This window comes from Mytilus galloprovincialis, chromosome 6 (assembly GCF_965363235.1).
Source record: "Mytilus galloprovincialis chromosome 6, xbMytGall1.hap1.1, whole genome shotgun sequence".
In the NCBI taxonomy this organism is placed as follows: Eukaryota; Metazoa; Mollusca; class Bivalvia; order Mytilida; family Mytilidae; genus Mytilus; species Mytilus galloprovincialis.
In genome coordinates, this window is record NC_134843.1 from 88,932,044 (window position 1) to 89,053,939 (window position 121,896).

General features: G+C 31.6%; 7 protein-coding genes across 8 annotated transcripts; 4 read left to right on the forward strand and 3 right to left on the reverse strand.

Moving 5' to 3' along the window:
* Positions 1 to 9,706: 9,706 nt before the first annotated feature.
* On the forward strand, positions 9,707 to 13,142 carry LOC143080634 (uncharacterized). The gene is made up of 3 exons (XM_076256566.1): positions 9,707 to 9,801; positions 10,439 to 10,587; positions 11,612 to 13,142. Exons 1-3 carry the CDS (start codon positions 9,759 to 9,761, stop codon positions 12,203 to 12,205), a joined length of 786 nt encoding a protein of 261 aa, XP_076112681.1. The 5' UTR covers positions 9,707 to 9,758; the 3' UTR covers positions 12,206 to 13,142.
* An 11,021-nt stretch (positions 13,143 to 24,163) lies between these two features.
* On the forward strand, positions 24,164 to 42,565 carry LOC143080636 (protein IMPACT-like). Its single transcript, XM_076256568.1, has 10 exons — positions 24,164 to 24,311; positions 26,666 to 26,785; positions 27,751 to 27,803; positions 28,162 to 28,224; positions 28,909 to 28,985; positions 31,473 to 31,598; positions 32,479 to 32,573; positions 38,173 to 38,346; positions 38,902 to 39,036; positions 42,323 to 42,565. The coding sequence occupies exons 1-10, from the start codon at positions 24,285 to 24,287 to the stop codon at positions 42,374 to 42,376; spliced, it is 924 nt and encodes a 307-aa protein (XP_076112683.1). The 5' UTR covers positions 24,164 to 24,284; the 3' UTR covers positions 42,377 to 42,565.
* LOC143080635 (uncharacterized) lies at positions 32,876 to 37,263 on the forward strand. The gene is made up of 3 exons (XM_076256567.1): positions 32,876 to 33,536; positions 34,129 to 34,878; positions 35,253 to 37,263. Exons 1-3 carry the CDS (start codon positions 32,945 to 32,947, stop codon positions 36,239 to 36,241), a joined length of 2,331 nt encoding a protein of 776 aa, XP_076112682.1. The 5' UTR covers positions 32,876 to 32,944; the 3' UTR covers positions 36,242 to 37,263.
* Positions 42,566 to 46,456: 3,891 nt separating the features above from the next.
* On the reverse strand, positions 46,457 to 61,374 carry LOC143078407 (E3 ubiquitin-protein ligase TRIM45-like). Its single transcript, XM_076253280.1, has 8 exons — positions 60,526 to 61,374; positions 59,905 to 59,988; positions 58,849 to 58,923; positions 55,774 to 55,812; positions 53,662 to 53,694; positions 51,698 to 51,730; positions 50,539 to 50,571; positions 46,457 to 47,251 (listed from the first exon to the last, which is right to left on the reverse strand). Exons 1-8 carry the CDS (start codon positions 61,371 to 61,373, stop codon positions 47,068 to 47,070), a joined length of 1,329 nt encoding a protein of 442 aa, XP_076109395.1. The 5' UTR covers position 61,374; the 3' UTR covers positions 46,457 to 47,067.
* A 14,813-nt stretch (positions 61,375 to 76,187) lies between these two features.
* Positions 76,188 to 80,053, reverse strand: LOC143078408 (carbohydrate sulfotransferase 13-like). Its single transcript, XM_076253281.1, has 2 exons — positions 79,912 to 80,053; positions 76,188 to 77,520 (listed from the first exon to the last, which is right to left on the reverse strand). Exons 1-2 carry the CDS (start codon positions 80,045 to 80,047, stop codon positions 76,460 to 76,462), a joined length of 1,197 nt encoding a protein of 398 aa, XP_076109396.1. The 5' UTR covers positions 80,048 to 80,053; the 3' UTR covers positions 76,188 to 76,459.
* A 3,592-nt stretch (positions 80,054 to 83,645) lies between these two features.
* Positions 83,646 to 109,809, reverse strand: LOC143080643 (putative arginine--tRNA ligase, mitochondrial). 2 transcript variants are annotated; one of them, XM_076256588.1, is made up of 19 exons: positions 109,741 to 109,809; positions 103,860 to 103,975; positions 102,906 to 103,005; positions 101,443 to 101,526; positions 98,777 to 98,865; positions 98,268 to 98,407; positions 97,647 to 97,723; positions 96,103 to 96,220; positions 95,522 to 95,598; positions 94,544 to 94,650; positions 93,766 to 93,861; positions 92,781 to 92,841; positions 88,246 to 88,322; positions 87,249 to 87,382; positions 86,834 to 87,011; positions 85,267 to 85,365; positions 84,509 to 84,583; positions 84,056 to 84,119; positions 83,646 to 83,762 (listed from the first exon to the last, which is right to left on the reverse strand). In XM_076256588.1, the coding sequence occupies exons 1-19, from the start codon at positions 109,756 to 109,758 to the stop codon at positions 83,676 to 83,678; spliced, it is 1,797 nt and encodes a 598-aa protein (XP_076112703.1). In that variant the 5' UTR covers positions 109,759 to 109,809; the 3' UTR covers positions 83,646 to 83,675. The 2 variants fall into 2 exon arrangements, with proteins under 2 accessions (XP_076112703.1, XP_076112701.1); XM_076256586.1 differs by lacking the exon at positions 109,741 to 109,809 and adding an exon at positions 109,529 to 109,591.
* On the forward strand, positions 109,624 to 121,684 carry LOC143080645 (uncharacterized). Its single transcript, XM_076256590.1, has 5 exons — positions 109,624 to 109,773; positions 115,247 to 115,510; positions 115,898 to 116,038; positions 118,884 to 119,107; positions 119,766 to 121,684. Exons 1-5 carry the CDS (start codon positions 109,698 to 109,700, stop codon positions 120,177 to 120,179), a joined length of 1,119 nt encoding a protein of 372 aa, XP_076112705.1. The 5' UTR covers positions 109,624 to 109,697; the 3' UTR covers positions 120,180 to 121,684.
* The last annotated feature ends 212 nt before the right edge of the window (positions 121,685 to 121,896 follow it).

Below are 121,896 nucleotides of genomic sequence, written 5' to 3' on the forward strand. Positions count from 1 at the left end.
GAAGAGCATTGAGGATCCAAAATTCCAAAAAGTTGTGCCAAATACATCTAAGGTAATCTATGCCTGGGACAAGAAAATCCTTAGTTTTTCGAAAAATTCAAAGTTTTGTAAACAAGAAATTTATAAAAATGATCACATTATTGATATTCATGTCAACACAAAAACCGAAAAGGGATTGTGATAGTTTTGAGTGCTGTCGTCATTTTAATGACGTCATAGTTTTTCAAATAATTAAAACGTGGGTTTAATGATGCTTTATTTTTTCATTTTGTGACGATGAAATATAAAAAGGTAAAAGATGTTTATAAAATCAATGATACGGAATTTTCCGATTAAACAAACAATAAAAAAATCAGTTGAAATGGCTTACCTAGTAAGATTGATACAATGCATAAAATCAACGAACAAATACACAAAAGTACATACATGAGAGCTAGTTGAAAACCAAAAACAACTAAAATCAAATACCTGCCTATTAATTATACCCTTAGTTTCGGCTATTATTTTATGATCGTTTTGGTCAAATAGGTCGGTATCATTAACTCAGTATTCAATACTTCGGTCCTTGTATAATGTATAACAAATCTTTCTTAATTATCAGACAAAGTTGATCTTCGATGAAATAACTTTTATATTAGACCCATTTTGGTCATAAAGCTCGATAAAACTTTCGGTTTTCTTTTTCTTCAACATAAAGGACACATTGTTATACTTCTTCCGTTCATGATGAGGATAGGTTTAAAATAGTGACCACGACAAAATGTACTTATATTTATAGCTTCACCGAGAAGGCATAAATCTCATATTGCACATTTTGATGCATCAAATTTGTACTGGTATCATTGTTCTGCTTTTATTTACATGAACATTTAGAAAGGTGGAACTAGTGGGAAATATTTCATCATACCAAAAACATGATAATACAAGTTTGTTTATGAGCCTAATTGTGCACTAGTTCTGTCTTGTCCTTGTGTTATATAGCACACCACGTTACATTCAAAATATTTACGACTATTTTTTCCAAGTTTTGATTAGATTTATCATTTCACTTATTTTCACTTTGATATTGTTCGACAAAGAGGGGAAATATATATATAAAAACTCCTGTCATTTTAATATTTGATGTATAAGATCAATAACACATTATAAATGTGTAAATAAGTTAAAAATAAAAAAAATGTTTTTTTTAAAAAGGGGGGTCCATGCCCCGGAATCCCGTGTTGCGTGTAGAAGATTTATGTATTTCATTATGTGTAAGTGTAAAAATTTGCAATGAAATAACGACATGCAAAGAAAAAAAGATAAAACAGTAGAAAATGATTGAGCGTATCCTTGTAATTATGTTTTTAGGTTTTTAATGTATCTATGGTCACCGACCATACATATGTCATGTGCCTTACATGTGAGAGGGTTAGCACTCCAGACATAAAGAGGAAAGTGTAGGGGGTTTATTAAGGGGAAGTCTACAACGGAAGTAAAGGAAGGTAATCAATCCTACATGGGTTAAAAGAATTATCAGGTGTTAAATTGTAGTTCAATATTTTTATCCGAAAGCATGATCCGTAGGAGCGCTGGTAATTACCCAATAAAATACAATTTGAAGTTTTTACCTTTACTCCTCATTTTATGTGAATCATCAATCTAGAATGAAAATAGATTTTAAAGACATTTTTCTTTAAAACCATTCATTTAACGTTTAAAATGAAACAGTAATTCTGATAATTAACGAGTTTTAAATTCCCCCCCCTTGTGTTCCAAAATGATATCGTTCGATAAGCGTATAACGTTAACAGTAAAAATGTGACTGCATTAAAGCAGCTTTCGACAATAAATGTCTCTTCAGTCATACTCGTGGTTAATATATTCGTAAATTTAAACAATATAAAAAATTGTAAATCGGCCCAGTTTTTGCATGAGGGAAATGTGTTCCTTTAATTTTCAAATTATTGTAACAGCGAATCTAAATCCGTATTTTCATGCCACAACCGCGATACTGCTTACTGAGCTGTTGATTCTCTCTAAGATTATAATAGTCAACAAGCAGAGCTATTACCAACCAAGTAGTCCACACTTCAGTGTTGACATGAGTTATCATTGATATGGTCATAATAATAAATTGATTGTTAACAAAATATTAAATTTTTGAAATACTAACGCTTTTCTGTCTCAGGAAAAAATTATCTCAGCTGTATTTGACAAAACTTTATATGAGCGTCACTGATGAGTCTTATGTAGACGAAACGCGCGTCTGGCGTACTAAATTATAATCCTGGTACCTGTGATAACTGTTATGAATTTTTGATCCTCAATTATCTTAGTGCTTATAAATTAACCTAACTCTTTTGGATTCGAACGTCACTGGTGCGTCCTTTGAAGACGAAACCCGCGTTTTTTCTTTTCTTTTGTAAAGTGAATAATTACTTCTATATGGTCCGGCAATATCAATTTTCATTGAATATAGTAACTAGTTTAGAAAATGTACATGTATGCATAAAATTACCATTTCCATGCATTACAATTACAAATTTGCATTACCCCATGCCTGTTATGTTTGCAGCTTTCAAACTGAATCATAGATCCCCTAAACATAAGATTGTACATATTTTGAGGTAGACCTGATAGACATTTCTATAAAATTGCTTTAACTTATAATAACTTGTCTACATCAGGAATAGATGGCATTACCTTTCGGATACTAAGGTCCCCATTGATCTTTAACTTTTTATGGCTTTTAATTCTTAAGTCACTGGCGAGTGTTTTGTAGACGAAAATCGCAGCTTGCGTACCACGTTTTAATCCTGGTGTATATGATGAGATTATTGTCCCAAAAGTAGTACACTATACCTAACTAATCTTACTGAGAAAGAACCAGTACTAAGGTTTTAATTAGCTAATTAGCGTTTTTAGCTTCTCGGAATTATCTGCGTTGTTTTCTGTGGCCATACAAGTATAGAATAATCGCCATGCGATGTAAATTTAACTATATTATGCATAGTGTTTTTGATTGTACTGTGTATATTTAATAACCGCCAGTAAAAGAATATGTCGACTCTATCTGAAGCGTTCCTGAAATGAAAAAGCTTGTTTTATTGTACTGTGCTTTAAAGAAAATTGCCATTTAATTTAAAAGTAAAATATCAAAAATACAGAACTAAAAGGTAATTTTAAAACGCAAAATCTCTTAACAAATAGCAAAATCCGAATAGAAAAAAAAACAAATGACATCTTCCTGGCTTGGTGCAGGCATTTTCCTATGGTGCAAATGGTGGATTAAAAAGTGAAATACTAAAAATACCGAGCTTCGAGAAAAATTCAAAACAGGAAGTCCTTAAGGATTGATTAAATATGGTTTTATAGCAAGCTAAACATCTCACGCGTTAAAAATAAATAAAAATGCATCTAGAAACTCTAAGGACAACACACACAAGCAACCTGAATGAAAGACAAGAAAACAAAACAATAACCATAGCACAATACCGCACTAGCGAGATGTATAAATACCGATCCACTCCAATACATTATTTTCAAAAAAAGACTGAAAAGTAACAATATACAAAGACCAATAAAAGGAACACTATAACAAGCAATTAAGATGATGAATAACGTAATCTAAAATCTATACTTTACCGACCATCATGTAAGTATATGTAAAGTTGATTCGGAATATTTCTAAAAAAAGATCTAGGTTTCTACCAATGGACTTCTTTTAGAAAAAAAATACAAAACGTTCCCTGATATAATCTGGTACATCCACTTTTCGCTCAGAAACTCAATTGTCAAGTGAAGCCGAAGAATCTTCTGACATTAGGTCTGTTATATTGAGAACAACAAAAAAAAAACAATTAAAAGGTCAGTGGCATTTATTGATGAGCAAACAAGAAGTTAATCAATCTCAAATAGACTTTTCTGTTCAAGATCTTGATGTATGAAATATTTCTATGACGTTCAGCAACTGGTGTAAAAGTGTAGGACGATATGATTTCTTATCAGAGAATTGAGTGTTTTGAGCTTGAGTTTAGTGACTGCAATCATACTTTGATACCTTATAATATGTTTATCATTTTATTTTTTGCTGTCTTCTTTTATTTATACCGTTATTTTAGAGTCAAAACGACTTTTGCTCTACTGACTTTTATTGAATCTTGTTTATGAATATTTGGTAAGTCACCTTATCGAGATTAAAAAACGGAGACGGTTGAAATCTAAATTAAAAAGAACGAAACCCCGCCTCATATTCATGTTTTGTTCCACATCAAGAATGCCGTTAGAAGTACTGGATATTCTGGGGGGGGGGGGGTAATTTGGAGAATTTGCAAGGTGTTGATTGTAGATCTTTTGGGTTAAACTTATTGTAAGTACTGTTGGAAATTGTGTTATGTCTTATCGTTTGTGGTTTGATGTTTTGATTTTGTATATAGTCATGTTTGGACTAAAATTGTGAAAATAATTGTGAATTTTTGAAACTCGTTCCATATAGATGTATGAATATCAAAATTACCTTTCGTAATATATACGTCACAAAGCCACGTAACTTTTTGTAACGTTGGTCCGTTCAATTTGTAGTGTCCTGAACTGTCGTTGGTCATAGGAAATGTCTTGTTATTCTACGGTTAACACGCTGTTATGTATAATATTAATTTGTTATGTATGTCTCTTTGTTGTGTGTTCTTGCGTTGGTTTGCACTCTATTTCTGTTGTTATTTTAGCGGTGTTTTGTACATTGTCGTATAAGCGGGAGATTTGACAAGCCAGGTAACCAGATTCAACACATCATTGTTTTCTTAAAATACTATGTAGTAAGTCAAGAGTATAGTATTTGTTATCAAATAGACCATTCAAATGAATGTTTTCGTATGTTTTTGTTGCAGTTCAGTGTTTCTGTGGTTCCTTTGTTTTCCTTTTACAGTTGATGTGTTTCCCTCGGTTTTAGTTTGTTACCCGGATTTGTTTTCTCTTATTCGTTTTATGACTTTTTAACAGCGGCATATTACTATTGCCTTTATTTATCAACGTCGGTTGCTCATTCATTCTGACGTCGGTGATATGTCCTGGACAAATCTATTAAGAACGAAATAATTGTCGCATTTGACGTCACAAAGTCGTGATGTGCAAATTCATTTAGGCCTAAGCAGACTGATACAGACAGTTGGATGACCGATAACTTATCATATGCGGTTTATATTCTTTATATTTCCTACTATGTAAAGTGTAAGTACTTACACACTGTTCGTTTATCACTAAATAGTCGTCCCCATTTTTTTTTAAATACCATTTCAATCGATCATGACATACGTGACAATGGCCCAATTACAAAGTCACATGACATAAAATGTGCATGTGGTCTAGTTGCTCATCTGTCTCTATGCAGACATGCAAAAATAATAGTTATACACGTTCAACTTAAATAAAAGTATTTCAAAATTTTAAAGTTTGGATTAGTTTTCGGTCAACCTTATTAAACTTTTACAATGAAACATGTACACCTTTATCCAAGACATTAAGCATCCTGTTTAAACATCCATCATCTTAACAAACAAAAAATGCTGTCACCTTTTGTCATTGGTGTTTTTTCAAACTAGAGTTGCATTTAGATGATTCAATCATTTGTCACCTTGTATATCTCCATTAAAATACATTACTAACTTGGTATTCTTTTTTTAAATTAAAAAAATATCAATCAAATGGAAATTATAATAGATTACCTTGTATTGTTGTTCTTGTGTCATTTTATTTTAAAATTTTGTGCGAAACTGGCAAAAACAATGCTGAATTTGTAACATGAATTAATCCCGTTCTTTGTTTATTATTATTATTATTATTTTTTTGTAATATAGGCCTCACGAAATCGAATGCTATTTCAAAAATCAAACATATTTCTATTTAAATGTAAATTTGAAAATAAGATACTATAATCGATGACCTTCTATGCACCCTGTAAGGACATCATTTTCAAAGCTATTACAAAGTAAATGCAATCATGGGTTTATAACACAAGAATTTTTAACAAGCTTTTTTTTAAGTTCTAATTTAACATGATTAACGTACTTTTGATTTAGAAATGTAAACAATATTAGCACCACAAGTGTCTACGTTATGTTTTAACTTAAAATAAGTAAAATAGTCTATAATTATATCCAGTTCTTATCATTCGTTGTCTATGTAAAAGAGGGACGAAAGATCCCAAAGGGACAGTCAAACTCATAAATCTAAAACAAACTGACAACGCCATGGCTAAAAATGAAAAAGACAAACAAAAAACAGCACACATGACACAACATAGAAAACTAAAGAATAAATAACACGAACCCCACCAAAAAAACTAGGGGTGATCTCAGGTGCTCCGGAAGGGTAAGCAGATCCTTCTCTACATGTGGCACCCGTCGTGTTGCTTATGTGATAACAAATCCGGTAAATAGTCTAATTCGGTAGGTCACATTCATGAAAGGGAAGGGGATTGTAGTTACGACGTAAGGAACATATCCGATATCATTTGTGAAACGGTTATTCAATAACGGTCAACCAACTCATGATGGCGTCCGTAAAGATTACGAAGGGATGATTTCAACTTCACCATTTGGAACTCTTGGTTTAATAGCTTCCTTGTGAGCAGCAACCCTCTATCAAGAAAATCATGATAGGAAATGAAAATATGTATTTAAGATATTTCAAGTCAAATATGTTTAATATCTATTAAATCGAAAATGAATAGTCAATAATCATCGTATTGCCTATTTTGTGATGAAATTTCGTTCAATCTATCTGTAAGGAAATAATCCGATAAAGTCGTGCCCGTTATTATTATTAATAAGTTTACATACGTAAGTTCTTAACTGTAACAATTAATAGTATTCAAAAATAACATTCTTAAGTCAAATTATCTTCTAGTTGATAATCATTATCAATCATATTCAAGACCCTTGATGGTTGGCAGATGGGAGCAGTAATTGACGAAAGTAATATTGTCAATTACAAAAACTAAAACAAATATTAATTGCAAAACTCTAGCCTCAGCTTGCGATTAAGCTTTTTCGCTTTCCCGATTTCATGGTTTTTTCTCTCTCGTAATTTCGAGTCTTACCGTTCTTGTTGTCACGTTTAAGTCTTTTAAAAGACAATGTCAGAATCACGAAAACGCTAAAAATATGAAATCTAACGCATCAAGCTTTCATACCAAAAGTAAGAGCTGAAGTAGTATTTCCTTCTACAAGAATAGAGCGGAACAATCATAAAGACTGATATCATATTTTTTGTTTAATATTTCAAAAGACTTTTCCATTATTCGATTATGTTTCTCAGATTGGACACTATACTTGGCGCGGATTTCCTACACTGGACATTATTGGTGGGTCATCAGTTTGAATGATAATGTATTTTACATAATAAGGATAAATATCATTTAGAAAAGATACAATTTTTATTTAGATTCAGAATTGAGATATAACCTTTAATATAGATTGTTTATCTCTTGGTAACACTAATGAATCTCTGCGTATTCCTTGTAGAACTGAAGACGAGTTAGAAAACGTATTTTATATTTTTTTTCTTTTTCAAATTGCCAAGTTTGGCATGTATCATCACAATTATAATTTAGAAACGATTTTTTGTTTTGGTGCTTAAGATAAGTGTTCTAGGACATAGACTTGATTTTATTATTGCTTTCCTGGTCTTGCTGTTGCATGTATTCTCTGTTAAACTGTTCCAGATTGTATGAAATTTACCAATGTCTATATTGGAGATAAACCGACATTTCAACGTTGATTTGTTATTTGCGTCTTTTTTTTCAAAATAATTGTCCAGTAGTTATTTAATGTTGGATATGTCCCTATGTCGTAGCTACAATCCCGTTCCCTTTTCACCAATTTGACCTACCGAATTAGACTATTTACCAGGTTTGTAAAAGCATGAACATCACGACGGGTGCCATATGTGGACCCGGATCTGCTTACATTTCCGGAGCTCCTGAGATCATCCTCAGTGCTTGGTGGGTTTCGTGTTGCTTAATCTTTATTTTTCTATGCTGTGTCTTGAGTTCTATCATTTGTCTGTGTGTCTTTTTCTTTTTTAGCCATGGCGTTGTCAGTTTATTTTCGATCTATGAGTTTGAAGGTCCCCTTGATATCTTTCAACCTTCTTTTATTGTCCCTCTCACGTGACACTTCCATGATAATTTTAGTAGATGATCTGTCAGATGTCAAGGGCCAGTGCTTCTATTTTGCGCATCTTTTCATACATGTAAAATGGCCTCCTTATTGTTGTAAATGTTCATTCTGCATCACAGCTTCTAATTTGTAATTAGGTGATGATGGAAGTGTTGAACAACCTTGACTGGATAGACATCCCTCACACGGTCGGGTCGGTGCCCGAGGGCGTTGGTGATCGTTTAAATAGTTTTGTGCCATGGGTCAGAAACAGGTGGAGGGCGCCATTTTGGTAGGTCGCAATCTTGGTTTTGTAAGTTGTTTTGGTTTTTCTTTTGTTGACTATTTTGATGTTAATTCTTCACAACGACTGCTTTCAGGGCCAGATTGGTCAGCTTGGCAGCCCGCTAACATTGATGATGGAGTACTGGTAGATGAGTGTAGGGCGTAGTATTAAAGATGACAGGAAGCATTATCAGGACCGAAGCCGTAAGGCAGTGAAATGAAGGTCCATCATCTAACACCTAGGGGCGAGTTTATTTATCTACTAGGTTAAGTACCGGAGTAACTCGAGTGAAAATTAAACGCATAGAGTACGCACTCGAGTGACGTCATCGACTAACTCTCTTCAACCCACCGCTGGACCACGATTCCTCGAGTTCCAAGATGGCGTCCGAAGAAGAAAACATGTAAGATGCAGTTGTTAAAATCTGCACAGTATGCTAATATCTTTGCAGATTATCGATTTTACTCGATAAAAAACAAATACGTATGAAGTGGAATATTTATTATTTTTAACTTCATCATGCAATAGACATGTACGTCCCTGATCACGTATTTCCACTATCATCTGATCGGATGTAAAAAGTATTTATTGAAATATTTGTTTATATTACTATATAACTGCACAAGATGATAAACACACATTTTTTATTTTGCCCCCCAGTGCATTAGAAATACTGTTTTGGATAAAATCTATTATTATATCAGTGTGATTTTTTTTAATCAAAAATGAGACCGTGTGTTCCTGTAACGGTTTTATGACCCCTGTCACCTATGAATTCACGCTGCTCGAACTTTACATACTGTAATACACACATTATGTAATGCTATGAAATCACTGTTTTACTCTTAGATATTGAATTCACCTCCTGATAAAGGGCGGGAACAGGAGATGAATTGGAGTAAGAGGGTCTGAAATCAGCAATAGAGGGCCCTTCCGTATAAAGGGAAGAAAAATAAAATTGGTGATGAGGCAAACAAAAAGTATGAAGGTTGGGAACTAGTAGTAAGTGTATTAAGACATGGGGTTCAAAAGGGATGACTGAATTAGGAACTGCTACCCCTTTTCTTCTATCCCTTCCCCGATAATAGCCCAAAGGCTCTGTCCTGACCTGCTGTGGGACATTTTTTTGTCGCTAGACCCCTTGCCCATGATTTACGTTTTGCTAAATTCCGGAATTCCCGAAACATTGTACAAGAAAAGAAAGTACTAATGTACAATCTGCTGTTCTTTCTTAAAACAATCCAGAAAAAAAGTTTTATCCTTTTTTTTATCTTGTAGGATTGTGGTACAATTGACTAATCCTGATTCCTGAAGGGGATATAGAAAGCTGCAGGATGTCAAAAGAATTGGTGCAGATGCTGAAACACCCTGAATGTGGTATGTATAATGCATGTTAAGCACTATATTAAGCACACTTGAATAAATATTTTTTCCCTTCAAATTTAACATTATTATGTATGCAGGAAAACTGACTTCATATTTTTTTTGTCAACTACTTGTTCACACAATTTATTCACTAAAATTTGGATTTTTTTTTTTAAATAAAAAAAAATTAACATAGACCAACCTTTTTCCAAATTAAATGGACACTCAAAATGTAATAAGAATTAAAAAAAAAATAGAGCTAACATGTCTTAGATCAAGACAAGAACCATTTGACTTCCAAGGGGTCAATTGAGACCGAATGCAATAAGGGTAAACACAGACAGAACATCTATTTTTTTAACCCCTCCCTTTTTTTCCTAAATCAAATGTTGTGTGGCCAAAAGGGTAAGACACCATAAAACTAATTACAGAAGACAATAACAATAAAACCCCTAAGACAAAAGTTGTCTGAAATTGTAATTATTAACTATGTTAAGATCTCCAGAAATTACATGGCCAGAAGGATTATAACATGCAGAAATGTGCAAAACCAAAGCAAAAGTGCTGCCCTCAGGCTCTTATAATAAAATTGTAAGGTTAACATGAAAGACATGTACATTTTTTATGTTTGTCTTTTGTCTATTTTTAGATGCTACTGTAAAGCAGCAGGTATTAGAGGCGGTTTTTGAAGGGAAAAACAACATACCAGATGAGAAAATACCAGAGGCGAAAATATCAGATGAGAATGAATGTAGTGCTGCAAGTGGTGCAAGTTGTAATAGGAGTAGTATTGGAAAGGTAAATAAATAATAAATACTCGCAAAAGAGTGTATTTTCTACAAATATGTTTAATTTTATTCATCAGCATTGGGAACTTAATGAAACAGTATGATAGTCAATTTTGATATTAGTAAAAAAATAAGATAAATAGTACTGACAATATTGTCTTTTCCATCCCCCTTAGGTTATTTCATCAGTCATATTGTACAAAACAATGTTGTACACAATAAATAAGAGGCAAACAACTTTTAATTTTGGTACAGATAATTTTTTTAAAGTTTCCAATTAACACTATTTTTGTATGCCCCGCAGCTAAAGGAAGGGTGCATCAAGTTTATTATGTCAGTATGTACGCCCGTCCGTCTGTTTGAATGTACCTCCCATAATTTGTTTCCTTTCTCCAACTTTAGTTTGCCTCTACCAAATGTTATGAAACTTTTACACAATGCTTATTACCACAAAACACAGTACAATTTGAAATTTGGGTGGCATCAGTTTTACTGTCCATGAGTTATGCCCCTTATATTATATGCAAGCAGGGGCATCATCTGTGTCCCATGGGCACATTCTTTATTCATTTGTACCTTTTTTTAAATTTTAGGAGAAAAAGTTACATGACCCAAATTTGTTGGCTAATTATGAAGACAAAGTAATCATGGACAAAAATTGTGATGTTTTTCTGCAAAAATTTTATCGAAATATTTCACCATCTTCAGAGACTGACATTTCAGTGTTATCATTAGATAGCAATGAAATAGAAACTTTTGTCCAAAAGGGGTACTCATACTCATGGGATAGCGAGGAATCCACTGAATGTTTTCCATCAGAGGACACATCTCCTATTTCTTCGTCAATGGGGGAATTAAATGTCAATGGCATTCAAATATCTAGCACAACATTTGTTTCTCAAATAGAATTCTTAGAAGTTGTATCAAAAAAACTTGCCTGTAAAAAAGTCAAAATTATGACAAAAAGAAGGAGACATAGAAGAAGAAACTTCTACCGCAGAAGATAGATTGACACAATAATTTTGATATTTCAGGTTCACAACTGGACACAGTCTGAAGAAGTTCTGTTGATCACTTTAAGAAGTGATATAGAGTCGAAATTTGTTGGTGCCAAGGCTCATGAAACACTATGGAATGAAATTCAAAAGAAAATGGAAAAACAAGGGGTAAAAATGTCTGTTGCTCAAATAATAAACAAATGGAAAAATATGAAAAAACGTTACAAGGAGGTTATTGACGCAAACAATAAAACTGGAAACAATGCTGTTAGTTGGAAGCACTATGACAAGTTTAATGAATTGTATGGGAACAAAGCTTCCACAAAACTGCAAGCATCTTATGATTCAGGTCTTCAAGGAGCATCAGCTCAATTACATGCTAAACCTAACGAGGGAGAAAACAATATTGCTAAACCATCCTGTTCTGGAAAAAATTCTATTGGAAAGTCTGCCAAAAAAAGAAAACGGGGTGATCTGTATGACATTATTGAAAAAATTAATGATAATGCACAGGATTCATTAATTGAAATAAAGAATCATAATGAGAAACAGCTTCAAAAACTTGATAGATTTCTGGATCTCTATGAAAAGTCAATTTCTGGTAAAGGTAAAAATGATGAGACTGATTAGGACAGAAATAAATTGAATTATTTTGACATTGAGTGTTCTCATTTTATTTTTCCTGTTGAAAGCAAAGGAGCTGTGATTTTAAATTGTTTCTTCTATCATAGCTAAGCTATATATGTTTTAGTGAGATTATTTTTGGTTAAAAATATAGATTTATGGATTAAATCGAAAATTATATATTTGCTTTTTGAAATGTTTTTCCTGTTTTTTTGTATTATTCTTGATAAAAAATCAGGGTATGTGTCGGATAGAATTTATTTAGTTTTATTTTATGTTTTGCTCTTTGTCTCGCCTGTAACGAAAAATCATGAAGGCGACATAACGACGATAGATTATCAAAAAATCTACTGTGATGTTCAAGTTTTATACTTTCAAAAAGTGTTTTCGTTAAACATTGTTGGATATTCACAAAACTCTTCCTATATTAAGAATGGTGTCCAAATTCAAATTTAAAAAAAATAAAATCACAATTTTCTGAAATTTAGCAGATAACTGGACGAAGTGCTTTTTTGCCAAAAAATTCTTTGTTAACCCTTACATTAAAGTTTTATAAACTGCCATAAAATTGTCAAAGTAATGCTGGCATCTTTTTAAAACTGGCACACAATATTATTACCAGAAAGATTGTCTCTGGATATTTCTTTTAATATGTTTATTTGGTACTTTTCAGATATCTGGACTTTTTTTTTTGCAATTATTTTAATGTTAACTATGCTTAAGTTTTGTAAACCTTGATAAATTTGTTTAACCAAATTCAGATCCTCACAGATATATATGGGCTGGGTTAATTTTTGATTTGCAGGTGAGATGAGGTTGTGCGGAAATTGTTGATAAAATCAGGATATTTAAGTTTTGTTATAATTTTTACTTTTGTTTTAGATATGTTTATGTACTGTTAAAATGTGTTTTTTTCCATTTTGTTGATTAAACATTTCCATGATTACTGTGTTATTCTTGAAAATTATAAGATATATATATATATAAATATATAATCCATGTAAGTTGCATAAATGATCAGTATGACATGTCTAAGAGACAACAACACAACCAAAATGTACAAGACCTAAGGCCACCAATGGTTACGCCTCTTTCAATTAATTTTTTATAGTGAGTCTTTTTATGTTGTAATGTTACACTACTGTCTCAGGTTATGATGAAAGATGGTGCCTGTTAAAACATTCAAAACCTGCTGCATATTATATGCACCTGCCCTAAGAAAGGAGCCTTATGTCAGTGGTTGTCGTTTGTTGGTGTGTTTCATACATGTTTTTAGCTCACCTGGCCTAAAATGCCATGTGAGCTTTTCTCATCACTTGGCGTCCGTCGTCCGTCAAAATTTCACTTAAAGGACTTCTTCTCTGAAACCACTGGGCCAATTTGAACCAAACTTGGCAGCAATGGTCCTTGGGTGGTCCTCTTTCAGATTTGTGTTCGATGACCCGGTTTGTCATTCGAGATGGCCGCAAAAGCCAAACTTAGTTTAACATAGGACCCTATGGGAAAATCACAAAAAAATCTTCTTATCAGAAATTGCTGAAACGATTTGAACCAAACTTGGCAGCTATGGTCCTTGGGTGGTTCTTAACCAAACCTATAGGAGTGTAAATGTTTCTTTTTTTAAGGATGTTATCCAATGATACCTCATGGGAATACAGGTGAGCGATACAGGCTCCAGGGAGCCTCTGGTTTGTTTCTGGTTTTCAATACTAGTATATAAATTAGACCGTAGGTTTTCCCGTTTGAATTGTTTAACACTTGTCATTTTTGGGCCCTTTTAGCTTGCTTGGTGTAAGCCAAGGCTCCATGTTGAAGGCCGTACTGTAATTGCTTTACTTAACTACATTGTGTCTTGGATGGATAGTGGTCTCATTGGCACTCGTACCACATGTTATTTATATTAGTATAAACTTGGAAAAATAAAAACATCTTCAGTTGACAACAAATACTTGCTTATAAGTTTTGTTTTGCAAAAAAGATACTTTAGAATCCTCTGGCCATCTGTCATTTTACTATGTTTTCTGCACCATAACTCAAGTTTTCTTTGATTGATTTTTATGAAACCTGCACAGATGGACGACCATGGAAGCTAAATTAAAAAGAACACAGAAATGTATTGACTTGTAGGTCAGAGGTCATTTGGTTTATTAAAAAGAAGATATGGTGGTAATACAGGTAATACAAATACCCTCTCCAAATTTCTATCCACAGAGGTCACCATTTCTAAAATGAGATAAAAATTGAAGATGTTTTTACAGAATAAACTTAAAAACAAAAAGAAGTTTGCCTGGATGGATTTTCATTATATTTGAACAGAAAAAAGCTTCAGTCACAAAAGGGATATCTATTATTATTATTTTTGTCAAACATCAAGGTCACATTTTATAGAGACAGTTCTTGAGCGCTTGTCTTCTTTTTGAAAATTAATTTTCAAAAATGATCGTACAGAATCAAAAACACTTTCTAATGCCATTCTGAATGAACTCTACATTTTAAACCCATATTGTCTCACAGAAAACTTATGCCAGTGTTCTCATAAGATTTTCCCTTACTCTAACTCCAGCATTATCATTTCTGAAAATATTTTGAAATCCATTGGGGTGACCATCTTGATTGTCATCAATAAATTGTTCAATGTCCTCGTGGTTAATTATTGTCAAATTATGAAGTATACATCCACATACAATAATGCCAACAATTGCTGAAGGTTCATGTGACGTAACTTCTCGGAGACGCCTGAAGCGACCCTTTAAAAGGCCAAATGCCCTTTCAACTACTTGTCTTGCAGATGAAATAACCTTGTTGAACTTCTTTTGCAAGTTTGAAAGGTGTCCATTATCTTTAAATGGAGGTATTATTAAATAGGGTTTAACTGGATATGCACTGTCAGCAATCAGGAATTTGTTGCAACCAAATATTCTCCCATTTTCTGCCCTGTCTGATAATGAGGAGTTTCTAAAAACTCTGGCATCATGTGTACAGCCTGGCCATCCTGCGTATACATCACGGAAAATAAGATTATGATCCACAACAGCCTGAAAATAGGAATGAGAATTGAATAAGACTAGGTAATACGTTCAGTTGATGTGTGCCACATTCGTTTATCACAAACCATAAAAACCTAAAAACGCCGTGTGAATTGCAAATTGTTATACTAGAAAAAATACTTTTCTCCAAACAAAGTTGAGTCCCAGTTCGGACAAATTCATGACAGCTTCTGAATTTTTCATCACATTGTAAACACTTACATGCAGTAAGATTTGAAAAAAAATATGGGGTTAAGTTAAATTATGTTTCAGTCACCTTAAATAATTTTCATTGGTATTCAAATTTGCACATCAACTAATCGAAATTCTAAGTATATATGAATGGTAAAATCTAACGTGATGCACATAATGATATTACCTGCAACTGCGTGGACGGAAAGCCTTTTCGATTGATGTAGTCTGAATCCCCCTTTGGACATGATGCTAGGCGAATATGACTGCCGTCCATTGCACCAATGATTCCCACCATTCCACTTTTCAGCTGAAATTCTCTACTTATGCTATCCTGTTCTTGGAGATTTGGCCACTTGATCAACTGAAGAGAGAGATAAATAGAATTTTATTTTATAATACATATGTAATACTAGTAGCATACATAACTATTTAATTTTTGAACTTATACAATCTTTAACCCTAATACCACATTTATCTGTTTGTGAAAGAGAGTGGTATGTTGCCACCGGTCCCAGAAAAGTCATTGATTGTAAACGGTAGATGTTCTAAGTGCTTGGAATTGGCTTCCTATTTCGATATATTTGGTTATGAGTCCTTCTTTTATAAAAGCTTTTTTTTTGGTTCTCTATTTTCCTAACTATTTGGTCCAGATGCTTCCGATTGATAGGTAACTCCTTGAAATACGTATGTGGTATTTTATATTTTCAAAAAAAAAATATCCCTTTTAATCTATAGTCTGTTTTCGGATGCGGGGATTAGCAGCTGAACAACCGTGTGTTGCATCCTCTAAAACTCGGGGAGATAGAATAGAATAAGCAAATGATAATGCTCAAAGTAAAATGGTGTTTTTTTTAACATTTTTCTTGAAGTTTGAAGCTTTCTACTGAGCCATCGATATAAATTGTATTTCAATATTCAGTTTAAATGAGGCAAAAAGTTCTGACGAGTTGCTAACAACTGAACCGATAGAAGATTTTCGAAATACTGCTATTGAAATATATGAGTCAATCAGTCTGAAGAACTTTCTTTCGGCTTCTCTCCACAGCTTTTTTGATAAAGAAATTAATATAAGCACTGTACATTTAATTTGGTTAGACAATAATATAGATCTACTTATTATGCATAGCTATAATTATTCTGTAGTTAGACTGATAACTTACGTAACAGAGATTATTTAATATAGCATTTACAACTGTCTTGATTACGTTAAAAACTGAAGCCTTGCATACACCAAAATAGTGTCCAATTTCACGAAGTGACTCCATATTTGCCATATAACATAAAAATATAAGAAGTTTTTTGTCTGGTGCAATGGGCTCTTTCCCTCTCTCAATATCTGGTACGAGATCGTTTTTTAAAACATCTAATATTTGTTCGAATGTTTCTGCGCTGATCCTAAAATGAGATTGAAAATCAACAGGAGCAAATGTTGGAATAACTGTTTCTGCATAGCATGTAATCCGTGGAACATGGGGTCTACGGAGCAATGATGCTATTGTTATAGCTAAATTATTCAGTTGCGTGTGTCTAGCCATTGCTAGATTTTCTAGGCCCGTCATATTTCGTATGAACATGAAACATTGCATGTTGTTGTCAACTTCGTCCTCCATGTTGAGAGTTACTCTAGTATCGAGTTTTCCGTTCACGTAAAACACTGCGCGCGCACAGGCGTTAACATAACCAGAGTAAGTATAGAGTAGATAAATAAACTCGCCCTAGGATTCAGCCCTCGGACGTCAGACGGCATCACACGTCCCAATCTACAATGAGTTTTAAAGTGCATGTTGACGCGGGAATTTATACGCACAAAACAAACGTTAAATGTACAGCGTTGGGTTGGTTTCTGTCATCTAAGGTAGTAAATCGTTGATCCATCTAGAAGTAAACCCTCCTCGAAGATAGCGGGTAAAGGAGAGCTGGCCCAGGACGTCCGTTCAGCAGTAATGACTGAGACGTGATTGAATGTATTTTAATGGAAAGGATTGTTGTAATAAGGTATTCCGAACCTCACGTTTTATTTGGTTTTATTTTCTAGTTCAGTTACGTTTCCGTGCAACTTTATATCAAAGTTGTTTGTACTAGTTTTTGATCTTGTAGATGTGATTTTAGATGTTGTAGACGTTGTAATGTTAGTTTTTTGTTATTATATTCATATATTAATACTACTTGTGTAAATAGTTCAAGTGGTTGTCATTAATGAAGTTCACTCTGAATATTGTTGGGTTCTCTAAGTAAGTTTTGTTAATCTGAGTATCAGTGATTTCAATAACTGAAATTTGGCCATTGTTTGTTTTTGCTGGAACACTGAATTCAATAATTTTTTCTAGTACTGTCATTGGTTTTTAATAGCTATTATTATTCTTTTTAGTTCAACATAAGTTCCTATATTAACGGTGTAATCTAACAAACATTTAAACCTGCGGGATGTAATGTTTTATCTTTTTTTTACTGATCATTTGGATTACTGCTCTTGCATCAAACATCATCGACTAATTTTATCATTATATTGAATTTGTAACAGCACATTGTATGATAATATGAAAATTACCCCAAGCGCTTAATTCACGTAGAACTTGATATGAACACTAAACTATGAAAGCCCATGGTAAAAAAAAAAAGCAAACGAGAAACGATCACTTTTAAAAATATGAAAAAATGGAGTTTATTTTTTATAAAGATCTGATTTTAAATACAATGAGGTAGAAATATTTTAAGAACTACGAACAGAATATATCAAATATATGTGCTTTTAGGTTTTCTTTTAAAAAACCATTCACAAAATGTATCTTTCGTAGTTTACTTCTTCTTTCCTTTTATGTTTTAGTTTTTACATTCAGTATTGTTAAACACTCATAAATCAACCTTCTCGTCGGTTTGTAGACGAATTCTTGTAGGTTGACCAGTGCATTCTGGTGCAAAGCCTTTGGCACATTCAAAAGAAGTTTACATTGGCATCGATAAGTTACAGGCATGCAGTCAAGAAGCGACGTAATGATTGTTGTGATGTAGTCGTACTTCTTTCACCTTGTAATGACTCTGAACGTTATCTGTCGAGGACGCGCTGTAATAATGGTGAATAGGGATATACTTTGCAGAGTCCGAACAAGGGGTCAATAGCCACTATAATTACGTTTATGCTAGATATCGTTGATAAATGGTCGAATTCGTCCAATGTTTCTGATCTCATTGCAAACAGGATTTAGAAATAGCACTTATGTGTTAATGTTTTGCCAAAATCCAAATAAAACATTGGTGTTCAACGTGTTTGCACCAAAATTGAAAAATGTCCGTTTATAAATGATATATACTGGTGTGTTATCTGCATAACAGTGAAAGCTCAAATAACGGTGTTTACATATTGCGCCAATTGGTCTTGAATAAATGCAATACAGTTTAAAGTTCAAGGACCGATCCTTGAGGAACAGCATACTGGAGATTAATTCAATCCAATAGAATCGAACTAAAGGCGTGATACGTTTTTAACCATTTCAGTTCTTTACCAGTTAACCTAAGTGCGCAGTAATGACATGATGAGCATCAAAGTAATGCTGTCTAAGTCGACTAAAACACACAGTAGGCTGATTGTAGATTGTTCGTGTCGTCGTGAATAGAGTTTGGAGATTACAAGGAGAGTATCAACGACATTTTCGACCTTACTATGGATACAAACGGAAGATAAGAGACGGATCGATAATATTTTAACACATCTTTGTCTAGACCAGTCTTTTGCAAGAGTGATCAGACAGCCGGCTCTTTGAAAAAGAGTGGTACACACGCTATTCAAGTGACAAGTTCGCTGTTTTTGTGATGACGGTAGCTTAAAGGTTCAAACAAGGTTTTGGTATCTTTGTCGGAAGTGGATCTACTTGCCCGTGATTTGGATGCAGCTTTAAGATTAATCTTACGAGTTTCTTCTACCGATGCAGCAGTAAAGACTGTGGGTAGACGACCTTCACATTTAAAAAAAAAAGTATTTGAATTCTGATGAGTCTTTTGTAGACGAACCGTACGTTAATTGTACACAATTATAAGCCTGGTATTTTTTATTTGTTTGCATTTGAAGGGTATGTTAACAACAATATCATGAAGAAAAAAAAAAAGAGAAGGAAACTTGTTTTATACACCTTCGATGCATTAAGTGATTTATTTATTTTGTACATGTATCGTTACTCGTTACGATCCAGCGCACTCGTAAGAAAGATTGTTGACCGGTCATTATTTATCTCCAATGGGGCGGCAAAATGTAAATTTGAAATGATAAAATATGATTGACCTCTGTTTTCATAAAAAAAATAGTTCCCCGTCTTTCTACTACATAAAAATAGTTGACCCCCTCTCTTTTTCTGATTATAGTTGAAAGGTTTCAAATGATTCAATTATGATATGTTGGTAATATTCCTAGTACGGTATTTTGATACACATACACAGGGAATCAATGAGGACAATATCCGATAGAAGGATACCCTGATGTAACTTCACAGTTTTTACAAAAAAAAAATCACAAATGCTTATTGTTTGAAGAAATAATGTCACGAATTTTGCCATCATATATATTTAAATACAAATGCAATGTATTATAATATCAACAATTAGTTTATATCAAAATATTATTATAAAAAAAAATCCATAATAATCTCAAATCAGCATTTTGATTGCTATTTCAAATCACAAATTTTGTACTTTTTATTGAAAATACTCTTTGATATGATAAAAGTGCTCTATACTGAAAAAAAATAATAAGCCAGTATATCATATATGTGAAAGTGCAAGTTTTATAAAGTTAAACAAAATATTCATTTATAGTTCCGAACACCAAAGTTTTTTTTCCCAAAACAATTAAATGAATACAACTTATCTTCAACTAAAAGTAATTTCAAAATGTCAAAATTTCCAATATATTTTATATTAAATCAAATTTCAAAAAGTGGAATGTTTAGCTCGGTTCTGTATTCTTTCAATGATATGCACCATCTCGTCAAACTCAAAACTAATTGGAGTTTAAGTGGATTACTAGTATTTAATTATGATTTTATCATTTACAGTTTTATTAGAGTAAAACATTTGAACCTTTTTTTGGTATCTGAGCATTTCTTTTAATTGTATTCATACAGAATGTCAGGATGTCTTTTTTCAAGGTAGAGATGTAGAAATGAAGCTTTTCCTAGCCTTTCAATTATTTCTTGTATTATGAATTTCACTCTGACAGAAGACGGAGGGTCTTCAACAATGAAAAAATCATTCGTATATTTATTTATATTGGAAATCTATATATATGAGGTATGAGTTCATCTTGAAAAATAAAAATGGTGTCACCTACAAAAAGCAAAGTCTACTTATGCTGAGGTGAAGCCAGGATGATGAAACAATAAATTTTAGTCTCTATTCATAGTTTCTTAGTTTTTTAACATCATGGCTAAGCAAAACATAGAAAAGTGACTAATTTTGCACATTTTTTGGTAATATTCACTTGACAATAAAATTAGGCAAGGAGTAAAGTGACTAGCTCTAGCTAGATCACTGATAGTGACAGTTTGATATTTTCGAAAGAGTAAAACTAGGAGACGAGTTAGCGCTGAAAGGCCCAAACAACTATACATGTATATATAGACTATATATATATGAAATAGTCATGGTTTATAGCGATAAATGAATCTATGACCAATAAAATCATGACCCACTTACTTGATCAAACTGAGAAAGAATGACTCCCTCTATCAGCTCCAATTTTTTTCATGACCCCCCCCCCCCAAAAAAAAAAACCCTGGAGATAAATAATGACTGGTCCCTAATATCTACGGAAAATAAAAAAACTAAAGTCCCTAATCAAATGGCAGAATCAAAAGCTCAAACACATCAAACGGATGGATAACTGACTTGGTACCGACATTTTCTTATGTAAAATATGGTGAATTGAACCTGGTTTTATAGCTAGCAAAACCTCTCCCTTGTTTTTCAGTCGTATCAAATTCCATTATATTTACAACGATGTGTGAACAAAACAAACAGGCATATGAGGTACAAATTTAAAAAAAATTGTGTTCTATTCCCGATTTAGACATTTTGACGAATGAAGATTGGATCCCGGATATTTAGCATGCATTGACAGAGATGGTATTTCTCTTCTACCAGCGGATAACATAAGTTATAAAGATAAGTGACTCTTGCAACACAAAAGAAAACCTGCATGTAACTATTGTTTTGTGTGTCTAAAAAGACACATAGATATAAGAAGATGTGGCCAATGAGACAACTCTCCATCCAAGTCACGATTTATGATAAAAAAAGCATTTATTTTGCCACTGGACGTTAATAATCTGATAATCATCCATCGCCATCTTATCATATGGATTTTAACTCTGGAAAAATATATATGATGTATTTGATTTTTAAAAAAATATATATAAATAATTGAGTTAATGCGTTCAATTAAGTTAATGCGTTCAATTAAGTTAATGCGTTCAATTAAAATAGAAAATTCTACTTTTTCAATACACTAAACCAATTTCTTCAAAGGGTAAATAATAGTAAGCATTGGCATTTTGATAAAAAATAAATCAGCATGAAAATCTAATTTAGACTGTGAACGTGAAATCTGAATTTTTCAACACCTATAAGTCCTGAAATTGTTTTTTTATTAATATATCTCAGGTTGAAGGCTATATTTTCATGTGCATAGCATGAAAATAAAAACTCTTGTAAAAAATATTGTTTCCATAAATATGATAAACAAAGACGGACCCCCCCCCCCCTTAAAATAATTGGTTGATCATATATGGGCGTTTTTCAATAAAAGCGTACATTTCAGACCTAAAAAAAATGGAAAATCAACTTGTCTAAAATTTAATTTCAAGAGTTATTTTGAATACCTCTATAATAGACCTGTTTGTAAACAAAAAGTGCAATCTTAAATATTCTTTAAAATGATATTATTTTCATAATTTGTGTACTGTTTCGTAGGGGACTTTTGTCCCCTACGAAACTTCTTCTAAACACACATATTTTTTGCAATTTTAAATGTCTCCTATAGACATTCCAGTTTGTTTACTTTAAATACTAGAAAAATATCATTTTTTTTCTGAATTAGAAAATCATTTTTATCGATAAAGATTAGACAGTACTTCACATATGAAGGTTCAACTCATGTTACGTAGTGGACCTTTTGATGCGTTTCGTAGTGGACAAAACCGTTTCGCAGTGGACAAAAAGTTTCGTAGTTGACATCAACCCTATTATATGTTAATAAAAACATAATAAAAATTACATGAAACTAACCCTTGTTATTTGTTTTGCACGAATATAATTGAAAAAAGATTAAAAAAAGACTCCATGGTAGTGGTAGTGTCCACTACGAAACGTTTTTCTCCCATACTTGTTTCGTAGGGGACCGTTTCGTAAGGGACGTATTCGCATGCTTTATTTTTTCCCCGCAATCCCTATATTGTAATAGTAACAAGACTGATTGTATTCATCAAAGCATTTATCAAGCTGTACACTGATATTTTTTTCATAATTTTAAAACCAGATACTGAAGGAGATTTGACCCGTTTCGTAGGGGACATTATCAAAAATACGGTATCACTCTGGTCCATTTGATGTGCTCAATTTTTCTTACCAACAATTTAATTGCCGTTATAAAAGCATCACTTCTTTTGTAAGACCCTATTGTTTATATCTCTTGCAAACAAAAATTACATTGATTTTATAAAACTGTTTATTGGCAAATTTTAATGACTTCGTTTCGTAGTGGACAATTTGTGAGGGACACACCTTCTGAAATTAAAAAACCTATATTGAAAGCTGTTTATTAGAATATGTTGGCTCTGAACATACTTTTGAATTATTAAAGAACTTATGTAAAGTAAAAAAAACATTAATTTCTTCATTTTTTTACGATATTTTAGAGTATGAATGTTGGACAGGCGGTCTAGGGACATGCCATTTTGGTTGTTTTGGACCATTCAGGAGTCAATATCTTATCAGTCCCTCTAAAAAATAAACTGTTTCTTTGCTTAAAAATGTTAAATCTAATTCAATGTACTGACTGCACAAAAAATTACTTGCAAAGATCAAACACATTTTTTTTAAAGTGGCTAGGACAAGAAAATACGTTTTTATTGAAAAACGCCCATATAGAGAATCACTTAGGCATGACTGGAGCGGGTCTCCCTTAAGGCAGTCAGTTAGCACCCCCCTCCCTCTTTATAAAAAGTCGTTCTTGATCCGCCACTTATATGACGAGGGTATGGATGTGAGTTTGTTATTTCTGTATTCTGTAAATTTTTCATTTTTTAGAGAACTTTTCATATTTCTTTATTTCTAAAAAAAATATTCTTATTTTGATATTAAAATTTTCTAGAGTCATGATTTTAAGTTAACACTAGATCCTAATGCTACAGGGCTAATAAATTTAAAAAGACTTACTGGATATAGGAAGGTTTGGTGTGAGTACTAATGAGACAACTCTCCATCCAAATAAAAATTTATAAAAATAAACCATTATAATAGGTCAATTTACGGCCTTCAACTTGGTTTATTTTAATAACAAAATTTTATATTTTGTCAGTTCAATCATAGATGTAATCTACACAGGCACTTGTCTCAGAATTTTTTCCCCTGATATAAATATACCATACCTTAAAAAAAAGGTTATTTTGCGGTATATATAAAGTGCCTGTGGTGATGATAATTTATAGAGATCTGAAAAATAGTGTTACGTAATCTAATCACCACGTGATTTTACACGTGATCAATATTGTTGTTTTTAAAAATGGCGATTTTGTGGAATGGTAGCCACGTTCAGCAGGTTGCATTAGATTCTGTTGGAAATGACCGATTTTCTTAGATAGTTTTGATGTTTTAAAGACATGACTGAAACAAATTTTGAGAGACAGGTAATAGATTAAAATAAAATATTATATATAGATCATCATAAAACAAGTTTATGCAATTGTTTTCTTCACTGTACTGTAGTTTCGATTTCTACTTTCGTTTTACTAGATGGGTTTTAGCAAGGATTTGTATAGTGAATTTTTGGGATCTCCTGTAGTTGGTGATCGCAATACTGGTATACTAGTATTGTGCACAATACTGGTATAAAAATTTTGTACCAGTATTGTATTCAAGTATTGTACCAGTATTGTGTTTTTTTACATATAGCATGTATAGGTAATTAATTGTTTATTAAAGGTGTCACATATATATGCATAATGAAATTAACATATGACATGACAATTTTATAAGGAATGATTGCATGTTTAACTGATGTTGGCATTGACTGCGATTGTCATCAAAGAAAGATTTAAATATTTTGATGTTCTTTTCTTAAAGGAACCTGTCTCATCATTTTAACAAACTCTTATTTTTCTTCTATGTTTTCTTTCAGGTATCTTTTTTCAATACTCATAGTATATTTTAGTGAATTTTATATTGACATTGCTGCTATAGCTTCTGTATCATCAGCATTTGCTGTGGTGTTGTGACCTCTATTTCTGTTTCAGATGGCATTTCTGCAACCCTCCCCTCTCCCCCTACCACACTTCCTTAGGCCTATATTGATATTTAGGTATTCAGTCTCTGTGGACTTTCTCTTACGCTAACTAGATTACAAGCTTTTTCAGATACATGTAGCACCTGTATGGCTCTCTTACTGTTGGAGTGCTTGTCTGGTATTAGTGTTTGTACCAGTAGATATATCTGCTACAAATTGTATTGCTCATGGTTTTGAATCAACTGCTTTAACTACCTATAACATTCATTTAGAAAAACTAGTTAATTTGATTATAATCAGCTGGTTTTCCTATTTTAAAAAAAATGTTTCAAGTTTAATAGATAATGATATCTATTAATTATTTTATGAATGATTAATAAGAAAATAAGATAAATGCATATGATCTTTGTATACATGTATTAAAATTTCTGTAAAAATATATGATGGTGTACATGTAAATGCTGAATTTACAGTGTTAGAGTGTAATTATTTGCTTGAATTTATTAAATGATAACTCTGATAATAAGCTTTTATTTTTTTATTTTTTTATCTAAATTGAATTAAATAAATTATAGAAATATCATAAAATTTTTAGCAAATATTTATATTATGATTAACAATTGTTTGAATAATATGAGTTAATAACAATAATCCTTTGTTTATTTGTACAAGTATATATTTTAATTATTTTTAATTGGTTGTTAATAGATTTCACAATTATCCTCTATAATCTTTTTGAGTTCATTTAACCTCCCTTTGATCTTCAATATCCAATTTTGCTTAAAAATTCATTTTTCATTTTAAATCTTTAAGTATAGTCAACAATACAACTACAATACTGGTATATATCAGTAATGTACCAGTATTGCTGGTTTTTTTTTTTTAAAAGTGACAATACTGGTACAAAATTTTTATACCAGTATTGCAATCACCAACTACAGGAGATCTAATTTTTGGTATAACAATGAGAGCTGGGCGACGCTAAATGGTATTTCTCTTCTACCAGCGGATAACATAAGTCATAAAGCTAAGCAATTTGTTCATATGTAAAAAAAAAAAAAGAAAAAAAAAGTGATCATTGAGTGACTCTTGCAACACAAAAGAAAACCTGCATGTAACAATTGTTTTGTGTGTCTAAAAAATGCAAAATCTTGAAACATGGTATACACGATCTTTATCCATGCTTGTGACTCTTTAGCAGTTCACATTAGAATTTGCTTCAAATGAAACTATTGACATCATACATCAATCAGTTTTGTTTTGTGGCATCAGATAAATGAAGTCAACATTTTAGTTGATGGTGCATGTAATGCATGACCCACAACAATAGGGATATTAAAGGTGTATCATCATGATCATATGTATTATAGGGTATTGTAAAACATGGATTTTTCTACCAAATTTTTCACTGCAGAAATAAACAGCTAGTAAGGAATCCAGTTTTTATTAGAGAAATAACCTACCTTTAAGGCAATTGCAGGAATGGGAACATACATGTATATAGTATTTAGGGCAGCCTACAATCATGACAGTGAACACCTCTGAAAATGCTAACTTTTTAAATTTTATTTTGGTATGCCTGGGAACAGTATATCTAACATATATGTTCCTGTATGGCCTTAACTGTGCATTTCTGCTTCAGCTTACCTCAGTCTAAAGCATGAACACAGATTTCCATCAAAGTAAAAATGCAATTGATATTTGAATTTAAAATTGTAATACTTCTCTTCAAGACCATATCTATGAATTATTTTATAGAAAGAAGAGATAGAAGCTTTGACGTCTATTTATGGAGATGATTGGCTTATGATTAGTGATCATGAATATAACATACACATAACTGTTGAAAATGACCAATCTCATGGGGTCAATTTAGAAGTAAGTACCATCTTGACCATTAATTGTTTGATGAATTTGCATTAAAATTGTGTTATGGTGAAGATTGCAGAAAAAAACTCCTCCGGGTGCATGAATTTCTCACTGTATTGAAGACCTGTTGGTGACCTTCTGCTGTTGTCTGTTCTATGGTTGGGTTGTTGTCTCTTTGACACACTCCCCATTTCCATTCACAATTTTATGCATAAGGAACAAAGGGAAATAACCAGAAAATGAACTGATAAATAAACTAATCCACACTGTACTTACTACTTAACATTGCTTAAATAAACTAATCCACACTGTACTTACTACTTAACATTGCTTAAATAAATTACAGTTGGAATAATATTATATTCTTTGGTCTGATACTATACATTTTATAGACTGTGATATATCTTTGGATCAAAGTAAAACTTCAAGCTATTTATGAGTAGATGATATCTACAAATATGTTTTGTTGGTGTTTGAGAATGTTTTACAACCAATTGCAGAGAACAGTCATTTTCCCTAAATTTATAATGCTTCTTTTTTTTATGAGATTAGTCTGATATATGAGAGTTGTGAAACCATCGATTTTATGATACAATGAATGATACTGCAATGTTTTAGAATTTAAAAAGTTCAAAGTCCTGATATTTACTGGACCAATATATAACGTATACATATACAGTTTTCTTTGTCAATTAATTTATTTTATTTAATCATAAACTATGTCATATCTTTACTTGTTGTTACACTTGTATTGAGAGAATTTTGTTTGAACGACTGATATTTGATAATTTCTGTTTAATTTATTCACAACTTTTTTAAACTTACAATGTAGGGACTATAGTGAGCTTGATAAATTGTATCAACACCTATGTGATTTTTAAAATTGTATGTTACCCTCAAGATGTCTTTTGGTTCTTGTGTCGATGGGTTGCTGCCTTATTTAAACTTACCTGACATCTTACAATATTTTTTAGATAATTTTAACGGATGGCTATCCAAAAGATGGTCCACCTAATTACCAGATAAGGTACAGTCTATATAAAATAATTTTGATAATTTAAGTGTGATGATGAAAATGAGTTTATTCAATTGGATAAATGCTATTTGCTGCTAAGTATATGTTAAAGACCATTCTTAGAATATCAATGGCCTGATTTGGACTAAAACAATAAATGAAAAAAATTGACAGACTGCAACAAACTACAACCTTTGGATAATAGACACGCACATAGAGAATGAGTTCAAATTTTTTATTATGATTATTGAAACATCTTTTTCATGTCAGTGAATTACATTTACAAGTATATAGCATCGAATAAATGATGAACCATTTGATTTTTAATAAAATTAGAAAGAAATATATATTATGATGTCTTATCTTTCAGTGCACCATGGTTGAAAGGAGAGTCAAGGCAAAAGATTGAAAATGCTCTCAATGATGTTTACTTGTGAGTGAAACAATATTTTTGGATATAAATATGTTAAAATTATGCACATTTAATGAAGAAGTTTGAGTAGAAGGGGAATACTCACTAACTTTCCATAAAAAAATATATAGATAAACAGAAAGGAAAACATATTTGTTTTATTTTACAAAACTTATTGCATCAAGCTATGATAGAACTTTTAACACTAATGTAGTGCTTAGAATATATATGGTATAGACAGAAACACACATGTTATGTTGATCTTCAGTTGACTTGTTTAGTTTCCCTGTGTTGCTAGGTAGCTTACTCATTTAACTTTAGGCAAAAAAATCACTTACAATATTTAATTTCATTAATGTTACAAACAGCATAAGAACTGAGGAGTTTAATTATATTTTAAATATAATTAATATGGTGTTAAAGTAACTTAGTGAAGGAATTATTGGTGCTCATATACTAGTAACTCAAGTTAATTCTTTCAAAAGGATTTTAAGCTTAATTTGGTTTATTGATGACACAATGCTGTTGATAGAAGAAGTCTATTTTTAAAGTTTGATGTTGAATATACAATGATTTAAATTATTACAATGATATAACCGTAATTTTGCATTAATAGAAAGTAAAATAACATAAGAGTTAGAGTATTGACTAAAAATTATAATACCTTTAAATTGGTGTCATATTTAATATTTCTTTGTTTTACAGAGAAAATCTTGGTGAAAGTCTAATATACCTATGGGTAGAAAAGATTAGAGAATTAGTTCAAGAAACACTTGAAACTGGTATTTATTTTGCTTGTTAAATGATTTCTTTAAAGGAGGGTATGTGCACAGACAAACAGGAAATAATATGACCATTTCACAATGTACAAAAAATTCAAAGTTAGCTCAAATGTGGCTTTTTTATGCCCAACCTACGATAGTAGAGGGGCATTATGTTTTCTGGTCTGTGCCTCCGTTCGTCCGTCCGTCCGTCTGTGCCTCCGTTCGTCCGTCCGGTTAAAATTTTTGGTCGAGGTAGTTTTTGATGAAGCTGAAGTCCAATCAACTTAAAACTTATTACACATGTTCCCCATGATATGATCTTTCTAATTTTAATGCCAAATTATAGTTTCGACCCCAATTTCATGGTCCACTGAACATAGAAAATGATAGTGCAAAGTTCAGGTTAAAGTTTTTGGTCAAGGTAGTTTTTGATGAAGTTAAAGTTACATCAACTTGAAACTTAGTACACATGTTCCCTATGATATGATCTTTCTAATTTTAATTCCAAATTAAAGTTTTGACCCCAATTTCACGGTCCACTGAACATAGAAAATGATAGTGGGAGTGGGGCATCCGTGTACTATGGACACATTCTTGTTACTAATTTGTGTGAAGCACAATGATTATTTAATTCAACCAGGAAGACACATGAAATATAAATTTCAAACATGATGCATGAAAACAACCCCTTGTCACCCACATCAATTGGAACAGAAGGAACAAGAAACATTGGATAATAAAACAAGCATGTTCTTCTAATGAAATACTTGTAAAGTCTTAGTTTTCCCAGGCAATGGTAAAATTACTATTTTTTGGGATACGATTGCTTTCAAGCAATTTGTAGACTTATACAATTGGCTCAGGGTGTGATGCCCTCACGTCAACCGTTTTATTCTAAACATTAAGGAACATCTCAGATTCTTATGATTGTCTTGGTTTAAAAAGTAAAACCAAACAAATGGATTGAACTTAAACAACTTTCCTATAATGTTCTTTTCATAATCTTCATGTTTGATATTTCCCTTGACTTATATGCATGTTTTTAACAACATGGAAAATCAGAATTAAGCAGTATTTATTTTTAGTGTTTTTATAAATTTAGAAACACGTCAGAGGGAATTCCCAGTTGTGATAAAAATGGGAGAGTTCTCTGAATTCTGATAAATCTATTTCTGTCATACAAGAATTGAAGTGGAGTTTTTCTTATATGTCACTGTTATGAAACTGATATTTGATAATGTACTTCCATAAAAAAATAGAGAACCATCTAGGTTGTTTAATTAATGTATGTTCTTGCTCAGGGTTTGTTTAGGTAATTATGCGCATGCGTATAGTTTTCTTGACTTCAAGGGGTATTAGATTGAATGGTTGCTCTGGATTCCCCACTCAATTGATTAATTTATAACTCATGTGATCCTTTCTATGTATGTCTGCTATTGATGGTTATTGTTGTTGCATAATTTTAAATCATATGCATCATTTAAATTAAAGTAAATGTAGTCACATCGTAAAAGTAACTACAACACCCCTTCAGGCGAAATGGAGTCTTCCATATTATCGTTTCGAGTTGTCTCCCTTCCGGAAATAACTTCCGTGAATTCTGAATCAAAACAATACGTTGAGAAAATGTATACTTGTTCTGTCAATAAACGTCGTATTGTATTAAAAACGATTGCAATTTAAAGCGAGGAATGTGTACGGAAAGAAGTCATTATCACTGACCCAAAGGAAATTAAATATTTAAAGAGTTAGGAATGGGGTTCCTCCTAGAATTAACGTAGGAAAATAGGTGATACATGTAAGATACGAAGTAAAATACTTCTCTCAATCTGAGTCTCAGTGACTGCTGAGGAAAGTAAACTTAGAATTGATAGTACAAAACTAAAACACAATAGGTCTAAGTATATTGTTCACATACTTTTATCAGGGATTGGCTATTTTGTAACTATTTAAATTACGTATATTTTACATTTTACATGTGCAGTTGAATTAGTTTTGAAAATAATATTATCCAGCTACATATATACATGTGTCAATGAAAACAATGACAATCGTATCCCTCAGAGCAATCTTTCTCAATTTAAATAACTATAGTGGCACAATTAGTCTCATAATTTCTCCTGTTTTCATCATCTCTTTATTAGAATTGAATTGACAAATTATTGTTTGTATAGAAAAGATTATACTAATTTTACATGACAATTTAAATTTCAAATGATATTATTAAGGAGGAGATAACTCATGGTAGTTAACTTTATTTACCATTGCTTAACCCTATTACAAGGTGTACATATTATATAGAATATCAATGTATTGAATTTTCTTCTGAAGCACCATGCAGTTTCAAAATTTGTATAGCAGAATTTTTTTTTATCAGGAATATGTATGAAAATATGAAACCATTGATTACATATCATACAGGTAAAAAGTTATCCTTTTCTTTTTCAACTTGTTTTTGTATTGCATTTTTTATATGTGTTACATTTATTCTATATTTTCCCCCAGGAAATAAATCACCAAGTGAAAATGTTTCCTCAGACGAAGAATTCTGTTTTGGAGATGAAGACATTCGTCTCGCTCAATTGGAACTTACATCTCCTGAATCGATAGAACAAGCAGACGATGGCTCAGGTAAATTATATTGTTATAGATTTCTTCTTTCAAGAGACAATGTAATTTTATTGACTATGCTGAATACAGGAATATTACATCATAATATCAGTCACTAATACAATGTTGCTCTATTTATGCCTTTTGGTTAATTTTGCTGCTGAGTTGCTGTCTCATTTCTGTCAATTATAAAGACATGACTTAAAAAAATCTACTAGTATATGATAGAATAGAGAATGAAATCAGCCTAATCACTGGGTCTTCAATGCAGCAAGAAAATCCTGCACCTGACGGTGGACTTTACCTGGCCACTTAACAATGTATGCTACGGTAGTTCAGGGAAATGGACAATAGTTATCTCTTAAGCATGCAAATGAACCAAAACTAGAAAAACACACAAGTCTAACAAAGGTTAGAAGTTCTTCACTTGAGGCAGTTGAAAAATACAGTGGGCTTAAAAACTTTTTGTGAGATCTCAACCCTCACCTATCTAGCCGATGTGGAAAAACAAATACACAGCAAAGCACACAGCAAGACTCAGTTTGAAGGAATTCTATTGTAATATGATAGAATTAATCAGTTAATTGGAAATATTATTTACTGACAGCACTTTAATTTAAAGTTTTCTTTTTGACACTCTGTCCATGGTTTCATTTCATATCAGGTAGCTTACAAGAATGTTGAGTTTTCGTCAGTTAGATATTAGAGCACCTGTTCATTATGATGTAAATTTTAAAAATATGCACCAAGTTAGAGTTTTACTTAGATTTTGCTATTACATGTATTACTTGTACAGAACATGGACACTTGATATTGTCAGCAGGACATTGTTTCTTATTATTATATAGTCTTTATTGATTTACAAAACAATTTAAATGCTATTTAAATTTTGATTTTATAGATTGGGAGTGTCCTGTTATTACATCAGGGGAGGTTCTTGTTGACAGAAACAGTAGATTTGTAGGTCACATTGCAACAGTATTGCATGTTAAACAGGTACATCGTAAATTATAAGTTATAGTTCTCTATTCAATATGATGTTCTTCTTTAGCTCTGGATACAAAGCCATGTTCTAATTCCAATAAAACATGGGCTTCACATGTCACACTTCTCCAGTATTTTAAAACAAGTGCAATTTCGTCTTTCTTTTATTTTGGTTTATACATGTTGTTTGGTTTCTGTCATGAAAACTTATTTCACATTTGCTTTAATATTTAGAAAACAAGTATCAGAATTATTAGGTGAAACACTTAGCATTCAATTTATATTGTAGCAGTTTTATTTTGCATGCCCAGAGGTGTTTACTTGTACGGATTGTCCGTATTTTACACGGATTTTTTAATAAAATTACTCAATACGGATTTGTCATGAAAAAGTACGGATTTTCTACCAACCCGGAAAAAAATCATAATTGCTTCCGTTTACGGCAATCGGTATCTAAAAGGCGCTTTTCTGACTGGGAATCTCCGCTCTTTCAAGCGCAAAATGATAGCGATCAAGTTTATTTCATGGTCGGCATGGATCAGCCTCAAAAACGCAAAAAAGGCAATGAAAGTTCTGAACAAGACCAAGCGCCTAAGAAAAGGAAATGCCTTCAAAAGTACAAAGACTCGTATACAACTCTCTGGCCTTGCCTCCGGCCATCCAAGAAAGGAGAGTGTATGGTCTATTGCACAGTATGCAATTCTGATTTTAGCTGCGGACATGCAGGAAAAAATGACTGTCTACGACATGTGAAAGGCAAACAACACAAGGATCTGTCTCAGCTGAAAGAGTCATACTCGACTATGACCAGCTTTATGAAATTTAATGATGTTGAACTGAACCGGCAACGTGCCACCACTAAAGCAGAGGTTATGATGTGCGAGTTGATAGCAGAACTAAACCTACCCCTGTCATCTGCCGATACATTCAACAAAGCATTTAAACTGATGTTTCCCGATTCCAAAATCGCAGGAGGTAAGTTTTTATTCTATTTTCTATGTGTAGGCAGGAGATGTGAATGATCCATATCTTATAAATGGATCTGTCCCACATGTCTCTTATTTTCTTTCTTACGAAACCCAACTTTATTGGCCTGGGCATTTAGGGAGGGGGTAATGAAATGTTAAAATCCTAGGAGGGGTGCTGCCGAAATTTTTTTTAGGGTTGGACTTGGGTTTTAGTGGGGGAGGGAGGTAGAAGGAGGTTCTGTACTGTAGTGTTTTGAAATGAAATATTCCAGACCTGCCTATTTGTCTGGCAGAATTTGATGAGATCCTCCACAAAATCAAGCAATTTACATGTCGAATAGGAAAATGTCATGCCAGTGGCTCATAGTTCAAAATCTCTGTCGCCATGGGGAATTTTGACCAGGGTGTGCAGATTCAATCACACAATCTTAACTCGAATAAATACTATATATTAAAAATATACAGTTTCAGTCAGCCTTGTAAAGTCACACTAATCATGTGAACTATAACACAACTTGAATCTTTTTTCCTAGGACATATATGGACATTGTTTGAATATTGTGTGAATTTTATTTAAGGATTTTTACTTTTACTTTCAGATATGAAGTGTGCAAGGAATAAAGCAACAGCAATTCTTCTTGATCTGTCAAAAATAAATCAAAAAACATTGAGTGACAGACTACAGTCAGCCCCCTTCAGCATAAGTACCGATGGGTCCAATGATATAACAAGTAAACAATACCCCTTGGTAGTTCGTACAAGAGATCCTGGGACAGGATTGGTGAACTCAGAACTTTTGTCTATACCTGTGTGCACTGAGTCAGCATCAGGTGAAAACATTTTCAACATAATGAATAAGGACCTTTCTGACAGAAACATTAGTTGGGATAACTGCTTAGCATTAGGTTCTGACAATGCCAGTGTCATGACAGGGTGTAACAAAGGCGTCTTCAAATTTGTTAAAGACAAGCAACCCAGTGTTTTCATGTCTGGGTGTGTGCTACATTTAATACACATAGCAGCCAAGAAGGCTGCAGATGCTTTACCAGCTATAGACGATGTATTGATTGATATATACTACTTTTTTAACAAAAGTGATACTCGGAAGATGAATTTCAAAGGCTCTCAGGACCTCTTCAATTTGGAACAAAAAAGAATGCTCAAACATGTATCAGTAAGATGGCTCAGTATTGGAAGGTGCCTTGATAGAATGCTTGTAAATTGGGATGCTCTGAAGGACTACTTCAAGAAGGAACATGATTCACTTGAAAAGAAGAAAGAAGCAAAGAAAACAAAGGACACAAAAGATCAGTCTAAAAATAAAAGTACAACCACAAGTAGTAAAAAAGGTAAAAAAAACTTCATTGCAGTAAAAGTTATTTTACTACAAATATTGTTTCATCGCCCATAGTAGAGTCAAGAGAAAATTTGTTATATTGAAATAGTAACTTTACACATATTTTTAATAAAGAGACTACAGGATCTTCCAAATTTACTAAAAAAAAATAAAACTCATCAATACAAGACACCTACTATAATAAAAGACAACTCTTGCATATGGGAGATAACTCTGTAAACCAAACAGAGGGGATACATTTTGTTTTGTGGAATCAATCTGGTATTATGATAGTTTTTTTTTTACATTAGTTATTATTTTTTTATTTGTACTTGATTTGTTGATATTGACTCCTTATAAAATAAATTTCATTTTAACCTTTTGCAGGTACAAACACAAAATCAGTCGGAAGTAAAGAACAAAACAAAGAAGGGATCCCTCAGAAAGCTGAGCCATCTTATGCAGAAGTTAAAGTGGAGACTATATTTACATTTATAAAGTCACCAACAAACAAACTATATGCTATATTTCTAAGCTATACAGTTAAGTTGTATGATGAAGTCTTAAAAAATCTTCAAGCTGAAGATCCTCAGATTCATAAGGTCAGAGGTGCCTTACATTCTGTAATGCGTAATCTCTTGTCACGTTTTGTTAAACCTGCAGCTATGGTTGGCAAGTCTGTAGACGAAGTTCAATATACACTTGGATACAACCAAAAGGTTGACAGTGAGTTGGTTATTGGTAATGCTGCAAAGGATTTCATAAGGGACAAGGAAAAGAACCATCTTCGGGACCACCGCATTGTAGAATTCTACAAAGCTGCACGACAGTACTTCATCAATGCTTGTAATTACATTATGACAAAACTTCCCTTGAATGATCCTGTGCTTATACATGCAGAAATAGCAGATACAGACAAGCAATCTACTGCTAAACAGTCATCCATTGAATTCTTTGCTAAAAGGTTCCCTGTGCTCATACCAGATGGGGCTACAATGGATACATTAACTGAACAATTTGTCTTGTATCAAACACAAGATCTAGCAACAGAACTGGAAGCATTTGACAGAGTGGATGAAAAATGGAATGCCATTGGACAAATAAAAGATACAGGTGGAAACCTGATGTTCAACCATTTAGCCCAATTTTGTCTTGGGATTTTGTGCATTCCACACAGCAGTGCACATTGTGAAAGGGTATTTTCTGTTGTGAGGAAAAACAGAACTGACCAAAGAGCATCTTTAGGGGACCAAACTTTGGAGGCATTGCTAGTTAACAAATCAAAACCAGGAAATCCATGTGATAATGCAAGGAAACATAATAATGCAACCCTGGATAGACTCAAAAGTGCCTACTACAATCACCTAAATTCTTAACTGCTATACATTCACCTATGCCTAGATTTTCCTTGTATGTGTACAGTTACACTTTAAATCACATGTACATGTAGATACATTTACTGCAAATGTCTGATAGGATATAAATCTGCTGTATGGGCAAAATGGGAATACAATATTGTTATACTTTCATACTCATATGAAAAATGTAAAATACACAATTCCATTTTGACATGTTTGCTGCATTGTCATTGTTTTTTTTTTTTTATGTTTTATTCATTTCAATTGAGTAACAGATTTCATCTAGTCACATTTATAATGGTTACAATTTTTTCTGTGATAAAATGCACATGTACTTAGTACTACTAGTCCCAATGTGTTTGATGGTTTTTTTTAATTTTATTTTTTTCATTGATGCTCTGTTCTGTGATAAAATGTATATGTACAAATGTAGTTGTCCCAGTTTTTGTTTTTTATTTTGTTTTTTTTATGATTTATTTTACATTTTATTTTACTGTGATAATTGAAAGTTAACTTCAGTACATACATTTACATGTTGAACTTGAATTACTTTTTTAATTTAATTTTATTGTGTTAGTAAATGTTAAATATGACCAATAGTATGAATATTTTTTAAATGTTTTATAAACTCATAACATGCTATTATCAATTGTATCATGTATCCACATTTATGTAAAACCAAACTCATTAAACTAAAGTATAGTTGATACATGTATGTGTCCTCCCAACACAAGTAAGATTTTATAAAAGGTTGGTAGGAAGTCAACTTATGCCCCATAAATGATAAAATCTATAGATTAAGAAGGTGTACAGTATCTTGTTTCTATTTAGTAATACTTCTTTTTTGCTTATCATTCATGGTAATGTATCAAAGTCAAATTTTTACATACATGTATGTTGAATAGAGAAATCAAAATCCATTGGTATATCACATATTTTATTTGGTTGTGTTTCATTGTTTATGATTTTACAAATGTATATGCTACTTGTGAAGATATCACATTACTTTTTGTTTTATTCAATTAAAGGATGTTTCTTAATTCAAATTGTCTTTTCTCTGTTAAAACTGAAATAAAACACTTAAAATGAGATTTTAAATGTACATATCTTGTTTCGCAGTACACAGTGAATACCAGATTTGCATGTATTGACTTATTCAAAACTTAAGCTCAACTTTTTTTCAAATCATGCAAATTTTAGGTTATAAACTGTTGCAAAAAATATCTGAATAAGACTGCAGATACTGTCAGAATGCAGGAAATTGCATCTAATTTTTCAAAAATTTCTTGGGGGGGCATGCCCCCAAACCCCCCTAGATGGTTCGTGCCGCTTCGCGGCACTCAACGAGAGTATTACTGACAACATTGCAAAACTACTGACAATTCTACTGAGAGACATCATGAGGGGTAAACAGGTCTGCATGCCTCACTTCTTTAAAAAGTCTAAATAGAAAAACATCTGAAATTTGCATTTTGATTTAAGTTGATATCAAATAGATTTTCAGGAAAAATATTTAAGTACCAAAATAAATAAAACACAACACAATAAAAATCATATGTTTGTTTGCTGTACTTGAAAATGCTGACAAATCTTATTCTAGGGTTGGTCCTGTTATTATTTTATTATCTTTCCTTTGAGTATTTGAATTTCTGAGTTCTAAGGAAGACTCAAAAGGTCAGCTCATTTTGGAGATTACTTAGGAATTAATAAAGTTTTAAATGCTACTTTTAACTGATCAATTTTGAAGAAAATAAATAGTTTATGCCAGTTGGAAATCCATCTACTTTCCCAACAAATATTGAATCGTGAATTAAGGTATTTAGATATGTATAATTCCTAAATATTAGATATGTTCTATTTTGTTTTATATGTATGTTTGCATCATATTTTTTTAACCAAGAAATGTTTTTTTCTGATAAGAATTTCTTCTATTGTTATTTTTCTTTCAGACAAAATTGATGCTGTCTTCTTTGAAAGAAAACAAGAAGATAGCGGCTGCTACACATAATATATATGCCTGTAGAATATTAAAGGATGAACATGGAGGTCACCCTACATTCTATCAGATGTGTGAAGATGATGGAGAAACTCACGCTGGCTCACGGCTACTTCATTTATTGCAGGTATTATATACAATTAATATTTTTTTAATTTACACTATATATGTAGATGATATGTTCAGAGTCCAGAACACTCAGTAATATGAAGTTTCATTTCAATCTTAGAAGAATTGAAAATATCATGTCAATGGCATGAGGCTATAAATAGTTTTATGAACATATTTTACTAAAAATGGCAGAAAAAGGAAGATACTTAGGAATTATACACCACTTAACATATATATATATTATAAAAATGGTCAAAGTTCAATTAAAAAAACTATGAGATGTGTGCTGAAAAATCAGTGTGAATAATACTGAATATATACAATTGTCTGCTTTAAATCATCTATGACTATAATAATCAATCAACTTGTATGAGTATTAATTTACAAGACAAACACAGAAAACGGATTTGTATCTCAGTTTTGAAAACCTAAAAGTATAAATATTTCCTTTGGTAAATGCATATTTTATCTAAAATATTGGATATTTCCAATTGCTTGTTGCACTTGTTTTGTATGATTTGATAAAACAAAGACTAATATGTGAATAAATAGCTGATATTTATTGTTGTAGATAGTAGATGCCAGAAATGTAATGGTGGTAGTCACAAGATGGTATGGTGGTGTACATTTAGGTCCTGATAGATTTAAACATATTAATAACTGTGCAAGAATACTACTAGATCAACATGGCTTTATCAGATCCAAAGTAAGATATATGGATATAAATGGTTATTTCAGGAGGCTGAAAAATGATATATTTCTATAAAAACTGGTGCTTGAACATGAAGTTTGGCTATCATTTTTTAAGAGAATCATAATCAAATTGAGCCATCATAAATATATAATATCTTTTTCACTACACTATTATACTGAGGTATACATGTGGAGAAATATGAGACTAAAAATTGACATCAAGGAACAATGGCAATGTTTTTCCTTAGAGCTACTTAACTGTTTTATTTTTTGATTGAATCTAGCTGGGTAAACCTGATCATTTTGACTAACTTTCCATATTTTATTAACTTTGAATTAAGTTCAATGGTCAATTTATAGTAGAATTATCAGGTTCAGTCTGTGGTCAAACTTTTTTATACTTCAATAACTTTATTTTTAGAGCAGCATTTTTAACATATTTATTTGCATTTATCTGCATTTTGTATGATTAGTTTTCTGAAAGTATTTTCCTAGCATGATTGGCATGTAATCAAATAAATGTAAGATAACAAGAATTTCTAGCCACTAAAATTAAAACAAGAGGCTCTCAAGAGCCTGAATCGTTCACCTGTATTTCAGAGGAGAAGATTTTTAAATGTTAGCAAACTTAATGAACAAATTGTGTAAAATTATCTTTAAAGGGCAATAACTCCTTAAGGGGTAAATTGACAATTATGGTCTTATTAACTTTTTTGTAGATCTTACTTTGCTGAACATTATTGCTGTTTACAGTTTATATCTATCTATAATAATATTCAAGATAATAACAAAAAACTGCAAAATTTTGTTAAAACTTCCAATTCGGTGGCAGCAACCCGACAATGGGTTGTTCAATTTGTCTGATAATTTCAGGGCTAATATAAGGTGCCCAATTTAACAATTATAACCCATGTCAGATTTGCTCTAAAAGCTTTAGTTTTTGAGATATAAGCCAAAAACTGCATTTGACCCTAATGTTCTTTTTTTAGCCATGGCGGCCATGTTTGTCAATTGATCAAAACTTCAGATACAATTTACAAACAAGATACCCTAGGAAACATTTAGTAAAAGTTTGAATGCAATTTACCCAGTAGTTTTAGAGGAGAAGATTTTTAAATGTTAGCAAACCTGATGAACAAATTGTGTAAAATGGTCTTTAAAGGGCAATAACTCCTTAAGGGGTAAATTGACAATTATGGTCTTATTAACTCTTTTTGTAGATCTTACTTTGCTGAACATTATTGCTGTTCACAGTTTATATCTATCTATAATAATATTCAAGATAATAACAAAAAACTGCAAAATTTTCTTAAAACTACCAAGTTAGTGGCAAGCAACCAAACAATGGGTTGTTTGATTTGTCTGAAAATTTCAGGGCTGATAGATCTTGAATAATTGAACAAATTTACCACATGTCAGATTTGCTCTAAAAGCTTTAATTTTTGAGATATTAACCAAAAACTGCATTTGACCCCTATGTTCTATTTTTATCCATGGTGGCCATGTTTGTCAATGGATCAGAACTTCAGATACAATTTATGAACTAGATACCATAAGGAATATTTATTTAACGTTTAAAGGTATTTGGCCCAGTTTTTTTCAGAGGAAAAGATTTTTTAAATAGTTTACGACGACAACAGACTACGGAGGAAGCCAAGTGATGGCATAAGCTCACATGGGGCCCTTTGGGCCTTCCTTAGCTAAAAACGGGACAAAATGATGTTCTATGGTATCTTGATTTATTTTCAGCACATATTTTTAGCTCACCTGGCCCAAAGCGCCTAGTGAGCTTTTCTCATTACTTTGCGTCTGTGGTCCGTCGACGTCCATCGCCGTTAACTTTTACAAAAATCTTCTCCTCTGAAACTACTAGGCCAAATTAAATCAAACTTGGCCACAATCATCATTGGGGTAACTTGTTTAAAAAAAAAGTCCGGTGACCCAACCAACCAACCAAGATGGCCGCATGGCTAAAAATAGAACTTAGGGGTAAAATGCAGTTTTTGGCTTATAACTCAAATACCAAAGCATTTAGAGCAAATCTGATATCCGGTAAAATTGTTTATCAGGTCAAGATCTATCTGCCCTGAAATTTTCAGATGAATCAGGCAACTGGTTGTTAGGTTGCTGCCCCTGAATTGGTAATTTAAAGGAAATTATGCTGTTTTTGGTTATTATCTTGATTATTATTATAGATATAAACTATAAACAGCATTAATGTTCAGCAAAGTCAGATTTACAAATAAGTCAACATGACCAAAATGGTCAGTTGACCCCTTTAGGAGTTGTTGCCCTTTATAGTCAATTTTTAACCATTTTTCGTAAATCTTAGTAATCTTTTACAAAAATCTTCTCCTCTGCAACTACTTGGCCAAATTAATCCAAACTTTGCCAAAATCATCTTTGGGGTATCTAGTTTAAAAAATGTGTCTGGTGACCCGGCCATCCAACCAAGATGTACAATAATGTACAGCAAAGTAAGTCCCCAAAAATAAGTCAACATGATCAAAATGGTCAATTGACCCCCTAAGGAGTTATTGTCCTTTATAGTCAATTTTTAAAAATGTTCATAAAATTTGTATATTTTTACTAACATTTTCCACTGAAACTACTGGGCCAAGTTCATTGTAGATAAGGATAATTGTAAGAAGCAAGAATGTTCACTAAAGTAAGATGTACAAAACATCACCATCACCAAAACACAATTTTGTCATGAATCCATCTGCTTCTTTTATTTAATATTCACATAGATCAAGATGAGCGACACAGGCTCTTCAGAGACTCTAGTTTTCTTTACTTAATCAAAGACCACATCACTTTATTTTATTTATTATACCCCACGCAACAAGTTGCGGAGGGTATAATGTTTTTGACCCTTCCGTCCGTCAGTCCATCCGTCAGTCCTGTTTCTTGTCATCGCAACTCCTCTCAAACCACACAACAGAATTACACGAAACCTTTTTAGATAATAAGGACATACTATGTAGTTCTGCATATCGACAGGAAATTACGATTCAATTTTTTTTCTAGGAGTTATGCCCCTTTGAACTTATTTGCTTCAATGTTCTACTGCAACAGTTTGTCATCACAACTCTGAAACCACACAACAGAATTTCATGAAACTTTGTATATAATAAGGAAGTACTATGTAGATGTACATATTGACAGGAAATTATGATTCAATTTTTTTTTCTTATACAATTTTTTTTTCTTACACTTATTTTATTTCTCCAATGATAATGTGGGGTGTGAGGTATGTGAGAGTGCTCACTAAGGTTCTTTAATTTATTTTTTGTTAGGATGAAAAGAAAGGACCAAAGAGTTCATCAGGTGGGAAGAAAAAGAAAAAGTAAAATGTTAGTATATAGTGGCTTGCTCTAGTCATAGGTAAAATGATGTGATTCAATAGCTGGTACAAAGTGCAGTGATCTATTCTGTCAATATGTTGTACTGTTAAGGAGAATATGGAGGATAATCTTTATAAATTTTCATGAACAGCGACAACCATGGATTTGTACTTTTTAGTAAAGTATTAGATTTATAGATGCTAGTTATGAGATTTTATTGCAGAAAAGAATGATACATCATTGAGAAATGAATTTTGATGATATTTTATAAGCATTTTGTTTTTTTATTGGCATAATTTATTTTAAAGGTTATTATGATAATTTTTTAATGTTGATCATGTTGATAGAGATGAATATAATATTGCATTTGCTTTATTTAAACTATTGTTAATTTCAAATTTATGCAATCATCAAAGAGATGATAATGACAATGACTGCATTATATTGGAAGACAATGAGAGGGTGTATTTTTTCTTGCTTCTCATCAGCAAATTTTTTCACAAAAAAATCTTACTAAATAATTGAAAGTAAAATTAATGAATTTTTTTCTTCTAATAGATTTTTTTTTAAAGTCATATGTTACATAAATTTCAATCTTATTGGCCAACTGATTTTCTGTATGCTGTTACCTTTACCACAACACTATTTTTTAGTGTAAAATGTGCACAGAGAACTTTGTTTTATACAAATGTATGCTTTGGTTCAATGATTTCATAAACACTTAAATTACTAGAGATTTGTTTCATATGACTTTTAAAATTTTTTTTTTTTTTTATGAAAACTGTCACAGCATCTATAATTCATTTGAAGTATCCATTGAATGCTGATTTTTTATTTAGTGTGAATGAATTTTTAAATTATATTTGAATCTAGTGTGAATGCTAGCATGCATATGTCAATATGGTAAAGGTGCTTTATTGATTGTTAATCAGAATAAAATTTGTGTATAGTATGATTAAATTATATTTGTTCTTATAATTTGTATTTAATTAGAACAGTCCTATATCAATTGATTAGCAGTTTACAAAGTTTGCAGTATGTGTGAATTTTGATTCATTATCAATTCTTCTTTTTACAGTGCTTTTATTAGTTGTTATTGGCATTAAACTAAATGTCTGTTACTGTGAGTGATCTCATACATGTACTTAGTGTGTTGTCAAGTTGTCAAGGTGTATAAAAACAAATGTAACACTAGTACTTTTGTCCATCTGATGAGTTAAGCCTTTTTCAACTGATTTTTATAGTTGGTTCTTTTGTTGTACTGTTATTCCACTGTCCCAGGTTAGGGGGAGGGTTGGGAATCCTGCTAACATGTTTAACCCCGCCACTTTATTTATGTATGTGCCTGACCCAAGTCAGGAGCCTGTAATTCAGTGGTTGTCGTTTGTTAATGTGTTACATATTTGTTTTTCGTTAATTTTTTTACATAAATAAGGCAGTTAGTTTTCTCGTTTGAATGGTTTTACATTGTCTTATCGGGGTCTATTATAGCTGACTATGCGGTATGGGCTTTGCTCATTGTTGAAGGCAGTACGGTGACCTATAGTTGTTAATGTCTGTATCATTTCGGTCTTTTGTGGATAGTTGTCTCATTGGCAATCATACCACATCTTCTTTTTTATATAACAGACATGAATCTACGGCTACCATGCACTGATCTACATTTCTTTTGATTTTGAAACCCTCTCTCTCTAGTCAGATTTCACTAAGTTTAAGTTAATATTACTTATCTGGATCAATGTCTTGATTAATGAATGTGAAGATATTTTGAAAGGTATAAGATTTTAAGAGATTAAAGAAACCTTATGCTTGTTTTTATATAATTTGAAGGAAATTTGTTTTTCATTGACCTTCTCTTAATGAGAACTCTGAGTAGTGAAGTGTTAACTTGTTTGTAGATGTTTACTTTTCAAACCCTCAAATTGGTGCTCTTATTTTGTTTTCTTTGATATTTTATTTCATTTGGAAGATAAATGGTAATGTTTGAATATATAGCAGCAAGCATTTAAGTGAAACAACAAAAAAGTGATAATAAAGAGCCGAGAGAACATTGTATGTAGCTTATTATTGCTTCAATAAACACCACTTTAAAAAATATAATTATAAAGCGAGATACATAGCAATTTAGGGAAATTTCCTTTCTGATAGGAGACTGGTGATAATATTGAGACTTCATATTTATTGACTAAATATTGGGAGACACCTATAAATATCTAAAGCTAAGACCTGTTTGCATTCAGTGCATCCACACATGCAACGACAATACTGTTCAGTTGTTCAACATAGCCGTTCAACATGCTGCAGTTGCATCATACTGTAATTGACCTTGCCTTTGTATAGCATATTTGAACTCAAAAGAAGAACGGTGGAAAAAAACAAAATAAGGTAAAACTTGCAAGTCATTTTTAAAATAGATGTTGGGTTTGAATGCTGATTTATTATATAATACTAGTTTACCACTGTTCAAAAGTCATAAATCGATTGATAGAAAACAAATCTTGGTTACAAACTAAAACCAAGTGAAACACATCTATAGGAAAACAAGGAAATAAAAGAACACAGAAGTACAACAGAAACAAAACAACACTGCAACATATATAAATATATGAACTATTAGATAACAACTGCCACATTCCTGACTATGTACTGGACATTTTAAGAGTAAATGGTGGGTTGAAGTTGGTTTTGTGGCTAGCCAAACCTCTGCGCTTTATGGCAATGTTAAATAGACAGCTAAAATGATAACATTACATGACGGGAATACAGTACAAATACACGCAAGAACACCAAGTCCATGAATAATTAATATAATCGTACGTACATTTTGACATGTTAACTACAGAATAACAACGAATAACTTCAATCAATTAGGACAGTACAACAGCTTAATAAAATTACGAAGTGTGTGTCTGTAACACGAATGGATCAACTTCACAAAAAGTAACGTCACAAGTTAATTAAAATAATGGATATAAATCTAGATTCATGGAGGTGACGACATACGATAACTGCTGATTTTCAAAAACCTATATTTTCACTCATTGCAGACGCCATTGATGGACTACCTTCACCAAACACATTGACGTATTAATTTTTGTCGAGCCTTCGACTTTTGTCGAAAAACAAACAGCGATCCTATATTCCGTCGTTGGTGTCGTCGTCGACGGCAAATATTCACTTTGTGGTTAAAGTTTTTGAAATTTTGATAACTTTCTTAAACTATCCTGGATTTCTACTAAACTTGGACAGTACCTTGTTTGTGATCATCAGATAGTAACAATTTTACAGCAAGCTCTTAGGTAATCACCGTTTGTTATATAAGATGGGAAATGATAACCGGAAATTGATTTTTTTTTTAAACTTATTGAATTTTTATAAATTATCAGACCGTTTCCCCATGAATCAATAATTCATGGCGTCCTTGCTAAAATTGATCAAACACTGTAAAGATATTGTTTTTTCCGTTTTTACAGGGAAGGCAATATTTTGACACTATATCGTCCACTGGGTAACAGTACAACAAAAGAAGGAACTATAAAATCACAAAAAAACATACTGTATCGGGTGTTTTCAACTGATTTCCATAGTTGTATTCATATAGCACTTATACACCACTGTTCCGGATAGAAGGTTTGACTCAGGCAAACATGTTATACCCTAACATATTCGGCAAAAAGTAAAATATCAAAAATATCTAACTACGAGGAAAATTCAAAATGGAAAGTTCGTAATCAAATAATATAGTGTCAATAGCTTTGGTTTTTGGTTGATTGTTCAATCATTAAGCAGGACTATAAGTTTCTCGTTTGTATTGTTATTTTTTTTTTGTCATTCGGTGAGTTTTATAGCTTCATATGCGTTTTACTCATTGCTGGACCTAACGATGACCTATAAATGTTAACTTGTACGTCCTTTGGTCTCTTGTATGCATTTATGCCACATGTTCATGTTCAAACAATGTATTGTGCATAAAACTTATAATAGAGGCATTATAAAACAGTTGTTAGCACATCAAACAAAACATTTTTAATTACTTTAATTTGTCTTTTAATAATTGCTTTATTTACCATCAAATTATTTGATTAATCACTGTACAATTTTATTTTATTTTTGCAACAGATAAACTCAACATTAAATTGTCTTAACAACTGTTTATTCAAGATTAAACTATCCGGTGTATGCCTACCAATGTTAAAATGAGCATATAGCATGGTACAATTATAGCATTAAGTGAAAAGATATGTACTATATAAAGGCAAACGTAGTATCTTATTCCAGAATTCAAAGCAATGTTACTGAGACATAACCATTAATTCTTAGCCCAATTGCGTTTTATGATAATTTTTTTACAATTTCAAGCATTCATAGCTAGCTTTTTGTCTGACGATGGAATTTAATTGTTCCTTATTCTGTCTTCTGAAAAAAATGGAACACACCTTTAACCACAAATTAGACAGCATTGTTTCCCGATTCGATAGTACACAAATAAATACGTCTGATCTGATCAACAGGCAGAATAAGCACTGTTTTCAATTTTCATATATTCAAAAGAAACTATCAACACGTTTTTTTTTTTTTTATCGTTTATACAGTTATCAAAAGTTCTTTAGCTGTTGAAACCAAAATATTTTATCTATTAATTAAGTTACAGCTATGCTGACCGGACCTGAGACTTCGTCGAATTTGAATAATCGTTCTCACTTTCCCCAAAAGCAGTCTCTGGCAATGTGACCCAACTGTCCACACTTAAAACACACTCTATTTGGACAATCTCGTGAATAGTGGCCAGTGTAGTGACAATTATAACATACAACTGCATGGGCCCCCATACAATCTCTGGCAAAATGACCATATTGTCCACAGCTATAACATGTGATGTCTCTACAATAAATTAATTGAAAAGAATGAGGCACAAAATGTTTTAAAAGTTTTACTCATATTAATTTGGTATAAATATAGCATGAATCATTTGTACCAAAATGTATTTAATTCATATATCGACTGGACCAGGCCGTTGGTTTTATCGTTTATGTCTATAACATATTGTCATTTCGAGTTCTCTTATAATTTACCATGTGGTTTGCTTTTTGCTCGTTGTTGAACCTATAGTTTCCTACATTGACCAATGAAAATGTAGCACAAGATGTAGAACTGATCTTTGTTAGATCTTTGGCCACTGAATCTATTTATTAATAAGTTTATAATTTAACAATAGGAGTTGCTAAAACGGCAATTTTTTTTTTTTAATGTTTCAAAAGTAATGATGTAGTTAACGATTATTCCTGTTACCAAACTGGTGCAACATTTAAGTCAATTATGGGAAAAAGTTAACAGTTCGTCTACTTCAAAAACCATAATTATAAAAATATAGATTCCTACACTGCAACAAGTGTATTACGATATTTCTCCACTCGAGACAGTTAAATTTTATTATTTAAAGCGCGAGGCTTGCCGAGTTCTTTAAATAACTAAAATTTAACTGTCGAGAGTGGAGAAATATCGTAATACACGAGTTATAGTGTAGGAATCTGTTTCTTTAATGATTTTTATCCTTCTTTTTCAAAGATTTTCAGAAATTTGTGTTCTTTATATGCGACGTCATCAGGCATGGTCACCTTTTTTCATGACGTCACAATAGGAAAATTCAGAAGAAAACAAAACATTTAGACGTCATAATCAAATTTCGACTAATCATTTGCCGAGAACAGATTTTTCACTAGTGAGGAGAAATATTTTTCTCACACCGGTCAGGAAATGTGAAAATAGCACAAAAATTAGAGAACATCATTTTCACAAGCAATTTGAAAGATATGTCCACACACATATTCTCCCAATTTTTTTTATATATAAAGAAAAATACACCAAATGTATATTACACTGATATTTTGAAGATACATTTGCTGCATATTAACAAAATGATATGAAGAACTATATGTATGATAGAGAACTTCATAAATAAATAAGGTTTTTATGCTCAAGTTGTAAATGGAATTTTTATTATTAATGGTATAGTAGCTCCGATAAAAAAAAATTACCTTTATTTTAAATAAACAATTTGAGGTAAGAAAGTTTTACAGTTTGACGGTAATTTTTTGGGGGATGGGGTCAAGCTTTATATATATGTTCCGGACCATATGAGTATTCGGACCATACGCGTATGGTCATGACCATATGCGTATACTCATATGGTCCGACCGTACGCGTATGGTCGGACCATATGAGTATAATACTCGTTTGGTTATTAACGAGTCGGACCATATGAGTATTTGTACTATATAGTTTGTTTTTTTTAAATGATATTATAACAGTTTCAATAATACAAAAACTTTATCTTAAAAACAATGATGGTTACATGACAATGTATTATTTTTATAATTCAAATACTACGTAAAAATTAGATATTGATGCCATAGCTAGTTTTCATCGTTAATTACATTCTTGCATGTAGGATTGGGGTGACATTTACTTCCACACGGTATCATAGCTTTTTTTTTGCATTTGCAAGTCTTTGTTGTGCACGATCCTTTTCATTTACACCTTTTGTTTGCGAGTGAAAAGCTATCATTTTTGTAGTTGCGTACAGTGATAACGAGGTCTTGGGCCATGCCGATATGTCTACAGTGTTTTTAAGAAGCTCTACATCTGAAATATTGTAACATAACTGCAATACACCATATTCACAAGACAACTTAAATTAACTATGTTACTTTCCAGTGACTTCTTGTGTAACAGTTCATTAAGAAATTTGTGGAATTTATTTTTTTAAGTCGATATATTGCCATTCACTCGTAATTACAAATCGGTAATGACCATCAGTACATGTAATGACCATCGGTATAAAATGTGTTTATTATAGTTTTGACAAGTTAGTAAAGTTAACTATTTAAAACTTATAATTTTTATTTAACTAATGTTTTTTTTATTATAATATGATAATAAAATATGATATCGTCTTTTTAATAAACGGTCATACCTTATGAAGAGTTTAGAAGTATTGAAAGTAAACTAACAGTTTTAATTACCCCGACCATATGAGTATATACCCATATGGTCATGACCTTAGCGTATGGTCCAAATACTCATATGGTCCGGAACATATATACGAAATATCGACATGGTTTCTTACTTAAGCAACACGTATAAACACGTATAAAATATGTGTATGTTGATTTTGGTTTATGAGGAATACGTTTGTATTACAAAATTTTGACCTTATTTTACATTAACTCTTTATAAAGGACCTACCATAGGCATTTATCTTTTGTATTTTATTTTTTCTAAGGAAAGCGATGCGATGTTTAGAACTAATTGCCTTGTCCGATATCATGCAGGATCTACATTAAATCAAAAAGGTGGTATACAGGAAATAGACATACTGGTTTTACAAGTTGGAAACATTAATTGGGATATATTTATACAGTCGATTCCGGAAGAAGCTTAGTCATAATTGTTCTACCAACAATTGGGATAATTAAATCACACAGGTAATCGGGTTTTTTTTTAACATGGAGGGAATAGAACACATTGAGCTAAAGAATGATAATATGTAAATGGAAAATCAATGTAGCGTTTGGGTTTGTTAGAGTGATTTCTTGGTGTTAGTGAGGGAAGACAAAACCCAACGCTTAATTTTGAAAGTTGATTTTTTTCAAGTTATATTGAGATCAACTTTCAAAATTTATATCACAACTTTTGTCGTATTAAGTATGGTTCAGATTTACCAGAAATTTCATTTAAATGTGTAGGATATATTACATAGTTGGTTTCAGATACTCAATAACTGGCTGCAACCTCCGGTTATATATGTTTTCAAATAAACTATTATCAATTGAATCATTGGTTAAGTTAGTTTAAAGAAAATATACAATATACACGTCCATACGTGACACTGCTATGTATTTGAAAGATAAGCTATTCAAGTGTTTTTGCTCGTATTGAATTAACACAGATGCCGAAAAATAGAGATTCATTCTAAATGTATATCATGAATACCTTGAAATATTTTGTAATGAACTGTATATTTTGTTTAATATTTGGAGTTTGTGACTTTTGTTTCTGCAAGCAGTCTCATGTTTCATTTACTAGAATTATATTGACTGCAAATCATCAGCACTTTTTCACAAATACACAATATTTTTATCTAGATTTTAAATGATAGTAATACGTACTCAGACCCTTCTTGTTCATTGTCACTATCATTTCTGTAAAAAGAAATAACAGTGTTTAAAGAAAAACAAATGTACTTTTGGTGTTTATACATAACATACACAGCAAACTAGCGATCAGACACAATACATGCAGATTTATACATGGCATTTGTTAATACAAGTATCAAGGTTTTCTAACTCTACGGTCGATGATAAAAAGGCATATAGAAGAAAGTGCGGTTATATAGATATTCTATAGCAGTCTAGCAAATTATGATGGATTCATACCATTTTTTGAAGAAATCACTTCACCTTTATCATTTGGAATGTTTGGTTCATTAGCTTTCATTTAAGTGGTTACACCTTACAGGAATTAAGTATAGGTAACACAAATATCATATTCTCGATTGTTCTTTAAAATTCCTGACCACGAAAAAAATCATATTACAGTATATCAAGGGAAAAACGGCAAACAAACTATCATTCTAGAAAAAAAAACTAGATAAAGCAACAATTTACGTATCTGAGTTACAGCTCATATAGTTAGCACGTCGTGCTGTTTTAGTTTAAAAAAAAATGACAATACAATTATAATTTTAGGTTTCTTTTTCAATTAAACATAATGGTTTTTTCATGTCATTGAACATTTATCGTTCATTCTAATGTGTCTTTTACAAAATTTTCACAGGAAATATCAAAACTTTTGTCGTATGGTGTATAACACGTATTAAGTATGGTTCAGATTTACCAGAAATTTCATTTAAATGTGTAGGATATATTACATAGTTGGTTTCAGATACTCAATAACTGGCTGCAACCTCCGGTTATATATGTTTTCAAATAAACTATTATCAATTGAATCATTGGTTAAGTTAGTTTAAAGAAAATATACAATATACACGTCCATACGTGACACTGCTCTGTTCTTGAAAGATAACCTATTCAAATGTTTTTGCTGGTATTGAATTAACACAGATGCCGAAAAATAAAGATTTCATGAATACCTTGAAATATTTTGTAATGAACTGTATATTTTGTTTAATATTTGGAGTTTGTGACTTTTGTTTCTGCAAGCAGTCTCATGTTTCATTTACTAGAATTATATTGACTGCAAATCATCAGCACTTTTTCACAAACACACAATATTTTTATCTAGATTTTAAATGATAGCAATACGTACTCAGACCCTTCTTGTTCATTGTCACTATCATTTCTGTAAAAAGAAATAACAGTGTTTAAAGAAAAACAAATGTACTTTTGGTGTTTATACATAACATACACAGCAAACTAGCGATCAGACACAATACATGCAGATTTATACATGGCATTTGTTAATACAAGTATCAAGGTTTTCTAACTCTACGGTCGATGATAAAAAGGCTATAAAGGTTATATAGATATTCTATAGCAGTCTAGCAAATTATGATGGATTCATACCATTTTTTGAAGAAATCACTTCACCTTTACCATTTGGAATGTTTGGTTCATTAGCTTTCATTTAAGCGGTTACACCTTATAGGAATTAATTATAGGTAACACAAATATCATATTTTCGATTGTTCTTTTAAATCCCTGACCACGAACAAAATCATATTACAGTATATCAAGGAAAAAACGGCAAACAAACTATAATTCTAGAAAAAAAAACTAGATAAAGCAACAATTTACGTATCTGAGTTACAGCTCATATAGTTAGCACGTCGTGCTGTTTTAGTTTACAAAAAATGACAATACAATTATAATCTTAGGTTTCTTTTTCAATTAAACATAATGGTTTTTTCATGTCCTTGAACATTTATCGTTCATCCTAATGTGTCTTTTACAAATTTATCTTAGTGTCGATTATATTCAAACTATTTTTTAAGGATGTATTCTTCTGACATGTCAGTTTCGTTTAGTCTCATTGAAATCTCGTTCTGGATTATTTCCAAAACATGTGATATAAGTGGAAAATAGCAATGAATTTAAAAATTATCATAATCAAACTGAACTCTGTGAAAGAATTGTGTATTTCCAATAAGTAATTTTTGAGTAATGAATTTTTCAATCAGTCTTTTTTAATGAAATTTTGAGAAAAATGGGCGAGGGGTACAAACAATGATTTTACCAGAAACATAAACATCCCATATAACTTTTTCTTTTCAAATTTCATAGATATGTATTTTTTTCAATCATTTATAACAAGGAGGCTGAAAAAATATGCATTTTGTTCTTTAAACAGAGAAAAATCACATATTTCCAAAATTGACAACATGGTAAATTTGACACGAAAAAGCATCAAAATATAATAAAACTGTCTTATACTAACACCTCCCTATAGTTTCTTTAGTTGAATTTATGCAGATTGGTCCCTTCAAATTTATTGAGAGTATGAAAAAAAGTTGAATTGTGGAACTGTAATAGCCCCAAAATGGGTAAAAATTGATGAAAATTGGAAAAATCATCAAAATTGGGTACTTTCAGAGGGCCGCAGCAAAAAAAGAAGCGCACAACCATATGATTTTTTCTTCACCAACTATTTTTTTTACAGTCATATAAATGACTCACGTAACAAAAACTTTCAACTCTGGCGTTTTCATTTGTATGCATAATATTTTGAAATGAATTGAGTGCGGCAAATTCATTAATAGACTTTCGTGGAATTTTAATTTATTTTTATTTTGTATGATACTTATATTTGTTTTTAGAACTACTGAGCATGGCAGTTTTCGAACTTGTGTAAATACGAATGGAATATATTTTGCATTGTAACGCATGCTACGTATGCTATTCGGCAATGACAAAAGAGTATTTAGCTGCACAGATTTGGTTTTAAACATTTTGAAATAGATGCAGTTATATTGTGTATATCTTTATAAAAAATGATAATGAATTGTGTTATATCAAATATTTAAACATTGACTGGATGCTTTTTATTCTGGTCTAGTAAACTTAAGGTCAGAAAGAAAATCTAAATCAATAACTGCTCAATCATAGCGCAACAACTAAATTTTGCTGCCGTTGTATTGTCTTTAACATGTTGAAAAGGTTCCGGCATGTCGTGTTTTTTTCTCATTTGGAGATTCTATTTTATCAAATACAATCGAAATTTTTACGCACACTTTTACTATATATAACTGGACTTCAAATTAAAGAAATACGTACTTAGATCCATCAGATTCCTTATCACTTTCTTTTCTGTAAAAAAGAGTTTCTGAAACTATTGTTGTAAAGCATTTCTTCTGTTTTCTTTTGCAGATATAATTCTTTAATATGAACGTACTATTCACACGCTCTCTTGCCTGCAGATTGTATATTGTGAAAACCGATCTTTATTAAGTATAGGTTGTCTTATACGAATTGGCCATTACCGGATTGTTTTTCTCTGATTTCGTGAATTCTATTTGTCAAACAAATATTTCATAAATATTCTGTATAAAATTGAGTGGATCACTAAAGTTTGATTTCTTAAGGTGGTATGGGTGCCTTTCGCCATCTTGGATTGTAAAAAGCAGAGAACCTAAGATCCTGATTTTCTATCAAGTTAGCAAATTATGATGCAGGATTACATATATCTAATGTGAATTTTCATTTAAAAGAACCAATTTATAAGAATATAACTTATAGATATTCAGCTTTTTACATGTGTATATTAATTACGTTTGTTTTTAAATGTTTTAAAATTGGCATTTTAAGGGGAGGTAACTCTAAAACAGTGCATTTTCTGAAGGAATCTACATGGAATTTTCCTAATTTGTATTTTAGCTGGAAAAAACTTACGGTGACCATATCTTTTCTTTTGATATTCTCAAAGCATTTTCTGAAAGCTATCGTTTCCTAATTTATTTTACAATTCTATCATTTTGTTTAGTTTCTAATCACAAAATGGTGTTTTTTCCTGTATAATCTATACAAAATGTGTCATTTTGTCACAATCTGTAGCTTGAGAAAATGCGCGGTGACCTATCATTTTTATTATATTTTTGAACATATATCAATAGATACTACGTTTTGGCAAAGTATGAACAAATTCTATGATTTTTATTTTAGGCTCCCATACCACCTTGAATGTCTTTTTTAATGTCTAGTGTACTTCATACATCTGCAAAACAATGGCGTTGGTCGTGCAGTCATGCCTGGTGAAACACAACCAAAGCAGGTAATTTATTGCACATTATTATCATTATTTGTAATAGGCAGATGACTTACGATGAGCTCTCGATGAGTGTAGGGGTACGTTTCTCTTGTTTTTATGTATGTTAAACATTTCTGAACTCAGATCAGCAAATGTTCTAGAAATTCGTATGCTTTTTCGAAACAGCTTATGATACTTTGTAATATTTGCATAAGAAAACAATTATCAAAGGGGACGGGAAAAGGAAAAAATAGCTTCGTCCGCTATGTCTTAGCCGCTTGTTGTTACGGTCTTATAGAGTGTTATAGGCATCGAATCAAATAGACAGTTCTCCCATTATGCTTCCTTTTTTAATATGATTAGGCTGCTACACACATTAATATCACGTAAATTTCACCTCAAACGGGCTTGGCAAAGTCAAAATGTCAATCCTGGAATCTATAATGAGTTTATTTATACGTGAATCTCAATAGATATGAGTTCATGTGAGTTTCACGTGAATCTCATTTTTCAACATGTTTTTTTTAAATTAAGTAATTCAAATAACGTTATATTTTGAAATTTATTAAAATTCATGTAAATGGATTTTTTTTGGTCACGTGGGATTCAGGTAAATCTGAAATTTTACGTGAGTTCAATGCATAAACTCTTTTTAGGTGAATTTTACACATAAACAACACGACGGGTGCCAGATGTGGAACAGGATCTGCTTACCCTTCCGCAGCACCTGAGATCACCCCCAGTTTTTTGGGTTCGTGTTGTTTATTCTTTAGTTTTCTATGTTATGTCATGTGTGCTGTTGTTTGTTTGTCTTTTTCATTTTTAGCCATGGCGTTGTCAGTTTGTTTTAGATTTATGAGTTTGACTGTCCCTTTGGTATCTTTCGTCCCTCTTTTACGTAAAATTGTTCATGTGAAATCACGTGAGCAAATTTTATCTCTACACTCGATGAGTTCCCTAAGATTATTGGTGAAATTTATATTAATTTGTTTCTTTATATTTTTCTTTGTTCGTATTATTATTTTAGGCCCTTTTTATCGGGTGAATCAAAGAAGTTCATTGGCGTATGTTTGTATACTTTTTGTTGTTAAATTGTATGCTCCTATGTTGTGTCATCAAAAACAAATCAAAACAATACTTACTCGGACGAGGAAGATTTTGTTTCCGTAACAGCTGCTTCCCTGTAAATAAGGATGTGAACATGTCAGTGGGTTACTTGTACATTTTTATACCCCTTCCAAGTTTATTTCTTGATGGTCTATGCCTCAAATAGCAAGTAGAGGGATGATATTACAATGCAAAAACAAAAAAAAGTATGGATTTGGTTCAGCAGAAAAAGGTTACAAAATAGCATTTCGGAAGCTGTCAACAGATTTAATGTCACCTTTTAACATAAATTTGTCCATGTTTGGAGTTCGTGCTGATGAAGTCTTCTTTAATTTTGATATATGATTTTACCAAAAAATGGTAAAAATATTAATGAGAAAGCGTAGGTGGGATTGTTTTCATTTTCATTTATTGTCTAAAAGAAATGCACTACGAAATGTTTTTGGGCCTAACACTCTTTCAAATAATGCTAGCATTCTCAGATATCTCTGCGTATGAATGCTGCAAAACAGAAAGATATTATCTGTAAGACCACAAGTTGTCAGGTAAGCATTTGAATTTGAAGTATGTAAGAGGCAGAAGATAATAAACGGACATTCAAAACTCATAAGATATAAAGAGACAAGAGCCTCGACGTATATTTTTTGTTTGTCTTTGAATGATTGATATATATTTAGTAATTAAAAATTGTATCAAGCTTAAGTAATATGATATCAAAAATTTAACCAAAACTATTGAATATGATTAATCTTTTTCAATGGTTAAGTTTTAGTTTATAAATCGTATACATACAATGTAAAAAGTGGTTCTTTTTCTTTTAAAAGAAAATTCGATATTTTTCCAAATCTTCAGAAATATATAATTTTTAACTTTTGTCTTCCCGTACTCTTATTTGTCCATATTTTTTTCGGAATGCTGTGAACTTTACCATGTTACTTTAGTAACCAAACAACGCAGGTGCAATCGGAAATCCGTGACGAAAGAACGGATAAACAAACACAGAAAAGAAATAGTATTTATCGATTATGAAAGAAAAGAATGGGAACGAAAGGAAACTGTAAACCAAACAACTATAGATCTCTCTGGTTAACTCGGCACAAAAATCAGAAAGTTAATTTACAGAATGTTAATTTTGTCGAAATTCGAGAATTTGTTTTAATAGATATGCATTTTTGCGTCTGTCTCAAGTCAGGAGCCTTTGGCCTTTGTTAATCTTGTATTATTTTTTAATTTTACTTTCTTGTGCATAATTTGGAGTTAAGAATGGCGTTCATTATCATTGAACTAGTATATATTTTTGTTTAGGGGTCAGGTGAAGGACGCCTCCGAGTGCGGGAATTTCTCGCTGCATTGAAAACCTATTGGTGACTATCTGCTGTTGTCTTTTCTATGGCCAGGTTGTTGTCTCTTTGACACCTTCCCCATTTCCATTCTCAATTTTATTTGGTCTAAAACTAATTGTTGGCATGATACGGGTAATGTTTTTTCATATATTTTATGAGGAGAGGGAAAGTGCTTTTTCATATGATAAAGACATTATCTTTCAGTCAGTTTAATTGAAGTCTGGATCTAGAATGTCATTAACTGTAAGTAGTCCTTTGTTCATTGTCATTTTGCTTATTTTCTTTTGTTACCTTTTCTGATATCGGACTCGGACTTCTTTTAAATTGAGTTTTACTGTGCGTATTGGAATGTGTTTCTTTATTCTACATTGACAAGAGGTATAGGGGAAGATGTTATAAAGCATGTTTTACCCCGCCGCATTTTTGCGCCTGTGCCAAGTCACAAGTCTCTGGCCTTTATTAGTCTTAGATTTTTTTTTTTTTTTTTTTATTTTAGTCATTTATATGTTTAGGTTTAAGTGTGAAGTCCATTTTCACTAAACTAGTACACATTTTTATTCAGGGACCAGTCAAAGCACGCCTCCGGGTGCAGGATTTTCTCGCTGTGCTGAAGACCGTCAGCTGTTTTCTGCTCTTTGGTCGGGTGTTAACGTTGTTGTAATTTTGACATTTAGCCCGTTTCCATTCTCAATTTTATTGGTGCAATAATTATCATAAACATTATATCGTCTCGTAGGAAATTATTTTTTTCTTGACCATTTTAAAAAATCTCTTTGGGTATAACTTTATTCTGAAAGACTAATTTTAGTGCATCTAGTTATCGAATAAAGGTTATATATAGGGACCTCTATTAAGTACGGCGATAATTTGACTTCATGACTCCAACTTTGACAAACATTATGAGTTTGTTGGTGTTAAGGTTTAGACAAAGATGTGAACAATTTCAAGTGACCTTAAGCCCTTCAACAATGAGAAAAATGCATACCGTAAAGTAAGTTATAAAAGGACTGCAAAAAAAGATAAGCGGCAAACATAACAATAATCAATTTTTCTTTCTTAATTATTAGTTGGTTAATACACGAAACGTCGTCGATGCGCTTTAAATCCAATTATTAGATGGTTAACGAACAAGATTTAAATGAGATTAATTCCACTCCCGCCATGCAAAAAGACTTAAACTACGTCACAGAAGTCAGGAAGATCGAAAAAATAAAATGAATTATTCCCAACTTCTTATTAGTTTTCATATCCTGATAACAATTGGTGAACATGTTTTTTATGGTATTGTGAACATAAGGCTTTTGTGTGTTTTTTGTAAATGATTGATTGTTTTGAGATATTAACACAGTGATGACTGCTGTACCCATATTTTGACTATTTTATTTATTATGTCTTTTTTGTTCACGCATAGTTGTAAATATTGCGGAATTTGATGCGACTGTCATACAAGTGAGAGGTTTAGCGCTATAAAACCAGGTTAAATCCACCATTTTCTACATTTTAAAATACCTGTACCAAGTCAGAAATATGACAGTTGTTGTCCATTCGTTTGATGTGTTTTGTCATTTGATTTTGCCGTTAGATTAGGGACTTCCCGATTAATTTTTCTCGGAGTTCAGTTTTTTTGTGATTTTACTTTTTATTTTTAATATGATGATAAGTAAAAAAATAGCGATGTTTTCCCTATAAGATTATGTGGTCATGTTTAAGCCAACTTAGTTAAATATTCAAAGGAAAACTGATATTGTTTTTATAAATAATACATACTTTTCTTTTAAATATACAATAGTCCATCTCATATTATGAATTTCCTCATCCTTTTGTGTCATCAGTTTGGCACACCTATTGAATAAATTATTGTCGGTTTGACTTCCCCAGAATTGCAGACAAAATTTATGAAAGTTAATAGTAAATTTCTTCTGACTATATGTATTTACCCAGCGTTAAATATTGTTATAACCAGAAACATGGCCATTCAAGACACATGACTCTTTATGACAATATAAGACAACGACCAAACTTCTATAAAATTAAGATGACAACAGGAAGGGGAGTCAAGGAGATACCACACTATGACAAAAAAAAAAGAAAGACATCAGTCAATAGAACACTACACATAGATATTAAAATTGAGCAAAAATCACGAACACCACGAGAACAGTAAATTAGAGGATACACAGTGCCTATTTAGGTCACCTGGATATCTACTTTTTGGTTTTGTCCAGAAGACAAGTATGGATAATAGTTGTTATTTCAGGACAATAACTCCTATAGAACTGTACTGACAATTTCGAATAAGTTTAATAATTTCTAGATCTTATTTCGCTTGTCAGTTTGATTTATTTGGACTTCCTGATTGTTAATGCTTATATTTTGGTTTTTCTTGTGAATATACTTTTTGTCAAAAACTCAAATTGTTAAAACCCATCATTAAAAGGCAGTTAATCCTATATGTAGTAGATATTGCCTATTTGTAAATCAAATAATGCTGATCCGTTTTGGATTTTATAGTTATCTTTATGTATTTGAGTTTTGACAAAAATGCGAAAACTACTATTGATTGAAAAGTTTGGCTGAGCTTTTGATGTTGTCATTTGTATAGGGACTTTAAAATTTCCCTCGCATTTCGATATTTTTTGTCTTTTTTTTTACTTCTGATAAACGTGTGCAGACAAAGATGAAAAGCTAATATACGTTTCACGAAAATGGGCCCCTTATTTCTCCATGCAACACCTCGTGAAGTTTTGATTTTACCTTTTTGTGAATGCGTATCATCATATTTTATCGTAGCCCTTTAGACATTTTTTCATTATATGTTCTTACCTTTGAAGCTCTTTTTGAAAGACTATGTTTTCTTTCAGTAACTGATCAATTCTCGTCTGATGAATCTTGCAGCTTCGACATAGGCTTGAAAATAATCCAAGCAATTGCTATTTGAAAGTTTTTTTAAGACATCTCAAGGTATGATTATATCTTAATATACTGATGTGTGTAGCATATGCATTTGTCAATATGTTCAATTGATATCTCACAATGAAATTACTAGTATTTGTTACAAAAAAATCGACATTTTTTTCTTTTATAACTGTGCATGTAAAATGGAAACATAGATATAAGAACACAAAGATATAAGAACAGAAACATCCTCATATATTACTAGTATTCGTTTGTATGAAGTATTTTTTTTTTTCAAAACAGCGACCTCATCAAAAACTGCAATTCTTTCAGGTTTCCCGACAAAATAACTTCTTAATTTTCATATAGCACAGTATGCAGTATGCAATTTGCTCATTGTTTAAGGCCGTACGTTGGCCTTTAATTGATAGTTTTTGTTTCGTTTTGTCACTTGTGAAGCGTTGTCTCATTTGCAATCATCTTTTTATATAAACCTCTCTCTGTTGTAATGAGAACTTGATTCTTAACAAAATGAATGTACAAATTTACCTTTCGTCGGATTTTGATTCCAAATTTTCTATGATTTCTTTATACAACACTTTATTTTCAAATGAATGTAATTGAACCGTTGATGGTTCGTCTGGCACATCAACTAAGTTTTGAATATCGATATTAATCACTCCATAACACGAGTGGAAAGTTATGTCATGTTTTTCGGGAAGAATATTTTCTAGCTCTGATATAATTTGCGTGTACTGTTTATATATAACCTCATTATTTTTCATAAATGATTCGTAATTCTGCTGCTCCAATACGTTATTATCTTCGACTTCCGTTATCTTTATATTCTTTCTTCTTTCGATAAAAGTATGAAGATCTTTACTGCTAGAATTTATGGTTTCAATGCAGGATTTGCTGTCATCATTGAGCTGGTCGATGTAGCTCCTAACTTTAACCTGAATACTCAGTATTGCTTCCATTTTTTCTTTTAAACAAGTAATTTGTTGTTTGGCATGCTCCCTTTCCTCTGACACTGCTTCGGCAATTCCAGAGAATGAATGATCCTTGTGTGTTGATATTACACATTTACTGCAAATAAAATCCCTGCACTTCACACAAAAAAACAAAAACTCTTTATCATGTGTAGGACATTGCGACTTTTTACTGAAAACTGCAAGGTCTATGGTGCTGGTATTTGTAATTGTATGTCCACTTGTGGCAGGAATCATATCATGTCGCTCACGACATATTGTGCATAATGCATGTTGACATTCATAACAGTAAAATATACCATTACTTTCAGAACACATACGACAGATTTGTGTAGAAATTTGTGCCATAACAATCGCACTGCCAAGGAAGTTAATGGATTTCACCTTGATAAGGTCATTGATCATTGGTATATCTGGTATGTTATGGCTTTTAATATATATCTATTACGTAATACTCACCTGTTCGTTAACTTTTTCAGATAAGATAATATTACTGAAACGTGTTTCAATGAAGTTTCCCGCTTAGTTCTGAAAAAAGAAGTAAACATTTGCATTATCGACACATTTCAAATAATATCGCTCAACAAAAGTTTAATTATTATTAATTATTATTAATTATTATTATTAAGTATTGGAAACAAGGTAAACTGACTTTTGATTTTTCAGCTATTCCATAAGAAAGTTTCTTTTCTATTGTTCTGGCGATCCCTTCACCAGTTTCCCTTTGTATAAGTGTAACTAAAACATTCAGGTGCAATTACATTCTATTTGTTTATATATAATATATTAATCTATATGTACTACTTCACTTGCATATACAAAACGTCTCTTAAGGTAGCACAATACAAAGATTTTTCATCCCCAATCAGACATCTTTAAACTGATGTAATTCCACTCATCCGTCTTTAAATTTGATAAATGAGGTACCAAAAGAAAGAAGGATTAATCTTTCAAATTGTGATAATTTCATTATGACATAATTATTACATAATTAATTGTTATGTAATTAGTTGCTATATTGTGATGTCCATACTTGAATGAATTTAGCTTCTTTGTTATTCATAGCATCCCAAAATATTTTATAGATTCTTGCACAACACAGTTTGACCTCCAAAACTATAAAGAAGGATGAAATGAATTATATCAGTTTTAAGTTGTCTGATTGGGAGTGAACAAATCTTTGTATTGTGCTACCTTAAAAAACATTAAAAAGAAATTTATATTCATTAAGTACCAGTGCTCTCTAATCTATGTATTATTTTTTATCAGTTTTTGTTAGGCATTTTTGTTTTGTATTCAATCAATTAAATGTATCCTGATGCGTCATTTGAAAAATAAGCATTGAACGGTAATAGATGAAATATTCTTTTTCATCCAAGTCTCATGACCAATTGAGGATAGAAATCTACGCATTCAATTTTTATAGAAGCATAAATGATAATAAGCAAACTTGTATATTATAATGTAAAATGTAAAATTCAAAACGGGTCCGTTATCAAATGGCAAAATCAAAAACTTAACAGTCATTCCCAAAAAATGGGTACAATTACAAAATTTCAGTGTCGCCGGCAAATAACCACAAAATGCAAGCTTAACATATGTCACAGATAATCTTTTTCGTGTTCTAAGTGATTAATATGTATACTAAAATAAAATTATATTCTTTTGTGATGTATATCGTAAATATATTTGTGTTATTTTCTATTCAATATACGGAAATCACACGAATTCCGAATGTCGCCAAGAAAAACTCCAAATATCGGTGTAAATTAAAATACTTTATTTCATCTAAATCATGATTAGATTTGCTTTTTTTATTTGACACTATATTGATTTTTATCCACAAAAATATTTTAGAATCAAAAGTTATAATATACACTTTGATTTACCCATTAAACCAATGTCGCCGATAAACGTATAACCTACCGTAACATTTCTTTAGGTACAGTCAAAACATATTTATATGCTTGGAAATCATGCCCAAAGTGATTTTAAGCAAAGTTGATACATCAAATTTTAAAATCCTGCCTTTAACTTTTATTGCAATGAAACGAAAAATCAAAAAAAATCTTCTCTTTCTCTTTTTTTCGATTGTCGCATATAAGAATCCAACCTACGTAACGCGTATTTTGGAACGCACTAACCAAGAACAAATCAAAATGATGATTATTTCATTGAAAGCACCCATAAAGCTTCTCAATAATCAGTTTTGAGAAAGCAACTCAACAATATTGTTACATATTTCCATGTATAATGTAAATAAAACTAACCTCCGTTTAAATAACCTCCGTGACGCAGAAATTTACAGTTTTAAGTTGTCAGTCTTTTTTATCAGTATCAGCGGCTGCCGACACTGCTGAAAGTCATTTTTGTAGCAGACATCCTTTATTATAAAGAAAACAGACAAACAAAATACAGATTTTGAGAGAAAAAATGTTGTTTTGAGAAAGGTAGGTTAACTTGTTTTTTTCCCTATTATGTGAGCAACATTATAAAGTTTAATAAACGTTATATCAGCCATTCTCTTAGATTTAAAATAGTCTACAACACAACTTGTGTAATTACGACGACAATTATAACTTTAACAGCGGTTTATGGTAAACATTTTCAAGATTATTTAGGACTCATCAATGTAACGGAGGTTATGCAAATAACAAAAATCTAAAGATGCATGTAAACACGATCATACCAATTGAAATTCTTGTACATTGTTATAGATACCAAATCAGTTCATCAATTATCACTAATAAAAATCAAAAGGTGATGTCAATCATGGACGACATCATTGATTTACGTTACGGAGGATAGAAATTTAAGGAAAAAAAGTTTTTTTTCTCTAACAGGACTTTACTCTTTTTAGATAACGATTTACTTAGCAAAATGTTTAATTCTGTTGTCTTGTTCGTCATTTAATTCCAATATTTACATTCATTTATATGTTTGCTGTTGGTAAGAACTGGAATTGTCCGTTATGGAGGTTTTAAATGTCGTTACGGAGGATAGAAATTTTCGAAATGAAACTATTTTGACTCCAAAACTTCATAGTTGAGTATAATACATACATTGTGGTGTGAAGGAAGATAACATTATATGTATAGAGCTAATAAAATTAAGTTGAACAGTATTCGGTTTAGGTAAAACATATTTTTGAGTGAAAGTTCATGAATTGTTACGGAGATTTAGACAAGAACAAGTCCATTTGACTAAAAGAAACATATAACTTGATAGAAAACAGTTTTTTAGTTTGTAATGTCAATAAACTGTTTAGAAAAGCTAGCATTAAAGAGTTAAGTGTTACTATGTATCAGCATTCAGATACTGGTTTGATATCAACCTCCGTAACAAAGATGGGGGTGTGGATTTATACAAGCATAAAAAATACATACAAGTGATTTAAAACATAAATAATAGGGTTTTTCCTGGAAAGCTGTATTATGAAACTAAAATATTATACAGCATAACATTTCATTAGTTTAAATTTATTACTAAATAAGTTGTGAAAACTACTTATTTGAATTATTTTTTTAAACACTATATTAATTCAGACCTTAAAATTGGTATTTGCTTTCAATATATACAGAATAATACGTATAAATCAGTTTGATATGGTGGTAAATATGACCCATTTCACATGAGCCTGGATTTAAATCTTGTGTTTTTCTCTAATGCAATTTTTAAGATGACTTTATACAACACTAACCTCCGATACGTTCATACTTACCTTGTCTTACAAAAAATGCTAAAACTAGAAAACAACTAAAATGGTGTAAGTAAAAATTAAAAAAATGACAGACTAGATATAGACACAGAAGAAAACAACACTCTCTCTCTGCTCAGTTGAAATTTATTTTTTAACAGTGTCTACATTCGAATTGTACCCATTTTTTGGGAATGACTGTTAAACACTTCAAACAAATAGATATAAACTATCCTATTCATGACTTTGGTACAGGTTGGTACCGGAAAATGCATGCAAATTATCTTCACCAATTTGCATACGAAAGAAAGAAACTTATTTAAAATATTAATACAAGGAAACACAACAAATTAAAAGATTAAGATTGTTTTACTTCGTTCGGTTTAATCAGCACATTAAGGTTCGACTGACCATGACCTACTTTGTAATAAGCTAATAAGTTACAACCTGTAATTTGTACAAACAACCCCATTTATATATTCGAAAAGTCTTTAAATTGGAAGACTATTTAGATCTAAAAAAGTAAGTAAATGTGTGACTTTCCTATCCTTCTCCATTATTTTATAATAACAATTCATTTTATGATATTTATATAGATACAATAAAAAGGAACTGTAACTGTGAAATCCTTTAATCTTATATTCTCATATTTTAACTGTTTGCATAAATGATATTCATTTTGTCATGTTAATGTATGCCTGTTCGGTATCATGTTAATGTATTCCTGTTCGGTATCATGTTAATGTATGTCTGATCGGTATCATGTTAATGTATGCCTGTTCGGTATCCTCCACCTCTTTTTTAATTGTATTAATCATTTTGAATTGACAGTTCATTGACACGCTTCATTTTCATTAAGGTGGTACCCAACACTTTGACTAAAATTTATTTGTCTCGTTTAATTTTCATAAAATTTTGACAAAGTATTTACTTTGACCCTTTAACAAAACTATAAAAATTTCAAAAATTTTGAACCAACCGTTTTGTCAGAAAAATTACACTGGTTATATAGCAGTTTGACAAACACTTATTTTGATCATTGAAAAGCTTAATATTCCCTTAACAACACGACGTAATTAAAACGTTTAGATGATTTTACAGAGTTATCTCCCTGTAGTGTTAGGTACCACCTTAAACCCCAGATATTTCGTGAATTCCAATATTTCTATTTGATCTTTACGCATAACAATCTATAAACTGTTATTACTAGCACACTTTTAACAATATTGCAAGTATCAAAACAGTGATTGTTATTTACTGTTAATTTTCAAACTGTTCACTAATAACCTAAATCAATATTTTGAATCGTCATTGATGTGCTTGAATCAGTTTATACTTTATAGAATATTCAAAATAGTGCTTGTTGAAAACATAATTTTGAGGATTAAACTCTTGTTGAATTAATTGGTAAATTTGCGAATAATTTCATTCAGGTAATTGTTTGTGCCGTTCTTTTCTATGACGTTTTGTAATTGAGTTGCAATAATATCCTCATTTCTTACTCTGTATGTTCAAAGGGATTGTACAGAGCATGTGCACATCAGATTTACATATAATTTTTCTTTGAGTATGCTGCTCAAGAAATGATTTGATGAAACTGTCATATAAATGAAGGCAACTGTAGTATACCGCTGTTCGAAAGTCATAAATCGATTGAGAAAAAAAAATAGGGGTTACAATCTTAAACCGAGGGAAAAACACCACCTATAAGAGGAAAATAACGAAACAACAGAAACACTAAAGTGCAAGACTTAGTAAATGATTATGCTAGATATAAAACCAGGTTCAATTCACCATTGTCTACATAAGGAATTGTCCTGGGATTATAGCATTTTTGTGACTACTTTTTTTCTGCGAACGGGATGAAATATGATGTACATATTGATATACTTGTTCTCAACCACACGTATAGAAGCATTTATCTGCATACAACATAATATACCCTCTTTGTTCATGTTGTATCATCTTCTTTTTTAATTTATAACAGAGATCGAATAACAATAAATATGGGTTTGTAAACAGTTCATGATTTAAGTTCATTTTATATGATCTCATTATGTACAATTTTTTGTACAAAATTCAAAAAACCTGCAGACAAATTTAACACGTCCATAACTGGACTTTCTGTACTGTACTGGTACTGTACTAAACATTATGTTACACTTTATAGGCTGACAGACCCCTGTATGCACAGAAAGAATGTTTCAGTTTTATTTTATACATTTGGCATTTGTTTCCAAGATATAAAAGTATAAAACTCCCCAAAATTGTATAAACTAATGCATTCTGAACAATTGATTACAAATGCGTCAGTTGAAATTGAGAATGAAAATGGGGAATGTGTCAAAGAGACAGCAACCCGACCATAGAGCAAACAACAGCCGAAGGCGACCAATGGGTAATCAATGCAGCGAGAAACTTCCGCACCAGAAGGAGTCCTTCAGCTAAAACATATACTTAAGGAATATGTCGCTCGTGGTAAAATGTTTAGCATAAAGGGCCAACCTGTGGTAAAATTAGTATAAATTCAAGCCCTCATGAATTATTTCGATTGTAATAGGACAAATATGGCAATTGTTTTTGATGGAAGGGCTCTAGGTGAAAGCATTATTTGCCGTTCCCATAAATAAACGCAACATTAAATTGACGTAAAAAAACGGACCAAACAGAATGAGTGACATGCTTAAACTATTAAGATTCGGTTTTTAGATAGATTTGGATAAATTTAAGGAGGCTCGCGGGTTTAAAAATTTCATGCTTCTTTCGGAGGCAGATTGTGGGCTTAAATGAACGGTGACCCCATTTTCTTATTTCATGTTTCTATTAAGTATATGATAAAGTTCTTTAAAAAAAAAAAAATGGCGAAATCCTATACTAGAAAAAAAATTGATTTATACCCGCAGCCCCCTTAGATGATAATTTACTTATATTCTACACGTGACCCTATTAAGTCTCATGGAGTTTCCTCGTGCAAAATGTTTTTAACTGTGTATTTCTTATCTACAATGAATGAGCAATTACCAAAAAAAGTATCATTTTGGTATATAAGTTCTCTTTCTTTTTTATGCATAGTTTGTGTTCTAGTGAATGCTGAATCGATTACTTCTTTCGCCCGCAATCCAGCCTGTTACTTTTATTATACAAAAATGTGACAACCACAATGTTCTTCATGGAGTTACAAATTATTTTTTTTTTTGACAAAACCTTTCTTTACAGACAGATTGAGGTGAATTTTAAGTTCAAAATTATAGTTGTCGGAAAAGGGGCTTTTCTTTGCAGAAAGGCTTATTTTATCACTGGACTGTTCGACTTGTCTTCCATAAAAGTCATATTTTTGTGACATTTTGAACGTCTTTCAAGTCGATTAACTAGATTTAAACATAAAAAACTACTGCCGTCTTACTAAGTCAATCTACATATAATACAATAATACATTATCAACGTTCATTTCAAAATCACCCCTGCGTATGCGTCATATTATATTATTTAACAACACGTTTATTGAGTAGTCAAGACTTCCGACCATATATCATTCACGTATGAAATATTTCATATATCAGCAGCAGTTTAAGTGAAAATCTTTCAATGATGCTTTTGCTATCGACAAAAGGAATTAAGAGCAACTAATGTCACTTAAGGCGTACGTTTTCTGCTACTGAAAATAACGATCCGAATGTTTAAGAATTATGTTCAGTCCGATGTTGATACGTCCTTTTACGCATGTTATATACAAAATAGGGATTTCAACGAATACTATCGCTCGGTAATATCAAATATCAAATGCTAAATTGATACTCTATTTATCGTTTTTTGTAATAATATTGTCCACTTCTCAGCTTCTACCAATAAATCTTCGTTTTGTTTCAGAGAATGCCCCTCTGATAATTCAATATCAATCACAAAATAAGCATATGTATGTACGAAATTTAAAAATAGCTTCCGAAATCTTTTGTTTTAAACATTTAAAAAACATTCTGCACCATAGTAGAGCAAAATATCGGTTCGAACAACAAATTAAGGTTGACGAGTAATGATGACCAGTTAGTAATTCTTCACCGAGTTGACATCCGCTATACGAAACACACCTTTAAAAATTACGTGTTGAACGTTTCTTTCATTATTAAAAATTCTATCTTTGTATGATCATTTTTCATAATAGTTATGGACAATTCACTTGGAAACTCAACATATACCCTCACGACACTTACCAAAGAGGAAATCCTGGATAATCATAGGTCTGTTCTGTGTTCCTTTGGAATTTCAGCCAAAGATGAAGAACTGGATCTGCCATCACTATATTGGATACCTAAACTACATAAGTGTCCTTACAAACAACGGTATATTGCTGGGTCTTCCAAGTGCTCCACGAAACCTCTTTCGAAATTATTAACATCTATTTTATCAGCAATCAAAGACGGGCTTCAAAGTTATTGTGAAACTGCCTATTCTAGAGGGGGCGTGAATCAGATGTGGATACTTAAAAATTCCAAAGTTCTTTTAGAGTACATACAATCTAACTCTCTTTCATCTTGTAACCGTATTAAAACATTTAACTTTCCTACTCTTTACACTAGTATTCCACATTCCAAACTAAAATACAAATTGAAAGAGTTGGTATTGCTTTGCTTCGTAAAAAAGAATGGCCAACGTAGATACAAGTATCTTGTCTTAGGGAGGGATAAATCCTACTTTGTAAAGGATCACTCTGATTTAAACAGAAAATTCTCTGAAACTGATATTATCAAGATGCTTGATTTCTTGATTGACAACATATTTGTTAAGTTCGGAGGACGTGTTTTTCAACAGACTGTTGGCATTCCAATGGGAACAAACTGTGCCCCTCTACTTGCCGACTTGTTTCTTTACTATTATGAGGCTGACTTCATGCAGGAACTTCTTAGGAAGAAAGATAAGAAGTTAGCAATATCCTTTAACTCTACTTTTCGCTACAAAGATGATGTTCTTTCACTAAATAATTCAACATTTGGTGACTATGTGGAACGCATCTATCCAATTTACCTAGAGATAAAGGATACTACAGATACAGTGAAGTCGGCCTCATATCTTGACTTACATCTAGAAATTGACAATGAGGGTCGGTTGAAAACAAAACTTTACGACAAAAGAGATGATTTCAGCTTTCCAATTGTGAACTTTCCATTTATCAGTAGCAACATTCCAGCAGCACCTGCATACGGGGTATATATCTCCCAATTGATACGATATTCCCGTGCTTGCATTTCCTATCATGATTTTCTTGATAGAGGGTTGCTGCTCACAAGGAATCTATTAAACCAAGAGTTCCAAATGGTGAAGTTGAAATCATCCCTTCGTAAATTTTACGGACGCCATCACGAGTTGGTTGACCGTTATGGAATAACCGTTTCACAAATGATATCGGATATGTTCCTTACGTCGTAACTACAATCCCCTTCCCTTTCATGAATGTGACCTACCGAATTAGACTATTTACCGGATTTGTTATCACATAAGCAACACGACGGGTGCCACATGTGGAGCAGGATCTGCTTACCCTTCCGGAGCACCTGAGATCACCCCTAGTTTTTTGGTGGGGTTCGTGTTGTTTATTCTTTAGTTTTCTATGTTGTGTCGTGTGTGCTGTTGTTTGTTTGTCCTTTTCATTTTTAGCTATGGCGTTGTCAGTTTGTTTTGGATTTATGAGTTTGACTGTCCCTTTGGTATCTTTCGTCCCTCTTTTATATGCAGTCTAATAAATTTAATATACTGTGAGTCAATCGACAGATAATGTTCGTATACTTTTGTAATGTCCTGCTTGATCTCCATCCTTAGTTCTAACATGAAGATAAAAAAGTATCCGCGAAAATAAGCTGGTTTACACTATTCATTTTAAAATGTGATTGCCAATCATTCAAGTTCGTTGGTTGAATTAAAGATAAGTGACAAGAACATAATCCTGAATTTTAACAGCTTGCATTTTTTATCAACAAAATGAATAAATAATTTTAATTCACAGGTCGACTTTTGTATTATGGGTTTGGTTAAAACACTTTCCCATTAAAACTTGTTTTCATAAACTGATATATGAAAATAGTCACCAATCATGTATTTTCTCTTATACATTGTTCATGATATCCTAGATAACTGTTCATGAACTTCACATATAACACTATTCAAGTTTAATGAGTGCAAGACAACATATTTTCTCTTCAAGGTTGGTTTCATTGCTTGTAAAAGGTTAAGAAATAAAGGCAACAGTAGTATACCGCTGTTCAAAACTCATAAATCCATGGACAAAAAACAAAATCGGGGTAACAAACTAAAACTGAGGGAAACGCATTAAATATAAGAGAACAACGACACAACATTAAAATGTAACACACACACACACACACACACAAACGGACTAAGCATTAGACAAAATCCTATGAGAATAACAAATATAACATCAAAATCAAATACATGAATTTGGGATAGATAAGTACCGTGACACGTCTTATAGAAATGTGAATTCACACTCAAAAATAAGAGAAAACAAACGACACAACGGAAACACAACGTTAAAATGTAACACACACAGAAACGAACTATAATATAACAATGGCCATATTCCTGACTTGGTACAGGACATTTTTAAAGGAAAAAATGGTGGGTTGAACCTGGTTTTGTGGCATGCCAAACCTCCCTCTTTTATGGCCATATGAAATACAACATTAAAATGACAACACAACATTACAGGACTACAATATAAATAAATAGAAGAACACAATTGACAAACAAACACACGAATAATAAGAACAACAGCAATATCTTAACTTTATTAGCTCGTTATATTTATAAATGATTGAAAATATCGTCTGGCCGTGTATCACAAAAGAACACAATCTGCTTTTACAAACCTTCCTACTTTGTCAAGCAACGATTTCTCGAGAGATTTGTACTGTGATACTAATCGCTATCCTTCTCTCTTTTTGATATTTTACTAGATAACATTTGAGTATACTGTTTTACATTTGAAGCTGTCATCAAAGAAATATTAAAGTTTGATATTTTGTCTTTACTTAGAAATTCTCGTAAATATAGGGTCTGTCGAACCCTTTCAAAAACATTAACTGCTCCAAGACATGTCTTGTTGAGATTCTTATAATAATACAGATCGTTTGCAATCTGAAGCAATTCTTCATTTAAATTGCGCTCAACGCTTAATTGCTTCATATCAGTATTCCCAAGTTAATTAAATACATGATGCACATCATCCCCAAAAGTTTCCATTTTTTCTATTATTTTATAATCAATTTCACATGGTCTACAATGTTGATGTATAGGACTAAAATGATTCCCAAGAAGACGAGGTTTGTAATCATATGTATCCACAACATATTATAAAAACATTGCAAATGAGACGTCATGTCCACTTTGCATACTTTCGAATGATGCATTCTTCCTGTACTTGCTTATAATTTTAGTTCCATATACATTCCAGTAATGTGGATTTGGATACAAGAATTTGTCAACATATCAAGAAAGGAGCCTAGAATCCGGGTCTCTAACAAATAAGACTGAAAGCGCTGATTTAGAGATTTTTTTCACATCTCCATCCCTGTACTCCGGTGATATTTTTGGCAAATCCATCTTATATACAAGAGACATGTCTGTCAGATTTGTGACGATCTTATTTTCTAAAGACAGAAAAATTCTTTTCCAGAACGTACATCCAACTTTCTGCACAAAAACAAAAAAGAAAGTTGTTTTCTCTGTTGAATAATAGATATTTCTTTTTTGTCTGTGTCAGCTTCGTTTTTGGTTATATAGTCTTGACTTGCAAGTATCGTGCAAAACATGTATTCGTTGGCTATACGTTTTTGAATCCAATCTTTTTGCTTTCTTTGTAACTGTGAAATAAAAAAACACCAATTATTTAATTACACCAACAGTTTGAAACATCATTTACATAAGGGAAGCACGAATCATCTTTTGTTCTAGAAGTTGTAGTTTTATACAATAGTAAACAGCAGAAATTCTATCACTTAATATGTTGTTTGTGACAATTATAAATTCTTAATAATTCAAAATAGATCTATAAAAGATATGTTTACACGTTTGATTTATTTTGCCCTTAAATAAGTTGATTTCACAATATTTTCTCAACCCAATTCTACACTTAAATGCTACAACCAGTCTGTGTCTAATGTCAACTCTCAAACTATGTTTATGATTTAAATGATGCATTTGTTTATTTGACTTTTAAAATTTTTAGTCTCTATTGCACCTTTTTGGTTTTTTTTTCTCATTTTTCCTATTTGTAACCTGGAAAATGAACAATAAAAAAAAGTTCATTCAAGACACAATGGTTCATTATCTGATGTGGACGAAAATGAAATAACACCATAACAATTTCGTGCATCCGAGCGCTTACCTGTATTTAAATTCAGCATGAAGACTCAGACCCATATGTTTAAAACCTAATACGAATACAACTGCATACCAAATGAGATGTATTTATAACTAGTGGTTCCTTTAAACTAACCTTATACCGAATAAACTCATTATAGATACCAGGATTGAAATTTTGTAATTGTGCCAAATGTACGTGTCATCTACAAAAAACTCTTCAGCGACGCTCGAATAATTTTTTTTAAAAAGGCCAAATAAAGTCGAAGAGCTCTTCATTGTTAATGAATTGTATGCCTAGGCTAAGGGCGATAACTTCAAAAATTATTTCTAATTACAGGATCAACTATTGTATTGGCAAATAAAATGATCATGGGATAAGTAAAATAACAAAAATACCGAACTTAGAGGAAAATTCAAAACGGAAAATCCCATTCCCCTGACAGGTATTTCGTTTATGAAGTTTATATAAAAATATATATCCTAGAACGGAAATATCATTTGCACTACTATCTTTTCCAAAGGTGAAAATGAAGTGCTATGCAGAATATTTTCAACATTAATATGCTCTGAAGTTATGAGAGTTTAATCGTATACTGAAATTATGTACTAGTCAAAATAATTATAAAACAGCGTTTCAATACCGTCATTGTCATGTTTGGACTGATATTTTGAATTAATTGAATGTAGTTTGAATCAAATATTCCTTACATAAGTGCGTTATTGTTTGTGATCTTCTGTACTGTCTGTTGTTGACGTTTTTGTTCAGAGATTTGCATGTTGTGTCCCTTATTATATATTTTGTTTGCGCGTTTCTCTCTGATGAGTGTTCTTGCATGTGTTTGTGCTGTATTTCTGTCACGTAGTGGTGATGTATTTCTCTCAATTTTAGTTTGTGACCCGGATTTTTTCTCTCTCACTCGATTCATGACTTTTGAACAGTGGTAAACTGTTATTGGCTTTATTTATAGCAAAACATATTCCTAAAGAAAGTAACTGAATTTGCGTGGAATGATTAACCACATGACACTACAGGACAAACAAAGCTTCGACATTAGCGACGTAATCAATGACAAAAGAATGTTTTAAACATTTTTTTAAGTTTTTGTATGTTATAAAAAGGAAGGCGCCAATAAAGAAACTAGTATCAGTAAAGGTTTAATGAAGACTAGTAATGTTTATTAATTTATCACAATAAATCCAGATAACACTTAAATTGTTGTCTGTGTAATAATAGTACACAGTTTTGAAAACTTTTCATTGATCATTGTTTCAAGTTTAAACACCATCAGTATCTTTTTGGTTACATGTTTATACTGTATGTATCTGTTATGTAGAGAAACATGAATTAGAATATGTCCCTGAAAAATATTCAACTCGTTCTTATTCTTTGTTTCTGTTTATTTCATAAGGACCTAGATTACATCCGGTTTCCCATATATTATCCTTTTAGGACACCGATTTAGAATAGAAAATTATCTCACATGTTTGTACATATGATTGGCTTGGACTTGGACTTATCTTATTGATATCGTAACAGTTATAGCTAGAAAGAATAATGAGTTGTTAGCAAATTTCATGAGTGTTTCATTTTTATTAAATATCTTACTCTGAATGTCCCAAAAAATGTTGCTGACATGGTCAAAAGAAAATTAGAAAGAATTAAAGAAATAACGTAACCCTCCTCCAAAGTTCAGTGCTACTTAATTTTTTATGTTGTATATTTATATATTGGTATAATGTGACTTTGCGTTTTGTGTTGTTTTTTTTTTGCAGTTTTATACTAAATTTGTGTCAAAGATGTTTGTCTATTATAATGATGTATGTATATAATTTTTGACGGTTGTGTTTGCTTAACATCCAGTGACAAATATGACAAAAAATTGAGAATGGAAATGGGGAATGTGTCAAAGAGACAACGACCCAACCATAGAAAAAACAACAGTAGAAGGTTACCAACAGGTCTTCAATGTAGCGAGAAATTCTCGCACACGGAGGCGTTCTTCAGCTGGCCCCTCAACAAATATATATTAGTTCAGTGATAATGAACGCCATACTAATTTCCAAATTGTACACAAGAAACTAAAATTAAAATAATACAAGACTAACAAAGGCCAGATGCTCCTGACTTGGGACAGGTGCAAAAATGCGGCGGGTTAAACATGTTTATGAGATCTCAACCCTCCCCCTATACCTCTAGCCAATGTAGAAAAGTAAACGCGTAACAATACGCACATTTAAAATTCAGTTCAAGAGAAGTCCGAGACTGATATCAGAAGATGTAACCAAAGAAAATAAAGAAAATTACAATAATACATAAATAACAACAGACTACTAGCAGTTAGCTGACATGCCAGCTCCAGACTTCAATTAAACTGATTGAAAGATTATGTCTTTATCATATGGATATCAGGCACAATCCTTCCCGTTAGGGGTTTAGTATCCTACCATCACAACATATATGAGAAGAACACCAAGTCATCATGCCAACAACTGGTTCTTGAATAAATGTGTTTAATTCCAATGCAAAGACCCAATAAGTGAATCAATATTAACGCCAAAATATGCAATCTTTAATGACCTGACAACAGTGTCGTAACTATATCCCTTCATAGTAAGTCTATTTAAAGGTTTTGTTAGTTTCTGAGGTGAATACTAACATTTTTGTGCTTTATCAGGATATTTCCATAAAAATTGGATGTGAAATACCTGAACGTATAGGAAGTCTGCATGTTGAGCTATATTTACGAATGATGTCCTTATACCGATGATAAAATTTAGTAAAAGTTTTGACTAGTTTTGATAACTTGCATGGTTTTATGATAATACACTATATATCTATCATGCGAACGAAAGAAACGAAACTAATAAATGAGTTAAATACAAGCCAACACAACAAATTCAAAGAATCAGATTGGTCTACATTGTTATAGGTTTGTTCAGCATACGTATGTTCGACTGCCCGTGACCTTCTTTGTAATTTGCCAAATAACTAGTGACGACCTGTAATTGCACAGACAATTCCTTTTATATATTCGAGAAGATTTGATTTGATTTCTACGGAGAGTTTTTATATGAATGTGTGTATCCTATCCTTCCAACAAACAATTCGTTTGGGATATTATATATTACTTGACACAATAAAAAAGGAATTTTAACTGTACAAATATTCTGTAATCGTGATTGAAACAACAATTCTCTTGTGACAAATATGATCTAATACCTTTTCAGAACTGTTAAAGCTGCACTGTTCCTCTTATATTCATGATTTCCTTGATAACTGATCATTTACTTCAAATGTTACATTATTCAAGTCTAATGACAACCGCTTTTTCTCTGCAAGGTTGTTTTAATTTATTGTTAAAGCTTCAGAACAGCTGCTAAATTTATAAATTAATTCACTTGTTATTTTGTATACTAATTATTAATGATTAAAAATATCGTCTGGGCGTGTATTATATCCGAACAGAACACAATCTGCTTTCACAAACCTTTCTATTTTGTCAAGCAGCGATTTCCCAAGATATTTGTACTGTGATACTAATCGCTGTCGCCTCTCTCCTTTTGATATTGTATTAGATAACATTTGGGTATACTGTTTTACATTTGAAGCTGTCAGCGAGGAAATATTAAAGTTGGATATTTTGTCTTTACTAAGAAATCCTCGTAAATATAGGGTCTGTCGGACCCTTTCAAAGACATTAACTGACCCAAGACATGTTTTGTTGAGATTCTTATAATAATGCAGATCGTTTGCAATTTGAAGCAATTCTTCATTAAAGTTGCGTCCAACGCTTAATTGCTTTATATGAATTTCCCCGAGTTCATTCAATACATGATTTACATCATCCCCAAACGTTTCCATTTTTCCTATTATTTTATAATCAATTTCACATGGTCTACAATGTTGATGTATAGGACTAAAATGATCATCAAGAAGGCGTGGTTTGTATTCATAAGTATCTACAACATATTCTACAAACTCGGCAAATGTGACGTCATATCCACATTCCATACTTTCTACTGTGGCGTTCTTCCTGTACTTTCTAATAATTTTTGCTCCATATACACTCCAGTAATGTGGATTTGGATATAAGAATTTGTCAATATATCCAGAAAAGAGCCTAGAATACGGGTCTCTAACAAATAAGACTGAAAGCGCTGATTTAGAGAAATTTTTCACATCACCATCCCTGTACTCCTGTGATATTTTTGGCAAATCCATCTTATGTACAAGAGACATGTCTGTCAGATTTGTGACGAACTTGTTTTCTAGATATAGAAAAATTCTTTTCCAAAAAGTACATCCAACTTTCTGCACAAAACAAAAAAGAAAGTTGTTTTGTTTGTTGTACAAAAGATATTTCCTTTTGGTCTGTTTCAACTTCGCTTTTTGGTGATATAGTCTTGACTTGCAAGCTTGGTGCAAAACATGTATTCGCTGGCTATAAGATTTTGAATCCAATCTTTTTGCTTTCTTTGTAACTATGAAATAAAAATACATTTAATTACACCAACAGTTCAACGTATCATTTTCACAAGGGATGCACGAATCATCTTTTATTTTAGATGTTGTAGTTTCATACAATAGCAAACACCAAAAATTCTATGACTTAATATGTTGTTTGTGACACTTGTATCTGCTTTATAATTCAAAATAGATCTACAACAAATATGTTTACACGTTTGTTTTGATTTGCCTAAAATAAGTGGATTTTACAATACTAACTTACTATCGATATTTTTCAACCCAATTCTACTTTAAAGCTTCCACCAGTCTATGACTAAAGTGAAGAATTGTCAACTCTCAATCCATGTTTATGATTGAAATGATGCATTTCCAAATTTGTTTTTATAAATTATATATAAGTGTTAAAACCACATTTGATAACTTCTAACGTCTTATTAAAATTTCAACCGTGCAGCTATGGATTGGGATTCACAAATGTTTAGTCTCTAAAGCACCTTTCTTGTGTTTTTCATTTTTGTAACCTGGAGGAAAAATAAAGGCAACAGTAGTATACCGCTGTTCAAAACTCGTAAATCGAAAATTACTTATCAGAAAACAAGACATAATTAGTGATTTTCTGATATGAACGAAAATGAAAATAACTTCATAACAATTTCGAAGATCCCCGCGACTATCTGAGTTTACATTCAGCATAAATACTTTAATCCACATGTTAAAAAATACTCATACAACTGAATACCAAATGAGATTTATCTATAACAAGTGGTTCCTTTTAACTGACCTCACACCACTGACATTATGTTTGCGACATGCCGGGCCATCAACTATTGAGGAATAAAGAGATCCAATAGTTATTTCTTTTGTTTTAGAAACATTTTTGCTTGGTACTTTAAAACTTATCTAATACGGGATAACAATAATTCTTCAGACAAATTTCCCAATTCTTAGCTACAATTTTAAATCTATTTCGTGAAGTTTCAAACGCAAACTGTCTCGACAAAAAAAAGTTGTGTTTTATTTATTTATGCTGTCTAAAAACATTAATCTATTGTTTCCGTTCTACAAAACTTGAATTCTTTTCTCACAAATATTTGTGTGTCCATGTATTCTCGCAGTTATTAATTCACCAATGCATATTTAATTTACACAAGAAGTAATAACTAGAGATTAAGAGATTTAAAACAATCCCCCTTAGTCGGATGATTTTAATTCGGTTGTCTTTATCAAAATGGGTTATATATGATGATAACAACAGATGCATGTTTGTAATGTAAATAGTTTTGTTGTTTAAAAAGAGTGTTTAAGTTATTTAGAAAAATAAAAGTTGGAAAGTGTAATAGATCCTTTAAGTTCATTTTTAAAAATTGTTTCGGGAAGACATCATGATTGGACTTTTTGAGTTGTGTTTTCACGAAGTGCTAAAAATAACACGTTTGCCAGTTACCCAAGTAATTCTGAGTTATGATCTTATAACAGGTTGTTTTTTTTTTGTATTAATTCCAAGTATAGATTGGTTCTATGCCGGGACAAATGAGCTCTTGTAAAGCATGAATAGTTCTTGATAGAGGGTTGCTGCTCACAAGGAAGCTATTAAACCAAGAGTTCCAAATGGTGAAGTTGAAATCATCCCTTCGTAAATTTTACGGACGCCATCACGAGTTGGTTGACCGTTATGGAATAACCGTTTCACAAATGATATCGGATATGTTCCTTACGTCGTAACTACAATCCCCTTCCCTTTCATGAATGTGACCTACCGAATTAGACTATTTACCGGATTTGTTATCACATAAGCAACACGACGGGTGCCGCATGTGGAGCAGGATCTGCGTACCCTTCCGGAGCACCTGAGATCACCCCTAGTTTTTTGGTGGTTTCGTGTTGTTTATTCTTTAGTTTTCTATGTTGTGTCGTGTGTGCCGTTGTTTGTTTGTCTTTTTCATTTTTAGCCATGGCGTTGTCAGTTTGGTTTTAGATTTATGAGTTTGACTGTCCCTTTGGTATCTTTCGTCCCTCTTTTTTGAAAGGTATAAAGTTTGAATTTTTCGAAAGAAAATAATTATTGACACTGATCGTTTATAAAAATGATTTTAATAAAGTCAAAGATTAAATACATTTCCCACATAACAATATGCTCTATTGCTAGCCCTTTTTGTTAATGAAATTGTATGTCCTTCTTAACTGCAAACAAATAATTTCTAATTACAGGAGCAATTATGGTATTGGCAAATAAACTAATTATATGTGAAAAGTAAAATAACAAAAATACCTAACTCTGCGATTCCATGAGTGAGAGTTACCTGACAGGTATTTTAATTCCAAATTAAGTGTTTCAACATATATGTATAACGTATCTTTTATTAACACATTACTTGGCTTTGATTTTTTTTTCAATTGAAACTTACCTGTCGTATTTTTATCAGAATCTCCTCTTTTGTGTGTTGACTTTTGTTGTTGATGATTATCAATACAAAATATTTGAATAATAATCATTATAGAAGCGATGGTAAGAACGACCACACTGGTCTTCTTACAATACATTATTAAATCTCTTATCAACAAATATGACTTCAATAATATTAACCTGTCATATATATAATAAAGTGAGATAATGTACGCTTATTAATGTTAAATTATCTAAAGTATTGTAGAGTTGGAGACTTATATTGCATTTTAAGATAAAGAACTTGCAAAGATCTTCAAACGATAATTCTAGAGGCTAAGTTCAGACTTAACATAAATGATCTTGATGGTTTGTATCTAAATATGGTGTCACTTACAAAAAATTATCAGCTGTAAGAATATTCAGTACTATTTATTAGCAAGATGTTCTGGGCTGGTAAGGACATTTCCAAGTATAAACCTAGGATTTGAATTTTCCATCTGATTTTGAGATCAGGTTACTAATCCAAGCGTTAATATAAAAGCAACTTACAAAGGAATAACAGTTTTACTGGTTGATCAATTGAAGAAATAGATTCAAAATGTAAATTGAATTTGTGTTCTGTCTATCGATATCTTTAAAGGAAAGTCTTTAATGCCGAGCTGGCAGGGACCTGCATACTAGCAACGATAAGAGAATACATGAGAATTCCTTGCTACTAGTCACACGATATATGTGGAAAGAATGGTATGGAATATGAATCTTTTCAACGACATTTAATCTTTATGACAAGTCTATGTGTGCCTCATCATAACAATACTAAACTTTTAAAATTAAACTTAAACCTTTCTGTCCATTTAATCCAATATGTTCTATATATGGAAATGCCTGTACAAATCGGGAACATGCGTTGTTTTCCATTCGTTTGGTATGTTTGAGCTTTGGATTTTGGCATTTTTATAAGGTCTTGCATTGGAGTTCGGTATTTTTGCTATTTTGTCATGATTTTATGAATATTTTGTACCACATTTTTATTTTGAAAGGATCAAACCAAACTTTTATGGTAAAAATGTCACCACAATGAAGGGATGGCTAAACATTTTAATTTTTTTTTTACTTAATAAAGTTATTATGCAAAGCATCACAAATATTTTTTTTAAGATTAAAACAGAACTTGATTGAAAGAAAAAAGCATGAAATACAGCTATCCACTGATTGGATAATTTTTAAAATTCCAATTCCTCCAGTCTAAGCTATAATCTTAAAAAGATCAGATTATGTAAATAGTTGCTTTGTTGCTCAAGAAATGATTAAGTCACCAATGGGTGTATACATCTTTCTCAAGAAAGAGTATGATGATATTGGTCTACTCCTGTATGTCAAATTTTGCCTATTTTCTCTGATTTGTTGCTGAACAGGTTTTCATGACAATCATATGACAATCAAAACTCACTGATGACTTTTATTGTTGAAATAAATATATAAGGCAGTAAAAATATTTCAAATCCTTCCTGAATAGTTTCTGCATAAAACACTTCTCTGTACTTATACATCCCATCAGTGTGTTAATGTATAAATTCTTGTATTCCAGTCTTTCATTTTTACTAATTTGCTTTGTTTATATGCCTTTTTGTGTTCCTTTGTTTTTATAGTGATTAAGATTATAACACAATGTTGACTGCTGTACCCCAATTTTGATATTTCCACCTGTTATGTTTGTTTGTTTCGTTCACACACCTTTGTCAATATAATGGAATATTATGCGACTGTGATACAAGCAAGAGGTTTAGCTGGCTATAAAACCAGTTTTAATCCATCATTTTCTACACAAGAAAATGCCCGTACCAAGTCAGGGAAAATGACAGTTGTTATCGATTCGTTTGATGTATTTAAGCTTTTGATTTTGACATTTGATTAGGGACTATCCATTTTGAATTTTCCATGGCGTTTGGTATTTTTGGTATTTTACTTTTTTCTCAACAATACTTTTCATTTTAGATTTTTTCACCATATGAGTAACCATTGAGCAGAGCATTACATGCATTTGAAATGTGAAAACCAGAATAATATTGGTTAACAGTATTGTGTAAAGTTTTTCAAAAGTTTCCAGTCTACCTATATACACAAATATGAAAGTTAACTGAACTACTGGGTGTTGGGTAGTTTACAGCTTACAGTGTTTTCTATATAATTTTCTATCTGTTTTCTGCTTATATTTATGTAATTTGGTGTTGATATCAAACCTTAAGCTATGTACTTCATATATATCTTGTCTTGAACATCTAATCCTGATTCATGGTTTTGCATTTGTTAACTAACCAAACATCAAAGGCAAAGATTGTTGAGAGCACATCAACACATCAAAAGAACAACACTAGAGATATTCCAATAAAGGGCTGCGCTTTAGCGCATGATACGCCCGTTGCTCTTTTAACTCGTCTTCTATGCTTTAAATGAATTTATATGATCAACTAGAAATATATATACAAATCAAAAGGGATGTTACATTAATATATTCACCAAAGTTTCATAAAATCCCCCTTTTTTAAGTATAAAAATTCATTACTTAAGAAAACGTAAAATCTAAAATTTATAAAAATGGAAAGGGAGCTTATGTCAATAGATATAAACAATTTATCAAAGTTGCATAAAATTTTGTGAAAGTGTTAGTTATTGTCCCAAAATTGGAAAATCCCCCCTTTTTTAAGCATAAAAATTCATAACATGGAAATGTACAATCTGAAATTTATAAAAATTGAAAGGGAGCTTACATCAATAGATATAAACAATTCACCAAAGTTTCATGGACATTGGTGAAAGCCTTTTTGAGTTATTGTCCGAAGTGTTGAAAATTCCCCCTTTTTTTTATGAATAAAGCCCCATAAATCCAAAACTTAAAATCTGAAATTTATAAAAATTGAAAGGGAGCTTACATCAATAGATATAAACAATTCACCAAAGTTTCATGGACATTGGTGAAAGCCTTTTTGAGTTATTGTCCGAAGTGTTGAAAATCCCCCTTTTTTTATGAATAAAGCCCCATAAATCCAAAACTTAAAATCTGAAATTTATAAAAATTGAAAGGGAGCTTACATCAATAGATATAAACAATTCACCAAAGATTCATGGACATTGGTGAAAGCCTTTTTGAGTTATTGTCCGAAGTGTTGAGAATCCCCCCTTTTTTATGAATAAAGCCCCATAAATCCAAAACTTAAAATCTGAAATTACAAAAAAACAATAGATATAAACAATTCACTTAAGTTTCATGGAAATTGGTGAAAGTGTTTTTGAGTTATTGTCCAAAGTGTGGACGACGGACGGACAGACGGACGGACGGACAGATGGACGGACAGACGGACGGACGGACAACGGTATACCATAATACGTCCCGTCTAAAAGACGACGGGCGTATAAAAAGACAAAATCAGAATTTACAATACTTTACAACAAGAATTCTGTTCATGAATTTATTTCAAATCATTCTTGATCCGACACCAAAAAGAATGAAATATTTATTAATGCAATGTTATATTACACTTTCTTATTAAATAATGAATGCACTTTTTTCTTATTGAATTTCCTTCAGGTGAAACTTTTAACATAATAAGAAACCAAGCATTTATGTTTGAAAACTCTATTGAGACAACATGCCCCATGAAAGTCCTTTGCTTTTGGTCTAATACATTCACCAACTTCTTAATTTTCAGTTTAGCACACCTATATGATGTGACACAATAACAATTAAGCCATAGATTGGGTATTCTATTTTTTATTAAAACCATATCACATTTTGTCTAAAGGTGTTATTCCTAGTAATGTCATACCATTAGCAAGAGTTGTTTTAGCACACTTGAAAACTTGTAGACGTGTCTGAAATATACACAAAAAACAAATAAATGTCAATGGATAAGAGTCAACAAAACAATTATGTTCTTTGAGAAAAAAATAATACCAGCTTGCAATCTCATACAAAAATATCTGAATTTGAAAAATACTATTCTTGGTGTTACTTAAATTTTCTATCAAATATAATCCTTCATGGTATCATCCACAGAATTTGGTGTTATTACTGTTGTGAATGTCTACTTCTGTTTATTGAAAGTTTGATTTGTATACTCTTGTTTACATTCATATTTATCAATATATTAAAAAATAATGCAAACCTGTGCTATTTCTTTAGGTTGGTCTTTTACTTTTAAATTACGATGAGCAACACTTATAAATTTGCTGAAAATGAAGAAAAACCTGGTTATACTTTCAAACAAAAGAAAAAGTTATCCAAATGTGAAATTAGCAAAGAGATAGCAAAAGTATTCCAGAAAGTCTTGATACTAGAAACTAGTACAAAATATTAGAATAGGCAAGTCATCACTTTAAATTACTTATCTTTTTTATGATGATTTTTGAGCAGTGCTTTTATTTTATTTTTTCAAATGTCAAAATAACAGTATATCAATTTCCCACTATTGTGTGTTTTTTTGGAATTTATTTAAACCACATAATCTTTAAGCCTAACAATTTTTTCTAGTTATTTTACATTTGCTTGTAACTTTAATAAATACTTCCATACATTTTCCTTCAATAGAAGAAGTCATCAAATCATTTTAAAACCTTACCTTAAAGAGAATAAATAGTGGACAAGATGGCATGCTTCTAGGCTGGTCAAACACTTATCCACTGTGTCCTCATAACTGTAAAAATAAATCAGAATAAGTGTGTATATTTAATAAACAAATGTAATAATTTGGATGTTATAGTTTTGATATTTACCTGGTTGTTTTTTAACTACAACAAATCCTAATCTAATCTTATTAAAAAAAAACTGTATTTGGTAAACTTTAAAATAATCTTTTTCTTACAAAATTCAGTTCCATTCCAGATAACTCTTCTAAAAATCCTGAATAATAAATTATGAGTTATTGAACAGAATTGAAATCATTCTTTTTCTAATACAAAACCTTTCAAAGCAACATTATCATAACCTATTGCAAGATGTATTTCCAATATAGAAAGTATGGTCAATATTGATATATTTGACAGATTACATAGATATTGCTATTTTGTGTACTTTTTTCTTTGATCTGTTTTGTTATAATTGTTCATACCATGCTACTCGCTTGAGATAGAAAATGTTCTACAGAATCTAAGGTGCATGTGCTGTTGTCAATGTTAACATCAAGGATGTCATAGGCACAATAGCAATAAACATATTATCAATGGTCTTTTAAACTGGAGGATGTTTCTTTGCCACATCTCATCTTAGGGCTATTGTTAACACCCTCCAGTTTGAAAAAAAACATCAATTTTTAATAATTTCCAGTAAAACTTTTAAAATGTAAGTCTTTATAAGGCCATTTGTATAACCATATCTTACCTAGCAATATGTAATATAAGTTGTATAGCTTCTGGTTCTGTTAAATATTTAGTGTCAAAATCTATACTATGAATATCACACCCACACTGTTCTATCAAGCTGTAAATAAAAAAAAAAAATATCTTTGAATTATTTAAAAAGAAATTAAGCCTCACTCAAAATAGTTTCATAAAATTCTTTTCTAAAAAATAAAGAGCGAGTGATTGTTTGCCATTTTTAGAAGTAAAGTACAGATAAATTTTCTATCATGCCATCTTTATTGCACACATTTTTTCCAAAAGACTGATGAAAAGACTAACAACTAGATATCATTGAGATGGGAGCCATCTCTGTGGGCCCCGCTGTGAATAATGTGCATTAAAAAATTGTATCTTTACCATAGGACATGGGTTTGTCAACTGAAATCAAAGTTTTTGACCTTGACCTTTGACCTAGGAAGTTGTAAATAAATTATGACACATCCTTTGGTGTTGGTTTATAAACATGTCAAGTATAAACTTTGAAATGATAACGGTTCTCAAGATATAGAGCGGACACGATCTTTACCATAGGACATGGGGTTGTCAACTGAAACCAAAGTTTTTGACCTTGACCTTTGACCTAGGAAGTTGCACATAAATTATGACACACCCTTTGGTGTTGGTTTATATACATGTCAAGTATAAACTTTGAAATGATAACGGTTCTCAAGATATAGAGCGGACACGATCTTTACCATAGGACATGGGGTTGTCAACTGAAACCAAAGTTTTTGACCTTGATCTTTGACCTAGGAAGTTGTACATAAATTATGACATACCTTCTGATATTGGTTTATATACATTTCAGGTATAAACTTCAAAATGATAACGGTTCTCAAGATATAGAGCGGACACAATCTTTACCATAGGACATGGGGTTGTCAACTGAAACCAAAGTTTTTGACCTTGAACTTTGCCCTAGGCAGTCGTTCATAAATTATGACACACCCTCTGGTGTTGGTTCATATACATGTCAAGTATAAACTTTGAAATCATAACGGTTCTCAAGATATAGAGCGGACACGATCTTCACCACAGGACACAGGGTTGTCAACTGAAGCCAAAGTTTTTTGACCTTGACCTTTGACCTAGGAAGTTGTACATACATCATGACACGCCCTCTGGTGGTGGTTAATAAACATGTAAAGTATAAAGTATGAAATCATAATGGTTCTTTAGATATGGAGCGGACACAAAGTGTTACGGATGGACGGACGGATGGACAGACGGACGGACGGACAGACTGATCACTATAGGGCGACCCGCCTTTGGCGTGGCCCTAATAATCTGTATGTGTGGTGCTTGAAAATAGTGAATCTAACATGTGAAATTTAAGAGACTGAGTAAATTTACTTAAAATATAGTCTTCATGATTATAAATTCCCAATATGCTTATAGTTTAAAGAATAAGGAAAAAACACAAATAAAACCAACACAGATCTCTGATTTAAAGAGATAAAATATTATTGAAAGAAGTTCAGTCAATATGAACAACAAAGCCTACTGTCTTTAAAATAACCTAAACACACACTATAATCATTACTAACCTACATAATCTAGCATGAGCATACTGTAACACAATTCCTGAATCTCCTTTAAAACTTAAAACTTTATCCCAACTGAATTTATATGTATTCAATCGTTTTTCTTTTAAATCCTGTATAATGATAGAGCTAACACCAAGTACATCTGCAACAGTCTCTGTACTTTCTACTACTTTTGAGGCTGCAAGTAAACAATTAGTTCTTTAAGTTATGCAATTGTTTAAATTGATTGATTGATGATGGCTTTACGCTGCTACATTTGATTAAATGTATTTTTGTCTTCAAAATAAATGAGAATAACGTAGCAATTGCTTCTTATCCCCAATTTTTTTTTTTTAAATTTTAATAGCAAACTTTAAATTTATTTTACATATTGAAAATAATTATGTGTGTATTCAAATGTAGGGTATACACTTACTTTGTTTATTATGAATTGTTTTTATTATCCTTTCCTTGGCCTCATTTAAAATATCATCAAGAAATACTGCTTTTCCTTTTCTTGTACTGAGATTAGATATTCTACCAAACCTTATGTGAATCTGGTCACCATATCTAAAACAAAACTTCAAGTATCATTTGCAAGAAAAGTAAAACTATATCTTTTTCAAAATGTACAGGCAACATCTCATCTTATTCATAAAATATCAAGAAACCAAACAACCAAAAGTTGAACATTGAGGGAAAGAGTAAAAAAAAATTTTAGGTATAGGAAACCCTATAAATCTCTCAGATCAATAGCTAAAATACAAGATCACACTTCTTGTCCTGGAGAACAGTCTAGCATACTTAGGTGCAATTCTGTCATGCTTTTTTTTTCAATAAGTTGGGAATTGAATAAGTTTGATATGGATTAAACCAAAAGATAACAGAGGTGATCTCTATATGTCAGGCAAAATAACTAGATAGAATATAAAAACGACATTATAAAACAGCTGAAAAATATTCATGTATATTTACTATGAGACCTCCATGACAAGTAGGTCTAGGTAATTGATAAAAATGTACCTTTAAAGATCACTTGTCTATCGTTAGTTCAATAATCAAGAGACAAAACAAAAAGTTGAAAGTTGGGTTTGAAAGCTTTTCAATTTTTTCCAGTATATGTTAACTACAAAAAAGAAGATGTGGTATGATTGCCAATGAGCCAACTCTCTACAAGATACCAAAATGACACAGAAATCAGCAACTATAGGTCACCGTATGGCCTTCAACAATGAGCAGAGCCCACCATACATAGTCAGCTATAAAAGGCCCTGAAATGACAATGTAAAACAATTTAAACGAGAAAACTAACAGTCTTATTTATGTGAAAAAATTTACAAAAATTGAAAACCACATCAAATAAATGATTAAAATTAAAGTTGCCTTTTCTTTTAGATTCTATGTTTCAAAACTACCAATACACATTTTCCTACCTTTGTATCCAAGGCACATTTAACTTCTTTAATATCCCTTTTAACATTTTGAAGTGTAAATCTTGTCCATCTTCTACCTAAAAATGATAAAGCATACTATTCAAATTCTATCATTTATATTCTAATGTACTGTTTGTATCAATAGTATAAATCTGACTATAACCTGAAGTGGTACTATCAAACAAAACAAAAACATAAAACTGACTAAAACCTCAAGAGGTACTATCAAACAAAACAATAACATAAAACTGACTCAAATCTCAAGTGGTACTATCAAACAAAACAATAACATAAAACTGACTAAAACCTCAAGTGGTACTATCAAACAAAACAATAACATAAAACTGGCTTAAACCTCAAGTGGTACTATCAAACAAAACAATAACATAAAACTGACTAAAACCTCAATTGGTACTATCAAACAAAACAATAACATAAAACTGACTAAAACCTGAAGTGGTACTATCAAACAAAACAATAACATAAAACTGACTAAAACCTCAAGAGGTACTATCAAACAAAACAAAAACATAAAACTGACTAAAACCTCAAGAGGTACTATCAAACAAAACAATAACATAAAACTGACTAAAACCTGAAGTGGTACTATCAAACAAAACAATAACATAAAACTGACTATAACCTGAAGTGGTACTATCAAACAAAACAATAACATAAAACTGACTAAAACCTGAAGTGGTACTATCAAACAAAACAAAAACATAAAACTGACTAAAACCTCAAGAGGTACTATCAAACAAAACAAAAACATAAAACTGATTAAAACCTCAAGTGGTACTATCAAACAAAACAATAACATAAAACTGACTAAAACCTCAAGTGGTACTATCAAACAAAACAATAACATAAAACTGACTAAAACCTCAAGAGGTACTATCAAACAAAACAATAACATAAAACTGACCAAAACCTGAAGTGGTACTATCAAACAAAACAATAACATAAAACTGACTAAAACCTGAAGTGGTACTATCAAACAAAACAATAACATAAAACTGACTAAAACCTGAAGTGGTACTATCAAACAAAACAATAACATAAAACTGACTAAAACCTCAAGAGGTACTATCAAACAAAACAATCACATAAAACTGACTAAAACCTGAAGTGGTACTATCAAACAAAACAATAACATAAAACTGACTAAAACCTCAAGTGGTACTATCAAACAAAACAATAACATAAAACTGACTAAAACCTCAAGAGGTACTATCAAACAAAACAATAACATAAAACTGACTAAAACCTCAAGAGGTACTATCAAACAAATCAAAAACATAAAACTGACTAAAACCTCAAGAGGTACTTTCAAACAAAACAAAAACATAAAACTGACTAAAACCTCAAGTGGTACTATCAAACAAAACAAAAACATAAAACTGACTAAAACCTGAAGTGGTACTATCAAACAAAACAATAACATAAAACTGACTAAAACCTCAAGAGGTACTATCAAACAAAACAATAACATAAAACTGACCAAAACCTCAAGAGGTACTATCAAACAAAACAAAAACATAAAACTGACTAAAACCTCAAGAGGTACTATCAAACAAAACAATAACATAAAACTGACTAAAACCTGAAGTGGTACTATCAAACAAAACAATAACATAAAACTGACTAAAACCTCAAGTGGTACTATCAAACAAAACAATAACATAAAACTGACTAAAACCTCAAGTGGTACTATCAAACAAAACAATAACATAAAACTGACTAAAACCTCAAGAGGTACTATCAAACAAAACAATAACATAAAACTGACTAAAACCTCAAGTGGTACTATCAAACAAAACAATAACATAAAACTGACCAAAACCTCAAGAGGTACTATCAAACAAAACAAAAACATAAAACTGACCAAAACCTCAAGAGGTACTATCAAACAAAACAATAACATAAAACTGACTAAAACCTGAAGTGGTACTATCAAACAAAACAATAACATAAAACTTACTAAAACCTCAAGTGGTACTATCAAACAAAACAATAACATAAAACTGACTAAAACCTCAAGTGGTACTATCAAACAAAACAATAACATAAAACTGACTAAAACCTGAAGTGGTACTATCAAACAAAACAATAACATAAAACTGACTAAAACCTCAAGAGGTACTATCAAACAAAACAAAAACATAAAACTGACTATAACCTGAAGAGGTACTATCAAACAAAACAAAAACATAAAACTGACTAAAACCTGAAGTGGTACTATCAAACAAAACAATAACATAAAACTGACTAAAACCTCAAGTGGTACTATCAAACAAAACAATAACATAAAACTGACTAAAACCTCAAGTGGTACTATCAAACAAAACAATAACATAAAACTGACTAAAACCTGAAGTGGTACTATCAAACAAAACAATAACATAAAACTGACTAAAACCTGAAGTGGTACTATCAAACAAAACAATAACATAAAACTGACTAAAACCTCAAGAGGTACTTTCAAACAAAACAATCACATAAAACTGACTAAAACCTCAAGTGGTACTATCAAACAAAACAAAAACATAAAACTGACTATAACCTGAAGTGGTACTATCAAACAAAACAAAAACATAAAACTGACTAAAACCTGAAGTGGTACTATCAAACAAAACAATAACATAAAACTGACTAAAACCTCAAGTGGTACTATCAAACAAAACAATAACATAAAACTGACTAAAACCTCAAGAGGTACTATCAAACAAAACAAAAACATAAAACTGACTAAAACCTCAAGAGGTACTATCAAACAAAACAAAAACATAAAACTGACTAAAACCTGAAGTGGTACTATCAAACAAAAGAATAACATAAAACTGACTAAAACCTGAAGTGGTACTATCAAACAAAACAATAACATAAAACTGACCAAAACCTCAAGAGGTACTATCAAACAAAACAAAAACATAAAACTGACTAAAACCTCAAGAGGTACTATCAAACAAAACAATAACATAAAACTGACTAAAACCTGAAGTGGTACTATCAAACAAAACAATAACATAAAACTGACTAAAACCTCAAGTGGTACTATCAAACAAAACAATAACATAAAACTGACTAAAACCTCAAGTGGTACTATCAAACAAAACAATAACATAAAACTGACTAAAACCTCAAGAGGTACTATCAAACAAAACAATAACATAAAACTGACTAAAACCTCAAGTGGTACTATCAAACAAAACAATAACATAAAACTGACCAAAACCTCAAGAGGTACTATCAAACAAAACAAAAACATAAAACTGACCAAAACCTCAAGAGGTACTATCAAACAAAACAATAACATAAAACTGACTAAAACCTGAAGTGGTACTATCAAACAAAACAATAACATAAAACTTACTAAAACCTCAAGTGGTACTATCAAACAAAACAATAACATAAAACTGACTAAAACCTCAAGTGGTACTATCAAACAAAACAATAACATAAAACTGACTATAACCTCAAGTGGTACTATCAAACAAAACAATAACATAAAACTGACTAAAACCTCAAGAGGTACTATCAAACAAAACAAAAACATAAAACTGACTATAACCTGAAGTGGTACTATCAAACAAAACAAAAACATAAAACTGACTAAAACCTGAAGTGGTACTATCAAACAAAACAATAACATAAAACTGACTAAAACCTCAAGTGGTACTATCAAACAAAACAATAACATAAAACTGACTAAAACCTCAAGAGGTACTATCAAACAAAACAAAAACATAAAACTGACTAAAACCTCGAGAGGTACTATCAAACAAAACAAAAACATAAAACTGACTAAAACCTGAAGTGGTACTATCAAACAAAAGAATAACATAAAACTGACTAAAACCTGAAGTGGTACTATCAAACAAAACAAAAACATAAAACTGACTAAAACCTCAAGAGGTACTATCAAACAAAACAATAACATAAAACTGACTAAAACCTGAAGTGGTACTATCAAACAAAACAATAACATAAAACTGACTAAAACCTCAAGTGGTACTATCAAACAAAACAATAACATAAAACTGACTAAAACCTCAAGTGGTACTATCAAACAAAACAATAACATAAAACTGACTAAAACCTCAAGTGGTACTATCAAACAAAACAATAACATAAAACTGACTAAAACCTCAAGTGGTACTATCAAACAAAACAATAACATAAGAGAGTTCAAGTTATATCAATGCACATTCACAGAAATGATGGGTCTTTAAGGTTTAACCTTGCTCATCTGTATGTCTGTCCATAGGCAAAGGTATTTCTAAACATTGGTTTCCTTTCTCTAACTTTAGTTTGCCTTAACCAATATTATGAAACTTGTACAAAATGCTCATTACCACAAAAAACAGAACAAGTTAGATTTTGGGTGACGTAACTTTTACTTCTCCTTTATAATGTTATGTGCAAGTGGGACATCATATTTGTCCCAAGGACACATGCTCCATTTATTTTTATTCAGTATTCATATATAGGTTAAGAGTAATAATATCAAAACTGTACAATGTCTATTTACTTACCACATAATGTGTTCTGTCAAAGTTGTATCTTTTATGTCTGTCTAGTACTGCTGCAATATCTCTGGGGGAAAAAAATCATATGATTTTTAAAAAGCTGTATTGTAAAAGATTTTTCCCAGCAGTGGGAGTATTTTTCCTGTGAAGTTCAAGGTTTTATCTTTCAGATTATGTAATAAAATTCTACTGTTCGCGATAAAAATATCACTGTTCGGGGGTGTTGAAATTAGTGGGGGTTATTAAAAGAATGATACTTTAAGTAGTGATTTTTTTTAAGGAACTTAAACAAGTGATTTTTATGTCATTATCCTAGATTCAGTACAAGGTCATCACCTGAAATGACCTGGTCATCCTAGACAACACAGATGTTGGTTCTGATAAGTTTAGAAACATAATTAGTCCCTGGATCATTAGTATTCTATATTTAAAGCTACAATAAAATTAAATCACTTCTTCTAGTGATTAATTTGTACTACTTAAATAGGTGATTATTAAAGAAAGACAACTCTAACTTCCAACCTTCATGGAAATAATGTTACTTGAATCAGTGATTTAGAAAATCACTTATTTAAGTAAGTCCCCTGACTGATGATAAAAAACAAATATTTTCTTATTGTTTTGTTCATTTTACTAGTTAAATTTAGAATATATGATATAGTGCAACTTTTTGCTATTTTGTTATCATTCAAAGTCAATAAAAGTTATTGACTAAGGATCATGTAAACATGACCTATATTAAAGACCTTACACCTCTCTGATACTATGGATCCATTTATTTTCATGGGTATCAATGTTCATGGATTGAGAAAACTTGTTTATTCAAGGATATTTAACTGTGGTTTTGGAAATGTCTGCATACATTCCTTTAGAAAATTTGTAATTTGTTGAACATTTATATTCGTGGTTCCCCTGTACCCACTAAATCCATGAAAATAAGTATCCAACGAATTTTAATGAATCTACAATATCTAGAATCACTACAAAATACCTTGTCAGGTAGAGAGTTGATCCATCACTTTTCTGTACCACAGCTTTTATATTATCTTTTTCATCTTCAATATCTATATAACCTTTTCCTGTTGTGCTGAAACATAACGAGAACACCAACTAAAAATAAATTGACTTGTCTTGTAAATTGATATTTAAAATATATATAATAATTATGATGATTATTATCAAAAATAAAAGTAGGTTTTCTAAACATTACTGACATATACTGTTATAGTCAACTATAGGTTATAGGTTTTTTTTCCATTGATGAAGGTCATAATGTGACCTGCAATTTCTTATGTCCACTTCTTTTGGATTATGGTGTATAATTCTCTTATTGGCAATCTATTTTGATATTATAAGATATTCTCAAACTTTTTTTTCTTTAGATTTTATCTAATTTGAACTTTGAAGGATGTATAGTTCAACTAAATTTGGAAAGACATTTACAGGAACAAGTATTCTTTTTGCTCTTGATTTTCTTCTGTCTTCTGCTGTTCATTTCTTATCTTAAAATATCCTTTTTCTAAATCGATAGATTTGGAAAAAATTCACTGATGATTGCTCTACTCCAAATAAGATACCTAAAACCAAAATAACAAGACCAGAATGAAGAGCTACCACATAAAACAGCCATTTTGTTCAACATTCACTGCAGAGTGCAGACACATATACTGAAACATTTAATCTTCATTAACTTTTAGTATCTTATATTATGTTATATGTAAAACAAGAGAAACTTTGAAAATTCTTTTTAAAACTCATTTGATACTTACTCATCAATATGTAATAAATCTCTTTGTTTGAGCTCCTCTATCAGTTCTAACGACTTTTTAGAGTACATAGACTCTCCTTCATAATCTGTAAACTTTATATTTAATCTCTGAAGAATATGAACACACACAATTGTTATAAGACAAGTTAGTATACCCTAAAGACTTCCCATAAACTCTTAAGATTAAAAAACTTTTGTAACTGCATTCAAAAGATAAAAAAATCAGAATTATTCCCAATTTGTTGATAATATAGAGTTACATTTTTTTTCAAAATTTTCAACTTATAAATTTTCCAGTTTTTACCAATGCAGAAAAGAAAAAACATGGTTCCCAATGACTGCAGTAATACAATACTACCTCTAATGATATCAATTCAAGTTTATTTTGAAAAATGTGTATTACTGCTACTGCTTTCATACAATTGGGTTTCTATGTGCTACATTATAATGCATTGGTCAAGAAGCTAGAAGTTTAACAAACGAAACAAATTGTGATCACAGCTGACTTTTTAATATATCAAGAAATAACTAGTTGAACTATGAGGTATTTCTCATATTTGATACCCTGGCTACATGTATTGTGGAGAAGCAGATTAGAATAGTGCACACCTTTTCAGTCATGCAAGATTCATCAGGCACTGAAAGATTAGATATGGCATTCATCAACACTCATAAAAGAGAACCTGATTAATGGACCAGTGGCTGTCCTACAGAAGACCACCAGATTTGTTGAGAAGACTGGTATTTAAGTGTAAAGGCAAACGATAAGAAGAAGAAATCTGTATATTTTCGACTTATAAGTTTGAATATCTCTTTTGGTATTTTTGGCCTCTCTTTAAAATATCAATGTTTAGTCAAACACAAAATGCTTTAATATAAATTTTATATTTGGAATAATGATATGGAATCGGGCAAGATTATTTGTAAGACTATCCACAAATGTTATATATGTTTTTGAAAATTAAAGTAAACAACTCGCCTCATAAACTTCTCTATATTTTTCTATACTTATGTCTCTAAAATGTTTCCATAATTGTAAATCCTCTGATGCTGTCCCTGGAACAAAATTGTTTTACAATTGTTACAAAAATGTTCTGCTCTATAAATTTTAAAAGAAAAAGATACTCTTTAAAATGTTGGATGTTAAAGAAGTAACAGTTATTTTTTAAACTCAAATAAATATGTTGTTCCTACTCTTAGGTTAAAAAGTTTCTGGTTCTTATGGAATGACAGAAATAATCTATTTTTATTTTTTTAATTTATACTGAAAATGTAAATATTTAAGCATTTAGAATATTTTGGATTCATTTATTTTCGTGTGTATCAATTTTTGTGGATTAAGGAAAACTTGCATTTTCGTGGATATCTAATTTCGTGGTTTTGCTGCAGTCTGCAAACAAACCATTAGAAAATTAGTCATTTGTTGAACATTTAATTATGTGGTTCACCTGTACCCAAGAAATCCACGAAAATTGGTATCCAACAAATAATAATAAATCCACCGTATTATTGAAATTATAACATAAAAAATGTTTTTATTTCAGTATCTAATTTTGTTACCCTGTTCCATGTTTCTGAATATTTCTAGACTTTTTCTGTGTGTTTCTCCTTTTTCATGTTTGTCAAGTCCACTATTCTGTTGTTCCTTTGCAACATCTTCGTTTATTTTTACATAAACCTACAAAAAATTGAATAACTGAACAAGTGAGTGGTTTAGTGCTATAAAACCAGGTTCAATCCACCATTTTTTACATTAGAGGAATATGACAGTTGTTGTCCATTTGTTTGATGTGTTTTGTTATTTGATTTTGCCATGTGATTAGGGACTTTCCGATTTAATTTTCCTCAGAGTTCAGTATTTTTGTAATTTTACTTTTTACTCATCTTTATTTCTAAAAATAAAGTGTAACCTGAATTATGTATTGATAACTAACAAAATTACTAACTATACATATTGTGTATGGCCCTGTCCAACCTCATAAAACCTATTCAACTTGGTTAACAGTTGCCTATAATTGCTGACATCCACTACATTTAAATCTGGATGGACAGATGTCTCACTGGAAATCATTTCATATTTGGAATCTTACATCAAAACACATTTCTATGCAATTTTGAAATTGTGTACATTTTGAATTGAAAAAAAACTCCCCGTTCCACAAAGAAATTGTCCCCCTGAAATCAAAGCTATTTTCAGTAAGTGGTGCCTCTCTAATGATAGAAGAAAATCATTGTATATTTCTAATGCAAAGAAAAATTGTTGTGTTTCTGGTTGGACAAAAATGTATTTTTTATCAATAACTGTTATCTCAAGACTTTGATTTATGTAAATATGGAACGTAATAATAATACAGAACTGATCTGAATTTCTAACGGAAGTTATTTAAATCATTGATCATGATCTTGGTAATGTTTTTTGAAACAATACCAGATGGCTTTTAATGAATACAAAATGACATGGGGGTTGGGGATGTCTAAATGGCAACAATGATGCAATTTATTTTCATTAATGATTCAAACGAAACTATTTCACATTGCTGGATTTTCTAGCTGTGTTGAAGACCCATTGGTGGCTTTTGGCTGTTTTCTGCTCTTTGGTTGTGTTACCTCTATGACACATTCCCTGTTTCCATTCTCAAATTTTATCATTGAATAATTTAATTTTGGATGTAACGCGTCTTCTGATTGGCTGACGTTATTTTGTTATTAGCCCATAGACATAATTTAGTCATGTGAACATGACGTCATCAACATTTTTTCATGGTTTTCTACGGTTTAAAATGGATTTAGAATTAAAATATAAGAAATGACTGTAATATTTTTTCTGTCTATCCGAAATAACATAAAAAATGTGGTGCACACTGTTAAATAACCCGCTATGCGCGTTATTCAATGTGCACTAAATTTTTTATGTTATTTCTTCATAGACAGAAAAAATATTACAGTCATTCCTTATTCAAGCAATCTTTCTTAAAAATAACCACCACTCATCAAATTTTAATAAAAGTGCCTTCCTTCCTCCCATACAATTAATTCTGGAAAAGCCCTTAATCTGAATGCCCCTTCGTCATTTGGGGAATATAAATACTGGCAGTATTGCTTACCATATATAGATGCTTCATAGGATCTTTATTTAAGTCTTCTTTATTACCATATTTATTGAAACCTTGGGCCAATAAACCTGTAACATAGAAAACAACTTTGACATTCATCTGTATGTAATTCTTAGTTAAAGGTTTTAGGTAAAAGTTCAAAGAGGTAGCTACAACTCCTAAACATGAACTTAACTTAAACAAATATCAAAGATATAAATGCAAATTATTGTTGTATCAGAATTGACATTAACATTATTTAGTTAACCTTGTCTTTATGTGTTGGTCAAGTTTACACAAATATATTTATTAGTATATTTTTGTTATTGTATTCCAATTATCTTAACGCAACCATCTATTCTGTATTATTAAAATTATTGATGTTGTAATGTTAATGCCCTTTGGGGCCCATAACTGGAAATAAAATATCTTCTTCTTCTTCTATTCTAATATGTACTGTCCAATCATACATGATTTAATTGTTCCTACATTATAAAACATGCACATGAATGATGTGGTTTGTGTCCTCATCATATTTGGTACCCCAATCACTTGTATGAGTACTTTGTGTTATACACTTACCGTACTGGGTACCCCAATCACTTGTATGAGTACTTCGTGTTATACACTTACCGTACTGTGTACCCCAATCCCCAAGGTAGTTGATTCTGATCACTTTGTGTCCTACAGCCTCATACAGATTAGATATAAAGTTCCCTATAATAGCTGATCTCAGATGACCTGCATGGAATGGTTTTGCAATATTTGGAGAACTGAAATAAGGTTTATGCTGTATCATCATCATATCATTTGTTAACAGTATTAATCTGCATCTTCACATTTCATAAAATCCGACTAGTTAGATTTCATTCAGACTCCTTAGCAAAACTTTACTTAAACACCTTAACGAAATGCCAGAATTCAATGACTTTTATAATGAATTGGCTAAGATCAAAACCTTGCACATGTAGCACTGACTTTATGTTAAAAAAGTAAAATCCCCATAAAACCAATGTCATGTAAGTGGTGACAGAAACACCTGATGTCCTTCATCATTTTCTAAGCAGAGGCCACATTTTAAGAACAGGGGAAGAAGACTTGAGTTTCCAAGAAAGGAGATCTAGTATTGTAATACTGATTACCTGTACTCAACCAGAATAGTCTGCTTATCTTTAATGATTCCATGATAACCATAAGTATCTCCTTCTGATAAAACTTTCTTTAATATAATCTGAAATATGTGTGCTCTATGAAAATGATGTTAAAGGGATAATTCGCGATTTTTCACTTTTCATCTTATTATGTTCATAATGCCATAAAAAACATATTCACCAAGTTTTATTTTGATATGAAATCTAATAAAGAAGAAAATTGGGAATTATTAATTTTATTTTTTGAAACTTCCTGACTTATGTGACGTAGTTTAAGTCTTTGATGCATGCCCGGAGTGAAAATATCTCATTTAAGTCTTGTTCGTTAACCATCTAATAACGCGATTTAAAGCGCATCGACGACTTTTGGTGTAGCTATTAACCAACGAAAAATAAGTGATAGCCATGCAACTTTTAAAATAAGATCGTGTGGATTTTTTAAAACGAATTTTGATAATAAAAGTAAATCATACAATAGAACATTTGTATGATTTTTTTTCTAAAAATACTTTAAACAAACATACGAAACTGATATGATCGATAGTGTATTAAAAATACATGTTTGTATTCTGACCTTTTTGCTTCATTCCAGCAATCATTTTCACTTGCTTGTACGGTGGAAACAATAAAATGTGTATTGTTTTGTGACACCTAAAGAATGTGGAATGCGTAGTTTAACTCAAGGTAATTAAAAGATTAGCATTATGTAATTCTAATCTTTTGATCCTCATTCAGTGATATATAGGCGTCACGGTTCACTGGCATTTCAGGTGTGAACAACATTTCGTATCAATTGTCAACGGGAGTCAGACAAAGTTTCAGACACATGAATGTAAAAAAAATTAAATAAAATTAATTAACGGGAATAATAAGATCGCTCAATAACTGGATAGCTGTTGTATATTTTTATATTTTGCATAAGATCACTTTTAATGAATTATGACTTTTGATTACTTTAGTAACGATAAAATACTGAATTATTTTAATTGAAGAATTTATAAATAAAAATAGCCTTCTCAACACGAGTTTATGAACTAAAAATTGTACTATTTCTAAATAGGAACGGCAGCCTTAAATATTTCAAACAGATCATTAACAATTGCAATTGTATAATTTAGTCCATCCAAAGTGATCTTTAATTACCTATTTAGGAATTAAACTGCTCATCAAAATATTTTAAATCTCACAACACATGAATACTTTATATTTTTATAAATAATTTTCTTTTTACCAGAAATGTTATTCATAAACAAGCGTATGAGTTTAGTAATATCACTTTCAAGATAGAGATGTATATTATACACCTAATAGTTCAAAATGGAAAGTTAGAAGTTATCGGCCGTGTACACTTATCAATACACTAAGAAGTGAAACGATGCATGAATTTGCAAACTCGACAGGAAATCGCTTGAATACCTGGACGTGTCACCTCACACCCCCTACAATATCTTTGGGAGTAATACCTTTAGCCATGCGGGTGATCAGTGGAGCGAAGATCCATTCCTAATTTATTTGAATAAAGTTTATTACATAAAAGAATTATGAACTAATTAGATTTCTGAAAACAATTCAAGTTTCACGGAAGACTTATTTATGATTTGAAATTTTGACTTTTTCACTATTAAATTCCTATATTATCAGTCTAAAAATAACAGATCATGGTTATTTAAAAAAAAAAAGAAAATTTTCCATATCAAGTTAGTTAACTAGTTAACTAGTCGGATAAAACAACCGTACGATTGACGAGATATCGACACGCAATTATGACTACATCGGGTTACTGTAGTTTTGGTCCTTAGACATATCGTGACTGCAAATCGGAGAAGGTGACAAAATGGCTGACCGCAGAGAATTGATACTCTAAATTTAAAATCGATGGTGATCTCTTATCTAGCGGAATAAAACTTTAATATCTATGAATTTGAGCATTTTTATACAGAATAAACATAATATCAATTTTTGATTTTTTTGCGAAGTTTCCCTTTAAACATCTGTAGTAATTCTGTACATTAATTAGGAAATAGCAAACCAGTCCAAAACCACTCTTCACCTGTAGTTTATGGTTCAAAGTTCAAAAGATTGTCAATTGGTACTGTAGTTATTGTTAGGAATCAAAAAGTATAACAGACAGACAGACATGTGAATCACTATATACCCTTCTTTTCCACTTTTAGATGCGGGGTATCATAAAGACATGTGGTATAAATGCTAATGATACAACTTTTCCCAATTAACTAAGAACCTGTTATGAAGATAAAAACAATACTGTATATATATATACAGGTATGATTTTAATGGATACAGATAAAGCTATTCACTTATCAAATGATTAACTTCATCTGTGTTCTCACTATTCATTCATTTTCTTATAAAATACATTGCATACTGGCATCACGAGAAAAATTTCTCAGACCACAAACATCATTGCAAAAAACTCATTTCTTATCATACCATACGGTGACCTATAGTTGTTAATGTCTGTGTCATTTTGGTCTTTTGTGGATAGTTGTCTCATTGGCAATCATACCACATCTTCTTTTTTATATAATTTAATTTCAATAATTTCTAGCACTGTTTACTGAATAGACATATTCATACTAATAGTTACAATATCATTTATATTTCACTTCATCAAATCATGATTGAACAAAACTTACATTACATAAATAACACGGCTTTATAAAGAAGTTAATTCTTCCATTTGTTTCATCTGCGTAGTCTATAGGTAAAGGATGCAGTTCCTGAAAACAATTTAAAAAAGTGTATTACTATTTAACAAAATAAGTTACAAAAGGAATCTGCCTATTTGTTGCATGACCAACTAAATTTCATCTAAAGTCTATTGAGTGCCAATCTAATTCCAATAAAAAAAATCTAACTAAAGAATCCTTACCAATGAATCTGATTAAAACCAGATATTCTTTAGCTCATAGTTGGTATAGATAAGATAAGATAAGAATTTTATTAATCTAATCAAGAATCCATAAAGGGCATCATTTTACAACACAATATGATTGGAAAAAGCAAAACAGAAAACTAATACCATACTATAACGTTATGGACAGGATCAGAGCCTAACACAACATGTGTTTTATATAACTATTATATCAAATCTTATATCAATAAAATATTATATTATTTCATATATTTTGTTTACATCTGGATCTTATTTCTAAACCTTTAATAATGTTATTTCCTAGGCACATGAGAGTAGGTATATATAACGATCTGAACAATCCAGATGAGGTGATATTCAAAATAAAAAAAAAAAGACTTTGTATCTATCTGATGAGCCCTTTTCAAAATCTTTCATAGTGTTCAAAGGTAGTGCTGTTACACAACTGTCCTGTGTTTGAGGAGAGTGTGGGGCCCATAATCATATTTAACCCTGCCACATTCTGCATGTGTCTGTGCAAATTCGAGGCCTGTAATTCAGTGGAAGTCGTTTGTTACTGTTGTTCAAATTTTATTTTTCTTTCATCATTTTGTACATAAATCTGGCTGCTAGTTTTTCATGTTTGACAATTTAACATTTGTCAATTTCTCTGCCATTTATAGCTGACTCTGCATCATGAGTTTTGCTCATTGTAGAAGGCCATACATTGACATATAGTTGTTGACCTCTATGTCATTAGAGTCTGGTGGAAAGTTGTCTCATTGGAAATCATTAAAGAGCCTGTAATTCACTGGTTGTTGTTTGTTGCTGTGTTACATATTTGTCTTTCATTCATTTTTTGGTACATTGATTAGACTGTTAGTTTTCCTGGCCTGTATTGTTTTACCTTTCGGGATTTTGGGCCTTTCATAATATGTGGTATTGACTTTGCTCATTGTTAAAGGCTATTAGGTGACCTGTAACTGTTAATTTCTGTATCATTTGGTCTTTTGAGGAGAGTTGTCTCATTGGCAATCATACCACATCTTCTTTTTTATATTTACACATAATACATAGACTATTACAGTAAAAATGTAATTAAAGTACATATATGGTTGTAAGATTTTTAAGCTGATATTATAAAGGAAATTTTATTGATAGGAAAGTTAATTCTGTTGTATTTTCCTCAAGTATTTTATTATTCAATATAGTTTAGTATGTTCTATAGTATTGAATGCTTTGTACCTGTGATATAGCTTGGTTGTCTGAAAACAGTGTCTGGTAAAGTCCTGGAATAGTTTCCTTCACATCGGATACACTGATATAAAACTGTGGGTCTTGGAGTCTAAAGGAATAATAACAAATGCTTATTCTTTGTTTATATATAGAGAAATATTTGAAAGTAGTTCAATGAAAAATGAAACACTTCACAGAAGAACATATCTATCATGTCTATATTTATTTTTATTTATTTGATTTTCTGGGGGGGGCTATGTTTTTTTTTTCTGGACAAATTTTTTTTTCCGCCTGCGGCAAAAAACAATCTATTTTTTTCGCAAAAAGTTGAAAACAATTTTTTTCTTTCAATTTTAGCATTACATATAGTGGCAGCTGAGGGTGAAACAAACAATTTTTTTTTCTCAGAATCAAAAACAAATTATTTTTTTCTCCAAAAACTGGAAACAAACTTTTTTTTCCAAAAAAAACCATAGCCCCCCCCCTCCCCCCAGAAAATCAAATGGTTGCTGCCTAAGCTTCAAGCATCTTTAGGTAAAAAAAATTGTGAACACTTTAGAATCATATTGATATATATAAAACAGAGTATAAAATTATCAAAATAAGCAGAAGACATTTAACTTTCAATGCCTTAAATCAGAATCTGTTCTCGAACTATTTCAGTTCAGACAAGGGATAATGGTATTTTCTGCAAGATGATTAATATATTGTCTCATCCCTAACCAGAAGTTGGGAAAAGATTTTAATTTTTAAAAGCAACTTTTTCTTGTTTCTGAATCCTAGATATTTTTGTCAAGTGTATCACATTGTTATGTGATGATTTATCTGAATGCATAAAAAGTTGTCTCCCTGAACAGGAAATTTTGCAAAAATATTTTGTCTATTACAAATATAATTACGAATTGATAATAGACAATGATAGATATATTTATACATTCCAGCTATAACAATGAATGTTGTTACCTGGTTTTCTTTGTCACAAGTCTGTATGTGATATTTGAAGTTAATATATCTTCTAGTGCTTCTGTCCTCCCTGATTGTGTCACCTCTTTGTTCCCACTTCGTAAACACTTTATTACCTGAAACAATATGTAAATTATGACTAAATTACTTTGAAAATCCGGTTAAAAATTATTGTCTTCAAGCCTCAAATATTGCTAGCCACCAAAAACAATTTGACTGTATCTTTTGTTATTAAAGTGCATCTTTTTACAATTAATATTTAAGCCCTAACAACAATTAATCTTCATTACCATGTGATTACAGTTAAACCTGATTTACATGATTGTTTTTATAATTATAATAAGGCTTTGATAATTTATCTGTGATAAATTTGCATGCTGGAACGAGTAGTCAATTAGGCATTCGTAGGCTACCCTTCCCCGCATTCAAAATGCCACCAGTATGGGAATATAACAGGAAATATACATGGAAATTGTCGCAATTAATGAATAAATTGATTACTACTTACAGAGACGTATAATACTTAACTCAATAGTTTTATAAACAATTATATAGTCATACCTGTCAACTGACCCGTATTCTGCGGGTGTGACCCGAGATTTTCACAATTCTGAGGGATCACCCGGAACACCCGCCGGGTCATTGAAATAACCCGGGAATTCCGAAAATGACCCGATTTCACCCGTATTTCTTAGCCTTGAGATTGATTTCATAAGTAATATTCCTTTGCAATACCGGCAAATTCGTAATTCTTCCATGAACAGGAAGTTCATCTAGCTATGTAAACTGTCAAATTAAGTGACCCATTAAGTGTATGGCTTCACTTGATAGCTTTGGTGTCAAACACACTGTTAATTAACACCAATTACCTTAGCTTTAGGTCGTATAAAATAAATTGCACCATCGGTTTACAAACTGAACTAGAGTTACTTCCCCTTATTTGTCACCATTCAAAGTTATTCATTATATTTACGTTTTATGGGTGAAAAAGATTAAATTATAAAAATATAAAATTCAAATACATATTGAAAAATAACTTTTTATTATTTTTATACCTTTATACAATTTTTTAAAAAAAAGTTGAAAATTATTTTTTACATTTATACTTCCTTTAACTGTATTACCATATTTTATCATAGTCTAATTTCCTTGTTAAATGAAAAACATTATGGTTAAAAGCTACATAGTCAATAGTCTCAAACATTAAATTCTAATGTTTGATGATTGTAGTATTTTTTCTCAAAAAGTAAAGCACATAAGTCTGAGTTACACAAATTTATAATAATCTTTAAAAGTGCAATGAAATAATATTAAATAAGATTTAAAATGACTTAACAAAGTGAACATGGCATTGATGTTTTGGTATCTTTGATATACATTATATTTCAGCTCGAAAAAGTTTGTACGCGTTATGACCTGAGATTTGATTCTTCAATGCAGTTCATGACCTGCATTTTCATCGTCACAGGTTGACAGGTATGTATAGTAAGTGAACAGTTTCTTTCAGTAAAATATTCTTAGAATGGAAGATTACGATATATATGAGGGTTGTAATGGGGGTACCATTATGATAAATAACGGTTAAAGTTCTTGTCAAATGACGCTAATGGTAATTTTGGTGTAGGACGATAAAATGTACACTTTCTTTTAAACTATAAAAACATCAAATGATTTTGACGAATTTTTTTCCAAAAATGACCGTATTAACGATAATTATTTGAGCCTTTTGATTAATCACAATAAGGATAACGAATTTGACGCTAACGGTAGCCGAAAATGAATGTTTGACGCCTGACGTGAAAAGGCATTAATACCCTCATATATGTGGGGAAGACATTTAAAACTATGGAACACTACCTTTAAACTTTCTTCATTATTCAATCTACAAAATTTAGTCTATTCATATTATCAAAATACATGCATCATGACAGCTTTCATTATTTTATTTTTCAACTAATAATTTTTAGTTTACCTTTAAACCATTTTAGTGTCGGCCTTCTTTTTCTTTAAGGGTCCTTATACTTTATAGAGTTAGGCCAAGGATTCATTCATGGTTATGGTTAAGTTAGGGGATGTTCTAGGTAACGTAAGGGTTAGGTTTTAGGGTTAGCAATGGTTAGGGTGCGAATTTAGGTATGGGTTAGGGTTAGGTTTGGGGTTAGGGATAGTTCAGCAGTGGAAATCCAGGGGAAGGGGGGGGGGGGGGGTGGAGATCAATACACCTTATCGCTAATCCCGGCTGACCTGTCCGCTTGAACTTTTGACATCAACAACAATCAAACTTTTCCATTGTAGCATCAGATATTTTGTTTTATGACGTCAACATTTTAAGGGAACCTGTGTGATATCCAGCAATGACGGACAAATAGCGATAAGGTGTATGTGGAAGCAGGACAAACCACCCCACTGGCAAAACGCCCCCCACCAAATCGCCCCACCTTTTCACAAACTCGCCCCACTATTAAAAAAATCAAAAAATAGCCCCAGCCTGGTTAACCGACTCGCCCCACTTTTTGAAAAAAACGCCTCACTTGTGAAAAGGGTTAAATCCAGTTAATTTTTCCCCTTTCAACTCGCACCACTTATTGAAAAAAGGAAAAATCTACTTCTATATACAATTTTCAGGTCTACAAACTAGCCGAACTTAAATGAAAACTTATTTGGATTTTTGTAATCTACACAGAATACAAAAACAAGAGTGCACACACTGAAATGTCTCACCTTCTTTACTAATCATTGATTTTATGTTGATAGTCCTAAGTATAAAGCTTGATTACAACTGTCACATAAACTTAACATTAACCAAGATAGCTAAACAAAGACCAATGAACCATGAAAAGTAGGTCAAGGTCAGATGAACCATGCCAGGCAGACATGTACAGCTAACAAAGCTTCCATACAACAAATATAGTTGACCTATTACTTATAGTTTAAGAAAAATAGACCAAAACACAAAAACTTAACACTGTGCAATGAACCGTGCAATTGAGGTCATGGTCAAATTAAACCTGCGGGACTGACATATAGACCATAATATATTTCCATACACCAAATATAGTTGACCTTTGGCATATAATATTAGATAAAAAGACCAAAACATAAAAACTTAACTTTGACCACTGAACCATGAAAATGAGGTCAAGGTCAGATGACATCTGCACGCTAGACATGTACACCTTACAACCATTCCATACAACAAATATAGTAGACCTATTAGATAAAGTATGAGAAAAACAGACCAAAACACAAAAACTTAACTATAACCACTGAACCATGAAAATGAGGTCAAGGTCAGATGACACCTGCCAGTTGGACATGTACACCTTCCAGTCCTTCCATACACCAAATATACTAGCCCTATTACTTATAGTATCTGAGATATGGACTTGACCACCAAAACTTAACCTTGTTCACTGATCCATGAAATGAGGTCGAGGTCAAGTGAAAACTGTCTGACGGGCATGAGGACCTTGCAAGGTACGCACATACCAAATATAGTTATCCTATTATTTATAACAAGAGAGAATTCAACATTACAAAAATTTTGAACTTTTTTTTCAAGTGGTCACTGAACCATGAAAATGAGGTCAAGGACATTGGACATGTGACTGACAGAAACTTCGTAACATGAGGCATCTATATACAAAGTATGAAGCATCCAGGTCTTTCATCTTCTAAAATATAAACCTTTTAAGAAGTTAGCTAACGCCGCCGCCGCCGCCGGATCACTATCCCTATGTCGAGCTTTCTGCAACAAAAGTTGCAGGCTCGACAAAAAACCACGAAATTTATTAAACTTTTTTGACATTCTTAAAATATAGGTTTCATTCAAATCCATTCAGTAGTTTCAGAGGAGAAGATGTTTGAAAAATTGTTAACGACGACAGACGACGACGACGACGACGACGGACGCCAAGTGATGAGAAAAGCTCACATGGCCTTTTAGGCCAGGTGAGCTAAAAAAGGAATAACATAAGATGTTTCTATAAGGTTTTCAATGGGATAGCATCTTTTTCCATAAGTGGGTCGACTTGGCAGGAGTAATATTCACGGAATTTAACTTATGTACAACGGGATAACATCTTTTTCCATAGGTGGGGCGATTTGGCATTACTAAATTCATCCTGGTTAATAATATATTAATCTAGATTTTATCGTTTTCCATTAAGTGGGGCGAGTTGGCAGGAGTAATATTAACGGAATTTAACACATTTCGCAAGTGGGGCGATTTTTTAAATAGTAGGGCGATTTGGTAATCCAGGTTGGGGCGGTTTTTTTAAAAGTGGGGCGAGTTGGTGAAAAAGTGGGGCGATTAGGTGTGGGGCGATTTGTCATGGATTCCTTGTAAGCTTAGTTATTTGTATAACAATTGAAAGGAAACCTGTTAATTGTATAATTATAGCACTTCACTTAGGTTTTCAAAGGTATTGACGTGGGCAGGGAGAAAGATATACAACGGGATTGCATCTTTTTTATAAGTGGTTTATCTATTTGTCATGAGTGGGACCAGTTGACAGACCGTATTTCAGCGGGATTTTAACCCTTTTCATAAGGGGGCATGTTATCATACCTAATTTTGCAATGGGAGTTAACCCTTTTCATAAGTAGGGCGAGTTGGTAAACAAGAGTGGGGCGTTTTTTTTAGAAAGTCGGGCGAGTTTGTGAAAAAGTGGGGCGATTAGGTGTGAGGCGATTTGCCAGTGGGGCGATTTGTCATGGATTCGGTGTATGCATATATCAGTCAGAGCTCAGACATAAACAAGTCAATTTTTGTTTTTGACTTAAAGAAGTCAAAACATGTATTTATCATAAAAATGTGTTTTCAATTTTAGACTTATCTAAGTCATAAAATGACAGACTTGTTTAGGTCTATTTATGTTGATGAAAAACGTTAATTTCACTTGGTGGCCAAACTATACAACCAATGACAGCAAAAACCTGTCTGACAGTTCACAAGGACTTGAGCTATCTATATGTAATTGTCTAATTGAACATCTTTACTAAACACAGATGTTTTTCCTCATTAAGTGTAGTTCCAGGTGGTTGCATTGTAAGGTTAATTAACATTATCTCCGATTTTTTAGACTCTCATTCATATTTTTCTTTAGAAGACAAAGCATTGTCTTTCAATGTTGTCATTATTTGATTTAGATGCATGACCTCCTTATGAATATGCGTGGGTCTTGAAGTTAACCAATTTTGATTACTTTTCGACTTGTAGGAGTCGATATTTGAAACTTTTTGATTCTGGTCAATTATTTCTTGCTTAACAATATTTGACTTATTAAAGTCTTAATTTGTCTTGCATTAAAGGGAGACTAATCATAAAACTTACAAATGTAGACCTCTATGAGTCAAAAGCAGATTCAGACTTATTTATGTCTGAGCTCTGACTGTATATGGGTTGGGACTCCTTTATAAAGTAAAAGAAGGCATATTGTCTATGAACTGTGTCTAGTGCTATGTCTGTGCCATTTTAATTAATTGGATCTGTCAAATTCGTGGTTTTTATCTTGAATATATACATTTATATATAATTATATTGCATTGCCGAAACGACCAAGTCCGAATCAAACAAGGCCATTATATTGGCTCCTTGGGCGAAACGTCTTGTTTCCTACTTTTAGGCCGTTAGTTTTTCCATGATTAATGATTGGTTTAAGACTTGCCAGTTTTGCAAATTCTCTCCGCATGTAAACCGACATCGTATCAATCTAAAAGTTTGATTTTGAAAAATCTTCAAAATTCGATGTCGAGGATTCTTCTGGGCATGGGGAAAGGAACGATATTTTCTGTTGTGGAAATTACATATTCGGCAATAATAACTTCCGCTAATTAATGATGGCGATTCAGTATCTGCAGCTGATGTTGATGTTGCTACCTTTTGTAATTGGATCATCAACTTATGATAAATGTGGGTGAAAGTTTACAGCCAGCATTGCATGGCCAAAATAATTCATCACGATCACAGGATAGTTTTCAATTATGTTAACCACAATCTAAGTCGGGATTAACTTTATTTAAATTCGGGACCTCGGGATTTCGTTTTTTTAAGTCCGGGATTTCGGGATCAGGACCCCTCCTATTCCCCCTCCTTTATATATTTTTTATATTGAAAAAAATGATATTAGACCTACCCATAAATGAACCTGACCAACAGTGCAACAATCAATCTAAACCTAATTACAGTGCTTATCCAGTGACCTTTGGGGTATCATAATAGCAATGGCCAAAACAGTTTACCAAATTGCAGTTAGATTTCTTCTCCAACTAACTGATCAACTGGTAAAATGTTTTAGCAGATTGCTCAAGTGAAATGTTGTTAGTATGAAGTGAGTGCTGTAAAATCAAAAGTAATACTTACCATCCAGATCCAGTTAGTTGATATCTTTGTCATTTGTTTCAAACACAAAAATGACTTACTATAGTATGAGTCACTGAATAAGAAGGTCTAATTTTGACATCGAAACTTCTATCATAAATAGATTTTATAAATAAATAGTTCAAACCATTGTTTTGTAGATGTATATTTTATAGCTTTGTCTTCTAAGACAAAGTTATTGTGTAATTATGATTCGTATAATATTTTCTATACAAATTACTGATCTGCTGGCATTAAAGGGAAATAATTTTTATCGAGTTATTGTACACTAAAAAATTAATCAATGATACCTGGCTTCTGATTTTGCCTACAATTTTTTTCAAAATTTTAATCATCTTAAAAATAAATTTCATTGTTTCTTTTCAAAACAGAGGATAAAAGTTTAATAATCATAAAAGTAATGTTACAAACAAATTAAATGAGGAAAGTTGATATTTGTCAGACAAAAGTTGTGACAACATTTTGTTGATTTTCAGTAATGTAAATTATTTCCCTTTAATGGTAGCAGATAAGTAATTGCTTTAGAAAAAAAAATCCAAATTACAATTATGCACTAACTTGTTGTTGGAAAACGGAGCTATAAATTATAGACTTACAAAACAATGTTTTCAACTATTTATTTATAAAATCTATTTATGATAGAAGTTTCCATGTCAAAATTAGACCTTCTTATTCAGTGACTCATACTATAGTAAGTCATTTTTGTGTTTGAAACAAATGACAAAGATATCAACTAACTGGATCTGGATGGTAAGTATTACTTTTGATTTTACAGCACTCACTTCATACTAACAACATTTCACTTGAGCAATCTGCTAAAACATTTTACCAGTTGATCAGTTAGTTGGAGAAGAAATCTAACTGCAATTTGGTAAACTGTTTGAGCCATTGCTATTGTGATACCCCAAAGGTCACTGGATAAGCACAGTAAAACATGTAAAAAGCTATTAAATCACTGTGCACAGATAACACCGGTGTCGCACCAATGAAAAAAGAAGGACAGTTAATAGCTGATACAAAGCAAAAGGCAGACATCCTCAACAAACAATTCCAATCAGTGTTTACAACTGAATCAAATAACACCATTCCAGACAAAGGTCCTAGCTCACACCCTGTGATAACACCACTTGAAATATCTTTACCTGGTGTCAAGAAACTCCTACACAATTTAAACCCACATAAGGCAACCGGCCCAGACAACATCAGCGGCAGAATACTAAAAGAACTCAAAGACCAAACAGCTCCAATTTTCACACTTATTTTCAAAATATCACTTGAAACTAGCATTACACCAAAAGAGTGGAAACACGCCAACAAAGCACCAGTATTCAAAAAAGGGGGAAAATATAAACCAGAAAATTACCGTCCTATATCATTGACTATATCCTGTAAACTTATGGAGTATATCATCACTAAACACATCATCAACCATCTTGAAAAGAACAATATACTGTATGACCTCCAGCATGGCTTCCGTCAGTCTAGATCTTGTGAAACTCAACTTATTTCATTCATCCAAGAACTTGCAGCAAATAATAACAACAACACTCAAATAGACTTCATTTTAATGGACTTTAAACTGGGTCTCTGCCTTTCCAAATGACAGAACACAAACAGTTGTCCTGGTTGGAGAGTGATCTGACCTAGCCCCAGTCACCTCAGGTGTCCCTCAAGGCACAGTTCTGGACCCAGTATTATTCTTGGTATACATTAATGACCTACCAGAATACCTATCATCCAGTAAGCTGAGACTGTTTGCCGATGACAGTATCATCTACAAAACCATCAAATCTCAAAGTGACTGTGATGCACTACAGTTAGATTTAGATCCAGCTGCTAGGTGGGAGCAAGACTGGTTAATGGCTTTCCATCCAGACAAATGCACAGTCCTTACAGTCTCACAGAAGAAAAACCCATTTAAACATGACCATATCCTCCACAATCACAAACTGGAACTTGTCTCTTCGGCTAAATATCTGGGCATTACACTTCAAGCAAACCTAAAATGTTCAAAACATACAGACAACATCATAGCTAATGGCAACAAATCTCTGGGCTTCTTAAAAAGAAACTTAAAAACATCATGTCAGAACATCAAAACTCGGGCATATCTGGCACTAGTCCGTCCTAAACTGGAATATTTATGTTCAGTATGGGACCCTCACACAGTTGAACAAACCTCTAAAATCGAGATGGTCCAAAGGCGAGCTGCCAGATATGTCTGTAACAGATACCATAACATCAGTAGCCCGACAGATATGATAAACACCCTAAACTGGCCAACTCTACAGGAAAGAAGAACACGCACAAGGTTAATAATGTTCTACAAAATAGTACATCAAATCGTAGCTATACCATCTGCTATTCTCATACCATCAGACAGTAGTACCTGCAAAAACCATAATTATACTTTTAGACACATTTCAACCAAAAACAGATACATATAAATATTCATTTTTTCCATATATACCATAACTCAGTGGAACTTATTGCCAATGCAACCATTCTCTGTTGCCACAGTCAACACATTCAGAGAACATCTCACACCAGCTGTTCTCCACAAATTCATCTAACTCATTATTAGCCTATGTACATAGTTTTAACATGTTTAATCACAATTTTAAAAAATTAAATTACGCACCTCAAATTTATTTCCAAATGTTTTTGTTTTTGTAAATAAATATATATAGGCCACGCTGCGCAAACAGTAAATAATCTTCAGTTAATTGAAGGACTACGGAAAACCTATAAACATGATAAAGAAGAAGAAATGTTTACAAATTTTTCCTATTCTGCCTAATGTGAGGGTACCCAAATTGCACCTATTTTGACAGGTTTTTTTCCACCTACCTTTCTTTATCTCACCTGGCCCAACAGGTCCAAATGAGCTTTTCTCATAACTTGACGTGGTCGTCATCCGTTAACTTTAAAAAAAAAAAAAGGCAAATTTTGCAATTTTGCAGACTCTGATCAAATTATCTTCAAAATGCTTTAACTATAGAAATTGCTATTTGACCGGCACCAGCAACATAGTAAATTTGTTGCTGTTGCTGGAAAAATAGAAAATATGTTAGTTTGTTGGCATTATAGGTAAGCGGAAAACAAGTTAAAACTATTTTAATGTTTATAAATTTATGCAATTCAAAATCAACATGATCAAGTTTGAATTTTAAATATTTTTGATTTTTGAAGCTATGTGATTGACTTTGTTATATTGTATAATACTTTATTAAATTTATGATGCAATGAAATTTTTAATGTTATATTGTATAATACTTTATCAAATTTATGATGCAATGAGATTTTTAACTTATATTTTTCTTCATAACACATGTACATTGTAGTTAAAAAATCTGAGATTTTATTCTTATGCATACATAAAGCATTAGACTGTCACTGACTGATTTTAGAAATAAATACATCTACATGGTTAGATATGATTTCATTGCAACAAATGGATGCTCAACATTTTTATTTTGGTTTTTTCTTGCTCTACATTCTTAATAGTTTTAGTCTTTGACTGATAAATGTTTTTACACAATTATATGTGTCTCAAATTATGTAACTTTAGCTGTTTACTTATTTAACTACTGATACATCTATATTTATTTGTTTTGTTTTATGTTGACATTGCACATTTTCATATTACTTAAAAAGTAAATATTAAATTTCACTGAGATTAACAAAGAACCTACAAATTAACAAATTCACTATATTGCTGGTGCCACACCCCCAACCCTGAATCCACCTATGCTATTTAGCATTTAGAACAAATCTGAAATAGGATACAAATGTTCACCGTGCGGGTCAAGATCTATCTGCTCTGAAATTTTCAGACACATCAGACAACAGTTTGTTGGGCTGCTGACTCTAAATTGGTAATTTTAAGGAAATTTTGCAGATTTTGCTTATTATCTTGAATATTATAATAGATACAGATATAAACTGTAAACAGCAAAATTGTTCAGCAAAGTAAGATCTACAAATATTTTTTGCATGACCAAAATGGTCAATAGACCCCTTTAGAAGTTATTGCCCTCATCATCTCATAGTCAATTTTTAACAATTTTTTGTAAATTTTTGTAATCTTTTATAAAAATCTTCTTCTCTGAAACTACATGTTCAATGCCCTTTAGCTTACACTTCAACTTGTATTCATGCACTTGACATGTGACATAAATGATATGTAGATCTCACAAACATGACAAACATGTTTAACCCCGCCACATTTTTGCGCCTGTCTCAAGTCAGGAGCCTCTGGCCTTTGTTAGTCTTGTATTATTTTAACTTTTAGTTTCTTGTGTACAATTTGGAGTTTAGTAGGGCGTTCATTATCACTGAACTAGTATATTTGTTTAGGGGCCAGCTGAAGGACGTCTCCGGGTGCAGAAATTTCTCGTTGCATTGAAGACCTGTTGGTGACCTTCTGCTGTTGTCTGCTCTATGGTCGAATTGTTGTCTCTTTGGCACATTCCCCATTTCCATTCTCAATTTTATGTCTTATTTGAAAATATTATACTAAGATCTTATCTTTATCACTGTGTTTAGTCAATTTGTTTAACATTCATAAACATTATTTGTATAGAACAAACTTCTACAAGACAGACAATTAGGATATATACATGTATTTGAATATTTTGTTTATAGTTTAAAGATCCCTGGTGATCAAAGGTGGATCCAAGGCCAGTGGAAGGGGGGTGGTCTGGACCTTTTGTGGGAAAAATTTGGTTGATTATATAGAGAATCACGGAAGCATGACTGGATCCTCCCTTTTTAGGTCAATCAGCACCCCCTCCTTATAAAAAGTTCTTGATCCTGGAGATCTGCCACTGTTGATGATGGTGATAAGAGACGTCTAAACTATTTATTGCTAAAACAGTTTGCATCAGCAAGCTGTATATTTAAGTACAGTATATAAGCCAATATGTTTTTTTTTTTCAAATTTTTATAGATAAGACTGAAAATGTTGAAAATCAAAAATCTGTTTTCATATTTATAATTCCAGATTACTACATGGATGACAGATGTGGAGAAGTAATTGATATGGAAGAGGAAAATATTGAATCTGGAAACTTAGATCTAACAATCTTTCTAACGTATGGGCCAAACATGAAATGCCAGTTAACAATTAAGGCTCCTGATGACAGACAAATCATGGTATATTTTACTGAGATTGATATAAAAGAGAAAAAGGGAAGAATTGAGAATACTTGTGAAGATTACCTGGAATTATTTGATGGATCAACTACATATAACAACAGTGTTCCAGGTAATTGTTGTTTCCATCTACACAATACTGTTCCTAGTATTTGTTGTCATACAACTTATATATAGTCTTGACAATTGTGTTCCTGGGATTTGTTGTCATTGTTCTTCTGAAAAAAGGGAGAAATAAATATAGAACAATATTTTAATTTTATTTACAAGTTTAAAATGTTTTTTGATTAACATGATTAAGCAAAAGACCATTCAAAGTTTATATATCAGTATAAACCAAATATTATCTTTAAATTGACAAGGATTATGAAAGGCTAATTATCATGAGTATTGACTTTTTTATTGAGTGTCATTGCAGCAAACTAGTTTAGGTGATTCAATATTTTTATAGCAAAGATAGAAGGTTATTAAGATACTAGATATACCTGTATTTTTACAGATTCTGATTTAAAGATTTGTGGTGACTATGACCCTAGAAGAGCTTATTACACTAGTGGACAATATCTGACTCTCAGGTTCACGAGTGACTATAGAAAACAAGACACAGGATTTGAACTGTTGTTTACTTCATTTCATACAGGTATATACATGTGATATATGTGCATTTATCATGTTTATATAAAATATTTAGATACACTGTACAAGAATTTCAGAAATGATAAAATTACATTGGAACCAATCAATCAACCTTAAATGTTTAAATGCACTTTAAAGTCAAACTATGATTTTTTTCATATCTACATGCACTTTGTTGCACGTTCATATCTTTGGTGCACTTTTATATCTTTGATGCACTTTCATGTCTACAAAAAATGTACATGCACTTGACTGTCCCTCTGGTATCTTTTGTCCCTCTTGAAAATTTGTACTTCTATTCTCCAGATTTTTGATTTATTATATATATCTGTGTGACCAGGTGGAATAAGGCTCAGATAAATCGAATTGCAGAAAGTTCAGATATTTTAATAAATATAATATAGAAGGCAACGACAGATCTTATAATATACAGATAATGACAAATAAATACAACTTTACATATAAATGCATATGAATATATCATTTTGTAGCAAATAATGAATATTATGTTTAATTACACAATTGCAAATAAATAATAATGCAAAACACAGTTAAATGACAACTCTGAATGTAAACAATTTGTTACTGTGCTTATCCAGTGACCTTTGGGGTATCACATTAGCAAAGACCAAAACAGTTTACCAAATTGCAGTCAGATTTCTACTCCAACTAACTGATCAACTGGTAAAATATTTTAGCAGATTGCTCAAGTGAAATGTTGTTAGTATGAAGTGAGTGCTGTCAAATAAAAAGTTATACTTACCATCCAGATCCAGTCAATTGATACCTTTGTCAATCATTTCTAACACAAATAATATCATACTATAGTATGAGTCACTGAATAAAATGGTCTAATTTTAACATGGAAACTTCTATCATAAATAAATATTATAAATGAATAGTTCAAAACATTGTTTTGTAGGTGTATATTTTATAGCTTTGTCTTCTAAGATGAAGTTATTGTGCAATTGTGATTCGAATAACATTTTGTATACAAATTACTGATCTGCTGGCAATAAAGGGAAATAATTTACATTACAAATAATCAGCAAAATTTTGTTCTGTCTGACAAATATCAAATTTCCCCATTTAATTTGTTTGTAACATTATTTCTGTTATTATTTAACTTTTATCCTCTGTTCTAAAATGAAAGATGAAACTTATTTAATGATGAAAGACGATTAACAGCTGTTTTGCAAAATGTTGAATTGTTTAAAGTATAAGGGATTGTCTACCAAGGAGCACAAGATAACTTATAAGCAGTATTTTGCAAAACCTTTCTAATTTGTGTTCTACATGCCCTTCAACTTCATACTAATTTTGCATTTCATTTTTTTTTATGAATTTTTTGTAGGCAAAATCATAAGCCTCGTATCATTGATTAAATTTTATGTGTACATTTAAACTCAATATAAATTATTTCCCTTTAATGACAGCAGATCAGTAATTTGTATAGAAAATGTTATTCGAATCACAATTGCACAATAACTTCATCTTAGAAGACAAAGCTATTAAATATACACCTACAAAACAATGTTTTGAACTATTCATTTATAATATTTATTTATGATAGAAGTTTCCATGTCAAAATTATACCATTTTATTCAGTGACTCATACTATAGTAAGCTATTATTTTTGTTAGAAATGATTGGCAAAAGTATCAACTGACTGGATCTGAATGGTAAGTAATACTTTTTATTTGACAGCACTCACTTCTTACTAACAACATTTCACTTGAGCAATCTGCTAAAATATTTTACCAGTTGATCAGTTAGTTGGAGTAGAAATCTGACTGCAATTTGGTAAACTGTTTTGGTCTTTGCAAATGTGATACCCCAAAGGTCACTGGATAAGCACTGTAATCAATGCTAATGAAAACTGTTCACTAAAGTAAGTTGACCATACTACTATATAAAATACTATATAACATTGAAAGTTAATTACAGGTATTAAAATAAGAAAATATAAAGTTTGAAATACAATTAGCAAAGTAAATGAAACTAAATAAAATATTTAAGTCAAAAACATTTAACCATAAACTAATTTGAAAAACCCTTAAATGTAAATACCTTATAATGCTGGCTACGGCTCTTGATGTTGTTTCTGGTGTTACTTATTTCTGCATTGACAATATAGTTAAAAAGTACAATATATATAGTCAATAGGTGAACTGGTAAACTAGATAGAACCAGATTAAACAACTATTAAGTAAGGTAGTTTGTCCAATAGCCAGTGGTGAGTAAATATCAAAGAGCCCAAATAGAGTATTTTGGATTCAATGAACCGTATAATACAAAATGTGTTCAATATAGTAAGATCATTATTGTATAGGGTAAAATAGATATAAACTAAGTACAAAGTTGGGAATAATATCAAATAGATAATATGTATATAAATGAACTTGTCCACATCTGAAAGAATAAAATGAATCTTTATTGGTGGCATTTGGTTGTTGTCTCTTTGACACATTCCCCATTTCCATTCTCAATTTTACTTTATTATACATATGTCATGTATGTACAACTATAAATTTTCTGTTTTCTCATTGTCTAAAAGTATTTAGAACCCTCTTTTGTAAATCATTATCACCACTAGAAAAATCATGAGAGATTAAAATAAGATGGAACAGCTAACATGTACCTTAATAAAGCACATGAAATGGGAAAGGATGTATATATATGTTACATTGAATTTGTAGAATAAGGGATTATGTTCTATACATGCATGCTATAATCACTGAAATTTTCAGGGATTATTATAAACATTATAAAAAAACTATTAGAAATAAACTCATTACACTAAGAATTTGTTTTTGATCTCTATTCAATAATATTTTATATACATTTAGGTGTTTGTAATGAGACAAAAGAGTTCAGATGTCGACAGGGTCAGTGTATATCTAAATCCTTCCAAAATGATGGTTACAATCAGTGTGGGGATAACAGTGATGAAATTATAACCAATACAGACATGGATTACTATGCTGCAGGTTCAGTCATACTAATCATATGTATAATTCTAGCTACATGTTATATCTGTAAAAGACGGAGACAAAGAGGAGCTGTCATCAAGGTATTTCTTATTTAAATCAAATATTTTTATGCCCCATTTATGGGCATTATGTTTTCTGGTCTGTGCCTCCATTCGCCTGTTTGTTTGTTCGTCGGTTTGTCCTGCTTCAGGTTAAAGTTTTTGGTCGAGGTAGTTTTTGATGAAGTTGAAGTCCTATCAACTTCAAACTTAGTAATCATGTTCCCTATGATATAATCTGTCTAATTTTAATGCCAAATTAGAAATTTTATACCATTTTCACAGTCCACTGAACATAGAAAATGATAATGCAGATGGGGCATCCGTGCACTTGGGACACATTCTTGTTATGACTGTTTTAGTGCACAGTTAAATTTTAGAGAGGAAATGTTGAAAATGAATGATCTTAACTCAGATATTATGCAGAGAATTGACAATTTAGAAGGCATGGTATTAAGCAACAACCTATCAAATAGCACACAGAACAGAAAATATAAAATGTTATTGCTTGCTTTTGTAAAAGCATATTCAAAACAAAATACCGGAAATGATTTATACTATTTTTAAACATGACTTCAGCTCATAGAATACTTTCAAGTTATGTCCTTCACCAAAAACAAATGGTCATCAATTGTAATGAGTTGTAGTATACTTGTATTTAATGAGTGTAATTTATTCTTTTTTTTATTAAAATTCACAGAGATCGGGAAATCAGTCAGAAATACCACTAACTTCACAACCAGTTTCTCTGCCATTTCAAGGACAACAACCAGCTGGCTATCCACAACAACCAACAGGCTATTCACATCCACCAGCTGGCTATCCACAACAACAACCAGGATATCAGCCACAGTCTGGATACCCACCACAATCTGTATATACTGATCACATGGGACATCCTCAACAAGGATATGTATCTCTGTCTGGGAATCCTCAACCAAGCTATGTACAAATGCCGGAGAAGCTGTCGCAACCAAGCTACCAACCACCGCCAGGATATCCTTCTCAACCAAACTATCAACCACAAAGTGGTTATTCTCAGCCAGGATATCATTTAGTAGATCCTCCACCATATACAGAAAGTCCATATCCTTCAGCACCACCAAAACAGTAAAGATAAAAGGCAGATTTCATGCCTCAGTTTGTGGCTAGGGCATTAAATTTTTACTTTGTTTGTTATTCTATAAAAGTAATTATAATAGTTGTCCTGACATTCTTTTTACATGCATTGTGCTAATTTTGGTGTGTAGAAAAAATAAGATACCAATTGAATAGTATAGACCAATGTCAATTAGTTCCTTTGAACTTTATGATTTTTCAATTTGACATCCTTCTGACTTATTATTTGTGGTTTGTTTTAATTGACTTTCCTCAGATCTAGAAAATCTCATGAAAGTTGTACATTTTTGTATGACTTAGTTTGAATGCTTGGTGAGCTTCACAATTTGAATTTTCCAAAGTGTTCTGTATTTTTGTGATTTTACTTTAACTCTTTTAGACAGGAACCTATTGACACAAAAAAGCAAAAGACATTTTAGAAGTCATCATATACTTATCAGTAATATACAATCACTGACAAGATACCATATTCAAGACAGGAACATGAACATTATAAAGTGGGGTTAACCGATTTCAATTTCAAATCTCCTCTTTTTGATCTTAAGGAGGTATCGCGGGTATAAGATTTTCAGAAAAAAATTAAATATTTATTTTTCATTACAAAATTTTATTAATTACCTTTAGTAGTTGTTACTTAATCATATGGTACAAAATTGTTCCAAAAATCATAAAGTGTTGGCCCCATGTGACTTTTAGAATGTAGATATCATTGAAAAAGCTCCAAATTATCTCCCTTTGGTGCAAAAATGCTATTTTTTGGCATTAAAATTGAAATATCTTTTTTAACTCATCGGTAACCAATATTTTTTATTGTTTTTTTGAATATGCTGTACATATTATTAAACTAAATAATTGTAATATTTAAGCGATTTCTGTAATTTAATTCTTTTTTTATTTCGATATTACTGCTATTTCTCCTATTAGTTCAACAGAAAAAAGGACATTAACAAAAATGTATGCTTCTTTTGAAGGCAGATTGTGAATGTAAATGAACGGCAATTATAATTAGTAAAATAATAAATAGTTACAAACAAGAACATACCATGAAATGCAGTGATCTCTACAATAACCATTGTGAAATTTTACAAGACCAATTTAATCGGAATGTTTATAGCAACTAAAGCAAGTTTAAAGTACTTGACCTCTACTGATATGCAATGATGCCATCCTACACTTTTTTCTACTTTACCCAATGTATATATTTTGCTGATTTTTGGTGTAGATATATAAAATAAAAAAATACTCATTATTAGTCAATCAATCATTCTAAATGAAAAATGCATATAAATTAATAATGTGTTAGTGTTAAAAAATTGCTAAAGCATAAAAAAAAAAGCAGTGAATAATCTATATGCATTTAATGCTATTATGAACAGAAATTTAGACTATTAGAGATTGTGTTGTTCATTAACAGTATTTGATTGACACAATATGTTCACAAACACACAGTTGTGATATCATTGCATTGAATAATAGGACACCATTTTTATTGGCATTTACCTTATACCATATCGAGTGTTTAAACAGTTTTAGTTGAAATACCAAATCTTTCAGTTATATATTATAGTGTTTCTTTTTTCCTGAATTGTTGTTTGTGATTATATCTTTGATATATTTATTATTGTTCCCATGTACATTATTTTAATGAGGGGGAATGTAAATCCCTGAAATTGGAAAAAGATCTGCCCGATCCTGAAATCCTGAGCTTAAAA

Excerpts from the sequence above, each read along its gene's own strand:
- LOC143080634 (XM_076256566.1), top strand. The coding sequence starts at position 9,759 with ATGTCAAAAGAATTGGTGCAGATGCTGAAACACCCTGAATGTG. Across the intron at positions 9,802-10,438 it reads GCTGAAACACCCTGAATGTG|ATGCTACTGTAAAGCAGCAG; the intron begins GTATGTATAATG and ends GTCTATTTTTAG. Across the intron at positions 10,588-11,611 it reads ATAGGAGTAGTATTGGAAAG|GTTCACAACTGGACACAGTC; the intron begins GTAAATAAATAA and ends TTGATATTTCAG.
- LOC143080636 (XM_076256568.1), top strand. The coding sequence starts at position 24,285 with ATGACTGAAACAAATTTTGAGAGACAG. Across the intron at positions 28,225-28,908 it reads GCTCTCAATGATGTTTACTT|AGAAAATCTTGGTGAAAGTC; the intron begins GTGAGTGAAACA and ends TTTGTTTTACAG. Across the intron at positions 31,599-32,478 it reads ACAAGCAGACGATGGCTCAG|ATTGGGAGTGTCCTGTTATT; the intron begins GTAAATTATATT and ends TTGATTTTATAG.
- LOC143080635 (XM_076256567.1), top strand. The coding sequence starts at position 32,945 with ATGAAAAAGTACGGATTTTCTACCAACCCGGAAAAAAATCATAATTGC. Across the intron at positions 33,537-34,128 it reads CGATTCCAAAATCGCAGGAG|ATATGAAGTGTGCAAGGAAT; the intron begins GTAAGTTTTTAT and ends TTTTACTTTCAG. Across the intron at positions 34,879-35,252 it reads AACCACAAGTAGTAAAAAAG|GTACAAACACAAAATCAGTC; the intron begins GTAAAAAAAACT and ends AACCTTTTGCAG.
- LOC143078407 (XM_076253280.1), bottom strand. The coding sequence starts at position 61,373 with ATGATCAATGACCTTATCAAGGTGAAATCCATTAACTTCCTTGGCAGT. Across the intron at positions 55,813-58,848 it reads ATTGTATATTTAAAAGAAAA|GGAAGCAGCTGTTACGGAAA; the intron begins GTATGTATTATT and ends CCTTATTTACAG. Across the intron at positions 51,731-53,661 it reads AAGGAATCTGATGGATCTAA|AAATGATAGTGACAATGAAC; the intron begins GTACGTATTTCT and ends TTCTTTTTACAG.
- LOC143078408 (XM_076253281.1), bottom strand. The coding sequence starts at position 80,047 with ATGTATTGTAAGAAGACCAGTGTGGTCGTTCTTACCATCGCTTCTATA. Across the intron at positions 77,521-79,911 it reads TTCTGATAAAAATACGACAG|TTACAAAGAAAGCAAAAAGA; the intron begins GTAAGTTTCAAT and ends TTTATTTCATAG.
- LOC143080643 (XM_076256586.1), bottom strand. The coding sequence starts at position 109,564 with ATGTCGGTTTACATGCGGAGAGAATTTGCAAAACTG. Across the intron at positions 103,006-103,859 it reads CTTGTGACAAAGAAAACCAG|ACTCCAAGACCCACAGTTTT; the intron begins GTAACAACATTC and ends TTATTCCTTTAG. Across the intron at positions 98,866-101,442 it reads AGCCGTGTTATTTATGTAAT|ATTATATTAAAGAAAGTTTT; the intron begins GTAAGTTTTGTT and ends CACATATTTCAG.
- LOC143080645 (XM_076256590.1), top strand. The coding sequence starts at position 109,698 with ATGATGGCGATTCAGTATCTGCAGCTGATGTTGATGTTGCTACCTTTT. Across the intron at positions 109,774-115,246 it reads ATCATCAACTTATGATAAAT|ATTACTACATGGATGACAGA; the intron begins GTGGGTGAAAGT and ends TTATAATTCCAG. Across the intron at positions 116,039-118,883 it reads GTTTACTTCATTTCATACAG|GTGTTTGTAATGAGACAAAA; the intron begins GTATATACATGT and ends ATATACATTTAG.